We start from the raw sequence: 144,179 nt of genomic DNA on the forward strand, positions 1-144,179 counted from the left end.
AATACAGAAAAGAAAATTAGAATATATAACAATTGACACATATCGCCTGACCTCCTTCCCTGCTGATTTCGGGTTTCCAGTTTTACTAGATTCCTTTTTACCGCTGGTGTTGGTATTTATCTTATACACCGGAAGTTTTATACCATACCTGCTATAGTTGGTAAGTTTCTAAAATTACCTTCAATATATACCATAAATTTGTTCCAGTCGTCATTTAACTTTGCATTTTTTTGATTTCTGATTCTTTGCGTCATTTTTGCCAATTCGATGAAGTCATATAATTTGGATTGCCAATCCCTCACTGTTGGTGTGTTTATACCTTTCCAGTTTTGGGCGATTAGCATTCTGGCCGCTGCTGTTGAGTATTGGAATAAGGTTTTGTCTTCATTTTTTATCTCATCTCCGACAATCCCAAGTAAAAAGGCCTCTGGTTTTTTTGGGAATGTGTATCTGAATATTTTTTTTAACTCGTCATATATTTGATTCCAGAATTTTTTCATTGCCTCACATGCCCACCACATATGTATGAAATTGCCTTCTTTTATTTTACATCTCCAACAGGCCTTATTTCCAGTCTTGTGCATTCTACTTAGTTTTTCTGGTGTTAAATACCATCGGTATATCATCTTTTCTAAGTTTTCTCTAATTGCAGCGCTTGCCGTGAATTTTATACCCTCACTCCACAATTTTGACCACTTCTCGTATTCTGTTATGCCCCAGATCTATCGCCCACTTGACCATGACTTCCTTAATTTCTTCGTCTTTTGTATCCCACTCTAATAATATATTGTACATTTTAGACAATAATTTAGAATTACTTTCAATTATTTCAATATGAAATTTTGATTTCTTTTCACTCATTCCTGCTTTTTTATCTTCCGTCCATCTTGCGTTGATCTGATGATACTGTATCCAACCCGTCAGCTTCTCTTTTAACTCCTCATATGGTCTTAGTTTCCAGCCGTTTTGAGATTTGACTAGTAGGTCTTAGGTGTGTGTATCTTTTGCCAACTCTACTCTCAAGGAAACCATAGCTAGGAATAGAGAAAGCACCTCATGTGAGCTAAGGCTGCACCTTTTCACTGACCTACAACTCCTCATAGGGTGTCTTCAATGCTCACCTTTATGACAGGACCCATATGAAGGGCTGGTGGGGCTATGAGGGCCCCATCATTTATCCCTTGTGTGCCCATGTGGTTAGAGTGCTTCTTTCTAGAGGTGCTTTACTGGATTATTCCCCTTTTCTGTATCTCTCCACAGCAGGATTCAAAGCCCCATTTCCTATTTTACATGGCACTGCTAGTTAATCCATTTCTCCACACTGATTCTCTAATCCTGCTCAAGGTGATATTTATCCTGTCAAGGAATCCATGTAGCTAACAACCCTTTTAACTGAAGACAGAACTATTGAGTGATATCATCAAGGTTTCCCCCCATTTTCCCCATTAAGGCATTCCTTCACCTATATCATCAAGTATGGGGTTTTGAGTTCCTTCTAAGATCTAGACATTTTCAGTGGAAAGGATATGAAAGAAGTTGGTTGGTTGAGGGGGTCTGCTCTTTTCTTTGCACGCCAGCACCTTTGTTAAATCCATACACATTCCCTTCTGTTACCTAAATATCACAATACTAAATCATGAATGTGCTTTAATAGCTAATCAATTAATTAAACTATTTACACTAGGGAAAAGCAAAGCATCCACTGATACATAATCAACATCATTTCAGATCAACCCCCCTGTCAGTGACACATTTTGAAATGCATATATAATTATTTGGCTTCTGGGAGTGTGTTTGTCGTGCTTGATCCTGGATCTGAATGAATGCCTTTCACTTATGTTGCTGCCTGCAGCGAGCTTGCAAAGGTTGCTACAATGCTGTCCTTCAGTAACCTCTCAGCATCCTGTAGCCGGCTGGACATAAAGGAAGCCTTCATTCAGAGAATGGGTTGCATGCAGCCTCTCCCTATGCTCGACTCCTCCTTTGTTAGTTTCCTACCCCCACAATCCTTTGGTTTTGTAACTCCAGAGTGGGATGCAATGTACAAGGGAACAAGCGAGATGAGTTCTGGTGCAGCATTCTTGATGTGGAGCCATAGTTACAAGTGTGACAGCAGGGTCCCCAAAGAATACACACTACTGTTCAGAATCACTTTGCTGGTTTTTAGATGCCAGGATATAACGAGTGCTGAGGGATTACTTTTGGAAAGGATCGTTTTCCAACCTAGATTGTGCCCTATTATAATATATAGACCACATCTATTTAGATTTACATTTTACATGAGACAAGATTCCAGTAGTGGCCAACAACTGATCTTACATTATTTATTCTCATTTTAAATTACGGTAATTCTTAATCTTTTGGGCAGAAAGGTACCGTGTCCTCTCTGAATATAAGGCATGAAAGAAAAAATCTGGATAAATTTGAGTAGCAAGATTATAATGCTCCTTCAGTCACTTGGAAGCTAAGAACCAGGCATCAGGTTTTTTACAATTTATTGGAAGCCGCCCAGAATGGCTGGAGCAACCTAGTCAGACAGGCAGCATATAAATAATAAATTCATCATCCTCATCATCATCATTTGCTTCCTTCACCTGTCACCTAGTGGCAGACATTTCATCAGGCTGTAGCAAAGAAGGGATTCAGGATTCCAGACCATGCCAACAGCTCACCTGAGAGACCTTTGACTCCTCTCCTTGAACTTTTCAATGAATCTACTCCAGTTTAATTATTTTCTCCTTCCTCCCAACATTTTCTTTTTGCGCTGTGTCTTTTTAGATTGTAAACCCGAAGCAGGAATTGTAGTGATCTGTAACTTGCTCTAGAAGCCTTTTTTTAAACACAACAACAACAACAACCACCACCTGATAAGCAGGATAAAAATTGCTTAAATAAATAATGGGGGAAGGCATTTTCTCCGTTTTCTATAACTTGATCAATCAATAAAAAATAACTGAGTTCTAAAGGAAGATGAAGCATTGCTCAAGTCACTGTGCCATTTAAGTGTAGGGAAGTTCAAGATTATCCCATATCCAGGATCTGGGAAAACATGAAACTGATTATGATCATTAGCATAAGGTTACCAGACGTCCCCGTTTCCCGGGAACAGTCCCAGGGTTTACAAATCAGTCCCCATACAAAATCCATTGAAGTTGAAAAGTGTCCCTGGATTCATTGAAAAAGCTCTGGTAACCTTACATTAGCATTACTGGACACACCAGTCAGGAAGTTATATAAGAACTTTATTGCTTCTCTTAAACAGGAACATAACACCAACAAGAAACACATGAATCCACCCAGCTATAGCTAACTCCAGTGCCACCTAGTGACTAAACCCTATAAATACATTATCCACACAGTTGTAATCTAGAACCTGGGACAGCTCGAAATGCCAATGCAAAAACAGAGGGGTCTGGATATGGCCTGTGGGTCACAGGTTAGCCACCCAAGTGATAGAACTCTCTGCCTATTGACATAGGAAGGTGTTTTCACTGTACACTTTTCAACACCTGCTAATTTTATTGTTTTATTGTGTAAACTGCTTTGAGGTTTTATCATAATCAAGCAGTATGTAAATCTTGTGAAATAAATATATGGAGATTTAATTGTCCCACCATTGTCAGTGATCAATGTTTGGCAGTTTTTGAATCACAACAAAACCCTACAATCTGTTTAGCAGTGATGTTTTCGGAATGGGTGTTATGTAACAACAATGCCTGTCATGTCACCTTCAGTTAAATCGAGGAGTGGGGGGGGGGGGAATGGTCAGCTTCTAACCAAAGCTGTTCAAAATCATTTGACATCTGTGCTCGTTTTTTCAAGGGATGATTGATCATAAATCTGTTTCTGTTTCTCTTCACATTTGTTGTGTCCTTGTGATTGCAAATATAGCACAGTATTGCTTATATACTCCCCCGAATGAATGTGGGCAGTTTAAGTACATTTCCACAGAAATGTTAAAACACAGCATCCATGGCTTGGAGCTTGAACTGCTGTAGAAGATAACTTGGCCTTCTATAGAAAGAAAGCATAAAATGAACATGGATACACATAATTTTGTTTAACACCTGAATTAGATACCTGGACAAAGTTATTTGCTCTTGTTATTTAACTTCGTTAGCATATGAGCAGAATTTTGTAGTGTAATTCTGTGCATGTTTACTAGGAGGTAAGTCCCACAACACTGAGCTCAATGGGGCTTACTACCAGGTAAATGTTTTTAGGACTACGGCTTTAATGCAAAGTTTCTAATACAGTGGTACCTTGGTTTAAAAACAGCTTGGTTTATGAACAACTTGGATTAAGAACGCTGCAAACCCGGAAGTAAGTGTTTTGGTTTGTGAACTTTGCCTTGGAATAAGAACACGTTTTGCTTCCTGTTGAGTGTGTTCCATTTGTAAATTGAGTCCCCTGCTGCTATGGGAAAGCACGCCATGGTTTAAGAACGCTTTGGTTTAAGAACAGACTTCTGGAACAGATTAAGTTCGTAAACCAAGGTACCACTGTAATAATAATAATAATAATAATAATAATAATAATAATAATAATATATTATTTATACCCTGCCCATCCGGCTGGGTTCCCCCTGCCACTCTGAGCAGTTCCCAACAGAATATTAAAAACATGATAAAGGTACCGCTCTGGCGGGAAGGTAAACGGCGTTTCCGTGCGCTGCTCTGGTTCACCAGAAGCGGCTTAGTCATGCTGGCCACATGACCACATGCTGGAAGCTGTACACTGGCTCCCTCGGCCAGTAAAGCGAGATGAGCACTGCAACCCCAGAGTCGGTCATGACTGGACCTAATGGTCAGGTGTCCCTTTACCTTTAAGTGGTGCTCAACATAAAAGCTAATAAAATATAACATTGAAGCAAAACTAGTAAAACAGTAGTGCAAAAACAGATTCAAGGAAATAAAAAACAGGCTCCAATCTTATGGGTCTGGGAAAGTCTGGGCAAACAGGTATGTCATTATAAGATGCCTGAAGCAACTGATCATTGATGCTTTGCATATGGCAGAGAGAAGGTTATTCCATTGTAGAGGGGCAATAGCAAAAATTGTCTGTCTCTCTGGTCTCCACCCTATGATATTCTGTAGGGTGTGGAACCAGAAGCAAAATTTCACCAGATAATCTTACAGGTCTGTCTGTATAGATGCAGGAGGTCTTTCTTAAATAGACTTAAGTAGTATCTATTTTTGTTTAAGTTTAATGATACACTCTCAAGCAGAGTAGCCATAATGGCATCACAGAACATCTGGAACAGATACACCCAGCAGATGCCTCTCAGTTCCAAGCATTAACCATCTCTTGGTTGTATTGGCGATGTCAAGCAGACTTCTTGTATCAGTGGGAATTGATAAAAATAATCCATCATTAGGCAAGGCTATATTAATTTTTAAAAATGAGATGGGAATTCTAGAATTTTCAAAGTTGGGAGAGGGTTCTAGAATTTTCAAAGTGAAACCATAATTGTAGTGTGATGAGCACTCCTCATCCTGCCCTCTTTTTAAGTAACTGATTCACCTACATATGTGTACATCTCTTCCCAACTGGAGAAAAATAGTTCCTTTTAAAGAACTGAAAATGTATGGAGGTATGCAAGAACGCTCCTCTGCCCTCACTTCTGGCCAGCTGGTGAAAGTCTAGCAGTGCTCTGGATAAAGTAGTTCAGGTGCTCTGGTGCCTTTGAATAAGATGACAAAACATTGTACATGTGTATGGTTCTTGCCCAACGTGAGTGGAATGGGGTGGGGGGTCTCCAGGTCATTTCATGTGTTTGGGTTTTCCACTACAACACCAACATGAGAAACTGCTGTCTATGGTTGCTCCCAGAACCCTCTGCAGAAAATGTTAGTGCTTTCTTGAGTATCATTTTCTAGTTCAAACTGCTATTAGGGTTAAATCCTATGGTGTTGAGAGCTAAAACGCAGACATTAAGCATTGCTTCCTTTGAATTCGTGGTACTGTAGTAATTATTTCCCTTTGATCATTTATAGTAATTCTTTGAGGTTGCAAAGTGCCTTGGTGGGAAGCCCAAATGGACAGATGATGGATGGTCAAAGGCACCTGTAATAATAGCTATGGAGTTCTTCACACGGGGGAAAAAATATTTTGCTTTGATCGCGTTGTTGTTGGCATCTGTCTGTCTCGAGAGACAATGGAGTGTGCCTCTGGGGCAAAGTCAAATCACTGTGCTAGTGACACCAAAGTGACCTCCCCAAGGCAAAAGTCTGTGGAGTGTGTATGGAGGTCCTGGGATGCCCAGATGACAAGACACCCTTCTTGGCCTCACTGATGTGATCCAAAGGAAAGCGCAGCAATATGTTTGGAGTTGCCAGAAGGCACCATCCAACTGTCTTAGGAACTCCATTCCAGATTTGTGTAGGGTTTACTCCTCAGCCTTTTCTTCTCCCAAAGATATATTGCAAAGCAGTAGAGGTCTAGATCAGTTTTTCTTCTCCTGGATGGGCTACCTTCCCAGGTTGACAAGCCCCATCTGCCCTTCACTTTCTTCTACAGCATGTGCAGAAACCGCCTTCTTGACTGTTGCACTCACCGTTGATCTTCTCCACTCAATCCACCAGGGCCTGCTTTCACATGCAAGGGAAGCCCCTAACTCACAGAGGGTTTGAGACCCATTGGCAACCCTCACCTGGTTTAGCTAGCCAGTCGAAGCCATTTCCTGGGTGTGGCTGCTGTTGCATGCTGATAGCTTCTAGGAGCCACAGGTGGGGATGAAAGGTGAACAAACTACCCCAGAAGGAGCACGACATGTCCCCCATCAGAGGTACTAGCCCCTCCTATTACCCCAACATTTTATTAGGGTTTTCTCCAGACTGTGTCAGTATTTTGTGGAGGGATTCAAATGATCACCTGAAATTTAGTTCTGTGCAATTAAAGCTGATTGAAACATGCTGTCACCCTGGTGCATCAGAGAAATTAAAAGTGTTGCATTAAAAGGATTTACAGGAAGACATATAACCAACCGAAGCAAATCTGGATGAATGCTCATTGTAATACAACCTCCATGCAAACAAATCTGAATGAATGCTCAGCACCAAGGGGACAGAGTCCAAACTTCCTCTGAGTTTTGTGCATGCAAATCAGGATGAATATTCAATAAACAAGTCATCTGGAGAGGCTCTGTTGTTCCACAGCCGCAGCAAAACTATCAAGAACTAACATGTCTCAAAAACCAAACTAGATGTGATTTATAAATAGTAAATAGCTGCTGAAGGACCCCTAACAAGGACTCTGATCAGGACTGTGGCATGATGCAGGAAAAGAAGGGTTTTAACTCTTTGCTCCCACTGCAGAACCATTCTGGACCGCTCAGTCCCACAGCTAGTAACTGCATTGGGACCCAGGTTCTTGCCATCACCAGTGGAGTTTTCTTCCCAGTGCAAATAACTGCCATGTGTGGAAGGGCATGGATTGTGAATTACAGGCTGTACAAAATTATATTAAGAACCAGATAATCATGATACTACTTTAGAGGTTGCCCTAGATGTTGTGCACTCTTGCTTTGCAACACTGAAATATGTGGGTACCCCACAGAGATTTGGGAGGAAAAAACAGTAAACCAAGGAGGATGAAGTTTTATTTTAATTATTGTTAAAATGCATATCCTGTTTTTCACATGTCTCAGAGTTAGCCCACCCCTGAATAAGAATCCATTTTTAATGCTTTGTTTTTCAAGAAAACCATAATAAACTGAGATAAAATGGTAATGAAATTAGCACAGTTCACTAGGTTACCTGCCTATTACAGCAAACATTTAAAAAACAATTTCTTGTGGCATTTTTACACTCATACAATTTTGAAGCCTGAGTCAAGAGAATAACATGTTAGCCCAAGATGCTTGGGGCTCTCTGTTGAATTAATTTGTCTCCATACCTATCTGCATATAACTGAGAACAATTTGAAGTATATTGAAAGCTACAATTTATATTTTATTTATTGTTAAAAATTCAATTAAAAAAACCTTATTCTCCAAATGAACAAAAACCTGTGAATCTCAAAACCTCGTTGGCTCTTTCTCAGAGTAGATGGTCCAATATATGTTAGTTATTGTGCTTGGGTCTAATTAACAGCTGCCCAAACAAAGATGATGGAGTCAAAACACAGGCACAAATTAATCATCAATTAACTTTATAACCAGCTCGCTTGAGCAAGCTCTGGAGTGCTATGCTCCAGAGGCAGCCATTGCAATTTGGTACCATTAATGTCAGAAGCCAACAAATCAGTTCACCAGGAAGTTTTCCTGCATAAGGAATACTTAAATGAACAGTTCTTGTTCATTTCAATGGGGTTTGTACAGGAAACTCATTTTAACGTGTGTATGTGTGTGACCACAGGCAAGCAGACTTTTCTTGTACATAGTTTAGAATGAATTTGCTGCCTCCCAAGAAGATCACAGTTGCTTTGTTCTAACAAATTGAAATCCAACCATCCTTTGAAAATTCTCAGTAATCAGATTTTGCAATGTACTGTAGTTGTACAGCCAAATAATCTATACAAAAATGCATATATTGGGGTGAAGTGTGCATAAACTGCATATGTTTTTGAAAATGATCATTTGGGGAAATTGCTTTGCAAAAATGTGCATATTGGACAGAATTGCATATTATTACAGGGCCTAGTGAGGTGTCCAACACAACATCTTGCCTGATCTTGTGGGATCAGTTTCAATTGAACTCTGAGGATATGGACAAGGTTCTTGAACTGGTTCAGCCCACCATATGCTCTCTTGACCCCTGCCCATCATGGTTAATTCAAGCTATCTGAGGGTGGCTGGCCAGGTGGGTTGAAGGAGTGTTAGCCCATGATGGTGCCTGGTGCCTTGAAGGAGGCAGTAGTGCAACCACTCCTGAAAAAGTGCCTCTGGCCCCAGAGGTATTTGACAACTACCAGCTGGTCACAAATACCCATTTTTTTACGCGGGTGGAGCTGTGGGTTAAACCACAGAGCCTAGGATTTGCTGATCAGAAGGTTGGCAGTTCGAATTGCCGCGACGGGGTGAGCTCCCATTGCTCAGTCCCTGCTCCTACCAACCTAGCAGTTCGAAAGCACATCAAAGTGCAAGTAGATAAATAGGTACTGCTCTGGTGGGAAGGTAAACGGCGTTTCTGTGCACTGCTCTGGTTCGCCAAAAGCGGCTTAGTCATGCTGGCCCCGTGACCCGGAAGCCAGCTTCCTCGGCCAATAAAGCGAGATGAGCACCGCAACACCAGAGTTGGTCATGACTGGACCTAATGGTCAGGGGTCCCCTTTACCTTTACCTACTTGAGAGGTTAGTGGTGGATCAGCTGCAGTCACTCTTGGAGTAAATAGATTCATTGTGACCCATTTCTCAAAACAATTGCTGTGCTTTGACTTGTACAATGTAGCACTGGACTGGAACATAAGATACAGCATCATTCTAAAACCCTTTTGTGCTTAGAATCTTGTGGGCATCTTAAAGACCAACAAATTTATCATATGTTTTCATAGACTGGAGACCACTTCATCTGATGTATGAATTCTTGTTGGCAGATATAAAGGGTGCTCATAGGGTGACACGTAACATGTCTAATGGAAGTGGACTTTAGCCCACCAAAGCTTATGCTATAATTTTTTTGTTTTGTTTCTAAAGTGCTATAAGACCATGGAGGGATCCGCACCATACATTTAAAGCACTTGTATATCACTTTAACTGTCATGGCTTCCCACAAAGAATAATGGGAACTATAGTTTCTTAAGGGAACAGGGAGGGATCGCCTAACAACTTTCAGCAGCTTTAACAAACTACAGTTCCCAGGATTTTTTTCCTAGAGGCAATGACTGTTAAAGTGGCAGTGCTTTACTTTGGGGTAATGAATTGGAAGGTTTCCATACTCCTTCAAGTCTTATTCTTTGAAGATGGGAGTACAGAGATGTATTTTGCATTTTCTCTAATAACGGGAAGGCAAACTCTTCTTTCTTCCAAGAGATGTAAAAGAGCTTCTGCTTAGTAAACGACATTCACTAGATAGGATGTTTTTTCATGTTTGGTAAATAGAAAAATGACAGGTGGTGGGTGGGATTTTCCCCCTGATTATTCTTCACTCACAAATAAATCACTGAGGAGCAGCAGCAGCAGCTCAAATGAGAGACACAGCAGTAAGCTAAATAGATCCATAGCTCTGTGTGGTGACAGCTTCCTCCCTCTCTTTATCAGCATGTGACTGGCTCTTGGAGAAGGGGGGTGGCACCACTCACTGCTACTCTGCTGGATGGAGACAGCTAGGAAGAGTTGGCTGACAGGTTTAAGCTCCTACTTACATGCAAATCATAACCCAGCCCAGAAGCAGTCACAAAAGCAGGAGGGATTCACAGAGTTTCTTCAGGCTCTCCCAGCTAGCCTTGCTGTTATCTCTCACTAATACAACAGGAACAGCAGCAGCAGCGGTGGAAGGACCAGCTACAGCTGGGATGAAGGCAGCTTTGAAGGTACAGAGTGCTGATTTAAAGGGACAAGGGGAGCCTGGCTGCAAAATCTTCAGTCTTGAGAGGGGTCCAAAGAATTGTGGAAGGAAGGCAAAGTTGAGGGTTTTTAAAAAAAATGAAAATACTTATTTATGGCTGGGTGGTGGAAAGGAGCTGAGGCAGAAGTATATAAACAATGGACCTGAGTGCCTTGGGAATGAAAGGCACAGGGGTGCTGAAGAAGGGTTTTAGACTTTGGGATGCCACACTCTGAACATCATGAAGGGTCACAGAGAGAAAGCTATAAGGAACTGAGTCCGGGTGTGTGTGAGAGAGGTAGTAAAGAAATGGGTTCACCCAGGTCAGCGGGATGACTAAGCTTGCAATATTAAATACACTTTCTCTGGATTAAGCACCATTGGGACTTGCATCCGAATAAATATTGAATGGATTGACTGCTAGTGCAAGTGGAAGCAAGTTCCAATCAACATGCAAAGGACGGGAGCATAACTGTGGACACAGTAGCAGTCCTGCTGCATGAAAACATGTCCCACTGAACTCTGAGGAAAAGGACCCAGAATCCAAATGTTATCTCCAAATGTTTTCTAGGAACTATTGCATGGGAACATTGCAAGTGGAATCTCACAGTATGGAGGAAGTAGAAGAAGGCTTGGGTGTTAGGGAGAAACTTTATTTATTTTTTAATTATTAAATGGAATGAGAAAGCTATGTAGGAAGTTGGGTGAAGAGGAAAGGGAAGAAAATAGGGTGGTCAGCTTCTTCCACACTAGGGCTCTTGAACTTCTAACAGCAACCAGATACTCAGAGAGACCAAGTTTTCTCCTTCCTACCAGGATCAGCTTCATCTGCTCAATTTGACTTTCCACAGAGCCCTTAAAAGCCCCAAGAGCCGCGCTAGGGGACAACCTCCCCCCCCCAAACCCCCTCAGAAGTTGGCAACCGGCCGTGACATCCGGCTAGGCCCCGGGCAAGGCTGCTAAGCAGCGCTGGATGCCTGCCTAGGCAAGGGCGACTCTTAAAGTTCCGCGCCCGATCCTGTGCTACGCCAGTTTGCTTGGAAGGGAAGCGCAGGCAAGAGCAGCCCGCGGTGGGGCGCGGAAGGCGCGCGCGAGAGAGACACGGCGGTGCGGGCTCCTCAGGGAACGGCGGGCCGACTAAGCCTCGGGCCACCTGGCAGGCCGGGCCGCCCCCCTGGAGCTGGGCCGCTGCCCCGTCTCCTGCCCCGCCACCCGGGCGCCGCCGGAGCTGCTGCTGCTGCTGCTCCTGAAGCCGCCGGGTGGCGGCGGCGGCGGCGGCAGTTCTGGCGCCTGTTTTCCCGCTCATCTTCTCCCCCTCAGAGCGCGCTTGACCGCCCAGTGGCCGCTGCCGCCTCAGGGACTCCGCGTTTGGGAGTCGGAGGGTGGGGGAGAAGCTGCTGCTGCTGCCGCTGAGGCGGCGCCATCCCCACCACGCCTGGCCGCTCTCCTCCTCCTCTCCTCCTCCTCCTCGGCATCTTTCCCTCGCCTCACGCCGCCACCCCTCCCCACCCCCGCCATTTTCAGCCGGGAAGCGGAGAGGACTTTGCAGAAACCAACTTTTGCCGGCCTGCTCTCGCAAACTCCGCCTGACTTTCTCCCTCTTTCTCTCCCCCTCTTTGCTTCTTCCTCCCTCCGTGCTGCGGGAAGTTGTCGATGAGCGCCCCGCCGGTCATCCGGCCGCCCAGCCCCTCGCAGCCGGGCAGCGGCGGCGGCGGCATCTCCTTCCACCTCCAGATCGGCCTCAGCCGGGAGCCGGTGCTCTTGCTGCAAGACTCCTCGGGGGAGTTCAGTCTGGCCCATGTCCGGGAAATGGCTTGCTCCATCGTCGACCAAAAGGTGAGGCGCCGCCTGTTGGGTGGGTGTGCTTCTTTCCTTTCTCCTTCCGTCTCTCGCCTTCCCCGCCCCCCCCCCCCAAGCCTTTGGATTGTTGGGATCGAGTGCCTCTGAGCGTGTGCAGAATGCCTGCCAATCGTACCCCGGCAGCTGTCCACACGGGTTTGGGTTTTTTTCGGGGGGAGGCGGAGTAAAGCGACAAGAAAGCGCTCGTTTCAGAGAAGTCTACACCCCAGGGACCTAGCATTTATTTTGGAAAGGCGATGGTGGTCTCAAATGCACGTGTATCTATAGTTCCACCGCTTTGTCTGCTATTAATTGACCCGAAGGTCCCAGGGCGGGTTACTGCATTGCAACTCACCCATCAACTCATCCTTCACCCCCCCCCCGCCCTCCTTATACTTTTCGTTGCAACTTGTGCTCGTTACGTCTCTGCAAGGTTGCGATTGCTACACGCGGCGGCCGGTTTCTTTTAACCTCCCCCCCCCCGCTAATTTCTTTAAGCCTCTCCCCCATTAACAGAGGTACAGCTCCCCACTCGATCTCCTCCCCAGGGTTTTGAAAAAAAGGGGGGGGGGTTGGAAAGAAGACGGGGAGGGGCCGTTTTGAGGCAGGGGCTCCCCTGCAGCTGTCTAAATAATAACAACCCGGCCCCGCAGGACCCGCTGGGGAAGGAAAGTTTCCACTTTGCAAGCCAGAAAACAAAACAAAGTCGGCACGCTTGGTAGGCTGAGCTCAGGCCAGCAATTCGACGCCCGCAAGCCGGCGCTGGGGCACGTGGGATGCCAGCTCTGACCTTGCGGACGGGAGCTTACCCGGCCTTTTGGTTATGGAGAGAGGCAGGCTGCAAGGAATAGCCCCAGGCTGAAAGGTGAGGAGGGTAGGATGGCCGCAAGGAAGGGTGCTAGGCACCTAATCCTGAACAAGTTTACTCGTAACAAGTCCCATCCATTCCCCCCCCCCCCGCGCCAAAGAATAAATGTACTGTACATAGAATTGCAGCCTTATAACTCAATTTTATGCCCGCCTGCTCAGAAGTGAGCACTGTTCAGTTCAGCCTTAAGTTGCAATCCTGTTTACAGCTTACCTAAATGAAAGTCCCCTTGAACTCACATGGGATTTACTTCTCTGTAGGCAAATAGATAATATGGGCGTTGTGGAATTTTTATACTTCACACACTTTTCAGCAGTCTTGCTCATTAAGTGAACTGCAGACCTTAAAGTGCTGTCACACACTTTCAATGTCCTTTTCTTATTACCACCTCCCAACACTTCTTAATTGTGCTCTGCTCTGTTTTAACCCCATCCCCTCCAGTGTCAAAACTTTGATATCCCCTCGCCATGCATGAGTCAATTTGCTGTCTTTTAGTGAATACTGTAAAGCAGGGCAGGGAACTTGCAGTCCTTCCATGGCTGCTGAACTCCAACTCCCATCAGCCCCAGCAAGCTTGGCCAATGGTAAGTGATGATGGGGGTTGTAGTGCAGCAAATATCTGGCGGACCACAGGTTCCCCAGCCCTGCTGCAAAGTTTGAATGGGAGATGTGTATCTGTAGATGTGTGAGGCATACACTTGACTGAGGAAAAGACTAGTCAGAGCTCACAACCAGCAAACTTGTGGAGTGTTCATTGTTATTTATACCATTTCCCCCAAGTAGACCTGTGTGTGCCTTACATGTCGTTTCCAGCTGGTCTCTCATCTAGGGCCAACCCTCCCTTACTGTAAATTGCAAAACAGAATGGTTCTGCCATCAGGCTATTTTGTTGGTAGGCTTGACTCCTCCCCTTCGAAAATGATGGCGTATGCTTCAGGACATGCAGTCACGCAGGAAACCTTCAGAGACAGTCTTAAGGCATGAGCCAGTTTCAACACCATATATTCAGGTGTGTGAAAGGAACCGAGAAGGCAGCAACTGATGGAGTCTGTTGGTTATGAAAGTTTGGCTCACTAGAAATCAGGGAGTCCAGGGGAGCACCAAAACCAGCACACTCACATGTCACCGTTTGTTGAGTTTTTGCCATCTTGGTGCTAACTGTCATTTGTTTCCTATATAGTTCAGCTTCCTTCCTGCTAAACTTCTGTCTTTGTACCTTCTTTTGGTGGGGGGGGGTAGGTCATGATGCTGCCAAATAGTAATAAAAGTCCTGGATTTCTAATTTCTCATGTGTGCAGCTGTTCTTTTTAATATCCCTCTAATGATAGTGTGTCATGATGTCAAAAGGAACAAGAAAATCTGGTCTATAGACAAAATAAACTGTAGAGTTTAGTAAATTCTTATGTCTACGACATGCACCTTTTTAATATTTATTGAATAAACCAGAAAGTTGAATATGCAAAGGACAGTAGGTTCTTATATACTCTGATTTGACCAGTGCATCATACAATTTCGTATAGCTCACTGTGTGTGTGTGTGGGGGGGGGGATATGCCAGTCAGATACAATGCTCAGACAACGTCCCACCTTATTTTACTCTTACCTATGTTAGCCATGTCATAAATTGCTACACTCTCTTCCTGTTTCATAGATTTATTTGTTTGTTTTATTAGGAGTCAGAGCAGGATAAAAAGAGTTCAGTCCCTTTGTAGCAATTCGGTAAAACTGAGCGGTGGTGATTTGCTCAAGGCCATCAAGTGACCTTCATGGCCGAGTGAATGTTTGAACAGGGACTTCCCACATCAAAGCCCAACACTCTGTCCAATATTCTACACTGCCTGTAAGTAGATGGGGTGTCTGTGTGGGTAGCTAGCTATATATAGTTTGCAACTTTTGAAGCAGAGCTGAGTTAGTGTTTCCACATACTCTGCAATGAGAAAAGGGGGAAAGAAAGAAAATCGAGTAAAAGGTTTATTTGAAATTGCAGGATGGTGGGGTGAGGAAAGAGATGTCTGTGTACTGTGTACTGTTGCGTTTTTCTAGCAGCAAGCTGTTGTGGGTTTGAACACTGGGGAAATGTGAAATCGAGCAACAGAAACAGTACTGCAAGGAAAGATATGCCAATGCTGCATAACAAATCAGTGCCGACTGCATATCTATTATGTGAAAAAATAATAATGACAGCCTGAAAATCTCTAAGGTGCCAAAGCACTTCTAGTCATGGAAAGTTGTGGAATAGCTATTGGAAATCGTTACGATGCCCTAAAAACATAATATCCTGTTTGGTTAGATAGATGTATGATGAAAACAGATATTCTTGTTCCAGGCAATCACAGTTCCAAGGAGCAGTCATGCAAGTTTCACATGCTTTCTGGAGTTTTGATTTTAACATTTTGCTGGGAGGGGACACCTCCTAGCCACATGCAGATGATTCTGTTAACTGAAGGGTGGAGACTGAAACTTTTTAGATTGTGGAGGGGAAAATGGCAGCAGCACAAATATGGAACTTATGTGTACTTGCTGCCCGTTTTCTTTCCTACTGGAAAGATTTTGCCTGAAAAGGCTCAAGCAGGATCCAGGATATAAGTAAGGTGCGGGATATTTGGTATCACTGTGCCAAAACCTGTCATCCCAATTTATTGAAAGCTTCCTCCATGAAAGAGGTTCCTGTTCTCCTGCCATATTCACAAGGTGCTTTAGATTTTTTGGGGGGATGTGTGTGTATAGGGTTCAGCTCACTTTACCATGGCGAGGTAGCCAAAGTGGCTTGTGTGTGTTCCTTTCCATGAAACATTTATCCCGAGCTCTTCAACCTTCCCAGCTGCCTGTACGTACTGATCTAAAAAAAAAAAAAAAAAAGGGAAGAGTTGCCTCATGTTGCCTTCCCTTTAATTGAAGACTGGGAAGGTAAAGAGTCTTAATACCAAACTTCTGGGATTGGTGCACTCTCTGATTTCATAGTTAAGAGAAGTCTTTACTTTGACTTTGACAATCCCTCCTCCCGCCCCCCCCCACTAATTTCTTTAAAAGTTCACTTAAAAAAATTACAATGAAATGACAGGGACATGGTAGATGGCCTCCATGGCTTCCTACTCTTACAGAAAAGCCCAGCCAAGGCTGTTATGAAGTTTTCAGGACGTGTGAGCACCTGGGGAGGCTGCAGAGCACAAACTACTGAAGAAAGAGCACTTGTACCATCCCTCAGCCACAGACCAAAATAGGAAGCTGCCTTATACTGTCCACGTAGCTCAGCCAAACTGACTGGCATTAATTCTCCAGGATAACGGACAGGGAGTCATTCCCTGTTCTATCTGGAGATGCTGGGGATTTAACCTGCATGCAAAGCAGATGGTGAACCACTTAGCTATGACTCTTCCCTAGTTGGTCCTACACTGGTTTTCAATGTTTAGTCTGCTTCTCTAGGTCCTGCTCCCCTCTTTGGTCCTCATCTCTGGAATGCAGAGTTACTGGCATTATGAAAAGAAAGGGCTAAGTTTTCGCCTTCTAGGTGGTAAAGTGATAGGAGTTGTGAGAAGGCAAGGTAAACAGCACATTCTCTTGTTCTGACACCTGCGGTGTGCTTAGCATGCTTTTTGATGCTTATGAAAAGATTGTTCTTGGGGGACAAATTGAGCTTGGTGCAAATGGCTGTGATGATAAGTGTGTCAGGTCCCAGGCTGCCCTGGACAAAAGGGATGTGAAGGTAGGCAGGAGTCTTTCAAGTGGGCTGGTGCTGAATTTCAGCCAGGGGAATTGGCAGGGTGACCTCTATGCATAATGAGGGTAATTGAATAGCACTTAGTCAGCAGCCTGAACTATCTAGTTATAGAACCGCTGAAGACAAAGATGCCGTAACACTGTATAGAAATCGTTACCTACTTTGGAACCAAAGTATGCAGCCACTATATTTTGTATTTAATTTGTGATTTTGGAAAAATCCAAAATCTTGTGACTGACTGGTTCTACAAAGCAGAGGAGGACATGCTTAAGGCTTGTGGGATCTGTTTTGTGTTTTGCTAGAACCATGAGATTAATAAAATGGAGCCTTGTGCAAAAGGTATACATTTAGAATTAAATACAGTAATATGTTGTATCTGAGCGCTGTTGAGCACAGGGACTCTGAGCTGATATAATCCTGATGATTTCCCTGAATCTTTCATGGTTTTGATCCTTAAACTATGGTGTCCTTCTGGAATAGAGTAGGGGTACTGTACTTTGAAATTCAGTACCTTCTGGAATAGGGTAGGGGTACCGTACTTTGAAATTCAGTACCTACTTTGCTGAGAGTTTCTAGAAGGTTAATCTGAGATATTGTTGTTCCTCCTCTTAGAGTCCTTGATCTGTACCATGTGGCTTAATATCTACATGAAACCAGTGAATGAGGTCATTTTGAGGTTTGGTGTGGGTTTTCGTCATTATGTGGGTGACATCCATCTCTGTCTCCCTTTTCCATCTGGACAAGGTGATGCATTCTCTGTTTTCTTCATTAAATGAAAATACTCGGTTGCATTTTAATAGAAGCTTCTGGTTTGCATATGGTTTCTATTTTCTAGTCCCCCAAATGTTGGCAGATTAATTTGTGCATTGTGTATTGTTACAGGAGTTTACCCATAATTTTAAAACCATGTCGTGAGTTGGAAATGGGTTAATCATCCTACCCACCCCCTGCTTTCCCACTCTAAATTGCTCAATTCAAAGTTCTTGCATAGGAAGAAAATATGTTTGTTTTTGTCCTTGGATACTTAGGTATATTTAAAAAAATAAAAATGGAGAGAATTGTATGTTGTGTTAAATCTAGGGATACAATCCTGTGTAATAATTAAGAATAAGAATAGGATGAAATCCTATGCACTTGAATACAGTGTCCTTTACTCCTGCAGTACCTCAAAGGCCACCTCTCCCCACATGAACTGCAGACCCTCAAGAACCACTTCTCCCCATATGAACCAACCCAGATTCAACAATCATCAGCTGAGGCCCTTCTTTGTGTGCCACCTCCACAAGTGATCTGGAGGGTGGCAACATGGGAATGGGTCTTCTCTGCAGTGGCTCCCTGTTTGTGGTATGCTTTCCCCAGGGAGGCTTGCCTGGTGCCTTCCTTACATATATTTTGGCGCCATGCGAAAATGCTTCTCTCTAACCAGGCCTTTGGCTGATTAATGTCCAATGGACTTTTAAATGTGCTCGTGAGGAGATTATTGGTTTGTATTTGTATTTGTTTTATTATATATTCTGTGTTCTCATTTTGTATTTTTATGTTGTGAACAGCTCTGTGATCTTTGGATGAAGGGCAGTATACACATGTAATAATAATAAAATACAGTACTTCAGTGTAGCTTTTGTGAAATAATAATAAAACACAGTACTTCAGTGTAGCTTTTGTGAAATAATAATAAAATACAGTACTTCAGTGTAGCTTTTGTGAAATACAGTACAGACACTCTTAAGAAGACATCTAAGTAAATCGGCATAAGAGTTCAAGAAATAAATCCTAATGGGGAAAGGTGGGAATGATCTAGAAGTGGGATAGTGCATCTTTAATGATGTGCTAACTTTTGTATGAAAAAAGTAAGCACGCAATCTATAGTAGATCACATGATAAAACTGCCTCTCTAGAAGGGTTCCGAGTTTCTTAGTTCAGTGTAGGTTAAACTTTGTAGTTGGAATTGTATATTGATATGTTATAGGAAGCCAGTGCATATTCTGCATAGTTGATACAATGTGATTCCAGGTATTCTGTATTCTGAAAAATGATGTCACATAAACTTGTATCGCTTGTAAATCTGTAAACGTTTTGTGAATAAAACATGGTTGTGTGCTGTTTCCACAAGGAAGTGTCATACTTGCTCACACATATATTTTAAATCTGTACTACAAGTAATTATGAAGTTAATCTGATTAGATTTGCACTGCAAGGATCTTCTGACAATTGTTATTTAAAAAAATTCTGAACAGAAGATGAAAGCATCTAGGAATGAATTGCTAAACTTCAATTAGTTATGCTAAATTTCCCACCTATTTTCAATGTATCATTATTAATCCCAGAGTATGGTTTTACAGCTTAATTACAATATCAGTTACCTATAAGTAAGTTCCACTGATTTCAGTGGCTTTGGATGTAAGAAATCCAGCTTTATATCCTATTGTATTCTGAAGCTCACTGGGTAACTTTGTGCAAGTTTCAGCACAACCTACCTAACAGGGTTATATTGAGGATAAAATATACCCCCATGTAAACTGTTGGAGGAAGATCAGTAAGCTTGTGTCTTTTGAAGTTGGTTGGCTTTTAGTGTTTAAGCTTGCATCTTTCCCCCTGACTTGTTCAGGAATAAGTGTTTTTAATCATGTACAAAATTCCTTCCAATGAAAAACAGCTACTATCTCACTGTATGCAATGATGGAACAATAACTTCCATATGAAAGAAATATGGACTTCAGACTGAGTAAGCCTCAGCATGTCTCATTTAAAAATTAAGATGTATTAGCATAAGTTCTTGAACCCATAAGTTTTTGAAAAGGACAGCACACAATCCTATTGCTTTCCTATGCTATGATTTTGTTATTGTTTTGCTATGTTATAAAATTGTTGCAATGTTATTGTTTTGCTACGTTGTTGTGAAATTTTTGTAGCGTTTCTTTGAAATGCATCCCTGTTTCTTTGTTGTAAGCCACTTTGAGCCTGATGTTGCATGTGTGTGGAAAAGCAGTGATATTGGTCTTTATAGCCACAGCAGGCTCTGTAACTCAACAATTTGACTTGACCCCCAAAGATGCACTCTTCCATTTTGTTTCCTGAGACAGATGGATTCCAACCTTCTGACTGTGCAACTGTTGGGCAGTTTGTCTGAGCCCCAAAGACAACAGTTGCACCTTTGCAGAAAGACACAGCTGCTAAGCTTGGGCTGACAGGCCAGCAGCCCATCATCTCTGACATACGGATATGGCCATGTTGGGGGAAGGAGAGAATTATCTGACTGCATTCCAGCTGGAGTCATTACCTGACTTGTTCTGCATGGTTCCCTCCTGCTTCCTGAGTCTGAAGTACCAAAACAAACAAACTTGATGCAATTGCCTTTAATTGTATGCCTCCCTTCTTTATTCAACCTTTGATCAGGGGGCCTCCAACCTTCAGCCCATAATGCTAGAGATGCCACTGAAGAGCAACTACAAATATAAAAAAAACAACACTAAGGATGCTTGTGTACCATAAAGCCCTACTTAGATGTTAAAAAGTGACTTTTGAAAGCCACAGGAGACCTATGAGTTCATGATTAGATATCTACCTTTTGGTTATTCACATGGACAAACCATTGCTGGCCTGGGAAGTTTCTGGCGTGTGTGCCCAGTGTTCAAGTGTTGGTGGACAGACTGCTGCTTCTATTTTGGTCTCCTGGCACTTGGGAATTCAAATGCTGACAGCAGGGTACATTTGGCACACTTGTTTGAGCCATATGGAACAATTTGCTCTGTGTACCCGGATTGTGATGCCCATGCTTTTTGCTTGTGGCATAAATGCCTTGGTTGTGTGTGTGTGTGTGTGTGTGTGTGAGAGAGAGAGAGAGAGAGAGAATAGTTTAAGGCAAAAATCTTAACCCCAAGGCCTCCTTTCCTAATTTAAATGTATCCTTGTGACTTGAGAATTGATTGAAGCTTTAGAATGATACAATAGTTTGCATAAAGTTGACTTTGTTTTGAATATTTTTTAGGAAGAGGTATATCTAAAGTTTTTGGTATGTTACTGCTCTATGTTACATGTGTGTGGAATGACAAAGAGTGGAATGCAAGTTTTCTGAGACTCTGCTTGAGCATCCACAGTTAAAGTTTGCAACTGAAGAAGCATGAGAACCACAAACTTTGATGAGTTAGAATTGTAGTACAGTGTGCATTGACCTGATATGCTAAAATAAACAAGAACTTCTGTTTGATCTTTTTTTTAAACAAAGAACCTTTCACAGTATGAAATGCTTTTTACATATCTGTATATGTTTATAAAGACTCTGGTCAAAGATAATTGCTAATACATATTCTTTGAGTTGTTTATCATGAAAATATATTGTTACAAAGGTTGTGCGCCACCCTACAATCTCTGTCAGGAGGTAGGCAGCAATAATTCCAGGTCGTTCCAGGCACTTACTCAGGGTCATGTTTCCATTGGGAATTCGGGCATATCAGAGACTGTAGTGTTTTAAGATATATGGTTTATTTTACACCTATATACACCTGGGTCTAGGTGGAAGAAGTGAGTTCACAGCATTATATCTCGAGAGGGTCTTACTTCCCACAGCAGCACAGCATTGGAGTCCACCATTCCTGTGGCTCTGTCCCAGCCTGCCAAAATGGTTCTGTCCCACATGACCTGTGCCTGGAGTTCTGGCACCTCCTTCCCCCTTCCCAGAAAACCCCTTGCCAAGCAATTCCCACCTTCTGTGACAATTTCCCTCTGTGACACCACACCCACGTTGCCCTGGAAACCTTTCCCTCTGTTACGTGTAGGTTTTTTCCTTCTTGTGGATGGCTTAATGGCAGAACTATCATCTCTCTCTCTCTGCACCTCTGTCTGGCAGAAAAACCAGTTCAGTATACCAGCTTTGATTAAACCCCAGTACCCAAGAATCTAGAGGGGAAATATGGCACCCACTAACCCATAACAATACATTTGTTATGCATTGTATTTATGCAATCATGTTCTCAGCTTATATGGTATTATATGATTATAGGCCCTATTCTGAAATTCAGGATGTTAGAGAATTTTTATGCTACAACTATCCTCCCGTCAATCACATAATGTCACTATGATATCACATGATTAACACACAGGTTGCCCCACCCACCTTTCAAAATCCCTTGTGTAAACAGTTCTTGATTTAAGGCAGTCCCCACCACAGGGATGACAGATCTGAGCAAACTAGAGTAACACATGACCTTCGTTTCTGCTTCTTGCATTGCTGCATAAAGGACTGCATTCAGTTTAAACTGGGATGTGTAAAACTGCATCAGACTAGGACCCCTTTGTTATGAGTAGTATAAGTCCCCAGTGGTACTTGCCCAACTCCAGGCATGTCACCATCCTCGGATCTGGAACAAAGCATTTTCATTTTCCAACAACTGGAAATATTTGAAAAATGTGATTTTCCTAAAGTTGTGTTTTTCTTTCAGAGTGGTATGCAGATTATACATTGAAATAATAACAGGTGCATAATTTGTTGTAAACCGATAACCAAGTGAGGTTGTGGGTAGGCTTGGACAAGTTTCTCAAGTTTAACCGCCCTACAGGACTCTGAGTAAGAGTCGGAAAGTGCTTCTTATGCTTAAAAATGCTATAGAAATGATTAAGAACGATTCTTCTGTTTTTTTATAGAGGATTCTCTGAAAGAAGTTTTTAAAAGCCTTTGAGTATCTTCATATGGTTCTGCTCATTCATCACCTCAAGTGTAGAAAATCATCCAAGTGGCCTTGTAGTTGAAAAGGATTAAAAAGTCATCCAGTGACTTTATCAGCACTTGAAAAATATCTCTTCCAGAAAGAGAGCGATTTATACAGCAGGATACAAATGTTATACTTAGCAGACAATTGCTTGAAATGTTGCGTTTTAGTCTCCCATTGTAAATAACAAAACCACTTCTTCAAGTTAAAGATTAATGAGAAACATTGCATGCAACAAGACTGTGCTTGTTTGCCAAATTAGGGAAAATAGATTTTCACATTTTTTCAATCATAGTTCCAACTTCACATGGTTTTGGACAATCATTTCCCTGCCTCTTTTAATTCCATTGTCATAATACAATGAGAGAGAAAAAAATATTTGTTTTCAGACAAGCTTATGTGTTAGCTCCATCTGCTACCCTTACACTGGCAATTTACTGGGCAAAACTAGTTCCGGTCAAAATGTTGGTAATTAACTAGTTTATTTCATGGTCCTCCTCCTCCCCATTTCATCCTTACAACAACCCTGTGAGGAAGGTTAGGCTAAGAGATGTTGACTGGCCCAAGGTCACCCAGTGAACTTCATGACTGAGTGGGAGTTAGAGAGCGTAGTCATTGCTGCTTCCCTCCCCATCCCCAACATCATGCTTTCCATGGGAGGTTAGCTGTGTTCTGCTTGTCCTGATAGTGGAGATAACAGCTGTTAAAAGCACAGGAACCCTGTTTTTCCCATGCCAACCCTAAACTGAAGCATAGGCTGCCATACTGTAGCAAGCCCCATTAAACACAGAGAGGCTTGCATATGAGTAGATACGAGTGCCATTGTCCTGTAAGTTAACCATACAATGAATTTTAATGGGCTGCTGGCTTTAGGGTTTACATAGCAAGTGGCCAAGCTGCTTTGCAAAAGTTTCACATTTTGCAATTGCCATTTGGGAAGGGGATTCTTAACATCCACCCACACTTACTGTGTAGTAGTATTTGCAAAAAATAATGTCTAGGGCAGTGTTTCTCTGCCTTTTTAAACCAATGCCACCTTTCAGCTAATGTAAAATTTCCACATGCACTTAAATCTTGGCTCCCATAATCATTTTTTAAACATTCAAATAGCTTGAAATATCATGACGTTTAATTTTTAACTTATATTGTGCATATTTTTGGAAACATGCCCCTTGTCCCAAGATCTTCATATGCCCTGCTTGGGGGACATGAGTTCCAGTTGAGAAGCACTGATCTAGAGAGTAGCTGATCTCAGATGAACCCACCACAGAAAAGATGCATCCTGGGTGTTAGGAAAAAAGGAAGGGCAAACTATGTCGAAAACACACAGCTCTGTAGGAACTCAGGGATGCATATTGCCTGGTGTCCAAACAACTAACTCACTTATCAATCATAGTACTGAATTCACTCATTGGCTAAAACACTTGACAGGAAGGAGTAGCTAGGTTGGCTCATTTTTCAGAAATTGATTAGAAGGGTACCAGCACTGTTTGTTTCAAAACTTTCAGTCTAGGCAGTGTTCAAAGCTCCCATTCTAGGCGCATTTTGTGACAGGGAATTTCAATAGCGAGAGCAGTTTCTGAGCTCTGGGTGCAGTACTGTGCCTAAGATTTCAGATTCAAACTTCAGAGTGGAAGGAAAGGAGGACCTTTTTCTGCCTCCCGATTTCCAGCTACTCTCTGAAGACTGGAAGAGAGACCCTCTTAAGGATATTAGGGGGGTGGGCAGGGGAAGGACTAGACCATGTGAAAAATGAACGTAATATTTTAGCTGCGGTTCATTCATTTTCAGCTTTGTATTCTTATAAAAAAGCACAGCCTAGACATTCCGTTGTTGCACCCATAACTTAGGTTTAAGGTACCATTTAGCTCATAGATTTCATATCTATTTCTAATACTGATTCTAGGTAGGCTAGAGACTTGGGTTTGTTTGTTTTTTTAAATGAAAGCTTAGCTTCTGGGGTCTCATTCTGGGGGTGACACAGGTGGTATGCACTATCTAGTGCAGTGCTGTGACATTAGTTCCTCAACTTTTTAGAAGATTTCCCCAGCCCTGCACTTTGATCATTTTAACTAGAAGTAGCCAGGATCCAGTCTAGGGCATTCGGAAAGCTAAGTATTTGTACTGCTTTGTATTGAGTTCATTCTCTCTCTCTCTCCCTGGTCCATCAGAGAAGGTCCACATAAGGATGACTATGGAAAACAGCCTCTTCCCCTTTTTTGCAACCAATGCTGCATGATAAAAATGCATGCATGAAACTGCTGTTATTTCGGAGGGCTAGGCAGACACATCTGTCCACACAGAATGAGTGGTATTTTGACTGTTTATGTAGCTACACACACTTTGGGGAGAAACTACCATATTTTTTGTCCTATAGGGCGCACCGGCCCATAGGACGCACCTCGGGGGTTTTTTTTTGGGGGGGGGGGAGAATGAATAAAAAAAATTTATTCCCCTCCCCAGCCGCGGCTGCTGCCCCAAGCCTTGGGCACACCTGCCCGAAGCACGGGGCACCCTCCGGAGGGCTCTGCGTGCTTCGGGCTGCAGGCTGCCGCCCCAAGCCTCGTGCGTCCGGCGGGACCTCCCGCCGGGTGCGCAAGGTTTGCAGACACTGGCCCAAAGCACAGGGAGCCTTCCGGAGGGCTCCCCATGCTTCGGGCGACAAGCTGCTGCCCCAAGCCTCGCGCGCTCGACGGGACCTCCCGCCGGGCACGCAAGGCTTGCGGACACTCACCTGAAGCCTCGCGCGCTTGGTGGGATCTCCCGCCGGGCGCGCAAGGCTTGCAGACACTCGCCCGAAGGACGGGGAGCCCTCCGGAGCCCCAAGCCTTGCGGACACTCGCCGGGGCTGCAGGCTGCTGCCCGCAAGCCTTGTGAGCCCGCGGAAACTCCCACCGGGCTTGCAAGGCTTGCGGATAGCTTCCTGAAGCCTGGAGAGTGAGAGGGGTCGGTGCGCACCGATGCCTCTCGCTCTCCAGGCTTCAGCGAAAGCCTGCATTCGCCCCATAGGACGCACACACATTTCCCCTTCATTTTTGGAGGGGAAAAAGTGCGTCCTATGGGGCAAAAAATACGGTACTCATTTCCACATTACTAATTAACATTAGAAGGGGAAGAAATGGAGGCAGTGAGAGATTTTACTTTCTTGGGCTCCATGATCACTGCAGATGGTGACAGCAGTCACGAAATTAAAAGACACCTGTTTCTTGGGAAAAAAGCAATGGCAAACCTAGACAGCATCTTAAAAAGCAGAGACATCACCTTGCTAACAAAGGTCTGTATAGTTAAAGCTATACAGGCTGATCACCAAAGAATTGATGTTTTGAATTATGGTGTTGGAAGAGACTCATGAGAGTCCCATGGACTGCAAGAAGATCAAACCTATCAATTCTTCGGGAAATCAGCCCTGAGTGCTCACTGGAAGGACAGATCTTGAAGCTGAGGCTCCAATAATTTGGCCACCTCAAGAGTAGAGATGACTCCCTGGAAAAGTCCCTGATGTTGGGAAAGATGGAGGGCACGAGAAGGGGATGACAGAGGACATGATGGTTGGACAGTGTTCTCAAAGCTACCAGCATGAGTTTGACCAAGCTGCGGGAGGCAGTGGAAGACAGGTGTGCCTGGCATGCTCTGGTCCATGGGGTCACGAAGAGTCGGACACGACTAAACAACAACATGCAGTTTCATTACATATGAGTGCAGCTACCATATTGTAACTGGAGTACATTATCTCCTTTGGCACAGTCCTCATCCATAAATGTAGTGTGGTGATCTAATAAATGATTATTGGTTCAATTCCATTTTCTTGCTGTATGTGTCCAGATGTTTTTTTGGGTTACGCATTCCAGAAGGGAAGAGCTTTAGCTCAGTGGTAAAGCACATGCTTTTGCATGCCTAAGGTTCCAGATTTCCCCTGCTGTCTGCAGGTAGGACTGGTGAAAACTCAACCTTGCTACCCTGAAGAGTCAGCATCAGTCAGGGTCTGATGGACTGATGGTCTTACTTGATATAAGGCAATTTCTAATGTTCCTGTGTCAGAGGCAGGGAACCATTTTGGCCTGACAGGCCAGATGTTGTTGATCCTTACCCCTGCAGGTCAACTTTGACAGGTGGGTGGGGCAACTCTCCAGTTAGTCTTTAGTTTCTACAGGATTCAAGATGTTTGGTTTTTAAGCAGTTTCCTCACCTACAGAAGTTAGTAATCACTGTGTGTGTGTGAGAGAGAGAGAGCGAGAGAGAGAGAGCGCGCGAGAGCGAGCGCGAGCAAGCAAGAGTGAGGGGGGAGGCGGGCAGGCAGGCATCAGAGTTTTAGCTAACAGATTCTTCGGTGCATTGTTATGAAGGGAGCACGAGGAATCTCTAATTTTAACAGCATTTCATCTGTCAAACCTCATCCAAATGTAACAGCAGCAGTTGAAGCATAATTGCTTCAGCAATAAAGAGGATGACATAAAGTATGCAGTGGCTGGAAGGAAAATTATGCCAAAATCACTGCAAACCCCCCCCCCAACATCTCTAGGAGAAGTTATTGTATGATTAGAATCACATGTTGTGAATACTATTTTTAATTTCCCGTTTGACAGTGCATCTTCCACTGGAGGTGTTGATCTGGGTTGGAATCCCAGTGGGGAGCATGTTGGACATAGATGTGAAATGCCTCTTGGTTACTGGGAGAAGACTTGTTTCATAATTTCACAACATGAGTGCCTTCTTATTGCATTTGTGCAATTATCCTTAGATGGACTGTCCTGGAGATTATCCTCCCTATGAAGGTATCATTGATTTTCCTGATGATTTAGGTTGCAGTCCTTTAGCCACTTACCTGGGAGTAAAACCCACTGGATTCAATGAAACATATTTCTGAATAGACATGGCTGGGACTCTGCTGTTCTCATTTCTTGTAGTGGAAAATGATAAAAACTGACTAGTATTAAGGTTAGTAATGTAGGTCTTCCAGAAAATTTGGAACTGGAAAAATGTGCTGATGCCATAAATTGAGTGGGTTCTGATTTAGTATGTTCATTTTGACTTTATGAAAAGCACTCTGTTCTCTGTCATTGGCCAGGGAAGCGTAGGTCAATGGAAGGCTGTACCCTATGCCTCTCAGAAAGAAGGGCAAAGGGAAAACCATCCTGAGGCTTACTTCCTCCATCCCTCCCAGAACAGTCTGCTCTAACTACCAGTCTAACTGTCCTGGGACTTCATAGAAACATAGGAAGCTGCCTTACACAGAATTAGACCATTGGTCCACCTAGCTCAATGTTGTCTACATTAACAGGCAATGACTCTCCAGGATTCTCTCACTTTTCTCTCTGGAGGTGCCAGGGATTTAACTTCTGCAGATGCTCTACCACTGAACTACAGCCCTTCCCCTTCAGAGCAGAAGAGACACATGCTGCGTCCTCAACCACCATCCAGAGAAATCTCTCTGTGGTCGACTGCAGGGGAAATAGGTGTGAGGGGCTGAAACAGTGGCAGCTTGCCAGTAAAATTGTGTGTGGTTGGAAAAATGGCACTGTGGGTACATATTACACACCACTGCGGCAGGTAGACTAGAAATTAAACTTCTGTGTTTTTGCCTTTGTACCTATTAACTTTTAATCATTAACAATTGCAATTAACGTGGCAGTGCAAAAGCCCTTCTGTTACCTGCTGTGGTCTGTGAATAGGATTCATTATATTAGATTATAATTACAGCTGACTTTGAAAAGATCAAGGAGGGTTGCGTTAGTTCAAGGATACAGCTTGCCACTGGTTTGCAAGTTTTGTGGGCTGATCCCATACAGTTCTCCTTGAAAATTACTTTTTTAAAGTGTTGTTGAAAGAGTCGTAGAGCCTGTGAAAGTTTAAATTTAGATCAAATGATACCTTTGCATCCCTTTCTTGTTTTTTTGTAAGCTAAGTGGCCTATGAAGGCGGTGTAAACTTGGCAAACTACTTTCTCTCGAGTTTAAATAAAAAGCCTTTTTGATATTTGAATAAAATAAAGTGTCATTTGTTTGTCTATCCCAGAGACTTCAAAACTAGTCAACTCTTAAGCCTGTAGGCCAACCATGGGAAACCTGTAACACTCCAGATATTGTTGGACTCTATAATTTCCATCAGCATAGTCCCCAAGACTTGACTGACCTTGGTAGCCAGGCCAAAAATTATTGGGATCCTGCCCATCCCTGGCCGTGTGCTTCTGTGCAAGATTGGAGAAAAAACCCTGCTCTTGTCTAGTTCCAAACTTGAGGGTGGGTGTAAGGGAATGGCAGCAGCAGGCTTGTCTGTTTGGCTATGCAGCCCTGGGATACTCTCTTTCCACCTGTGGAGCTGAGGATGGCAGCATGGTTTTTTGAACAATTGGGGATGTTGCATCATCATTCTGCAGCTCCCAGGTTTAGGAAGAAGGCTGGGGTTCATCACACTCTCTAGATAGCAGTGGCACACTTGTGGCGAGTAGGAACACAGAGCCATGGCCAAGAGACTATTTTGATTCGTCTGCAGGGCTAAGAGCTTGATGATATGTAAAGTGTTGTGAAAATGTGTCAACAGTTTATGTAACAAAATACCTATAGATTTTTGGGAGCATACAGACACTCTCAAATTAATTATTCAACTTAAGTGGAGTTGTAACATTATTGTTTTATTAAACAGATCTACTAGTGAATATGATTACACACACACACACAGTCTATATATATATAAAATGCTAGAGTACTAATAGAGTAGTAACCCTAATAAATAATTAGCTTAAGCTGTGTGTGTTTGATGCAATCAGATGCAATTAATGTTTGATTTTTACTATGTTTTTATATATGCAGTAAGCCACCCAGAGTGTCTGGGGAAACCCAGCCAGATGGGCAGGGCATAATGTCCAGCCACTTTTGATTGATGGGGTCTGTGGGGAGAGGGTAACAACGTTCAGATTTTTGGGTATTGAATTACAAGAGGATCTGTCCTGGAGTGTCAACACAAGGGGGCTTGTGAAGAAGGCGCAGCAGAGACTGTACTTTTTGAGAATCCTAAGGAAAAACCATCTTCCGCAGAAACTGCTGCTTGCCTTCTATCACTGTGCCATTGAGAGCGTGCTCACTTATGGCTTATGTGTGTGGTACGGAAGCTGTACTACCCAGGACAGGATGGGGTTGTGCAGAGTTGTTAAGGCAGCAGAGAGCATTGTTGGCTGCCCACTCTCCACCTTAGAGCAGATTTATGCCACAAGGTGCCATAGGAAGGCACTGGACATAGTAAAAGATCCATCGCATCCTGGTCACTGTCTCTTCGAGCTCCTGCCGTCGGGACGGAGATACAGGACAATGAAGACAAGAACGAGCCATCTCAAGAACACCTTCTTCTCCAGAGCGATCTCGGCCCTGAATGGGAAACCTGGACTTTGAAAGTCATCTAATCTTCCTTGCTGTATTATACTGTATTGTTTTAATTAGTGTTTTTATAGTTGTTCTGATTTTGAGTGGAGTGCCCTACCTGGGTGGATGGAGCAGCCAAGTAATTTCGTTGTCCCCGAGAGGGGGCAATGACAATAAAGATATTAATAATAATAATAATAATAATAATAATAATAATAATAATAAAATTACTACTACTACTACTACTACTATGTCAGGTGTCATATTGTATATGAGAACTAGCAGAGTCCAAATGCTTCTGACATCAAGTGCCAGCCAGCAGCTGTCTGCTTTAATTTTGGCTTCTTTTTTACATGCCCACACTCCCCACCCCCATCCCACCAAGAGCTTGCATTGCGATTGTGTGGCATGGGAAATAACAAGCTGACTTAATTGCCTTCTTGTATCTCCTTACTGAAATCAGAACTTGGGAGGGTAGGGGAATTCATCTTCCACAAAGCCCAGGTCCTGGCTTGTCTGGATGAAAAGAAACATTTATCAAACTTCCTTTCCAAGGACTTTATTTCTGATGCTTCACTCACCCATGTTACATGAGCATCTGGCTATGGCTGAGCCTCAATTCCTGCTATCGGGATCAATGTGCAGTCTTGGAATGCTTCAGTGGTAGAGAAGATGAGTATGTGAGCATGAACAGAGTGAAACAGCACACCGAGTCTCTACATATTTAGGGCAGTTGACATGATCACCCCAGGTGTCTTCTGCCACTTGATGGAGCCAAAGTGGTTGTCCGGTTTTCTGAGGACCTGCAAGCAATGATATGACAGTGGTGTGACTACAGTGCTGTTGGCAGAAGAGTCTAACTGAGCATGGCCTAGAGTACCGAGTTAGGGCCTACTGTATACATGGCAGTGATAGTAGCAACAAAGCATTGCTTCCCTCCATCTTCTGCATCTGTGTAGACTAGAATTATCCCGTGGAGTTGTTCTGAGTGGTCAGAATGCTGAGGTGTCTTGCTCCACAAGGTGGTTAGGAGGACCAGTAGATGAACAGTTTACAAGACACTTTGTAGAAAAAAACTCTCATCCATTGCATTCTAGGTGCTATAGTTGGTGTAGAGGCAGTAGGTGCATTTTGGGTCATTCCTAGTACAGAGGTGCTCCTAAGTAGAAGTTCCAGAAAACTGCTTGGACCATGCTTTCTAGGCACAGGGCAAGCAGAAGTGGGGTGATCCCTTAGGTGAGGGAGGTTGTCTAGGGAATTAGAGTGTGATATGACCACCTCTTTCCTGGGTGACAGAGAACACTGAAGCTGATCCAGACAAAACAGAGCTCCTCCTAATGAGTAAAACAGATGGGCTGAACATCTTTTCCCCAATTTAGCAGATAAATCGAATAATGTACAGGCACTTATAGACCACATTGAACTATAGCACCCACAGTATATCACAGATACAGTAAGGCTAATAGAGTGCTTTGTCAGGTGGAGATGGTTTGGGTTACGTTTGGCTACGTATACATAATTTTCTAGTTCTCATGTTTCACTAAAAGGAGAACTTATTTTGTGATGCTGGTAGCATTCTACTGTGTTTATTTCAAGCTGACCTGATTAGCTTGTCCTATAAAAGTGTTCAGAAAACAATCCACATTGAGGCTTGCTGTGCATCTTCCTGCCCCTCCCCCTTCTTTTTTTCTTTTTTGACATCTGCAGTTCATGTGACTAAATATTTGATTTGCTGAAATGTACATTTTGGATTTGACTGTCATGGTGTTTGCTCTGATATGACTGACATCTTACAAATGCCTCGCAGCAGTAATTGCCTCCAACTCCTAGCATCACATCTGAAGATATTAGTATGCATGGATGTGTGTGAAAAAGAACTGCAGCTGAAGGGGTGTGCTGTTGCTCATCATACTCTGCAACCTAATCTTGGTTTTTATTTGTTTCATGGATTGAATGAAAATGTGGAGGGAATTTGAACTAGGGTTATTATCAGTTTTGATTGCACCCATTTTTTCTTCTGCTTCTGTTAAAAAAAACAACCACCATGTATTTTGAGGAGTAATAGGAAGGCAGTGGGGAGGAGGCTGGTTCAACAATATGTCAGTATCATAATTAATGAGTGGTGCTGCAAGAAAAGGTGTCATTAAACTGGAAAGGGAAATATTTCAGTGGGTAGAGTAACACATGTGATGTAGCTAGGATACATTGCAATTAGATGGATATTTACAATTAAGAACTGGGTGGAAAAATTAAGAAGGTGAGCTACTAGTAGTTGGATTATTCTTAATATGTCCATACTGTTGCCATACAACTGCAGAATTGAATGGGGGTACTTTATAGTGGTTATTTTGTCTTCCTGCAGTTGGTCAGTCAGTTTGAGTGCTGATAGAAAATGAGAAAAATGATGGCAAGCCTAGCATGGCAGGAAATTGTCTTTTTTGAAAATACTGTGTTTTGGATGGTAAAATTGGCACTAGACACTCCCTTGCAAAAAAAAAAAAAAAAAGAAAGAAAGAAAAGAAAAGAAAAGAAAAGAAAAGAAAAGAAAAGAAAAGAAAAGAAAAGAAAAGAAAAGAAAAGAAAAGAAAATATCATTGTGGTCTGAGCTAAATGCATGTGTGTAGAGGTCAGTGTGCAGCTCTTGGCTTCTAGACCCAGAAGGTAGGCTGCACCTACTTTGGCCTGTTTTGCCCCTAAAACCATTGTGGCAGATCTGATAATCACTTCCCCAAATGTGTCTCTGGTTTGTGGGCTTCTAGGTGCTTTTCATGCACATCCTTATGCCCCTGAAGTTGAGGTAAGGAGAAAAAAGAGCTGGAAAGGAACTTCATAAGGAGCATTGCAAAGGTTTTTTGTGGAGTTGATGAAGTTTCAGAAATGAATGAGTTTACTTCGGGTTTGGTCACTGAAGGGTGAATCAGCCTTTTATTTTGTATCTTACACATTTGTCACTGTTGAAAGCGATTTGCTCTTTAATATTTTAAAGTGACCTTTAAATTGTTTGTCTACAGGACTAGTAAAAATATTTTATGTATTGTGTGTATGAAGAAAGCAGACCAGTTGGCACAAAGGAGTAGTAGTATCACATTACTCCATTCCCGAGTATTCTTGCTGCATATTAATTCAGTTTAATCAGTTCTTCTGATCTACTGTTTGTTCTTCATTTGTTTTTCACCTATTGATTCCCTCCTCTCCTCCTGTGACAAAGGCTTTTGCCATAGAGGATTATTTGATAGATTTGCGCTATGCAGCTGGTGTGGTGTTTGTATTTTTGTGCAATACTTCAGAGTGCCTGTTGGGTCAGGTTCCAGTTTACAAATTTTGGAGCTTGCTGATACGAAATTGATTGTTACCAGTTCTCACAATCAAGCCATTAGACTGTGTTCCTGGAGTTTCTGTTGTCTTCAGTTGTCACCTTGGCTTTTGCCATGTTTATGTATGTGCATAGACATACGAGGCTACAGAATTTTCAGGTCTGATTTGGCATTTGGAAGATTAGCTATTGCAAGCAAGTGTATTACTAGGGGCTGTGCCCCTTCTTGATTCACTCACCAACCCCAACTACTCCCCCAACCCTTTGCCAACCCCACTTCTCTTAGACCTCAATGAACCCACCTATTCCCCTACAGTGCTTCCCGTCCTCCCTGCAGTGCACAGTTGACCCATGTAAAAAAAATTCCCCCTTTGCAAGCGTGTTCAAAGTCACATGGGAAGTACTTGTAAACATGGGTTCCCAGAGACACGTGTAAAAAGAAATATTTCTGATTTGTTCAGTCATGTACAGTGGTACCTCGGGTTACATACGCTTCAGGTTACAGACTCTGCTAACCCAGAAATAGTACCTCGGGTTAAGAACTTTGCTTCAGGATGAGAACAGAAATCGTGCTCTGGCGGCGTGGCGGCAGCAGGCGGCCCCATTAGCTAAAGTGGTGCTTCAGGTTAAGAACAGTTTCAGGTTAAGAACGGACCTCCGGAACGAATTAAGTACTTAACCTGAGGTACCACTGTAACTGCATTGTATATTTATTTACTTTGGGCTCACAATAATGAGTATTGGGAATTTTAAATCAGGACATAACCCTGATGTGGGGGACCTTTTAGGCTCTGCAGCCCAGATCTTTATCAAAATTGGCCTAGCAGGCCAAATCTGACAGGTGGGAGGGGCTTCTCAGCCCCGATCCCTCTTCTCTCCCTGCTGCTGGTATAGGCAAGGCTTCACTTGAAGGCTTGCTTTCCTCAGGAGCAGCAGCAGGGTGGAGGTGGGGCAAAGGGGAGAAAGAATCTTTCCCCCCACTGCCACCCTGCCACTGGGCTAAGTGATAGCCCACATTTTAAAATGCAGGTTTATTCTGTTGCTTACTCTGGAGGAGTATCAGGGGGTTGGGGGAGAGATATGAACCACCCATTCCTCTCCTGCCCTGCTGCTGCTGGCATAAGTAACAGAATAAAGTCTGTTCCCTTCACACACACACCTGCCCCACCACCACTGCTGCTGGGATAGAAAAGTCCGACAAACCATTTCTGCCTCCTTGAGCAAAGCACACTCAGCTGGTGGTGGTTGGGAGCATGTCTTGTTCTATTGCAAAAGAGCAATCGGGAGCCCAGCTCTGAATTGTTTCTTCAAGCCCTGCCTTTACTCACCCTACGCCTGATGTCATTAACCTTTCTCTCGTTCTCTCTTAACAAACAGAATGGTCTTTGCTGATGCTCTGTTGCAATGGCAGAACAAGGGTAACAACATTAAAACAGTAAACCAGCTGACTTTTCAGAAGTCTCCTACCCTTGTCATGCCAACAGTTTACAGCATTTGTTTTAATACCAGCAACAGTAGTATCCTTTGCCAGTTCATGTACATCAATCCAGTATTTAAGGATTTCTTGCAAAGGCAACAGGTTTCCCTGTACATATTGTTAAGTGTTGCTATCCTAATTTCCACAAATTTTGACTTCTTTAAAGACAAAGTAGAAACAAAACTCTTATTTTCTCTCTCTTTTGACCATTCCTTCCATTTGAAACTGGTTGAATGTTAAAATTAGAGGGTATCCTTGTTTTGTGATTGTATGTACCTTTATATCAGGAAATAGTGTCATAAGGGTGCTGTTTCCCCATTGTAAATAAATAACACCCTTCAAATTATTCTGTTACAAGTCAATAATTTTAGAGATCTTACTAAACTACTAGGTAAGGATATAAAATCCTGACATAAATTAAACTTTGCTGTCGGGAAGGTTTGCAGCTGTAAAAATGAAGACATCATCCAGTCTTTGTTTTATTTTTTTCTAACCCTTTTAATATCTATACCTCAGATGCTGAAGAAATAGCAGATTGTTTTGAATTCCTTTATTCACAATGGATGTAAACCTTTGGTTATCTCAGGCAATTCTATATAGAAGCATTACGGGGGATTAGATGCATCTAACTGAAGAAATTATTACAGAGCATTTCAGCTAATGCAACTCTTAACCTCTCAAAATTTATGGCTCATAATGGTTGCCTTTTGGATATCAGTCCACATAAATGTTCTTCATGGAAATCAGTGCCTATTATTCTTGCAAGTTTGCAAAAACTTTATGAGATTGGTAATCCATTTTCCCAAAACTGTATTATTAGTCTGGGGAAAAATTTGGCAAGTCAACAGCCACCATTCTGGTTGTCTCTAATCCCTGTTTTATACTGTAGGCTGTGCTGTTTTGGAAGTTATGAGATACGCAGAATACACAATCTGGTAAATGATCCATTCTTTTCTCTTTTGAAGGGCTTCATACAAAACTTAGGAAAACCAGGCCCAAATATTTTCAGATTTTCTTTGTGCAGCATTTCTCTTCTTAAGAAAACAGCAATAGGCCACATTCCCATCTCCTTAACTGAAGTCGAGAAAGCAGTATTTCAGAGCTCTCATGCAACTAAAAGGGTGATCTATGAAATCTGTAATATTACTTCAGTGGCAATTTAGAAGGGCTAAGAAGTGGTATGAAGCAGATATGGGTGAAGTAATTGTGCTACAGTACAAAGTTGGCAAGGGTTGTAGGGAGAATAGATGCCCCCACAATGGAATAATAGTATAAACAATTATGGGCATTGTATCTATGGGCAAATTAACAAAACATATTCATGCAAGAAAGAAACCCAAAAGTGCTAGATGATTAAGACTCTTTTATGGGAAATTGGTGTCTGTACATCTTGCTTGTAAATAACAAGCAATTGATTAAATGTTTTCCTGAGAGACATATGCCATTATTTTCATTCAGCTTACATTGTAAATCACTTAGGCCCCGTTATAATGATGTATTGGCAGAACAGTCCTTTACTTCATCTTTGCTAGCTGAGTTGGCAGTAGGGTGGGTTTGCGCATCCCAAGATCATTAGACCAAGCAAGCCCCTCAAGCCAACCAGTAATGTGAGGTGGTTAGTCAGGCAGCCTTCTCTAAAGGTGCATCTGGGTGCTAACGTAAAGTCAAATTCCTTCCCAGTCCTCCCCAAATGTAAAGTTGTCACAAAATTAACCACAAAATCCAGATCAGAACAGTACCGAACAAGTAAAAAAAGTAGCATTCCAAGGAGCATCCAAGTGAAATCCCATGAACCTTTTTAATATAACAACAACAACAACAACAACAACAACAACAACAACAACAACAACAACAACAACAACAACAAATTTATTTATACCCCGTCCATCCGGCTGTGTTTCCCCAGCCACTCTGGGCTGCTCCCAACAGATTAAAAACAATATAAAACACCAAACATTAAAAATTTCCCAAACAGGTTGCCTTCAGATGTCTTCTAAAAGTCAGATACTTGTTTATTTCCTTGACATCTGATAGGAGGGTGTTCCACAGGGTGGGCACCACCACCAAGAAGGCCCTCTGCCTGGGGGGTGGGGCTAACTCCCTCTGCCCACTATAAGCAGTGGAGGGACCTTTTCACAATAATGACTGTGATAAGGCAGCTGATAGGCATTGTGGCTTCTTGATCAGAATAGCCAGTGAACTTAAAACAGCAGAGATCATAACTTAATACATGTTAACATATTACTGATAACAGTTAACATCTATTTTTAAATAAAGAGAATGGCATTTGGATTTAAAGCAATGGCAATTCACATTTTACAGCTTGAAAAGTTTTGCTAGCTAACACAAACAAGTATCCCAGACTGATTATATGCAGCTCACTACTATGACTTTAAACAAATTTAAGATTACCCTTATTGTCTAATGATATGTTTGGAAGGATGAGGTCTTGGAGATTTTTAGTCTTCCAGATGCTCAGACAATGTGCTTTAACTACAGCATTCATCGGCCAGCCCCATAACACAGAAGAATTGCTATTTTAAGATTTGTATAGTGAATGATGTGTGCAGGATGAGAAACCCACTAGCACTTGCAATTCTGGATAGCTTGAATTAGCTAATTAAGGCCACAATCCTGTCCTCTAAATAAGCCCTATTGAAAACTGGGACTTCATACATGTGTAGAGGATTGTAGCTTTAAAATGTATTTCAAAATTATATAAGCAGAGGAGCAACTTGTCTGTTTGAAATATTATTTCATTAATATTCTTTTAACAAAAAGGCCCACGATCAATCAATTTGTGGTTGCTATTTGGTTTTTACTATAATGCAAACAGAAGTAGTTTATGCAAGTGGTGACAGAAAATCTAAAACAGTTCAAGAAAACAGAATTGCTCATTTCTAACAACCCTCTTGGATTGTGTGGATTTTCAAGTTAACCAAATACAAAAAACTGCATTTTGCTTTCTTCTGTGTATTGTATAAGTTGTATTCAGCCTCTGTTTTATTTGCACATTGAAGTGGTGAGTCAGAATGTGGAATGAATGTGGAAGAGTCAACAGCTCTTCGTAGGAGCAAGGCTGTTGATTCACCCTTTTTTAACTAGGGAAGCAACAGCAGGGTTGTTATTTTGTGGGAAGAGTTCCATAAACCAACACAGTGATCTGTGACTTAGTGAAAACAGCAGTGGGATAAGGTGGAAATATCCTGAATTTTCTTGTTTCCTTTTGCATCTGAAGATAATAACCATAGGAGTTCCTTGAATCAATAAGTGTCAGGTTCCCCATGCCTGCTTTAGAGAACTTCAGCTACCCCTCTTAGATTCCCACCAACTGATATTCAGAAGCAGAACATAGGCATCATGGCTATTAGCCATGGATAGCCTTATCTTCCATGAATTTGTCCAATCCTCTCTTTAAATCCCTCCAAGTTGGTGGCCATCAGTACCTCTTATGGGAGCAAATTCCTTCGTTTGCACTGTGTGAACAAGTACTTCTATTTGTCCGCCCTGAATCTTCCAACATTCAGCTTCATTGCATGGATGAGAGATGCAGGAAAACTATTCTTTAGCCACTTTCCCCACACCATGTATAACTTTATACACCTCTGTAATGTCCCTGCTTACATGCCATTTTTCTAAGCTGAAAGCCTCAAATGTTATTGTGATCTTTCTTCATAGGGGAATTGTTCCAGATCCATTATCGTTTTGGCTACCCTTTTCTGAACACTTTCCATTGCTACAATATCCTCTTTGTAGTTCAGCAACTAGAACAGTATTTGTTTATTTGTTAATTACCTGCCCTTCACTTGCAGGCCCCCTGTGGTCAAACCATAGATTTGCGTAATGGTGTGAGAATATTTGCAGATTTATATTCAAACCATTTTCTCATGATTCCTAATGTGGAATTCACCTTTTTCACAGCTGATGCACACGGGGTTGACATTTCCATCATGCTATCTACCGCGATCTATTGTCGTTGCCATTTCAGATCCCACAAATATGTGTACCCCAGTGTGCATCACTTGCTGACCTTGAACCGTCTGAAGGCAATCCTGTATTGAGAGTGTGTGAGAGACTGTTGTTAAAATATCTGCATATGAGAGTGTGTGCGAGAGGGACAGGCTGCAATCAGATGCTACTTTATTCTATCTTTATGGTGTTCCCTTGTTCATTTTTTACATTTTATTTTGATCTTCCACATGACTTAAAATCCACTTCTGGAAAACTAGTGGAATGTAGTTTAGCACTCTTTTCTGTCTTGTTTCCAGAAAACATCAATTTGCAACTTCATTAACTTGGATAATTGTGGGAGTTTCACACTGATGAAATTTGGGGTGATATACTGGCCTACAGTTCTTTCCCACCATTTAAAATTTAGCATGGCACGGCAGTCAAAAAGCCATAGTTCCATAATGCAGCAAGGTCCTGCAGTGTGAAATGAACTTTAGAAACTGGAACAGAAGGGCCAGCAATTGTCATCAGTAAAACTTAGGCAATAAACCCCCACATCTGAATGCAGAGAGACATAGAAAGAAGTGTGGATTAGACAGAAAGATCAGTCCTATGGAGGTCTATTCAGAAGTCCGTTAAATTCAGTGGGACCTACTCCAACATTTCTCTGATGAAAATAGGGACGTCCCATTCCATAATGATTCTTCTACTATTTATACCCCACACAGCTTCCAACATATATAAAAACATAATAAAACATTAAACAGGATTGCCTTCGGACGGCTTGGGGGTCGAATTACTCCATACCCTCCAACATTTCTCCAATGAAAATAGGGACATCCTAAGGAAAAGCAGGAGATTCTGGGATCAAGTCAGAAACCTGGATGGCTTCTCTAAATCAGGGACGTCCTTGGAAAATAGGGACACTTGGAGGGTCTGATATGTGCAGTAGCACCCATGACACTTTTTCAAAATTCCAAATGCACCCACAGGCCTCAAAACCTCTTCTCTATATGCTTGACATTTTTCTTCATTAATTCTTCCAGTTTACCTGGAACAGATGTTAAGCTATATGGCCTTCCATAGTTCCAGTTACAGATAGGTAGCCGTGTTGGTCTGCCATAGTCAAAACAAAATAAAAAAATTCCTTCCAGTAGCACCTTAAAGACCAACTAAGTTAGTTCTTGGTATGAGCTTTCGTGTGCATGTACACTTCTTCATGGCCTGTAATTTCCTGCAGTTCCTATATTTCTTTATATGGCCTATATTTCCTATATGGCCTGTAATTTCCTGCAGTTCCTATATTTCTTTCTTTCTTTCTTTCTTTCTTTCTTTCTTTCTTTCTTTCTTTCTTTTTTTTCTTTTTCTTTTTTTAAAACAAATTAACACAGTGTTTCATTGATCACTTGCCAACCCTTATATGCAGAGACCAGTCTTAGGGATCAATTACATATTTTTCTTAGAAGATTGGCAGTTTGGCATTTGAGTTCTTTATGAACTATTGTATGGTTACCATCTGGAATCAGTGATTTGTTCATTTTTAATTTGTTGATGCATTCTAGATCTAATCACACATTAGGTTCCGGTATGGGCTCGGTATTTCTCCTAGCAAATCAGAAAGTGGAAGTAAAGTTTTACAGAAATAGACCAACCAAACATAAATATTAATTGCTTTTCTTAATGAAGAGTATTATTTTCTTTCTAGACATTCCTTTTTTTGATTTAGCAGTTGTCCAGTCCTTAAAAGAAACTAGTATGTACGCTACAGTAGTCATAGCCGGTTCTTAATTCTTCATCTGTAACTCTTCAACCAAAGGCTGCTTCCATATACAGAACAATTTCCGTATCTTAAATGCTTTGTCCACTTACAAAAAAACCCACATTTGCCTGCAGCCAGAACACTTGGTTACACAGATCCTTTAATATGAAACCAAGGAATGGTTTTGACAGATACAGTAAACAGTTTAAACCTGACCTGAGGCATTTTTTATGGCTGTCATCCTGATAGTTGAAATTAAAGGTGACATAGACCTTGCTTTTTATAAGAATGACATTTACTTGGAAGGATTATGTTGTAGAAATATGCTAGGCAGAAGCCAGCAAGTGGAGCCTTGGAACCAATAAGCTTGGATTTCAACAGGAAATGAAATGTACTGGTTCCAGTGTTCCTCTTTCTTCAACCCATGGAGAACCCACCGAGAAATGAACACTGTGAATAAATTGTAACAATGAATCATCATATATTAATGGTGCTGTAACTCTCCAACAGTTTACTTTCCCCCAGATGGGGCACTCTTCCATTGTCTCTCAAGAAAGATTGATGCATATTCAATTCTGATAGCTTACCTTAAATTTATTTTATATTATTTAAGATTTATTAACAGTTATTGTTCTAGAAATGCCATACAAAATGTTGGAGTTTGCTATTCCAAAAGGTGGGGAAAGGGACAGATACCCCACTTGTTTAAGAAAGATAAGTATCTTGACTATATGAAATATTGCTACCTGAATACTTTGGTGTGAAACTACATGGTTAAAAATAAGTAAAAGGAAGAGTGCACACTATTTGGCTGCTTCCTAATTAGTTTAATGTTAGAAAGAACAAAACCCTTCTCCTTCTTTCACATATGAGATTTTGGAGGAAAGTGAATCACTCTAACTAGCCTCACAAAAAGTCCCTGGATATATTTTTCTGCAATTTGGCAGGCTTCATCTTGCAGGGCCTCTTGTACCTGAATTTTAATCCATGGCCCAAAGGGGAAAATTTATAGCCCCTTTTAGATTCTCAATGAGGAACAGAGAGATAGTTTTTATACAGAGCAGCTCAGAACCCAAATTATAGATTGAAGCAAAGATTATGGAAACAGATTAGAATTTTTAAAATGTGCACAGATACAAGGTCAGTCTTGGGGCCCATGTGCTCAGTTTGTAAGGTCAGTATTCCCAAGATAAAATGTATTCCTTGTCTGATTTGGTCCATAGATTTCAGTGGATCTACTTTGAGAATGACATAGTTGGATGTCGCCCAAACTTTCGTTGAATCTATTCTTAGGATTTGCATTTGCATTCAGAGTTATTCTTTCTCTAATTCATGTGTGCATGCATGCATATGTAAAAGAGTCTAACTTTCTTAATTCAAAATCCTTACAACTATAGTTTTAACTTAATATTATGCAAATATAAAATGAAATTCTTGGCTTATTGAGTTGTCATCTTTTTAAAGTTTAAAATCTGCTTATTGGCTTATTTCCTGGTTTTTTTATGTATAAAAAAATTAGCTATTTTAGAAGTGTGACAGCACCATCAATGTGATTGCTCAAATTGTTATTAACATAATTGCTAGTTAAAGATAAAGTCTTCTGTGTTCTCAATTATTTTTATTATTTGCATGAGATTTTTAAACTAAACTAGATTTTCTTCCCCAAAATTGAGCTACCTCCTCTCTCCAAGCTCTAAAGTTAGAATGTAGAGTTGTTTAAATGTATCAGAGTAAAAATGTTACCTTTTGAGAAATAATTTCAAAAGAAAGAAAAAAGCACATCTAAATTTTGGCAAGATTTGATATTTCTTTGTTCCTCATTGTGATATTTTGCATGAGAATAAATGTTCAAAGTATGAGAATAATGAGAAATGAACTTTTAGATTACAGGTAAGTATTGAGTCCTAAGGCTGAAGTTCATGGGTTCTCTCTCTTGTGCCAAGAATGTGAATCAATTTCAGGGGTGGAAATAATTTACACTTTTCCTTCTTTCTTCAATGTACAAACTATACCATTTAGATAGTTTTACACTATCTAAATCTATACACTACCTTGCATTCGTAATGCTTTGCATATACATATTTGTAAAAGGTTTTAGAGACCGTGTAATTTCAAATAGGTCCCAGTTCCTTCATAATATAGCCTTGTAGGTTTGACACGATTAGCAAAAATTGTTGCATCATAACTATGAAGGCTTTGAGCTCCCAACAACTTTAAAGTTTCAGTATGGACATCCCATCTTTTCAATCACCCTTGTTATTTACTTCCATAATGAAAATGGCTCCCAGTTGACTCCATTTACTGTCTACCATTCTAAATTTATCATGGAAATTTACTAAATTGTAAGCTGAACATAGTTTTGTATATTGAAACTGACAGTGTGGTTTATTACATTTTACAGCCAGAATCCCCTTTACTCCCCCCCCAAAAGGTGTTTAAGTTCAGAATAGAAATAATTATATATTTTGTATTTACAGAATGATATGGCTTGGCTTTTGCATTTGGGCATGACACAACTCTTTTTCACCTTGCACATGCAAAAGCAGTAGTAGCCAGTTTTTCATGTGTGTCTTGACTGTATTGTAGTACACTGAAAATTGTTCAAATAAGCGGGAAACGCAGCAAGTGGCTAACCAGTGTTGATGACTGTTGATGTGAAAACTTTTGCTTAACACAGAACTTTTATTCAGAGCTGTGCAAAGCCCATTAGCACTAAGATCAGTGGACACTTTGCCAATTAGACCTTCAACTGTTACACTAAATTACTCAACTTACTGTGAGTTGTCTTATTTATCTGTTATACTGAATTGTTCAGTTTACTGTGAGTGTTAAGAAAACATGGCTTTCAGAAACAATTAAGAAACACAAATCACACAAACAAAATGCAGGACTACCTGTACATGAGGCCACCTCACATATTACATTTTAGGCACACAGCTAGAAGTTTATACATATATCTAAACACATAACATAATGAATGACAAATCTAAGGTATGTTTGTCAAGGAGCCAAGCTAGACTGCAGTTATCAGTTGGATGTATGCTTTGTAGAAAATACAAGTCTACTTTTCTGTGATAATTGAAACAGGTCTTTGCGTATTACTGTACAAACATTCTGATAGGTAGCTGTACATTACAGACTCTGTATTCCCTTGGATTCAAGTTATTGATCTATTTGCATTTGTGTCTTATGTTATTTAAAGTACCTTTGGGCTCAGGTATAGAAAGCAAATCTAACACCATTTTAATATCAAAGCACTAATCCTGAAAGGTCAGTTTCCTATTACAATGACTTTGTTTTGTCTTTGATGAGTATTACTCGTAGCCGAGTAAGATTATCTTCCATGAACACGTTCTTAACAGTGAGTCCGTAAGTGACTGTGGAGGCCAGTTCTGGATCCACACGGCCTTCCACAGTGGGGACATAGGTTTCTGGGTCGGAGTTGATCATGGTGAGGGTTTGCCAAACGTGCCTTCCCCTTAGCTCATTCCTCTTTCTTGCCCTGAGTTTGTGCTTTTTCAAAGTCCATGACCACCTTTGGTAAAGGCTGTTCTCCAATTGGAGTGCTCACAGGTCAGTGCTTCTCAGTTATCAGTGCTTATACTATATTTTTAAAGATTTGACTTGAGAGCGTCTTTAAACCTCTTTTGTTGCCCACTGGTATTTCACTTTTCATTCTTAAGTTGGGAATAGAGTACAGTTGTACCTCAGGTTACATACGCTTCAGGTTACATACGCTTCAGGTTACAGACTCTGCTAACCCAGAAATAGTACCTCGGGTTAAGAACTTTGCTTCAGGATGAGAACAGAAATCGTGCTCTGGCGGCATGGCGGCAGCAGGTGGCCCCATTAGCTAAAGTGGTGCTTCAGGTTAAGAACAGTTTCAGGTTAAGAACGGACCTCCGGAACGAATTAAGTACTTAACCCGAGGTACCACTGTAGTTGCTTTGGAAGACGATAATCAGTCATCTGAACAACATCATCAGTCCAACGAAGTTTATGTTGAAGAATCATCATTCGACACTGGTGATCTTTGCTTTCTCCAGTACACTGGCATTAGTTCGCCTGTCTTCCCAAGTGATGTATAATTTTTTTCGGAGGCACCATTGATGGAATCTTTCAAGGAGTTGGGGATGGTGTTTATAAGTGGTCCTGGTCAGTGTGCATTGATCTCCACACATAAAACAAATTCACACATGCATCTTCCAAAAAACTATTCCAAACCCATCCTACCCCCCCCCCAAAAGTCCCATGGTGATCGGTCAATGGTAACAGGGGCAGGACCATGAAATCTGAAAGCCCCTAGTCATGAACCAGCACATGGGCGTTGGATACAGATTCAGTCGTTCTGACTTAAGGAATGAGTCAGTTGAGTAGCTTGGCAGCTGTATCCATGACTGAGCATTCTTATTTGGGATCTACTCTGCTCACCCCAAAAAGGGGGAAGGGGCTAGAAAAGGTGCCCTAAACATAATCTGCCTCTTTCCCCCCGACTGGATTACTGTGCCTAGTGGGGTCACCACCTAGTGGTTGTAAAAGACAATTTAACTTTGGAACATGGACTATACAGACTTCGTTGGATAACACAGATGAGTGTCCCGAACACAGGACTGCCATCATTGCAAGAGAGCTGTGACGTTTAATATTGATATTGCAGTACTTAAAGAAACTCAAAGAGCAGGAGAGGGGCAACTGAAGGAAGAAAAAGGAGGATATACATTCTTCTGGAAAGGTCTACCTGAACAAGGACGACAAATACAGTGGTACCTCGGGTTACAGATGCTTCAGGTTAGAGACGCTTCAGGTTACAAACTCCGCTAACCCAGAAATAGTACCTCAGGTTAAGAACTTTACTTCAGGATGAGAACAGAAATTGTGCCACAGCGGCGCGGCGGCAGCGGGAGGCCCCATTAGCTAAAGTGGTATCTCAGGTTAAGAACTGTTTCAGGTTAAGAACGGACCTCCAGAACGAATTAAGTTCTTAACCAGAGGTACCACTGTACATGGAGTAGGTTTTGCTACCCAAAATGATCTGTCATACCAATAGCCTTGTGTTGGTTATTTATTGTACTTAGTATCATCTTTATTGCTCATTGTAAATAACTAAAATAACAAAAAATCAACTCTTGAAACAGATGAAATAGACAAACCAGAGGCGTCCCATAAAAGTATTGCAGCTAAGTTCAAATTACTTTTAGCTCATGACCGAGAAGAGGAGCCCAATGCCGTAATCAACATAGAACACCACGACTTGATCTCCTTTGAGCAAGGCTTCTCCAATAAACAAATGCCTATAATACAGGAATTAGGCCAATTTCTAGAACTCACCCAGCCTTGGAAAAGTCAAAAGTTCATCTGCTGGATTTCAACCTGGAAAAAATCCAATATTAACCTCAAGGAACAAGGTGATTGCCGGTGGTGTTGAAATCCCTTTCATGGTTGACATCCAGCCCCCATGCCAAGAGAGGGCGAGAAATATGGCAGACCCGCATCAAAATGATTTATACCCATCTATCACCATTGTGAAAAGAGAGCTCGATGGTCATCCCATACTAAAGTTAAAGCATTTACAAAACCCAGGGTGAACAAGGTGGTCAATCAAATGGAATGCTTACAGTTATGAGATTGTCAATTGATTAAATTATGAATTTGCTGTCTTCAACCACGAGAGAATGTAATGGAAGCCAACTTTAAAAGATGACTGATTGCATCATTATTGATACTGACCTGGCTGAGAAAACTTTCCAGCGCTACAGAAGCCTACTTATTCTACTTTTGTATAGACTAGTGATTATCGCCTATTTCCCCCCTCTACAGTTTCATATTGTGCTGTTCAGATTTTAATTAGGAACCCATGTTGGGTGCAGTGTATGTGAGACAAGTGGTTTAGGGAGACAGGTAGGGTTGGCATGAAGCTGCAGGACCTTGGATAGCTCCAAACAGGAAAGGGAAAAAAGCTCAAGCTCAGTTGAGGTCTTTCATTCCCTTTGCACCAGACTCTCCCGTCCAAGCTCTCTTGTTTTCTTCAAGAATGTAGCCCTAAAAGGATAGTCTTCTGGCCTAAAGACTAGCACTCCATTGCCTCTGTCAGCTCATTGCTTATGCAGGCAAGCAGGCAGTAGGGAGCATGAGGCTCCCAGTGGGCAGATTCTTCAAAATAAATTGGCTCAGTTTCTGGAATTCCTGCCTCAAGGACTCCAGTTCATGCTTAATTCTTGTTTGTGCTTAGTGCTGGGGCTAGGGCTGGGATCAGCATTACCATAAGTTGCACCATGGTTATATTGATCTGTCTGCTTCCTACTCAACGCTCTAACCCTGGCTGCTGCTCAGGGTTGAGGTCATGATGGTGGGGCTCCAGAGTCATCAGAATCTTTTCGTCTTGTTGAAATTTGAAGGCTACAAACTTCCAATTTCCACCAAAGAGTATATGGAATAACCTGGGTGATTAATGTGTTAATACTTATTTGTAAAGTACTATTTATTCATTGAACTACAATCACGTTTCGACTGACAGCTGTGTAATGTTGGTTCCATTTCCTCTTCTGTAGTTGGGACTGGTCTTAATTCCATACAAGATTCCTGACTCCATCTTTCCTTCTCTCCAGTGGCTCTTCCTGTTTCCATTTGCCTGCATTGAGTCTGAATGCAATTCCCCCCATAGTAAAAGTCTTCTTCTATCATCCTTCTTTGCCAGGGTAGTTCATATCTGAGCTATGGAGAGGCTCTAAGAGGTCCACTTCATCCCAGTTCTTTGTGGCATTCTTGCAGTTCAGTTTTCTGTGAATAGCCGGGGATAGAATGAAAAGAGGGCATTTGCCTTGCCAAGCGTAATAAGTGGCATGGGACACTCTAAATAAAGCAAGATATTTTAGTCTTGCCTCTGAAATTGCTAGTTCAAGCCTCTTATTTTCTAAGTTCCTGCACCATTTGATAAACAATGACTTGGCACCATGCTTTCAACAAAGAAGACGCTTCCTATAGAATGATTGGGGTATGTTCGTGTGCATATATGAATGCAAGGCAAGAGGCATTTTGAAACAAAGATTTTAACTATTTTCTTAGAACTTTTAGGCATAAAAATACAAAGGAAAGAAATTTGGACATTGACCTATTATGGGAGCCCTGACTTTGAAAATTCAGTGGCTTTTAAAATGTGATTCTTCTTTCTCTTCCTTGCATGTATTCATGTGCATTATTTTTGACGGGGAAACTTTAAAGACAGTTCGATATTTCTTAAAGGCAACTTTTTAAAGCTGTTATATTTATAGTATGGAATTGCATTAGTTTATCAACTGCTATTCTGTTCAGAAGTAACACCTACTAGTTGGCTAAAATTATAGTGCTCTCACAAGGTGAAAACCCCCCCTCTTTTGTTAGGTTTACATATTTCTGCATGTTTGATATTATTCAGAAGGAACTTTTCTCATTCTTGGCAGAACATTTTATTTTAACACTCTAAGAGTGAAATTTTATTGCCTTTTTGAAGAATATTTAAGTAATTAAATTCTTTAAAAGTGTAGTTACACAGGTTTTATCAATAGTTAGAAAACCCTGCAAATTTCAAGTCCCGTAGATAATTTTACCAACCCTGAACTTCCTGCCACATGACAGGCCACATTGCAAAGTAAAATGTTGCTATATGTGGTGCCATAGCAGGACAGTCATGGCAAAATACAGTCAGAGTTAAGACAAATCAACACTTTTCATCTTACTGAATGCATAGCTCTGCTTGTGGAACCTTGATATAATACCATAGAAAAGTGGAAGGGGTTTGGGTACCATATGAGTTGTCATATTTACAGTGCTTTCTATTAATATTTATTCAGGGTGGGGTTCAACTAACAAGTCTACTAAAATCTGTTCTGCAGGGCTGAAGAAAACTCCAGAAAAGGTTTAGGGGAGCACAGGGGGAGGAGATGGGGAAGTTCCATTGTGCATGCAGACTTTGTTCCTTGTGCACATATCCCACTTAGTACTACATCAAATTCTATCTTTCATTCTTAATAAACATGTATAGGTTTGGGCAGGTATCACTGTATTCATTTGAAATCGCTTGACCCTCAAGTCTTGAAAACAACATCACTACTGTATCTCATTTCCTATCCAGTCACCAATTTTTACAGATTTTTATCTTTGTTGCATTGAGTTGCTCACACACTGCTATAAACAATAGTAATTAAGCAGTATATAAATTGTCAAAATAAATGTAAAATACTTTTCACAATGTCCTTATTATATATCACTCTCGTCACAATTGTGAAGAAGTTAGTTTGCTGTGCTCTGTGTTATGAAAGTATAAATTATTGACGGATTTTTTAAAAAACTTAAAAGTAGCGTATTTTTCCGTGTATAAGACTAGGTTTTTTAAAACCAAAAAATTAGGTTTAAAATTGGGGCTTGGCTTATACAAGGGTAGTGCTGAGGTGTGTTTACTTAATTTGGAGTCCCCCAAAATAGGGAGCGTATTATACACGGAAAAATATGGTATATAGTTGTGTGTAATAGTACATAGATCTCCCTGAAGTCAGTCAGTTTGCAGAGGCTTATTCTAAAGTGTTAGTAAAAGCTTGGATCCTAACTTTTTCCTCTGTTCACAGAAGTGGAGTTGAACTCAATCTTTACTTTCACTAATACAACTCTCTTCTCTGAGCAGAAGCTCTTTTAGATCATGGAGCAAAAAGTTAGGATCCATGCCAAAGTGTCTAATTTGTAAATACTGAATTTTTTAAAATTTCCTTCCAGCGATATCTTGTTATACTTGTTCATAAGGCGAAATCTGTTTATCAGTTAGGTGCACCCAAGGATTTAGCATGTCCAATGGGATTGTTGACTCTTTCCTCCTTTGGACAGCAGATTTTCATCCCGTATTACGATGTGGTTTAATAAATGATGTCCCATGCAGTGTCCTGGGGTTGCTGTTTAAAAAAAGGGAAAAACTTCAAAGCCTTTTTGAGTAAACCTCATTGGGACCAATTCTGGCAAAATGCATAGAATTTTTAAACTGGATTATAAATAATGTCTCTAGCCCATGGAACTAGTTGCAGTTTTATTGGACCCTGGCCTTGATTCTAACATTTGTGAATTGCTGGGTATCAGAAATTCTCCATGAACTTCTGGGATCATTTATTTTGTTCCTGTGGAGAAAATTTCTTCATTGAGGCCATTCTGTATCATTTATTTCTTTATCCACATCCAAAGTAAAATAATAAATTCAGTTGTTTTTAAGAACGTAAGAGCCTGCTGGATCAGGCCTATGGCCCATTTGGTCCAGCATTCTGTTCTCACAGTGGCTGGTGAGATGCCTATGGGAAATCCGCATGCAGGATTCAAGTACAGGAGCAGTTTCCTGTCTTGTGGTTTCCAGCAACTCAGATTCAGAAGCACTGCTGCTTCCACCTATAGAGGCAGAGCATAGCCATCATGCCTAGTAGCCATTGATAGCGTCCTTTTGCATGAATTTGTCTAATCTTCTTTTAAATCCATCTAGGTTGGTGGCCCTCACTGCCTCCTGTGGGACCAAGTTCTGTGTATAGCTCCGTACACTGTGTGAATGAATGAATGACTGAATGAATGACTGAATGAATCACAAAGCAGATTGCAGACAAAGGTTTCATGTTAGGACATGTTTCTGTTCCAACATAAAAGTGTAAGATAGTTAACATAAAAGTTATTTAGACAGAACCATTGCACAAGCTAAAGAAGTTGTACAGCTTCATAACATTAAGAGAGATTTAAATATGATAGGCAAAACAACTTTGTCTCATATTCCTCCTTGGGTTTTTGCTTCTGAAGAGGCAAAAACCCACTCTTGGCTTTCTTGTCCACCCATATTAAATTGTTAACAATTTCTGGGTCATGTTTAATGACTGCCTTGTTTAATGAGGCATTTTAATAAAGAGAAAAGGTGGGAGGTTAATTTTAGTTGTGGACCCAGTTTCTGTTTCTTCTACCTAACCAACTCAGTTTCCATAGTTTTTGTAGCAGGTAAAACATTCTTTAAAGAGATGAATTACCTGATACATTCATTCCAAAATATTCTACCGGTGTGTTTGTAGAGAGAACGCCATGGGTCACTGTGGAATGTTGATGTGGATTGTGAATAAATTAACCCTAGACAGAGCACTGAAGTGTTTGTGAAGTTCACTGAACAGGCATAATCATTAACAAACAACACATGCTTCTGAAAATATATTGGTTTAAAAAAGAATTCAAGGTAACGTAAGAGGGTTACATATTTCTTTGTTCTTGAGGATAAGAAAGGTATCTATTATGATAGGGCTAAACAGTGATATTTTCTGTTCTAAAAGATATATATTTTGGCAAAAAGACCTTGCTAGCCACACTAGCTACACACAAGAAAGGAAAGTACCGTATTTCTCGCTCTATAACACGACCTGACCATAACACGCACATGGTTTTTAGAGGAGGAAAACAAGAAAAAAATATTCTAAATGAAACAGTGGATGTATGATTTTTGTGGTTCATGCTGTGGCCATGGACGTGATCTGACGGTGAGTTTAGGGTAGCCCAATGCAAAAATCCTGAGGATCCACGTGGATCCATGCTTTTTAACCATGTTTTTGTGCCATTGCAGCCCCATGAAACAGTGGCTGCGTGTATGTTTTTTGGTGCAGGCTGTAGCCATGGATATGCTATGTGATCTGATGGTGAACTTGGGGGTGACCCAGTGCAAAAATCCTGAGGATCCATGTGGATCCGTGCTTTGTGACCACATTTTAAGTGGGGAGGGAAGGAAAAGCATTCAAGGGACAAGGAACACGCGTGGGGTGTGTGGAGAAGGATGCTGCTAATGATGCAGGAGAGGGGTTTAAGGGGAGAAGGAACATGCATGGGGTGTGTAGAGAAGGATGCTGCTAATGATGCAGGAGAGGGGTTTAAGGGGAGAAGGAACATGCATGGGGTGTGTAGAGAAGGATGCTGCTAATGATGCAGGAGAGGGGTTTAAGGGGAGAAGGAACATGCATGGGGTGTGTAGAGAAGGATGCTGCTAATGATGCAGGAGAGGGGTTTAAGGGGAGAAGGAACATGCATGGGGTGTGTAGAGAAGGATGCTGCTAATGATGCAGAAGAGGGGTTTAAGGGGAGAAGGAACATGCATGGGGTGTGTAGAGAAGGATGCTGCTAATGATGCAGGAGAGGGGTTTAAGGGGAGAAGGAACATGCATGGGGTGTGTAGAGAAGGATGCTGCTAATGATGCAGGAGAGGGGTTTAAGGGGAGAAGGAACATGCATGGGGTGTGTAGAGAAGGATGCTGCTAATGATGCAGGAGAGGGGTTTAAGGGGAGAAGGAACATGCATGGGGTGTGTGGAGAAGGATGCTGCTAATGATGCAGGAGAGGGGTTTAAGGGGAGAAGGAACATGCATGGGGGGTGTGGAGAAGGATGCTGCTAATGATGCAGAAGAGGGGTTTAAGGGGAGAAGGAACATGCATGGGGGGTGTGGAGAAGGATGCTGCTAATGATGCAGAAGAGGGGTTTAAGGGGAGAAGGAACATGCATGGGGGGTGTGGAGAAGGATGCTGCTAATGATGCAGAAGAGGGGTTTAAGGGGAGAAGGAGCTTGCGTGGGGTGTGTGGAAAAGGAGCTTTTCGGTGAGCTGAGCGGGGAGGAGGGAGGGAAAGAGCACTGTTGCTTTAAAGGAGCCAACTGGCAGGTGTGGAGGATTCCCTGGTCCTGAATGCGGTAACTGTGCCCCTGAAGGACCAGGTGCGCAGCCTGGGAGTCATTTTGGACTCACAGCTGTCCATGGAGGCACAGGTCAAATCTGTATCCAGGGCAGCTGTTTACCAGCTCCATCTGGTACGTAGGCTGAGACCCTATCTGCCTGCGGACTGTCTCGCCAGAGTGGTACATGCTCTGGTTATCTCCCGCTTGGACTACTGCAATGCGCTCTACGTGGGGCTACCTTTGAAGGTGACCCGGAAACTACAACTAATACAGAATGCGGCAGCTAGACTGGTGACTGGGAGCGGCCGCCGAGACCATATAACACCGGTCTTGAAAGACCTACATTGGCTCCCAGTACGTTTCCGAGCACAATTCAAAGTGTTGGTGCTGACCTTTAAAGCCCTAAATGGCCTCGGTCCAGTATATCTGAAGGAGCGTCTCCTCCCCCATCGTTCTGCCCGGACACTGAGGTCCAGCTCCGAGGGCCTTCTGGCGGTTCCCTCACTGCGAGAGGCCAAGTTGCAGGGAACCAGGCAGAGGGCCTTCTCGGTGGTGGCGCCCGCCCTGTGGAATGCCCTCCCATCGGATGTCAAGGCGATGGACAACTACCTGACATTCAGAAGACATCTGAAGGCAGCCCTGTTCAGGGAAGTTTTTAATATGTGACATTTTAGTGTATTTTTTATCTCTGTTGGAAGCCGCCCAGAGTGGCTGGGGAAACCCAGCCAGATGGGCGGGGTACAAATAATAAATTATTATTATTATTATTATTAACTGGACAGCAGCCACTTACAGCAGTGTAAGCAGCTCCTTTCCTCTCCCGCTTTGCTCCTTCTCTTCCTCTTTGCTGCTTTACGCAGCTAATGGCGAATCCCCTGCAACCCAAGTCCTGCTCAGCGGATCAGCTGAGACGCTGGGAGAATCGTAATTTCTCCCTCTCCCTCATTCCGTGCCCTCCTGTCCCCAGCAGCCTTTTTAAAAACTCTCCCCCTCTCCCTCCTTGTGTGTAAGCGGCTGCTGCCCGCTTTGCTGCCATGGCTCTCCTTCCCTCCCTCTTCCTCGGCTCCTCCTGGCTGTAAAGCAATCAAAGCTAGAGCCCTGCAAAGCCCTGCAAGCGGCTCCCGCTTTGCTTGACTGACGGCAGCCATGGCTCCGGTCGAGTGCATTCGCTCCGTAACACGCACAGGCATTTTCCCTTACTTTCTAGGAGCAAAAAAGTGCGTGTTTTGGAGCGAAAATTACGGTAGTTTTTATCCCAGGTGAGTAACTAGTTGTAATACAATAGAAAAAGTTCAGTTCACCTGCTTTAGGTGTCTTAAATCCATCAACGAAAGCTAGTTTTAAAATGTAAGAAGTTGAATGCAGAAACAAACATACAATATAGATTACGATCTAAACAGTCCAAAATATGTTAAGAAGTAATTATTAATCCCTTTTATGCAGATACTTAAAGCTGCAGCCTTGCTATCTCCATGTACAGAGAGTGAGGTGTAGATGTCTTCTCCTGCTATGGTGCTAAAGCACTTCCACACTTCGTCTGTTAGCATATACAGTGGTGCCCCACAAGACGAACGCCTCGCAAGACGGAAAACCCGCTAGACGAAAGGGTTTTCCGTTTTGGAGACGCTTCGCAAAACGAATGTCCCTATGGGCTTGCTTCGCAAGACAAAATGTCTTGCGAGTTCCTGCGGGTTTTTTCTCCTCCCCCCCCTTTCCTAAGCCGCTAAACCGCTTATCAGCTGATCCGCTAAAAGCCGCTAAACCACTAATAGCGCTAATCCGCTAAGCTGTCAATGGGCTTGCTTTGCAAGACGAAAAAACCGCTATACGAAGAGCCTCACGGAACGGATTAATTTCGTCTTGCGAGGCACCACTGTAGTGGCTTTCTCCTTCCTAGATGCTAGTGCACTGGCTTTGCCTTGTGGGAACAGCAGACTTCCAACATTTTGTGGACAAAAATAGGGATGCATGCACAGGCAAAAGGAATGCCATCAAGAGCTACTACCAAGGCTATACCATGTAGCACACTGTAAGACAAGTTAATTAAAGGCTCACATGAGCCCAAAGCACCCACTTGCACAGAGGCTGTCTGCTGCATCTCTGCATGATTATCGGGTCCATCCAGCCATATCTCCTTCCAATCAGACTCTATGGGGATGAATGGTTCTTGAATGCTCTGACTTGGGTGTGAATGGATTACTCCAGAACACCAAATTCCAGAGGTTAAACAAAAGTACCTTGCTCTCAGACGAGGTTCCCAGTTCTATCTCTGTGTCAGTTGCTAGCTGGACTTCCTCCATCCAACGAAAAGGTGCCTCCAGATCTGTGAGTCATGGAGGAACCCAGAGGGTGGGTACTTCCATCAGTGAAGAATTCTTACTCTTCAACTGCAGTCTTAGAGACATTTGCAGGAGATTAAACATGACTGACCATGGTAGAATTTACTTCTGAGTAAAACAAGCATAGGAGGGCATTGCAAAAGACTTGTGCAAAAGAATGTGAGGGTGAAGTGAGGCTCCGGGATGGTAGAGAGCATTAAAATAAAGTCAGTTCAGTTCAAGGAAACTTTAATACTGATTATTTCAAAATTTTCAAAGCAGTTTTGGTCACAAAGGACTAATGGAATTTGACTGTCAAAAAACTTTTGTCAGTGATGACTGACTGGGGGCGGCTATTTTCTCGCCCACCATAGAGCTGAATGTAATATGTCAACAATTTTATTCCAGTAGTTCCTTGTAGGAAATGAGGAAGAGATGTAAGCATTTGGAAGTGCCAAGGAAATATTGGAGGGCAGCGAAAAATGTGGCATGAATGTGCCTTTCTAAAGGCAATATTGAACTGAAGAAAAGTGCCTTATACTGACACTGTACTATTCTTTTAGATCTTTAACTGGGGATGATTGTTTCAACTGAATGCGAATGTGTAGGCTTGTAATCATTCCAAATATTTACCACAGGGCTGCTGTCTGAAGGGCTTTGGAATATAGTCTGATTTTGTGTGTGTGTGTTTTTTAAATACCAAGTCCTAATGTATGGACAGTCTGCAGAACTGAAGTACATAGAAAATTTCATTAGGCAAGAAATAAAGTTTTCTCTAGTTGAAGGATGCATTTCAGAAGAGAAGCTCATCCATGTTGGAGCATTCCCAAGACTAGTAAAAGAAGCCAAAATAATTGGAGGTGGGGGCCAGTCCTGTTTACTCCACACATTGTAAAAAGTTGGTTGTGTGAATCATTTCCGAGTCCCTCCTGCTCACCTGATCAGGAAGAACTCCCACTCCCAAGTGTAGGTAGGATGCCAATGGGAACTTTTTTTAAAGCCTCCTCTCTCCCTCTCCCTCTCTCTCCTCCTCCCCTCATTGTACCTCTAGCCCATCTTTATAGCTTTACAGTGGTACCTCAGGTTAAGAACTTAATTCATTCTGGAGGTCCGTTCTTAACCTGAAACTGTTCTTAACCTGAGGTTTAACCTGTTCTTAACCTGATGACTGATTATCGTCTTCCAAAGCAACTACAGTGGTACCTCGGGTTAAGTACTTAATTTGTTCCGGAGGTCCGTTCTTAACCTGAAACTGTTCTTAACCTGAGGTACCACTTTAGCTAATGGGGCCTCCCGTTCCCTCCGTGCTGCCACCATGTGATTTCTGTTCTCATCCTGAAGCACAGTTCTTAACCTGAGGTACTACTTCTGGGTTAGTGGTGTCTGTAACCTGAAGCGTCTGTAACTCGAGGTACCACTGTATCTCTTTCCTGTAGAGATATCTTCTAAAACAGTCAGCTTTTCATAGACTCTGAACATGTTTAATGCACACTGAGATACCTTGGTTTTATTTCCCTGTCTTTCCCTTACTAAAGTTTTTTTAATGGAAAAACTCAACAAAACCTTGAGGTCTTAAATCTTATTTGATATACTTGCCACACTTTGGGGGTGGTGGTGTGTGTGTTTGCGTATCTTGTAAGTTTTAAGCCAATATGCATTTGTTTGTTCTGTCCAATAAATAAAGTGTTTAATCTGCTAAAAAGCCTGGTTGGGCTGCCATGGCAACCAAACAATGATTGAAACTCAGCTGTCACAGTGACTTGTCTGGCTTGCATTTTACCGCTCTGAAGCTTTTATAGAAATGAGGCCTACGAAATGCTATAGGAATCTTCATGAATGAGAAGAGAAGACCTTTGTGTGTAAAAGAATGCACAGAAACAGTCTGAGAACGAAAACATGTCCTTGCCTTGCACCTTCAGACCATAGTGGCAAAAATAGATGTGCTTATTTCTAAACAGTTCCTGATGGGCCTGATGTGCACAAAGGAACCTTCATCACACTCAAAGGTGTTCAGAACCTTAAGACAACAAATTCTGCATTGTTAATTAGAATTGGGAGTGCCGATTTTATTTTGCAGCCAGCTATTCTGGGTCTGCTCTTCTAAATGAACTTCACTGGCAGTAGATTTGAGACAAAGAAAAGCAAGTATTTAACATAATGCATTTTTAAAAAATTCAGTGCCACAGTATGTGATAATGTCTATGGGTTTAGATGGCCTAAAGAGGAATTGGACAAATGCATGGGTGATAAGTCTACCCATCAGCCATGCCACTAAATATCACTTCAGGAGGGATTCCTGGGAAATATGTAGCTGACCACTGCTGGAAACAGGATTCTGTAGTAGCTAGTCTTTTTCATCTGATCCTCTTGGACTGCATTTATTTATTTTTTTAAAACCATGAGTGGGCAATTTTGTTTCTGTTGAAGGTCTCATACATTTGAGGATAATCTGTTGAGGGCTGTAGGTTGGTGGTGAGTGGAGACAAAAGTGTTCTGGATTAATTAAGAGGGAATGAAGACCACCCTGCTGCATTTTTCACCATGGCTACTTCAAATTACAATTCACTATCTACTCAGAAGTAAGCCCCACTGAGTTCCTTTCTGACTTTTGTATGCTATACATGCACACACAGAGCACAGAAGCCTGCTGTTTTGTTCTTGGCCAGAAGCCTCCTAATTTGTTCTCAGACAGCTGGGGGAAAGCTGCTTTTACCTGAGCAGTTCAACGAGGAAAATATGTGTTTAAAAAATCAGTTTATTTTTATTAAATAAAACATTTCCCCTTCCAGTTGTTCTGTAACTACATAGAAAGAGGTTGGGGAAGGAGAGAATAGTTTTAAAAGCCGGCAAATAACAAGGAGGAAACTAATGAAATGAATTTATGGGTTGGAAGAATGGGGCAGCTTCAGAAAGCATTGAGCATTGAAGGTTACCCACCTGTATCTTAAGGGAACAATGTCATCTCTAATTTGTTTACCTGGACAGGTAACAATCCATCAAAACATGGGTGCAGAAGAAGACTGTATGTGTGTATTTGTAAAGGCACAGGGCAGTGTTAACCTAATGAACCGCATCAGCGGAAGCCCTTGTAGAAGGGGAAGCAGGTCAGAAATTAAGGCTTCTGATATTTATGTGGTTTGCACAGTGTTCTCCAGAATTTCATAGAAGCCATAGAATTACTGTCAAAATATAGTTTTTAATCTTAAAAGTATGGAAGGATACTCTAGTATGCAAAGGGAAGTATGTGTGGTCTGGAGTCAAAGTTAATATTTGGAACTACTAACACTACTGAGAAAGAGGCAGGGGAATTGTGATTGAAGTTCAATCTTGCAAGATCAGCAGAGTTATTAGCTTGCATAGTTTTCAGAAGCTTTCTTGCCAACACCTTCAGTTTGACATTGTCTTCTTCCCTTAAATATGCAGAGACCCCTTCCTCCTGTCTGGCAATGGAGATTAAAAAACATGAGAATATGGAGAGAGAGAGAGGGAGAAACTAATGGCAAACGAAATGAGTGGCAAAAAAGCCCCAAACAAGAGAATCAAAATAGATCAGCAGCAGCAAGAGCAAAGAGAGGAGTCCTTAATCATTTTGTAAAGGAGGACAAAGAGAAGCCCTTCTAAATAGCAACAGGGGAGTGAAAGCATCAGGATGAGAAATAGCAGAAGGTAGCAGAAGTTTGGTAAGACGACTAGCATGTGAAGAATAGCAAGAGGAAGAAATAAAAATAGATAGGGGACAGGAACAAGAAGGAACTTAAAATGTGTAGTTTAATCTTAATATTGATAATAGAAGAAGCCAGGGAAAGCTGAGGCTATGTACACACTACAGTGGTACCTCGGGTTACAGGCGCTTCAGGTTACAAACTCCGCTAATCAGGAAGTGGTTGCTCCAGGTTAAGAACATTGCCCCAGGATAAGAACGGAAATTGTGCACCAGCGGCACAGTGGCAGCAGGAGGCCCCATTAGCAAAAGCACGCCTCAGGTTAAGAACCGTTTCAGGTTAAGAACAGACCTCTGAAACGAATTAAGTTCTTAACCTGAGGTACCACTGTATACCTTAAGACACATTCTTTCTCTCAGAGGATTATGGGCACTGTAGTTTGTTAAGACTTGTGAGTAATCTGGGAGTAAGCTGTATTGAATTTAATGGGACTTATGAGTAGGTATGGTTGGGATTGCTACTTTAGTTTAATAAAGTTTAAAAGGAGCTTACTTCCAGTTAAGTGTGTACAGGATTATATCCTTAAACTGAAAAGCAGGAAAATTGCTAAGTAAAATATATCATGGTAATCATCGTGGGATGGAATGAGCCTCTGAATAAGGGTGTTTATACAATCAGTAGATAAGAAAGGATTTGTTTTTAAAATATGTAGATATAATTGATAAGAGCAGTTTTGTGAAGTGAAAAGTGAGACGGAATCCAAGTTCTTAACTTGCAGCGAACAAAGAAGAATGGTGATTTGTAAGGAAGGGAAAAACAAATGTGAAATTGAAAGCTTAGGGGGCAAGACAATAAGCACCCTTCTGGTTGAGACAATGATGTGATGTGCGAGGCTATGAAGGCAGTTGGAAATATCAGTAAGACAAGAGGGAGGGAAAGATAGAGCTGGAACAGCATCAGCTTAACAATAGTACTGCAAGTCGAAAGAAGATATCAGACTTCCAGTGCAGGAGTTTAAAGTGTGTGAAAGGAAGTGGGTAAAGAATTGACATACACACCCTGCCCGAAAGCCTGCAAAAGAAGGAGAAAGCAAGGAAAACAGAAACCTTATTCCTTTTTTTTTTCTTTAAGCAACAACTCAGCACTACAACATCTTAAGGAATGAAGTGAATTATGAAGCAGGTTCCTGTGAGAAAACAATAGCAGCAGAAGTCTGAGGTAAAAGAGAGGTGACAAATCTTGTTTAAAAAGGAACATAAATTTAAGTAAGAAAACAAAAAAGAAGCGCAGAAATACTGAGAGCAACATCACTGGTTAGCTGAAGTAATAGATAGGAAAGTAGTAAAATCCAAGAGTGGTTTTCAGTTCCCTGTTTCAGTTTTGAAGAGCAAGGACACCTGAGAATCATAGTGCACCTCTGTGTCTCCTTCAACATGGATACTCATACTTATTCCCCTCCTCCTTTTTTTTTTTTTTTTTGGTAAGAAAAGCTTGTTGGTGGCTAGATTCCTCAGTGTTTTCTTTGGGTATTTTCCAAATAGTGAGTAAACTTGTTTACCTGAAGTGTTTGGAAAAGCTGACGTTATATTAGCAGCAATGTTTATTTTAGGGAAACGGCTTTTCCTAAGTGCTTGTTGGAGCAATTTACAATCTTGGCAGGTATTATGGTGAGAAAGACTGAGAAGCAAACTGGAGCTGAGCAGACTTGCTTGCTTTTTGTTGTTATTTTGAAACAAGATTTTAGAAGGCACATAAAAGTTCTTCTGGCTCTTATTTTAAAACTTTTAGGCTATTTTTTTTCTGTCTGCAGGTGATTGACTACCCTGTACCTTTTTTGTGATGTGTATGAACTACAAATGTAGCTATTGAATTTTATTTATATATCTGTTCTTTGCTTGCATGCGTATATAAGTCACAATCCTGGATTCATGTTCAAAATTGCAAGTCTATCAATTTGAAATCTTTGATTTGTATGTGAAAAATCTCATTGCAGTTGTACCTTGGAAGTCAAACAGAATCCGTTGACTTCCAAAACGTTTGACTTCCAAAGTGCAGCTTCTGATTGGCTGCTGGATCTTTCTGCAACCAATCAGAAGCCGCAGAAGCCCCGCCGGACGTTCTGCTTCCAAAAGAACGTTCGAAAACCGGAACACTCCCAGTTTTTGATCATCCGGGAGCCAGAATGTTCGACTCCCAAGGCGTTTGGGAGCCGAGGTACGACTGTATATTACTGAGCGTCATATCATAATGCAGGAAATTGCAATTTATATGTACTTTGAATGCCTTTGCTTTGCAAACATCAAAAGGAAGAACAGTTGTTAGTCTGCTACAGCAAACACCAAGAGCTCAAAAGCTGTGAGCGGAATTCCACTCATGAAACAGAATGCCCTTCACTCTCTTGTACAGAAGAGGGAGGGATGATGACCCCATTGCCTCCACCTCCCCTCCCCTCCCCCCTCCCCTGTTCCAGAGGGTTGGGTATTCACAGCAGTGCGGGAGGATGCAGGGTAGAGTGGGGATGTAGGGGGAATGGAAAAATCAGCACACAACTGAAGCCTCTTGTCTGCTTATGTACTTTCTTGTGTTGTGAAACAGTATCACACACATACAGCATAACAGTGCACAAAACACTATGTTAGTGTACCCTTTCACATATTCAGTAAAGTATCATCCACATTAGGGTTAGAGCACAAATGGGGCAAAAAATTGTGTTGTCCCCAAGGCAGTTTCTGGGAGGGGTTGAGGCAAATGCCCATCAGTCTGAAATTTTGGGCTCAGAGAGGTGTTTTGATGCTTGCAAATTTCATCCACTTCTGTAAAAAATGTAAACGTTTGTTAGTTTCCCTATTCTAATCATTGAGGAAACTTATTCAAGCCTTTGATAAGTGAACTAAAGGAAAGTGCTACTTGGGATTTAAACTAAAGCAACCTACTATCATTTAAGCTGGTTACAAACCTTCCCCTTCTTACACACCTTATATGGATCTATAGGGTGATATCCAATAAACACAAGGATTTCCGTTTGTGCAATGGGAATTCACCCTTCTACTCTCTTTGTGTGTATCCCACGCCCACCCCAAAACTGCTCCAGAGGTTGAGGTAACCCCCAAAACAGATTTAGGGAGAAGAATGGGGAAAGTTCTGTTGTACAAGAAAAACACATTCACTGATGACATGAGTAAATTGGATACTGCCTATAATAAATAAAAAACAAATAAACCAATATGTATTCTTGTATTTCTATAGAAAGTTTAAATGTTAATTTTGAAAAGACTGTGTTTTCAGAATCACCATATAAGAATCGCACTTTGCAAATCTAAAATGGAATGTATAAGCAATATCGCCTCTACTCTTGCAGAAAAGGGCTGCTGGTATTATGATTTGTGGTTTCTTTCTCAGGAATTTCAGTTAGCACCTCAGCCAACATTGTTTTCCCCTTATTGTACTGATTCAAACTAACCAAAGAATGCTTACATACTACTTGTCACTGAAACAAATTCTCAATTTTATTCATTTTCAGTTTCCTGAATGTGGCTTTTATGGAATGTATGATAAAATTCTACTTTTTCGCCATGACCCTACCACTGAAAATATTCTCCAGTTGGTGAAGTCAGCTACTGATATCCAAGAAGGTGACCTTGTTGAAGTTGTCTTATCAGGTAAAAATAATATTTTTATGCTTTATACTTTATGTATTTTATAGAAGAAGAAGAAGAAGAAGAGGAGTTTGGATTTGATATCCCGCCTTTCACTCCCTTTAAGGAGTCTCAAAGTGGCTAACATTCTCCTTTCCCTTCCTCCCCCACAACAAACACTCTGTGAGGTGAGTGGGGCTGAGAGACTTCAGAGAAGTGTGACTGGCCCAAGGTCACCCAGCAGCTGCATGTGGAGGAGCGGAGATGCGAACCCGGTTCCCCAGATTAGGAGTCTACCGCTCTTAACCACTACACCACACTGGCTTATAATTGCTTCAGTGTGGGAATCGGTAACAGTCCCACTTAATTTGGTAATAGTTCTGACCACCAAGCCTGTCTCCTGACTCCACCAGCAGTTTGTCAGATTTTTTTTAGAATTTAAGAACAAAGAATAACTCTGGATCAAGCCAGTCCAGTATCCTGTTTCCAACTTCCAGGAACCCAACAAGGTTACCTTGTTTTAAACAGCAGGCAAAAGCCTTCCTTTTTACCTGGGCTTTTGGCCCTTAGTTTGAAGGGTTTTTAAGTAGTCACAGCTTCTTTTGGCATGACATGTCTTTATTTGTGCGGATGATGTGGTGTTAAGGTTTTTATTGATTGTGTTTATTGTAATTGGTTTTAGTATCTCTACTGTGATTGTAAGTCACATGGAGTTATTTTTAATTAGTAAAGCAATTGATAAATGTTATTAATAATCATAATCATTAAAAGAATCTTCACTTCTTTTAGAAAACAATAGCCAGTCAAGTTAGAGTGATAAAAAGCTTAGGCAGACATGCCTCTTTATTTACCCTGTAAATTGCCTTCACAATGTATCAGGGGTCAGCAAACCTTTTCAGCAGGGGGCCGGTCCACTGTCCCTCAGACCTTGTGGGGGGCCAGACTATTTTTTTTGGGGGGGGGCGGAATGAACGAATTCCTATGCTCCACAAATAACCCAGAGATGCATTTTAAATAAAAGCACACATTCTACTCATGTAAAAACACATTGATTCCTGGACTTTCCGCAGGCTGGATTTAGAAGGTGATTGGGCTGCATCCGGCCCCCAGGCCTTAGTTTGCCAACCCATACAACGTATCATTGATTTGTATGCACCATAAGCATGTAAAACAAAGTACTGTACTGTATTTTTCCATGTATTGGACGAGGTTTTTTAACTCAAAAACAACGTCAAAAAACTGAGGTCGTCCAATACATGGATAGTGGCATGGGGGGGGGGGAGCGGCGCTCTGCCAGCCAGTTCGTTGGCGAGAATGCGGCTTCCCCCAATGCTGCAGCGAGTGGGGAGTGATCTGGGGGGGGGGGTGTTTCCTGCTTGCAGCTGTGTGTGTGTGCGTGTGGGGAGAAGCTGCACACCTCTAGCCAGCTCGTTGGCAGGAGTGCAACCTCCCCCGATGCCGATGCATGTGGCAGGTGCTCCCTGGGTCATTTCCCACATGCAGCGGTGGCGGCGGCATCGGGGGAGGTTGCATTCCCATGGGACTGCAAATTCCCCCGATGCCGCTGCACGCAGTGGGCACTCCCTGGATTATTTCCCCTGCACGGCGGCATGAGAGGAAGTTGCGTCGGATGGCTGGCGGGAGCTCAACTTCCCTCAATGCCACTGCATGTGGGAAATGATTTAGGGACTGTTTCCTGCTCCCAGCTGCATGGGGGGGGGGGAGAGAGGAACAAGAACTTTGGGCCATCTCCCATCATTTCCTAAAATTGAGTCCTAAAATTGGGGGGGGGGGTTATAGACAGAAAAGTATGGTATATATTTAGGGCCCATCCATGCTATACATTTAAAGCAGTTTGTGGCGGACCCTCAGATCTTAAATTTGAGTGGCACTCTGTGCGACAGCAAGATTTGGCGCCCCCTGCTTCTCAACACTCCATTCTAATAATAGTTGCAACATCCCCTGTGGCACTCCCAAGGTTCCCTGCCCCTCAGTCTACCTCTGAGGTGGTATTATATCACTTTAAACAGACTTGGCTTCCCCCAATCATCCTCGGAACTGTAGTTTGTTAAGTGTACTGAGATTTGTTAGGAAACACCTTTTCCCCTCAGAGCTACAATTCCTGAGAAGGGATTGGTGGCTAAACCACTCTAGGAACTGTGGCTCTGTGAGTGGAATAGGGATCTCGTAAAAACTCTCAGCACTATTAACAAACTACAGTGTATAGGATTATTTGGGGAAAGCCGTCACTGTTTAAAGTGGTATGATACTGCTCTAGATGTATACTGTAGATGGGGCTTTTCCCTCTTTTTTATGTAAAGAGTTGAAGATAAAGAAAGAAAATAGAGATTTCAGATGTTAACATTTGTAAGTTCTCTAAATCTTACTGAATCTAAGCTTTATTGAAATAGGAAATTCCATTGAGTTGACCTGCAGAAATAAAATCATACTTGTTAACCTTCCAAACCAAGTTGCAATATATAAGGTAACATTCTCTTAGAGTTACAAGAAGGCCAACTGCCAGGCATTTGCTAAAGGATCACAAACTTTAAGCACGTGGCTTCGAAACATGAAATCCAAACTTTCCTTTTGTTCAGTTATAGCAAATTTATCCTTTTTGTTCTAAGAAATGGCTTGTTCCTTTGGCAATATGCTGCCTGTCCTGTTTCTTTTACCATATTGCCACAATACATAAAGATTTCTATTTGGCACATGGGTATTTCTCCTTTGACATGCAGACATTTTTTCATTCTACTGAAATTACAAAAGCAGCTGTATGATGATGATGATTTAAATGTACCTGCACAGTCCTGTAAAAATATAAAGGCGGACTGCTTACCAGCAGCAGAGGGAAGTATAAGGACTTTATTGTATGTTCATTATACAGTAGACTAGATTTTATGTTCATCATTCTTTAGGAATGCCAAATTTTGTCAGAATGACAAAAATATTGACTTTTTTGTACTCTAATTATTAGTGGATCCTGATGTAATAAGAGGGTTTTTACTGACCTGGTTCACACATAGCACTAAACCATGGCTGGCTATACATTACATATTGGCTTAACTATGGTTTGTTTACTTCCAACTAACCACAAGCTAAAACCATTGTTTGTTGTTGGCTTATAAACCTTGGTTGGTTTTAGATATGACTTTCACCAAACTATGAAGGCATGAGTCAAGAGCAATGGTGGGAGAGAGAAACAACCCTAAATGCTGGAGAAACAAAACATGGTTTGTTTGTCTGTGGGATAGTTTGTAGTGTGTTCAACAAACTATAGCTTCAACCAACTTATTTGGCTATGCAAAATTATTTACTAGCACAAATGCAACAAAGCGTCTTCTTTAATCATGCATACTCCTTCCCTGGTTCTTCTCCAGTCCAGAATAAATTTCCCCTCTCTGTCACAGCTATCATTAAGTATTACTTGGACAGCAATGTCAACAAATGTTGGCCTTAACCTCCCACTTGAGATGAGTGTTCAGACACCCCCCCATACACTGCTGGCACCCCTCCAGGCCTATGGATGGGTATGCTGGCTGTAAATTTGGCAGCCATGTGAAGTGGCCCTATGTATGTGCATGTTTAGGGCTCCTTCGTGATGGGAGAGGAATCCTGGGAGAACCAGGGTTTTACCTCACATGGAAAAGCCTTTTTCAACTTTTTTGTGTATAGCCTTTTCAAGGGGTGGGAAGTGTGACTAGCTGGCACTATCTCTTCACACATCAAAATAACATACCAGGGAGTTCAAGTGATCCCACATGTTACCTACTGTTGTCTTACCACAATGGTTGTGAGTTGTGTAGGGACTTAGTGAAATGCCAAGAAGTGCCTCCTTATCCCCTACATAACTCAAACTCTTTGTAGTAGCACAATGAGAAGGGCCCTGCTAGCTGACTTCAAGGTCTAGGCTTGCTCATAAGCATACAAACATTCCAATAGATACCTAAGTATCATGTTTTTCAAGGCTTTATATCTTAGCAACAACCCATTTGGGCCAGGTAACATACAGTCAGTCAGCCTCCAATGACAGAGATGGATCATTGTAAATTTACCAAATACTACAGGTGGAGTCGTTGGGATGCGGGTGGCACTGTGGGTTAAACCGCAGAACTTAGGGCTTGCCGATCAGAAGGTCGGCGGTTCGAATCCCCACGACGGGGTGAGCTCCCGTTGCTCGGTCCCTGCTCCTGCCAACCTAGCAGTTCGAAAGCACATCAAAGTGCAAGTAGATAAATAGGTACCGCTCCGGCGGGAAGATAAATGGTGTTTCCGTGTGCTGCTCTGGTTCGCCAGAAGTGGCTTAGTCATACTGGCCACATGATCCTGGAAGCTGTACGCCGGCTCCCTTGGCCAATAAAGCGAGATGAGTGCCACATCCCCAGAGTCGGTCACAACTGGACCTAATGTTCAGGGGTCCCTTTACCTTTTTTACAGGTGGAGTCACTTACAATTAGAGTTCTGAGAGTCCTGGGCTACGTGTTTAGTTATTGCTGTTAGTCTAGTTTCCCTTCTCTCTCTTTCTCTTCTCTCTCTGTTATTCCCTTTGCTGAAATTTAAATTGTAAGTTTCTTGGGGCAGGGATCATCCCTTTTTCTTTTGCTAACTCCGAAACATGCCATATGTGATGATAACAGTACATAAGTAAACAAATCTCAAATATTTTATGATGCAGCAGAGAGAGAAAATCAAAATCTAAATGCGAAAGAAAAGTTGTTTTTCTTTTAAATGTTCACTTTCTTAATGTAAAGATTTTTACCTTTTGCATTTGCTTCCAAATATCTATTATGTATAAGTTGTACATCTTAAATTTGTCAGGTTCCACAGTCATTTTTTTTAGGAGGAAACAAAAAGCACAATAAATAAATTTTATTGAAGCTGCATTGGAAGTCATCTGTTTCCTCACACATTTCAGGTCTTTTTGGTTCAGAAAAAGAACAGTGCATCTAAAATAATGTTCTATAGATTTGAATAGGCATTCATTTTGAGGTGATCTGTCTTATCTGGCATGTAAAATTACAGGGTTCTTATGTAATGAAAAAGTAATATGCTTGGAAGAGTTTTCACAAGTTTCTTATGTGAAACACTAATAGATTAAAACTTACATTAAAAAACCAGGTTGACACTGTGCCTGCCAGTCAAATTCATAGCATAATTTCATCAAAAGAAATGAAAACTATTATAGTATGATTTTACCTAAAATATTAAATTTTATACCACGACCGATACAACAATAAGATTGTCCAAATTTTGTTCTTGAAGGCACATGGAAATCATTGCATATTGCTTTAGTATAATCAGAGAGAAAATGGGATTTTTAATACAGTTTTTTTTTTCCTTTAGAAGGGAAGCTAGTGAGATGTTATTGAGCTTTCACACAGAATTTCATGAGGTGTTTTTTTCACCCATTGATAGCAAATGTAATTGAGTTTTATTTAAGTTCTTTTCTATATCTGAATGCCACATTGGACCATATGAAAGAACACTGCCCTAATACATGCCTTGATAGTAAGTAGAAATACGAAATTGTTCAAGGTGTAGTCACCTAATGAGCAAACTTGATTTATGATATGAGAACATGAAGTGAAAAATAATATTCGATGGCCTTTTGGAGTTAGCAAGAAATTTCCTTATCAACTGCTTCTGTGAATCAAGCTGGTAGGTATTATTGTAGTTTCATATTTGAAGACTCCTCTCCCATTTCAGCAGCTCTGCTACCAACGTGGGGCTCCTTATGCTGTTTCATAGTATCTAAAAGTAAAACTATTATTTTAAAAGAAAAATGCTTCTTCTGTACATTCCTAGGAATGTAGCAGTAATTACTACGATTGATGGAGGAAATGTGAAATTAAGCATAAAATTCACATTCTGACTCAAAGGGGAGAAGTTTTGCCTTTCTTTGCAAGATGCATGTTATTTTTTTTAAGAGAACAAAAACCAGCCATTTTGAATGAAAATAATTCCATACATATAGTTCTGTGAGTCATATTTGTGCCAAGCTTCTATGAATCAGTGTAAAGTCAGACTGGTAGATAATTGTGCCCTAGAAATTTGTGCCCTAGAAAAATGTCATTTTTTCTGGTTTAAAATGATTTGAAAAGAGATTGTTTTATGGAAAAATATAAAATTTGCATCATAAGTTAAAAGAAAAAATATTGTGTCTTTTTGGAGTATCATGAGATGAGTTGATTTTTTTTCTTGTTAACCACTTAGAAGTTTTACTACAATATAGTTTTGTGTGCATGCACACACAAATAAATTTAGAAGAGTAACTTTTGTCTTCATCTTTGAGTTTCATTCAACTGAAACTTCTTAACATATATCTGTTGCAACTCCCAAGCTTTTTGGAGAGAGGTGATCCTTTTGACTTTGCCTGCCAACTTCCTTTTTACCAACCCCCAGATTTTTGAAAAGTTTCCTCTTTTGAAGTAAATGTGATTGTATTGGGCATAAAGTGGAACAGAGCTATTATCCACCTAGTCAAAACACTCAGCGAGATCTTGGGACGAAGACTGAAATCAAGGAAGCATTCCAAAGAGGAAATGTTGTAATAATAAGGGGTGACACAGATTGGCCACAAAAAGGGAAAATTTCTAGATATTCTGAATGATTGTGCCCTAGAAAAATTGGTCCTGAACCCAACCAGTAGGACAGCAATTCTGGACTTAAATAATGGATGGCACCCAGGACCTGGCTTGAGATGAACCAATTGAGAACAGTGACCATAGTGCTATTAAATTAAATATACATGGAAACAGCAAATTGCTCAGAAAGTCCATTATAGAAGTGGTGTCATTTAAGACTAAAGCACTTCAGTCTGCCCAGCTTGGTTCAGAGGCTTCTAGAATTAGCATAGATCGGGGAACCTTTCACTCACCTCATTACCAGCTGTTAAGCAGGCTTATTGGAGCTGTTGGGAGTTGTAGTTCAGCAACATCTGGAGGGCCACGGTTCCACACGCCACCATTAGTGCATAAAAACTTATATACATTGTCTCTCTTCATGACACTTACTTTTTTGGACTTCGTTTTGGCATCTCTAAATTACTGTCCTGTGCTCCTGCACTCACAGCCCCAACTCTACTCCCCCCATTTATTTATTTTTTCAAAATTTTGTTTCAGCTTCACCCCAGCTCCTGTCAGCTTTCACCTCACAATCTTATTAAAACTTATTAAACTTATTTCTAAGAGCTGCTAGAGTACTTGAATTCACGTGATGCCCTTCCGATGTTGTTGGGCTCCAGTTCCCATCATCCCCAATCAGCAAGGCCAATAGTTAGGGATGATAGGAGCTGTGGGTCAGCATCTGGGGATGGGGGGCAGCATGCTGGCAATTCATGACATCATTGTATAGCCCAGGAACATATGAGTCAGTATGTCTTGCTGTTTGCCTTTTTCATGCCTTTTGGAACAGAACAATGGTCTAGGAATTGACCAAACCACAGAGAAACAAGAATAAACATGGTGGGTGTATTTTATCTGGCAAGTTTGCATTTGAAAATATTTTAATCCAAGGGTGAGAGGCGAGATATATAGGAAGAAGGTCTGAGAGAAATTAAACTATACCAAGCACAATATTCTAAATTGATAAACCAGGAAATAGAGTGGAAGATTAAATTAATGAAACAAAAAACTTTTGAATCGGCGAATAAATGTGGGAAACTGCTTGCATGGCAGTTGAAGAAGAGACAAAAATTAAATACAGTTACAAATCTAGAAATTGAAGGAATAAATACAGTTACAAATCTAGAAATGCTTCCGGAAGTGGCAGAAAGATATATCTAAATTTGTCTGGCAGGGCAAAAAGCCCAGAATTAAGTTTAAGATATTAACAGATGCGAAAGAAAGAGGGGGCTTTGCCCTGCCAGACTTAAAGTTGTACTATGAAGCCGCAGCTTTCTGCTGGCTAAAAGACTGGCTACTTCTCGAAGACACTGACGTATTGGACCTGGAAGGGTTTTAATAATGCTTTTGGTTGGCATGCATACTTATGGTATGACAAAGTTAAGATCAATAAGGCCTTTAAGAACCATATTGTCAGGAAAGCAGTGTTTAACGTCTGGACAAAATATAAAGACTTATTGGAAAATAAAACTCCAAGGTGGCTTTCACCTCTGGAAGCTAAGGCCCGAAAAAGACCCAATATGGAGGCCAAATGGCCAAAATATTGGGAAATATTAGAAAAAGATGGAGACAATTGGAAATTGCAGAGTTTGGAGAAAATGAAGGATAAGGTGCGAGACTGGTTACATTACGCTCAGATTAAAGAAGTTTTTAAAAATGACAAAAAGTTAGGGTTCCAGGTGGAGAAATCGAAGTTAGAAACGGAATTGTTAGAACCAAAGACTAAGGTACTATCTAGAATGTATAACTTGCTGTTAAAATGGAATACACAAGACGAAATGGTTAAATCGGCTATGATAAAGTGGGCACAGGACATTGGGCATAACATTATGTTTGAGGACTGGGAAAGGTTGTGGACCACTGGGCTGAACTTCACCGCATGTAATGCTCTGAAGGAAAATGTAATGAAAATGATATATAGATGGTACATGACCCCAGTTAAACTCGCCAAAATATACCATTCGTCTGATAATAAATGTTGGAAATGTAAAGAAAATGAAGGAACATTCTTTCACCTCTGGTGGACATGCCCTAGGGTGAAGGTCTTCTGGGAAATGATATATAATGAGCTGAAAAAGGTATTTAAATATACCTTCACTAAGAAACCAGAGGCCTTCCTTCTGGGTATTGTCGACCAGAAGGTGTTAAAGAAGGACCGAACATTCTTTATGTATGCAACAACGGCAGCAAGGATACTCATCGCAAAAAACTGGAAAACTCAAGATCTACCCACACTGGAAGAGTGGCAGATGCAGCTGATGGACTATATGCAACTGGCCGAGATGACTGGCAGAATCCGTGATCTGGGAGAAGAGAAGATGGAGGAAGACTGGAAGAAATTCAAGATGTATTTACAAAAACATTGTAATTTGGTTGAATGTTAAGAAGGATGCTAGATTATAAAAAATTGGCCACCATTAAATTAGATTTAAATTTGATGATAAGTGAGACTAAAGAAAATATAAATTTTTTTGGAAGAAGTGCTGGATTATATCTGAATGAGTGGACATGAGATTGCAAACAAGTTGATAATTTGTCTGGAAAAAACTTTTAACGATGTAAATGGGAGCGGGAGACGTGAGGGAGTCCAAAGAATTGATGAAATTATGTTTGTGACAGAAGTAAGACTGTTTATTATTTGTGCATTGATATTTAAAAACTTTAATAAATATTTATAAAAAAAAAGATATAGGAAGAAGGGATAATATATTTAATGTTTCACAGTTACTTTGTGAAACTAGTATAGTGGTACCTCGGGTTAAGAACTTAATTCGTTCTGGAGGTCCGTTCTTAACCTGAAACTGTTCTTAACCTGAGGTACCACTTTAGCTAATTGGGCCTCCCACTGCTGCCGCGCCACCGCCACGTGATTTCTGTTCTCATCCTGAAGCAAAGTTTTTAACCCGAGGTACTATTTCTGGGTTAGCAGAGTCTGTAACCTGAAGCATCTGTAACCTGACGTACCACTGTACTGGGATAAATTGAGGTAACTTGAATGTAATGACATAGTAGGGCACATAGTAAAACAGAGTGAAGGATTCAGTCATAGGCAAATCAGTTTTAAGTTCAACTAGTGTCAATGAAAGATATTTTCTATTGTTATGAATGGGGAATAAATGTGCTTTATTTATAGTACAATTCTACAATGCCTACTCAGAAGGTAATTCCATTGCATTCAATGAAGTTTACTTCCAAGTATGTAGGTACAGTATAGGACTTCAGCCACTGGACTATTCCTCTAATTCAAAATAATCTACAGAGCTTGTTACATTTCTATTTTAAAAGTTCATTTTAAATTATCAAAGAACAATTTGCATTGGCAAATTAAATAAGCCTAGTCCCCCTTATGTAAATGGCTTCTGTGTGATTCCTCTGGGCTATTCTTGGGTTCAGAGATCAGGTGGTGGCATGCATTACATGAACTAATACTTGACTGATAAATGTCCACTGCAGTTTCTTTCATTGCCACCTCTCCTTTTGAAGCCATTGTGAGATGGAAATCACAGTGTAAGTATATTTGCAGAGTACAGATTCCTCTACTCTTCAAAGAGACTGTGTTGGTATCATTTATTTCCCTGAAGAAAAACTCCACAAACTCAGGTTTATGAACATCAGTGGTGCTGAATTTCTAGAAAGAAAGCTGTCAGAGATCTTACCTTCCTAACAAATACAATTAAAGGACAGGAAGCCTCTTCCTGCCTCCATCCCACTTTTGTACTAGCTTTTTGCTTTTTGCTAATTGCTTTGGGGGAAGTGTTTGTATGACCTAAAAGGCACTCATATTGTTTTTTCATATGCTTCGGGGCTCATAATATGTTCTGTATTGAAGCCTTCTTGAACCCTGGTTCATAATAACCCCTGGCCAGTGAATTAAATTATGGAACAGGAGATTTGTAAAAGCTTTAATCTTCTCACAAGTCTATTTGATTTGATTTTTTTTAAAAAAATGTTTTGAGTTTAGTTTCTGTGTGTATGCTGTGTTTTCACATATTCCATAAATGTTCACAAGCGCTGTTTTTATGTCAAGGGTTGTGAGCTGTGCTGACCTCATAATTAATCTGCAGAGAAACTAGCTGTATAAGTTTACAGTTTTAATAGGAGAGGTGCCAATTACTTCATTGCTAGCTGACTTGTAGCAGAAGACTGCAGACTAGGAAGTGATTGTTGTAGAAGTCAGTACTGAAAAAAACAGATTCAAGAATCCATAAGTTCCAAATGGAAAGGGTTTAAGACAACTCAATAATTAAGTTGAATAAGAGCAGTTTCCGTGAATTCCAAGCATTTTATCCAGTGGTGTTCTTTACTGATGAAAGGCTGCTTGATCCATTAGGACTTCCATTAGCAGAAAGAGTGGTGCTACTTTTTGCTGAACCCCCTTTGCAGCTACATCATCCATCTTTTTAATCTGCTCCAGTGGTTTGAGGAACTCACTGAAACAGCATTGTAGGTAGCACAGCAGACTTCAAGAAAAGGAGGAGATACGTAAGGGTCAGCTTCACACCCTCCTTCTGACTAACAGAAGCCTCCACTGGATCAGATAGCCTTCACGCAGCAGAGCAACATTATTTGATATGACCCAGTATAAAAGGAAAAAGAAACACAGTTGCTTGAGTAGCTTGAAAGAGTTACACTAACTAAAGCATTCTTCTTTTTGTTTAGTTTGCATAAGAATCTGAACACAAGCTGCTCTGAAAGGGACCCTGTCTATCAAAACAAATGGGAGCTGTGTATCAGAGAGAGAGAATGTTAATATAATTTATTCTTTCAAAATATAACAAAATGCATTGCTGCCTCTTCTGACTTCAGAACATGATTCAAGATGCTGATTTTGACCCATCAAGCCCTCAGTAGTGTGGCACCTGTGTGGCACAGAGAGAGCATTTTATCCTTTGTTCCATCATGACCTAATAATCAAAACAGAATGGTGTCTTCACTGTCTGAACACAAAAGAAGAAGGTGATGTACACAATACTATTTACTCTATACCCACTAAGCTCCCACCGCTGGTTTTTGAAGCAATATGCGCATGACATTAGCCACTGTATTCTGTAGTTTCTTGAGAAATATTTAAATTGCATTTTTCCCTCAGTTTCATCTGTATTGAAAACTTAGGGCATCTTCACTTTGTAGTTAAACTGAGGTGTGTACACTTGAGACAGCTGCGGTGTGCATGCGGACGACTGTGTATACACAGATGAAAACTTCACAAATAGTTAAGAGGGTGCTTGCATCCCAAACCCTTTCCTCATGCTGGTGTGGACAAACTGGCTGACTTAGAAACACATCAAATCTAACTGATGTGTACAGCAGTGTGCAAATGAAATTTGAAGTGCAGCAGAGTGGGGAAATGACCTTGCTCCATTTTATTTTATTTTTTTTTATAAATATTTATTAACAATTTTTAAATACAATACAAAAGAAGAAACAATATAACATGTATCTTAACATAATTTCTTAACTTCTTTGGACTTCCTCACATCTCCCGCTCCTGCGTTCCTCACCCAAAAACAAAATTTTTCCAGCAATTTATCGCCTTGTTTCCAATCTTATTATCTAATTTTCCCATGTTTTTTCTCTAATTTTAGATATCCTTTGTTCAAATCCTAAAAATTTAAATGTAATCTAATAATTATCCAAAAATTTATCCTTTCTTAAATCTCACTTATCTTCATAACACCATCTAACTTAGTGGTGCCAGATTATTTATGATCTAGCATCCTTCTTAACATTCATACAATTTACAATATTTTTGTAAGTAAATCTTAAATTTCTTCCAATCTTCTTCAACCGTCTCTTCTCCCAGGTCTCGGATTCTGCCGGTCATCTCGGCCAGTTCCATATAGTCTATCAGTTGCATCTGCCATTCTTCCAGTGTGGGTAAATCTTGGGTTTTCCAGTGCTTAGCGACGAGTATCCTTGCTGCCGTTGTTGCATACAAAAAAAATGTTCGGTCCTTCTTTAACACCCTCTGGCCGACAATACCCAGGAGGAAGGCCTCTGGTTTCTTAGGGAAGGTATACTTAAATACCTTTTTCAGCTCATTATATATCATTTCCCAGAAAGCCTTCACTCTAGGGCAGGTCCACCAGAGGTGAAAGAAAGTTCCTTCGCTTACTTTACATTTCCAACATTTATTATCGGACAAATGGTAAATTTTTGCAAGTTTGACTGGGGTCATGTACCATCTGTATATCATTTTCATAACATTTTCTTTCAAAGCATTACATGCAGTGAAGTTCAGCCCAGTGGTCCACAACCTTTCCCAGTCCTCAAACATGATATTGTACCCAATGTCCTGTGCCCACTTTATCATAACCGATTTTACCGTTTCATCTTGTGTGTTCCAATTTAACAGCAAGTTATACATTCTTGAAAGTACCTTAGTCTTAGGTTCTAACAATTCCGTTTCCAGCTTCGATTTTTCCACCTGAAACCCTAACTTTTTGTCAAGTTTAAAAACTTCCTTAATCTGAGCATAGTGTAAACAATCTCGCACTTTATCTTTCATTTTCTCCATACTCTGCAATTTCCAATTATCTCCGTCTTTTTCTAGTATTTCCCAATACTTTGGCCAATTGGCCTCCATATTAAGTCTTTTTCGGGCCTTAGCTTCCAATGGTGAAAGCCACCTTGGAGTTTTATTTTCCAGTAAGTCTTTATATTTTGTCCAGACGTTAAACACTGCTTTTCTGACAATATGGTTCTTGAAAACCTTGTTAATCTTAACCTTGTCATACCATAGATATGCATGCCAACCAAAAGTATTGTTAAAACCTTCTAAATCCAATACATCAGTGTCTTCAAGAAGTAGCCAGTCTTTTAGCCAGCAGAAAGCTGCTGATTCATAATACAACCTTAAGTCTGGCAGGGCAAAGCCCCCTCTTTCTTTCGCATCAGTTAATATCTTAAACTTAATTCTGGGCTTTTTGCCCTGCCAGACAAATTTGGAAATATCTCTCTGCCACTTCCGAAAGCACTCTGTTTTGTCCACAATCTGTAATGTTTGAAACAAAAACAGCATTTTTGGCAGTACATTCATCTTAATAGCAGCAATTCGGCCTAACAAGGAAAGTTTCAATCTTGTCCAACTATCTAAATCTCTCTTAATTTCTGACCAAAATTTCTCATAGTTGTCCTTAAATAGACTCAAGTTTTTTGCTGTTATGTTTACCCCTAGGTATTTTACTTTTTTAACCACATTTAACTCTGTCTCTCTCTGAAACCGTTCTGACTCTGTGACTGAATAGATTGCATCTATCCCATTTTCAAACCCCCGTCCCACTCCCATCCCTTCCAAATTTTTCTTCATGAATTTCCAAGAAATATTATCAAAGGCCTTCTCTGCATCTAGAAAAATTAACACAGCTTTTGTATTGATATTTGTTTGCAGGAGTTCCAAAATATCAATAATGTTCCTTGTGTTAGCAAACAGGTGTCTACCTGGGAGAAAGCCTGCTACCTTGCTCCATTTTAAACTGGTAATAGCTAAAGAGAAAAGCATTCTAGAAGACTGTGGTGCAGTTTTGAAAATCCCTTCCTCTGGGGTACATTGCCAGAATCTGAATAATCTTTTAGAATTGTTGTTAATTATGAGCAAGCAGGAAATAACATATATTTGACTACGTTTTCTGTTTGTAGTTCTCTTAAGCTGTTATTACTACCAGCATTTAAGAAGGTACAGAAGAGAAGTTGAAGTAAATAAACCAATACATAAGTGATTAATGAATGAAAATGAATTTTCTGTTGTCAGAAATGTGTGATGATCATGATCTTAACAATTTAAATGGGATGGGGGGGGAGTTCATGTAAGGGAGGAGAGGAAGGAAGTGTACATGTGCCAGATTGCTGGTGGTGTGCTAGCCTGCAAAGCGTTCCTTACCATTAGAGACCAGGCACTATTACATATATACCAAGTTCACGACTTGTGCTTAGCCCAGCCTTCGCCAACCTGATGTACACTTACTCTCAGACCCAGCCAGCACAGCCAAACTTGCTGGATCTTATGGGAGCTGTAGTCTGTAGTTCAAATCCTTTGGAGGGCACCAGGTTAATCTATCAGCCATAGCCTAGAAATCCCTCCTCCATTTAGCTAGTTGAGAAGATCCAACAGCATTCTTCTTTCTTCATTTATATATATATATATATATATATATATATGCTTTCGTAGATTTTCACGGGTACAGGAATGCAGGTTTTGGTGTCCTCGGGTGTCTTCCCGTGTAAAAGTTGGGGTGTCTAGGCGACGTTTCGATCAGGAGATCCTGCTCTGTTCCAGTAACAAGAAGCCGAAAGCACCAGCCTGAAGATGACGAGTGAGACCTCGTCGAAACGTCGCCTAGACACCCCAACTTTTACACGGGAAGACACCCGAGGACACCAAAACCTGCATATATATATATATATATATATATATATATATATATATATATATATATATATATTTGTTTGCAGTGAAAATTGTTTTGGAGACGGTGGAATAGATGTTTCTTATTGCCAGGCTGAATTTATTTTTATTTTTATTTTAAACTGCACTTTTAACCCTGCAACAGAGTGGTTGATCTGCTTTTCTGTACTTTATAGCACTGTATACTTTTGGAAATGTAACTTTAGCTGGAATGATACAGTTTACGTTCCACATATGCTGCAGAATTTCACTTTTACTGTCCTCTTGAAATAGCAAACCTTTGTTTTATACTTAAGTCAAACAAAGGTCTTAGAACTTAAAGCTCTTGTGCCAAAATGCCTCAGGCATTCTATTGTTTGACAAGTAAGACGCAGTGATAAAGTAAGTTGTAAGTGTAGCACTTATGACTATATGACAGTATTTCCTGATGAATAACCTTTCACATTTATACAATTTATACATTTACACACATACACAACTCAGAAAGTTTTTGCAGAAAGTAAATAAAGGATCACCAGCATCATGCTTGTGAGTGCAATGATCTCCTTCAAGTCTTTCCCAGGTACCTACAAAGCCTCCTGAGTCCCCACCCCCTACTGTCCCCTTAGTCATAAGGTGACATTTTCTCTTCTGTCAAGTTTGTGGAACTGAAGGAGAATGTTGCATATGACTTTGACCTAAATCTCTTAGAAAAATGAATTGCTTCTCTGTGTGCGGTTTCTCTCTTTCTGCCTCTTGAGAGGGGGGTCTAATTGAGAGGGGGAGATAAGTAACCAGAACAGGTGGTGCCCATGACTCTTACTCAATGATATAATTTAATAATGGACCCAAAAAGGTTGGCAAACCCTGCAATTATGAGTTAAAAAAATACAAATTGGCATCTAATTTGCATGAGCAACACAGTACATGATGAAATTTAAGGCACAGAAGGACTGCTTGTCACTATCTTTCCCTGAATATGAATTCTTCTTATGAATGATATAGCCTTCGGTGATTGAGCCTGAAGTATCAATAGATCCTTTCTGCCAAAGTATCCTAGTAGTTGGATAAGGCTTTTAGTAATGTCATAGGGTTGGGATTAGAAATGGATGAAGTTCAATCTAGGATGTAACTGGGGCTTCCATTGGTAACAATAGTTTGGTTTTATATAGAACTCATGATTGAAACCAAAGAAAATCCAGAAATCTTTTCCCAATATGTTTTTTTTTACTCCCTGCTATTATCAGTTTATCTGAGCTAAACCACCTGCTGAAAAAGAGTAGCTTTTTAACGTAGCAATATTAGGCACAGTTAGGCCTCCATAATCATCGTTGTTGTCATCACATTTCATTTTAAACTTTTGGGAAATCTTTTCTTTCACCAGCTTCTGCAACATTTGAAGACTTTCAGATTCGACCCCATGCTCTGTTTGTTCATTCGTACAGAGCACCAGCCTTTTGCGACCACTGCGGAGAAATGCTGTGGGGTCTTGTACGGCAGGGACTCAAATGCGAGGGTGAGTTAAAGATTGGCCTCTGTGCATTTGCAAATAAGTCTCCAGATACATTGCAAGTGATATAAATACTCAAAAATTCTGGGCAGCAACAAAGAAATCAATCAAGTTTAGACCATACAATCATAACCCCCTTCCTTGGAAAATTCTTTATGCTCTCTCTTATTTTATTATGATTAATTCAGTAATAAACCACTTTGAGGTTTTACTACAATCAACTGGTATATAAATTTTGTGAAAATAAATAAATAAGTAGTACTAATTACTACTGAGGTTCATGCTCAGATGTACAATCTCATTCACTTCTGTTGGAGACGTCTGCTTTTATGGGATAAAGAGGCTACAACAGGGGGTGCTGCTGAGGTGGGAGGAAAATCATTAAGCTTGACTTAGGCATGCACATTCAAATGCGCATGCGCATTTGTGCCCACCTAAACCTATCTTTCGCCTGTCCCCATACATGCTGCATGTTTTGGTAGACACAATTGTTCTTTTCCTCTTTCATGTACCATAACCAGGTCATCTCCAACTAAACCATGCTTTCAGTAGACCTACTGAAATGTAGGGAAATGCAAGAAAATGGTCTGCTGGTTGCCATTGTTCACAATGACACCTCCTTTTATCCCTGATCCAAATGTAAGCCAGAGCCATCCTAAGGAAGCACTCTGAGCTGGCTCAGGAAATCAAGGGTTAGTTCCCAACTTACTGAGATACCACCTAAACTCCGCACTGTTGAATAAACTTGCTTATTCAAAAGCAGGCATTTAAGAAATCCTTTCCAAATTACTAGTTTTCATCTGTTGCTTTAGATTGACACAATCTGAAATCAGTATTATTATTTTTTTAATTTTCAGGATGTGGCCTAAACTATCACAAGAGATGTGCATTTAAGATCCCTAACAACTGCAGTTGTGTCCGGAAGAGACGGCTTTCAAATGTTTCCTTGACAGGACTTAGTAATATCAGGACAGTGTCTGCAGAACTTTCACCTACTACTACAGATGAAACTCTCCTGGTACAAAATTTATAAATATTAAACATAGCAGGTTCTATAATAATAAATGAATGACTTTTGAACACTTGATCATTACTTTTCTACAAAAAATATGCATATATATATTTCCAGAAATCTGCACACAGTAATATACCATGAAAAAACCACACCCGTTTTTGTGTGCTAGACTACTGCAACAGGGCTGGCTCAAGACTTTGTCTTGATGATATGAAGAGCAAGATGGAGGTCCCTCCTCTTCTCAAATATAGAAGCTGACTGGACAGATACTGAATTCCACACAGATGGATGCCCTTATCAAACATTCCTTGTGCATAAGGAAGTTCCAGTGTGTACATGAAGCTCTTGTGTATGCATATGCTTCCTTATTCACTGATTTATATAATGGCACCATACATGTCGGCCTGACAGACACCCACACATGGTAAAATTTTAATATAAATGTTAATGTGCAAAATATTGCATGCCATAATCAGCTAGCCTGCCACAGAAAACGAAAGCTAGATTCACTCTTAATCATCTTTTAAAACATCTATTACTTGTGCTTATCATGCTAGACCTAGATAGATTATAGTTTGAACTATTACATTAATAAAAATAACAAGAGATCCCCTCCCTTATCCAAAATACAAACATTGCTCTAAATAAACTCTCATGGGGTTTAAAAAGTAATTACTTATACATTCCACATGTTTTCTTACATGTGCATCTTTCCCATGCATATTTTTTCTCAGTGCACTCCCCACCCCCCAAATACATATTTTACCAACTGAAACTGTTTGAGCTTTCTTTTTCTTATGGAGTCACATTCCATATTTGAGCTGTAATATCCATTAGAACAGAGTCTGTTTATAATATGCCAGCACTAAAAAGCTCCAATAAGAATTACGAGCACCCACTGTCTTAGCAAAGTCTGAAGAATAATAAGGTTTAAAAAACCCTCTGGTGTAATTCCTGTTCTCTTAATGTGATATGTTGCTACTTAGTTGCATGCATGATTAAGTAACGTAGCAACGCAGCCTCTGGATACACAGTGCCCAGTCCAATAAATAAGGTCACTACAGAAGTGTTGTCAGCATTCTTTTCATATCTTTTGGGGGTGCATAATAATTTTCAGTGAATTTCAGTGGTCTTAGCGATGGAGGTTCAGTGGTCTTAGCACTGGAGCTGCTGTTGTTGTTTAGTCATTTGGTCGTGTCCGACTCTTCGTGACCCCATGGACCAGAGCACACCAGGCACTCCTGTCTTCCACTGCCTCCCGCGGTTTGGTCAAACTCATGCTGGTAGCTTCGAGAACACTGTCCAGCCATCTCGTCCTCTGTCGTCCCCTTCTCCTAGTGTCATCAATCTTTCCCAGCACCACTGGAGCTGCACCCGGGTTCAAATCCCCATTCAGGCACACACATTCATTGGGTTGGCCTTGCTATACTATTGACTCTTCCCAATCAGTTAACAGCAGGACCTGCGAGAGGAACTTGCTGACAGGAATTGCTGTGGAAAGGAGAGCGCTACATCTCAGTAGAGCAAAGGCTTTACCTACAGAAGGCATCAGATGACCAGATACAAGAGAGAACGGGCTTTCCTAAGCTTTAATAGTTGCATGATAATCTTCACAGGCTGCAATTTTAATTTTTTTCTCTTCTACACAACTATTAAAGCTGTAGGAGCTCTGTCCACCCTTTGCATCTGGTCACACCATGAAGGCTCTAGGTTCATTCCCTGGCAACTCGGGATAGCAGGATTGTAAAATACCCCCTTTTCTCTGATGCCTTAGAGAGTCATTGGTCATCAAAAGTAGGCTATAGGCTACTAGGGTAGATGAGAAAATTAGTGGACTTGCTTTATCTCTGTACGGAGATAAAGATAAAATCTTATAAAGCACACTGCACTTCGAAAGTGAGATGTAAGAATAATAAAAAACAATTATAATAATTAATACACAGAGAACTAAAGAGCTGTGGGGCAAGCCCAGGGGCTTAAGGACACTTACTAGGATTTTGTCGTCTTCTTAAGCAGCAGGGTCACAATCTGCCTTTAAATATTTCCTCCATGTCCAAAATGATTTACTACTGTGACAAATCAGAAGCTCACAGTCCTCAACACATGGAAGTACCTGCAATGTTCCTTGGACATTTCCAACAATAGTTGGGATTTATCACTGGGATGTAGTGTTTGAAGAAGAAGAAATTTCACTAGACAATCTCAAGCTCTTTGGCTTGGTCAAAGGGGCTGACACATTTACACAACACAAATTGCTGTCTTTCACTACAGGACTTATAACAGATTTATTGGCAATTCAAGTGGCAGTAAGGCCATAACCTAAATAAGAATGTGTAAACATTTGCATTGGCACCTTTGAAGAGTTCAGAAAGTCCCACTGTAAGACATATTTTGTGAGATTGTGCCAGCATAGCTCTTGGGGCACTTCATACAAAGTGCTTTTGTTCTGATGCAGGAAATCTTAAGTGTGGGTGAGACATTACTTTCTTACATCTTTCTCATGTGATACGTGACAAGAAAACAACGGGGGGGAAATGATTCTTGCTTTAAAATTGTGCATTTAAATGTATATTCAAAACATTTTATCTGTGTTGTGAATACCAGTCAAGTATTATTAATTGAAGTTCTATTATTTGAAAATTTTCAGTTGATTCCACAAAGGCAAGGACACCCAAAAATGGCAAACTGCCTTTATCAGTGTATCATGGTAGCACCTGATAACCATGATAGCAAAGACAGGAGTGACTCTGGGATAATATTTGACAAGTCCATTTGCAAATATTTTTTAAAGCTTCAGGACAGATTTCATTTTAGGACAAGCTCAGTCTTCTAAGATAAGTTTAGAGGCAAACTTCATCTAGACAAAAACAATAAAACTAGATATTATTTACTTACAGTTCAATAAATGTGTAATCCTATGCATGTCTGCTCAGAAGTAATTTCTGTTGAGTTCAATGGGACTTATTTCCATGTAATTTTGTACAGATTTGTAGCTTTTGATCATATAAAAAATGCCTATCTATATCTCCTAGATATGCCACCATCCAAACACAAGAAGGGAAGTATCAGTAGGTTTGAAGAAGTACACAAATCAGTAGTGGGGTTGGGAAGACTATAGCTCCTAGTTGGAATAGGGGCATTCCATACTTCTACGTTTTGCAGGTCCCATTTGTTGGAAGTACATACAAATAACAGTGGGATTAATCATCTTTTTTTGTAATCCAAAGGTTGTATACATTTTGTTTTTGACAATTTTTGAAAGTTGTTTTCATTACTAAATAGTCTAACCCTCTGAATCTTATTTGAAGCCCCAAAGGCAACATAGAAATATTTAAAATAAGCAAACAAATATAATAGAAGTTTGAACAAATAATGGTGTTGGTAGATAAATGCAGGCTGGTTAAACGTTTTTGTTTTTATTTGAAGAATTGAACTTTATATTTGTTTCCCAAATAACATGGCTTTATGTTTTGTTTTTCTCTGTTTGTTTTGACTGTGGTCTTCCTTATCTAGATTCCTACAAGCCCTAGCTTTGAGGTATGTACTTCTTTTATACTCCTAATATGGCTAAATGGTAAATGCTTAGCAATTCAAATTTTGCAGTGAATTAATTTCATAATGAAAGTAGCGCTGTGCCACATTTCTTTCATTTGGAAATGTGGTCATACTTTTCATGTATTTTGATCTTAAAATGTATTTTCAACCCCAAAATGAGAAGTTCAGACGCTCTTTTGTAGTTCAGTCTTGGGTGATCTCCAACTAACCCGTTCTCAGAGTTGACTCACTGAAATCATAGGAACACAAGAAGTCTGACCATTGGACTATTCTAGTTCATTAACATCCACACTCACTGGCAATGGCTCAAGCTTGGCTGTAAAGGATAAAATATTCCTTTGCAGGCACATTTTGAATTCAAACCACACCAGTAAAAGAACTCTGTGGGTTTTGAAGTCACTTTAATACCCGCTTTCGGCAGAAATCAGCTATCTCTCAGGAGTTTAACTGTTCACAAAAGGGCTTGAAGTTACCACTGCTAAGTTGCCTGGGTCCATGAAAACTCTCAAGCTACCGTATTTTTCGCTCTATAACATGCACCTGACCATAACACGCACGTAGTTTTTAGAGGAGGAAAACAAGAAAAAAATATTCTAAACGAAACAGTGGATGTATGATTTTTGTGGTTCATGCTGTGGCCACAGACATGTGATCTGACGGTGAGTTTGGGGTAGCCCAATGCAAAAATCCTGAGGATCCATGTGGATCCATGCTTTGTAACCATGTTTTTGCGCCATTGCGGCCCCATGAAACAGTGGGTGCGTGTGTTTTTTGGTGCAGGCTGTAGCCATGGATATGCTATGTGATCTGATGGTGAATTTGGGGTGACCTAGTGCAAAAATCCTGAGGATCCATGTGGATCCGTGCTTTGTAACCATGTTTTAAGTGGGGAGGGAAGGAAAAGAACTCAAGGGACAAGGAGCACGCGTGGGGGGTGTGGAGAAGGATGCTGCTAATAATGCAGGAGAGGCTCCTCTCTGGCTTTGCTCCTTTAGAACAAGCAGGCACTGTGTCTCTCCCTCCTCGGCAAGGAAACCATGATAGTAACCACTCTGAGACAAATCAAGAAAAATTGCGACCAACTCTCTCCCCCAACAAGCGCAGTGAGGTCAAAACACACACACACGCAGAGAGAGAACTGGCCCTAAAGTCGCAGGGCGCTGGAAGTCGCAGAGGCGCTGGGGGAGTGAACGGGAAGCAAGAGAAGGAGAAGGAGCCCTCACACACAGAGAGACACACAGAGTGTCGATTCTAAAGTCGCAGGGGCGCAGGGAGAGTGAACGGGAAGCAAGAGAAGGAGAAGGAGCCCTCACACACACAGACACACAGAGTGTCAATTCTAAAGTCGCAGGGGCGCAGGGAGAGTGAACGGGAAGCAAGAGAAGGAGAAGGAGCCCTCTCTCACACACAGACACACAGAGTGTCAATTCTAAAGTCGCAGGGGCGCAGGGAGAGTGAACGGGAAGCAAGAGAAGGAGAAGGAGCCCTCTCACACACACAGACACACAGAGTGTCAATTCTAAAGTCGCAGGGGCGCAGGGAGAGTGAACGGAAGCAAGAGAAGGAGAAGGAGCCCTCTCTCACACACACAGACACACAGAGTGTCAATTCTAAAGTCGGAGGGAGAGCGCAGGGGCGCAGGGAGAGTGAACGGGAAGCAGGAGGAGGAGAACGATAGCTCAAGCACACACACACACAGCCCCTACAGTGGCTAATCCAAAATCGGACAGCAAAAAACTGCAGGCAGGGACAGAGAGCACGGGGTTGTTTTAAAGCAGCCAACCCTGCTCTGCTTCTCTCCCTCCTCCCGGCTAGGCTGGCTGAAAAGCTTTGCTGCTACTTAGCAGCTCAGTGGGGAGGAGAGAGGAACATAGAGGACGGGGTTGCTTTAAAGCAGCCAACCCCGCTCTGCTTCTCTCCCTCCTCCCCGGCTCCGCTAGCTGACAGGAGCCGCTTACACCCGCTTTGCTGTTTCAAAGCGAGCCACAGACTCCTCACAACTGCAGCAGATTCCCCCGCCATCTGTAGGCATTCGCTCCATAACACGCACAGACATTTCCCCTTACTTTCTAGGAGGAAAAATCTGCGTGTTATGGAGCGAAATTTACGGTATATAGATATGTACATGTGGTTGGTGCTCTTTTTCAAACAGCAGCTCTGAAGCTGGGGCAGGGGCAAGCAACCCTATGTAAAGCTGGGGCAGGGGCAAGCAATTACCTCCTTTGCCTGTATAAGTCATATGTTCAGTCTATGACATCTCCAGTTAGAAAAGACATTGGAGAGCTCCTGCTATATGTTTGTATGACGTGTGTGTGTGTATCTGTGTGTTGGCTGTTTTTTTATAAGTAAAACCCACAAACGGCTGCTTAAAATAAAAAAAATATAATTTCCAACAATAATAAAGTAGTATACAATTAAAGGCTCCTGCAAAGCTCACAACTTTAATGAAACCACTGATAATAAATAACCAAAAACAAAAACAGCATTTTCAACCAACCCAAGAAGTTCAATAGCAGCACAGAACATCGCTCCCAAATTTTCGTTGTTGTTTAGTCGTTTAGTCGTGTCCGACTCTTCGTGACCCCATGGACCAGAGCACTCCACGCACTCCTATCTTTCACTGCCTCCTGCAGTTTGGTCAGACTCCCAAATAAGCCAGTAAAAATAAATAGGTGGTAGCTTCACAGAGGTCAGGTGGCAGTGAATTCCTATGATGTGGGGCCACTACTGATAACTTCCTCTTGTGCCTACCAATTTTACTGGTCTTAGTAGTGGACAAGTGGCTCCGTCTTGATCTTATGGTATGTGTGTAGGCAGTCCTTCAAACAGCTCTGACTCAAGTTTTTAAAGGTAGTATTTTAAAAATATTAATATTTTAATAGACATCATAAAATAGTCTCTCCAGGCATATTCCAGGCTTGTAAGTCCTAAATGAACCAAGTAAAAGAGAGAACAGACAAGCCATTGTTGCTATTTAGCAGCTGTCACTCTCTTATTTCAATCAATATTTCAATTCATCCACAAAGACCTTGCTGTTGTCATGTAGAAGCAGATGCCATTGCTTTAGGTGCATTGTAGCTTCTGTTAGCCTACCCAGATCTCTTTAGCTACCTTTTTAATTTTGTTGTTAAAAAAGGACACAAAGCTGAAACCTCTTTTAAAATTTGATTTTCTCCTAAATTGTACCGAAGGCAACGTAGCTTGCTTATTTTTAATCACGTAAGTACAATACAGCCTGCCTAATAATATTTTTATTGCTTGGGTTGAATCAGCTTTACTGAAACAGCTGGGCAGCTGCCCAATTAAATATCTGCACATGCGAAACCTTCTTAGGATTTGCAGAAGGTGCTTAAAATACAGTGCTGTCCAGTCTAAAAGCAATATACTTGTTGAGAAATAATTGTACTGATTTGCTTAGTGCCTGGAGGGGTTGCTGGCTTCTGTAGTTTCCATAATGTAATCTAGTTAAGCAATTGTTTCCTGGTAAGTGTCCAGGCTTCCTGAGTCAGGAATCTGGCTGGCTACCCGGAAAAAAAAAATTATTCACATCTCTCTTTAACTAACCACCAACACATTGGATAAAGAAGTATGAGTCCAGAGCAGTGGACCTTACTTTTAGCAGGCATTTTTACAATAAATTTGTATTTTCTGAGAAAAGCCTTAGTTCTTGCCCTACATTGTTAGAATCATAGAACAGTAGAGTTGGAAGGAACCCCAAGGGTCATCTAGTCTAACCCCCTGCCAAGCAGGAATGTCAGCTAAAGCATCCATGACAGATGACCATCCAACCTCTGCTTGAAAACCTCCAAGGAAAGAGAATCTACAAAACTCCATCCAATGACAAAGGTGGTATTTTGCAGCTGTCACCCAGCTTAAAAAAAAAAAAAAAAACTTAGCTAATTGTGTTTATAATTGATTTATTACTTACTCAATTAATGCATAAATTTGCATGTGTTAAGGAAGAGTAAAAAGCATATCTCATTTTAAAGTATACTGAGTCAATCCGTTCTGGGGAAGAAATGTAATGCAAAAATAGCAACTGTGCACCTAGTCCTTCAGCAACGCCCAAGACTTTCCCGTGCCCCGACATTTATTGGTACCACACTTCCCTGAAGTTTGATTTTCACAACAAAAGCTGCCATGGAAGGTGAGGGCAGTGACAAGCCCATGCAATGGCTAGATAGATAAAGATATAGATAAAACACACATGTGCACATATGATATACGATATATGATACGATACGATATATGATACGATACGATATACGATATCTTTATTGTCATTGTCCCATGCAGAACAATGAAATTGAAAACTACATAAAAATACTACAAAACTACATAAAACTACTACAAAACTACATAAAACATTCAAAACCCCCTAAAAACTCTGAAACCCCATTTTAAAATACACTATACTATAGAGACTCCTTATGCTGCGTTTAGAACCAGAATTGCATTTGCGTAGAAACTGTTTCTCATGCGGCTAGTCCTGGCCTTTATAAGCCTGTACCTTCTTCCAGAAGGCAGAAGCTGGAAGAGATCATTTCCGTGTGTACTATGCACACACGCACAGCCAAATTTGAATGTACAAGGTATATGTTTGTTAAAAACAGCGTCTGCTAAAATGACTTTTTAAACATCTGCCTCCATATATGCACATTCTAGCAAAAATCACCTCCGGAGTCTTTTGGGAGAGAGAAGAGATCCAATTCACAGTCATACATTGGGCGACCTATTCAACTTGACAAGATTTTGCTTTCCAAGGTTAAAGTGCCTCATACGTTTGTGATCCATTCATATACACGGCCAACGGTCTGTCAGTATTGTAAGAAGCTACTCAAGGGACTTTTTAGACAGGGATTGCAATGCAAAGGTAAGTGTATTTAAGAACTCAGAGGAGCTCTGTCATATGCTTCCAAGAATTCCAGTTATGTATTTTTAAAAGTTCATATGTATGTTTTTGTTTTGCTGCTGCTACTTATGGGGTTGGATCCAGAGATAAGTGCACGCAGAAGTTGCCTCTGCCTAATCTTGGGGGATCCCCTTCCCCCATGCCAAGCCATCACATGCAACAAGAACCCTGACCTATGGCAAGGATGGGAGGCTGCTGAGGGTGGAAGGAGGGATGAGAAAGTCCATTTCTGCCAGTTCCTTTCTGCGCTCTTCAGAAGAACTGTGTGGGACATGGAAGCATTAGACCACAACTTCTGGAAACCCTACTGTATCAATTATGACTTTAGAAATTTCACCATATATTGACCACAGACTCATCTGACATTGACTATAGCCACAGGACGCAGAAAACAAGAATTTTTTTTAAAAAATGAAAACATGAAGTTTTGAGCATTCATGCAGAATGGTGGATTGCACACAGCTTTGATAATACTGCTCTCATCATTAGTGGGCGTGACCTTTGGCAATCAAATCAGCTGCCAAAGTAAGGCTTCAGTTCATTGACCCATGAAGATAATACAAAAATATACAGAAATATGCAAGGCTTCCATATACCTTCCTGGACCAAAACCTCCTAAGGAAAAGATGCTCTTCTTGAGAACCTTATTTACACAACATTCTGCTTTTTCTGTTTATATATAATCTGTGAGTAATGTGATTCTGCAGGGGTGCAGAAAAAGCACAGTATGTGGAATTTGGCATAGAATACAGCTCAGAATTTCAGCTTTAAGCTGTAAACAAACCCTCCATATTTTTTGGCCTTTATATCTGTAAAAATATGCTTGAAACTGAATGTGCAATGCCTATTGAGATCTCAGTAGTGGGCAGGCAGCTGCAGGCTCAGTAATAAAACCAGTGACTACTTGTCCCAGGTAACCAGGACAAAGTACAGAAAGCATCTTCTAAAGACATATTTTTTTCCAAGGCTTTCCTAGACCCCCTAAGATTGGATGCTTTTATAATATCTGCTATTATGTGGCTTTTGTAATACTGTTTTACTGGTATTTAAGTTGTATCTCTGTTTTTATGATACTCTTTTATTGCTTTTCTTTTGCATTTTTGGATACTGCTCAGAGGTATTTAAATGTTGAATCATGTAGAAATACTTTCAATTAAATGAATAAAAAGATGCAGATTACAGAGTTCAGATTTTTTGTGCAGATTTTCCCCCCTCTGGAGGTATAGATGTGGCTAAATGGCATTTTTGTTAAAATATGGCATCGTTTTTTAAAAAAAGTATTCAAATAAATATCCTGATGACTGACACCCTCCAACTACGTATATAGATTTATGGGAAAGTATGCTGTATTCTGGGGGAGGGGTGGGAGGGGGAAAAACCAATTGTTTTGATAATGTCATGCTTATTTCCTGTTTCTTGAAAATTATTAATAATAATAATTTTTTTTTATATAGAAAGGAAGAAAAATGTCATTCTGTATACTGACTCATGTAAGATACAATGTCAAACCACATTTGGTGTTGTGTGAATAAGTCCTATCATTCAGCCGGAAAAGTAGGGTTTGCATTTGCCCTTCAACCTAGGATCAAACCATGTTTTGCAGTCCTGGTTCATGGGGAAAATGCAAACCAAACTTTGCAGAATTGGACACAACGGAAGGGAAGTGGGGAATTGCAAGTGCAGGTTTTGTAAGCCTGAGGTCCACCCCACGCTTGTTTATGTTAGCACCAAAGCAGAGTTTGGAATTACGATCAAACCAAAAGAGACCATCTTACAATGATCTTTTGTTATATGCTGCAATGTACAAATCTTGACACCTGTTGATGTCACAGTATCATTAGCTGAAATTATGCATCTTATCTTTAATTAGATTGCAGGTTCAACTGTCACAAACGCTGTGCACCCAAAGTGCCAAATAATTGCCTTGGGGAAGTGGCCATTAATGGAGGTAAGTTGCATTGAAGGCTATAGCAATGCATGTTCTAAAAGCCTATTGCATAGAGAGAAGACACTTAGAAGTAGATGAGGGGTTATTTTTAAAGAAAAGTCATAGGTTGCATTATACACTTGTACCCTAAAATATTAATTGAGAATGAGCTGTCAATATGATGCTTTAAAATGTGACAAAGTGAGCATATTTATTAGACTTCCTGAGTTATAAAGAATAGAAAACCAAGGCAGGTTAAGTTTGGAACATGTGAGTCTTCTACTTTATCTATGTACGTAAGTAGTTGCTTCTTTTATAAAGGCAGAGAAGGAGGGGCATATACAGTGGTGCCCCACAAGACGAATGCTTCGCAAGACGAAAAACCCGCTAGACGAAAGGGTTTTCCGTTTTTCGAGGCGCTTTGCAAGACAAATTTCTCTATGGGCCTGCTTCACAAGACAAAAACGTCTTGCGAGTCTTGCGATTTTTTTCGGCCCCCCCCCCTTTTTCTAAGCCGCCAAGCCGCTAAGCCGCTAAGCCGCTAAGCCGCTAATAGGGTTGCTTCGCAAGACGAAAAAACCGCAAGACGAAGAGACTCGTGGAACGGATTCTTTTCGTCTTGCGAGGCACTACTGTACCTGAATCTCATGTCAGACAATCTAGGAAGAGGAATACAATATTTCTTATATATAAATGTGTGACTGTGTTCTGGACAACTACAAAGAGGGGAGAAGGGGTGCCTCTTCCTACCCCCCCCCCCTTCTCCAGTGTCTGGTAACATTCCATCATGACAAAAAAGGTCCCACTGGCCCTTTGAAAATGTAGTTTTATACCTAGAGAAAACTTTAGGAATCCTAAAACTTGCCTCTTCTTTGAGATAAGTATTGAACGTCCCATAAAAGCTCATATCTGAGCCTCGGATAAGCAAGTTTCACCAGCATCTCTAGATGGGCATTTTGCTTGCATACATTTAGATTCATTTAGTGTTCTATCCCCAGTTGAAGTTCCCTAGAACCGATTGTGTACTCTTGCTCTGTGTGTAGGCAGTCCTTTCTGTGAAAGCAAGCTCTCATATGCCACTGTTAGAAAGAGAACCATTTCTCCTTGCCTTGGTGGAGGTTGTTATGCCTGCCAAATCCTTGTCTTAGGGAAGTGCCTCGCAGGAAACGACAGAAGAGTGTTTGTCACCGAGGATTGTCATCCATCCAAGGATTACACAAATGTTTATTAAAAGTTCATTCCATAGGTGGGAAGCAAGATTGGTAGAATTATAAATAAGCAAGGATCATTGGGGAAAGACTCAACAATTTCCTCCTGGCACAAAACGTGTATCAGCAGATAGAAATGAAACTAGAGAACTGGCCCTATTCCACCAGTGTGATGTTATTTCTGGATAAAGCATAAAAGAAAATGCACTGGCACACTCAGCTGCAATGTTCTAGATTCACTTTTGATGCTTAGAAAAATGCTATTTTTAAGAAAGTTGAGAAGTGTTTGAAGCCCATATTCCAGTATTACATGCTGTAATTAATACAGTTTTGCATTTTCAACATTTTCCTCTGTGCTATTTGCTTTGCTTTGTGGGAATTTTTCTAAAGCTTTTGTTTAGTTGTTGTTTAGTCGTGTCTGACTCTTCGTGACCCCATGGACCAGAGCACGCCAGGCACTCCTATCTTCCACTGCCTCCCGCAGTTTGGTCAGACTCATGTTTGTAGCTTCGAGGACACCGTCCAACCATCTCGTCCTCTGTCGTCCTCTTCTCCTTGTGCCCCCAATCTTTCTCAACATCAGGGTCTTTTCCAGGGAGTCTTCTCTTCTCATGAGGTGGCCAAAGTACTGGAGTCTCAGCTTCAGGATCTGTCCTTCCAGTGAGTACTCAGGGCTGATTTCCTTCAGAATGGATAGGTTTGATCTTCTTGCAGTCAATGGGACTCTCAAGAGTCTCCTCCAGCACCATAATTCAAAAGCATCAATTCTTCGGCGATCAGCCTTCTTTATGGTCCAGCTCTCACTTCCATACATCACTACTGGGAAAACCATGGCTTTAACTATACGGACCTTTGTTGGCAAGGTGATGTCTCTGCTTTTTAAGAAACTATCTAGGTTTGCCATCGCCTTTCTCCCAAGGAGCAGGCTTCTTTTAATTTCGTGACTGCTGTCACCATCTGCAGTGATCATGGAGCCCAAGAAAGTAAAATCTCTCACTGCCTCCATTTCTTCCCCTTCTATTTGCCAGGGGGTGATGGGACCAGTGGCCATGGTTTTTTGATGTTGAGCTTCAGACCATATTTTGCGCTCTCCTCTTTCACCCTCATTAAAAGGTTCTTTAATTCCTCCTCACTTTCTGCCATCAAGGTTGTGTCATCTGCATATCTGAGGTTGTTGATATTTCTTCCGGCAATCTTAAGTCCAGCTTGGGATTCATCCAGCCCAGCCTTTCACATGATGAATTCTGCATATAAGTTAAATAAGCAGGGAGACAATATACAGCCTTGCTGTACTCCTTTCCCAATTTTGAACCAATCAGTTGTTCCATATCCAGTTCTAACTGTAGCTTCTTGTCCCGCATAGAGATTTCTCAGGAGACAGATGAGGTGATCAGGCACTCCCATTTCTTTAAGAACTTGCCATAGTTTGCTGTGGTCGACACAGTCAAAGGCTTTTGCATAGTCAGTGAAGCAGAAGTAGATGTCTTTCTGGAACTCTCTAGCTTTTTCCATTTTTCTAAAGCTTTAGCTGTTAGTTAAAAGAAACTTCTCCATCGCATTCTGAATACACTAGACATTTTTTTTAAAATTTTCAGTAGATTTCTCAAAGCTATTTTAGAATTAAAGTCTTGCTTGTTTGCTGGAAAAGCTCTTTTAGAAGCAGCATTCATATCTACGAGCTTAGTTTCATGCCAGAGTTAACACTGGATCTGTTTTTAAGGCTTTCACAATAACGTGGTCAAAATAATTCCAGATTTGCTTAGCCCGGGTGCTGAGTCTGATGTTGTCATGGAAGAGGGAAGTGATGACAACGACAGTGAAAGAAACAGTGGACTCTTGGATGAAATGGAGGAATCTGTGGGTCATGATGCTGAGATGGCAATCATGAACCAAAATGACAATGGAGAAATGCAGGATGCTGATCCTGACCAGGATGAGAGTAATAGGATGATCAGGTGAGTTTTTGCACAGCACATGGTTGAACTTGTTTCCACTGTTACCTCTGCTAGCTATAACTGTCAATATATCACCCTAGGAGTAAGGTGATAGGTTTCACCTCTTTTGAAACTTAACATGGCACTAAAAATTTAGTGTCTCCTGCAAATATTAGTGTATAAGAATAGATGTGGAAAAATGCAGATCTAAAAGTCCAACCCACACATTTGCACCCCTGTGTAATGCCCTTGTTGTGCCAGAATAATGCTACAGTTTGTAACCAGAGCCGTGTATAAATTTTTATTGTTTATTTAGTATATTTATGTCAGCTGCTCTTCCTCCAAAATCCCTTGGAATGGCATACATGGAGTGTGGGAGGAGCTACCTATTGCTTCATTTGCGTGTCATTTTGGTTGGCCCAGTAAAAGTATTGCTCTGATAGGACTTTTTTCTTGTGGAATTTTTCTTATGGGCCAACAGTACTAGCCTTACTCTTTGTTTCTCTTGTTCTGTTTGTTCTCCTGGAGACATAGCCACAGAGAACAACAAATTAACATATCTCACTTTAGAAAGATTTGTTTTGCATGTTTATTAAAATCTATTGACTGGTGTGTGGTTTCTTTTAAGCCCTTCGACAAGCAACAATATTCCATTAATGAGAGTAGTGCAATCTATTAAACATACAAAAAGGAGAAGCAGCACAGTGATGAAAGAGGGGTGGATGGTTCACTACACAAGCAAAGACACTCTGGTAAGAAAGATGTTAAGCAAAAGAAGTCTCTGAACATCACTGATAAATTGTGACTCCCAAATGATTTTGGTGGTGCTTCTCTCATTCTCCTTGACAGTCAAGGATTACAGCACGTGTACAAAATGCCTTGGGGCCCTCCAAAGACAGACCAAGGCCACAGAACAAAATCTTGAGCAGAGGTATGCCTGAGCAACTTTATTTAAGAGCAAAAGAGTCTTTTAAAGAGAGAAAGTCAGTCATGTATGCTTGCTGTTTCAGACTGCAGAGTGGAAACTTTGAATGTGAGCAGCTTGAAGTATGTTTTAAGGAAGATTTGCTACCTTTGTCAGGGCTAGATTAGACTTCAAAACAAACAGAAGGGTCAGATTTATCCCTGGCATGCTGTAGAATGTGAAGCACTTTGAAGGAAACCAAATCAAGATGTGGAAAACAGCTTTCATCTGACTATCTTTTTTTTTGTTGTTGTTAGATAAAAAGGAAATCCATAGCTTTCATAGGGCAAATTTAGAATTATAGCCCTGCGCAATGCAATGCAGTGGTGCAATGCTGTAACATGAGGCACTTTGAGATAAGACTTTGGAGGAATGATATTGGCCAGTTTCCTTCATAGCTGTTGGACCTGGAGGGTCAGTCCAGTTTTGTGTTATACCTTGGACAAAGCAACTATTTTTGTACCTTAAAATACCTTGGATTATGTTGCTCATGGAAACAGTCTTAAAAGTATCTTTTTTAGAACTATGGTCTATTCCCCAATTACATGGGAAACTGCCTTATAATACAGATTTACACAATTGGTCCATCTGGCTCAGTAGTGTCGGGACCATCGACTATGCTCCTTGGCTTATTGCCATGACATTATTGCCTCAGTTTATGCTGGCACAGGAAGAAGACACATCATAGCAGCAAAGATTGGCCATATCTTCCAAGGCCCTGGGGCTGCATGAGAAGGACACAGACAAGAGTGGTGCCTTTACAACGCAAGTAAAGTCAGATGGAGCCCTAAGGTGCTGTCACAGTGCAGGCCAGCTATTATGCATGAAGGAGGAAGGAGCATTTAGACTCCAACAAAGTCCTTTTTCCCCTCTTGATCATTCTATCTAACCTGTGATGCACAGGTTGATCACCTTTTTAGTAGAATGGGTATAAATGAAAGGAAGGCCAATACTGAGCTTGCAGGCTCTCACTATTCTATTCTCAGTCAGCTTTGTAAGTATGCTACTGTACAACAGAAGGAGAGAGATTCACACAAATTATCCAGCTTCCAATTATACGCAAACTTCCAATTACGTTTTCTTACCCACAACTTAACCTTAACTCTTGTTGAAACGTAATTGCCCATTTTTTACAACTACAACATAGCATGGGACGCGGATGGCACTGTGGTCTAAACCACTGAGCCTAGGGCTTGCCAATTGGAAAGTCAGCGGTTCGAATCCCCACGATGGGGTGAGCTCCCGTTGCTCGGTCCCTGCTCCTGCCAACCTAGCAGTTTGAAAGCATGTCAAAGTGCAAGTAGATAAACAGGTACTGCTCCGGCAGGAAGGTAAACGGCATTTCTGTGCGCTGCTTTGGTTTTGCTGGAAGCAACTTAGTTATGCTGGCCACATGACCTGGAAAAACTGCGGACAAACATCAACTCCCTCGGCCAGTAAAGCGAGATGAGCACCGCAACCCCAGAGTCGTCAGTGACTGGACTTAACTGTCAGGGGTCCTTTACCTTTTACAACATAGCATCACTTCCATTACTGCCTGGTAAAGACATATCTAGGTAATCTTAATGATCACTCAGGGTAATACCTGTTAGATTCAGTCTGTATACGTTCAATTGATGTAGAATGCTAACTGTTGCTACTAGTAACATTCTGAAACCTATGTGAGGGCATGCTGTATGTAGATATTTCTGGGGGAAGCCAAGTATACATCTCTAATGAAACTTATGTAGAAGAAAATGCAGTCTTCAGGAAACATCAAGGGGGGGGGAGGTGTTTTTTTAAATACCTATTACTTTTGGATAAGTTTAAAACAATACCATTGAGTATTTCTCTGTATTGAAAATGAAATTGGTGTCTCTTTGTCATCCCTCACAATCTTCAAGTTGCATTATCTCATTTAATTTTATTTCATTGTTTCTTCAAGTTCTCTTAAATTATTTTTGATTGTTTTTATTTCAACACAGAGGAAACGTCACTACTGGAGATTAGACAGCAAATGTATTACACTGTTTCAAAATGACACTGAAAGCAAATACTACAAGGTAAAATTGGGTTCTGGTTTTATATAGTGTATTCCAGAATGCAGCTATGATTAAAGTTTATGTTGTGTTTGTTAATATTTCAAAGAGATGGATGAGCACCATACACCCACCCACACATGCACATCTGATTGAATTGGAAATCAGCTGAATAGTTTCCCAAAGATACAGACATACCGGGACATAGCTTGACTTGTGCCTAAACCAATCCAAATTCACCAGTGCCACCATGAACCAGCAGCTGATGGTGGTGGTGGTGGAGGAGGAGTGTGCACAGAGACACCAGAGAAAGATCTGTGGCTGGTGTCCTTTTTCCATCCTTGGGACCCCCTGGGAAACTTACCAAACCTCCTGTTCCTGGAAAAATGCAGCTGATTTCTGAATAAGACACAGCCCTGGGCAGCCTGAGGAAGCTGCATCCATCTTGAGCCTGCTCCTAAAAAAGAAGCCTAGAGTGAGAGACTAGATTGATGTCAGCAGTTTCCAGCAGCCCTCCTCTTTGTCAGATTTTTGGTGGGTGACCTGTGAGTTTATTTGGGCCCAAGGAGGATGGGTGGAGTCCTGGGGGAGAGCCAGGAGGCTAAGAGGGGAGGCATGTTGATATCAGTTTGTATTTATTATAGTTTTCTATTTATGTAACATTTTTATATGTAGCAGTGTATTTTTGTAATATTTTAGTTGCCTGTTGCTTTATTTTCTTGAACACTGCTTAGGGTATATGTGTGTGTGTGCTTGTTTGTGTGTGCTTGTGTATGTGTGTAGATAAAGCCATATAGAAATGATCTAAATAAACCTCTCCCAGCCAGCCAGCCACTTTTCATCCTACCAGCACATCACATGCACACACACAGACACACACACACAAACTCACTTTATTTAAAGCTCATTTCCCTGGCTGGTGAAAAAAGCTATAATAATAATAATAATAATAATAATAATAATAATAATAATAATAATTTATTATTTATACCCCGCCCATCTGGCTGAGTTTCCCCAGCCACCCTGGGCGGCTCCCAATCAAATGTTAAAAACAGCTATACAGTGGTACCTCTGGTTAAGTACTTAATTCGTTCTGGAGGTCCGTTCTTCACCTGAAACTGTTCTTAACCTGCGGTACCACTTTAGCTAATGGGGCCTCCCACTGCCACCGTGCGATTTCTGTTCTCATCCTGAAGCAAAGTTCTTAACCCGAGGTACTATTTCTGGGATAGCGGACTCTGTAACCTGAAGCTTCTGTAACCTGAGGTACCATTGTAGAAAGAGAGAAGAGAGGCTACAGGACTGAAAACCATGGATGGGGGCTCACAGCCCACTCAACTTCTCCTAAGGGTTCTCAGTTAGAGTAGACTTTTGTCCTCACTCCATTCCCCTTAGCAGGTTGGGGAGTTACAGCCTTTTAGAGGGGAATTATTTTCCAGAATGGATTTTAAAGCTTTTTCTGTTCTTTCAACAAGCATTATGTGATCCCCAAAGTTGATATCCAGGCCCAACTCAGAGGAATTTCTTAGGCATCTCTAATACTTAGCTACATTGTTAAGCAAATAGTTCTTATTTAACTGTGCATCATAGTACAGTCATACCTCGGGTTGAAGTAGCTTCAGGTTGAGCGTTTTCAAGTTACGCTCCACAGTGACCCAGAAGTAACGGAACGCGTTACTTCCAGGTTTCGACGCTTGTGCATGTGCAGACGCTCAAAATGACATCATGCACATGTGCGGAAGCGGTGAATTGCGACCTGCAGATGCGGCTTGCGTTCGCTTCAGGATGCGAATGGGGCTCCGGAACGGATCCCGTTTGCATCCAGAGGTACCACTGTAATGTCAAAATGGACTTCCCTGAGTGCAGCTGTTCCAGGCTCTAAACCTAAACCACCTCTGATTTATTTCATTGGTGTTTATTAAGGGAAATGACAAAAGAGACTCCTTAGCTTCTCTATTCAGCTGTTATCCCAGCAGCCAGGAAATCCATTCTAACATTTGTGCCAGGAATCTGATCAATGCCTAAGTACTAACAGGATCCACAGGATTTATGGGGTTTGTGAAAGTGGTAGGAAGAAAAGTGGAGATGGGACAGGACTGCTGTTACTTACAAACTAAAAATACTGACAAAGTTCACCCACACCAGGCTTAAATACAAAAATTATGGGTTTTAAAACTTGCAGATTCTTGTTTGTCTTGGATCAGATTCCAATCCTGCCTTGGACCATGTTCTGAAAATAAATGTTGCAGTTTTGTCCACTCCAGCTCTCTTCGTCCACAAAATCATTCCTTGCCACCTCTACCTCCTGAAACACCTTTCCCTTCCCTTCCCTGTCAAGCAGCCCTGGGGTCAGCAGATTTCCTCCTTTCACTTTCTCCTTCTCTGTCAACATATTGTAATTGTCAGTCCAGGGAACCATCAGAAAAGCATGAATCCCAAAAGCTGGTGATGAGTCTCAGAAACTGTAATCAAGTAGGTGTTTGAAGTACTCTTTGTTCATGAGAAAGTGTTTTCAAAATTAATCGCCATTATCATTTGTCACAGGAAATTCCATTGTCTGAGATTTTATCTCTGGAACCTGCAAAAAACTTCAGTTTAATGCCACAGGAAGCTAACCCCCATTGCTTTGAAATAACCACAGCAAATGTTGTATACTACGTCGGGGAAAATGTGGAAAACCTGCCAAGCCCTCCAGCTAATAACAATGTTCTCACAAGTGGTTGTGGCCTCGATGTTGCAAGGATGTGGGAGATTGCAATCCAGCATGCCCTCATGCCTGTTATTCCCAAAGGGGCATCCACTGGTTCAGGACCAAGTCTACACCGTAAGCTAATTAATTTTCTACTTTAAAATAAGCCACTGGATGAAACCATGTGGACTAGACCCTCTTTGTTGGCAGTATAATTATGTTGTGCAATTTTACTCCGACACTTTGGTGTATACATTATTCTAAGGTAAGCAGCTAGGGACATCAACCTTTCAATTATGCTGTTATTATCCAGCATGTGGTTTCCAAGGTGGTTTAACACATACTCTGATGTCTGGATATCATGATGGTTATACAGATTAATTTCGCACAAGATCAGTGTAGGGGTGAATCCCATCCCTCAGTCCCCAGACCTTTGCAGGAGCTGTGAAAGGCTGTTGACATATTGCTGTGGAATCACAGATCAGGCAGTATTACTTCAGAACCAAAAATATTTCCTAATGGATGGTGTGGTTAGGTTCGGGAATGTTATACCTCTGCTATATAACAGCATCAATTTAATAATAACAACTGTATATCACATACATCATTATCCAGAAGGGGAGGCTCATTCTAGAAGAAGAGGTACCTTCCTCCAACACACCTCATCCCTGAGCCCACCACTGCCATAATACTGTGAGGGTCACGGTATTATGGCAGTGGGGCTTTCCTCTACCACACTCAAGTGGTGGATTCATATCATTCTGTGCATTCACAGCAGAAGTAATTTCCATACATTTTCTTTCTAGGAAATATATCCATCAGTATCTCGGTGTCAAATTGCCAGGTCCAAGAAAATGTGGTAAGTTTTCTCAGTGTTTATGAGAGATGTGATAGAACTCAGCTTGCAAAGTCATTGATCTGTTTGGAAAACTTTGAGACGATGTCTAATTGGGCATTTTCTTTAGAGAAGGACAAAAAAGTAGCCATTGAAGAAATGATTTTTACAGCAGCTTTGATTTTTGGTTTCCAGTTTTTTGAAAAAGGCCAAAATATTGGGGGTCAATTTATATTCCTCTTTTGTAGCACCAGAGTAAGATTGCACCAATGTAAGTCGTCTGAGATTAGAACCATGTGAAACGGTTGTACTGTATTATATTTTCCACTGAATTCCAGTTCCACAATCACAAGTGGGGAGAGTGCTGTTATGTTTCAGTCCTGCTTTCAGGCTTCTGGTTGGCCTCTGTGAGAACAAGATGCTCAACTAGATTGGCCTGATCCAGTGGGCTCTTATGTTAACCACAGAAGTCCATTTACTTGGACTTAAGTTGAAATCCCACCTTCCTTTTTGGAATTCATTTGATTCAGGGAACCTTCCAAATAACCTAGGGCCTACACTACACTCCATCATTGGAATGTGATGGAGTTTAGAGCCCTTTGGAAGAGTTGCCTCTCCTCACCTCACAGACTCATAAACCCAAAGTTTCTTCAGAGTGGGGAAGAAGGTATGCAGAGTTCTTAAATGCTAATGAACATATGATGGGTATTTGGTAGCCACTTCACTTCTGTCAATGCCTAGTAACTTTGAATGTACTGTGCATCTGCACAAACATTCAGGGTCCATTTATACACTCCAGGAAGGACCAAAAGTCATTGCACATAATTCCAAAATGAAGCCAGACTCCAGATAGGTTCTGATGTGTTGCCTTACCAGAACACGACTTCTGCCACCGAACTGCATTTTGAATGGAATTCAGCAGCATTTCTGTCCAATCATTTTCTGAATTGACTTTATTTCCATACTTGTCATGTTTAACATGCAACATCTTTGTACTAACAGGATATCAGTACAGTATACCAAATCTTTCCAGATGAGGTGCTGGGATCAGGACAGTTTGGAATTGTTTATGGAGGTAAGACTGACATCCCACTAAGCCATACTGGGAGAAGATTGTCTGAAATCATTGGACAAAGTAGACTCCAATCCTAATCCCACTTACCTGGGAGTAAGACCCATGGAACATGGTTAGGATGATTACTCAGGTGTGTCTGAAATTCTATACAAGCTCTACAACTTCATTAAAGTTTTCCAGATTATTGCAGTTAAGATCACCTTTGCAAGAGGTTGACCAAGGTGGTGGCGAGAGGACTGCAGAGCCAGTCTGGCACTCCTGCCAATGCGTTGCCCATGTAAACAGCAGGGCCATGGCTGTTGACAGGGCTACCCCATGAGGGCATGCCATCTAAGGGGGTTAAACTTAATTTTGTTAATTTCTTCAGTGAGGAACTGGCAACAAGTCTCTGCCAGTTTCAATTCGGTTGCTCATATGCGTGAACGTCCCCAGTCCTATTCTCTTGTTTAGAAGCCATTATAGGTCAACTCCCACTGGTTAGGATAGTAGTAGCAGCACTGATGGAAAAGTAATTTTTAACACACTGATAAAATTCCTCAACCTCTGAAAGAAGCAAATACAGCTACAACACAACATTAGTGAATTATATATATGTGTGTGTGTAATTGTAACATACAATTTAATACAAAATATGTATAATATATATATATATATATAATATTAATAATATTAATGCACCATATAATTACAAGTACTTGGCAATCATTTTTAATGATTTTATGCAATTTTACACACATTTTTCACATTTTTTCAAAAAGAAGACAAGTTTAAAATTATTGAAAATTCCACAACAATAAAAAAGTCAATATTTTATGTCATTATATGCCATGTAAAACTAAATTATATTAATTTAACCAGAATATATTTTGAGTTCCCAAGTCACCCCTCATTTTGGGAATTTGAAAGTTGAAAAATTAAACACACTATGTACACAGATGGATTTCTGGGAAAGGTGTTCTGTCTTCTTCCAGACCAGGGGTCAGCAGACTTTTTCAGCAGGGGGCCGGACCAATATCCCTCAGATCTTGTGGGGGGCCAGACTATATTTTTTTTGGGGGGGGGAATGAACGAATTCCTATGCCCCACAAATAACCAAGCGATGCATTTTAAATAAAAGGACACATTCTATTCATGTAAAAACACCAGGCAGGCCCCACAAATAACCCAGAGATGCATTTTAAATAAAAGGACACATTCTACTCATGTAAAAACACGCTGATTCCTGGACCGTCCGCAGGCCAGATTGAGACGGTGATTGGGTCAGATCTGGCCCCCGGGCCTTAGGTTGCCTACCCAAGTTCCAGACCTTTCCCTCCTATGACATGATGAGAGTCCTGTGGACACGGGGTTCTTTGTACTATAAACAATGCCTATTTATTTAGTGATGCTGGATTACATAGCAAATTTATGGGCTAAACTACATGTGAATGTTACACAAGCTTTTCATATTCCTTTTTATTAAAGGCAGGACTGAGGATGCATACTAATGCAGAAGACTAGGGTGGGGTAGGGGAGGAATAATGGGCTTTTCACCCTTCCCCCTTGCACATTTTTCTTCTAAAATTCACCTCCCTGATTTTTACCTATAAGAGGAAATATACGGGTCCCTCTTTGCCTCGAAATCTGTCTTAACAATTTCATGAAATTAAAGAAAGAAGTCTGAATGGTTTAGAGCATTCTTGTCTCAGAGGATACCTTGACAGTTAGGTTTTGTATAAAACACACAAAAAATACTTGAGTTCTGGAAAGGTGACGCTTCTCAGAGCTGCTCATGTTAATTGGCATATTTTTCATCAAACAGGAAAACATCGCAAAACAGGAAGAGATGTAGCAATTAAAATCATTGACAAACTGAGATTTCCAACTAAGCAAGAAAGCCAACTTCGTAATGAGGTTGCAATTTTACAGGTATCTTTTATTTAATTACCAATTATATCCTGTATGTATTTAATTTAGAGCAGGGCAATAAAACTCTTTGAGAACAGGTTTCGGCAGTAGGAATCTATGTACCTCATTAAGCATTGGAACTACAGATAAAGTTTTCAAGTGATGTCTCTTTCTGAAATAATGTCTAATCTGCATTAAATATAGGAACTTTGCACCAAAAATTTCAGCAGTTTGCTAATCTGCAGAGTCAGAAATAAATTTGCTTTTGAGATAAAGGTAAAGGTACCCCTGCCCGTACGGGCCAGTCTTGCCAGACTCTGGGGTTGGTGCGCCCATCTCACTCAAGAGGCCGGGGGCCAGCGCTGTCCGGAGACACTTCCGGGTCACGTGGCCAGCGCGACATCGCTGCTCTGGCGAGCCAGAGCCGCACACGGAAACGCCGTTTACCTTCCCGCTAGTAAGCGGTCCCTATTTATCTACTTGCACCCGGGGGTGCTTTCGAACTGCTAGGTTGGCAGGCGCTGGGACCGAACGACGGGAGCGCACCCCGCCGCAGAGATTCGAACCGCCGACCTTTCGATCGGCAAGCCCTAGGCACTGAGGCTTTTACCCACAGCGCCACCTGCGTCCGCTTTTGAGATAATCTAGCACAATTACCCAGCAGCTGTTACGAGATCCTGTTGTCTGTCCCTGCACATGTGGTAACAAAAATAAAGCATTGTCAGCCCAATTTCTTGTGCGATGAGTGGAATTAGGGCTGCATTCCTAAGTTTTGCTTCATATACTGTAAGCCTACAACTTATGCACATTTAACTTGTGTGCATTCAGGTTCACACACGTGGCAAAAATATTTTAAGAAATTCAAAAGTGGGTGGAAAGCGGGTGAGATTCTGGGGGACTTTGGTGTCCCACCCACCACTGAACCCATTGTATTTTGACTATACACTATTTTGCATTTAGGCTCTATCCCTGGAACATAACCCCCACGTAAGTTGAGGACTTACTGTATAAAGGCAAAGGGACTCCAGACCATTAGGTCCAGTCGTGACCGACTCTGGGGTTGCAGCGCTCATCTCACTTTATTGGCCGAGGGAGCCGGCGTACAGCTTCCGGGTCATGTGGCCAGCATGACTAAGCCGCTTCTGGCGAACCAGAGCAGCACACGGAAACGCCGTTTACCTTCCCGCCGGAGCGGTACCTATTTATCTACTTGCACTTTGACGTGCTTTCGAACTGCTAGGTTGGCAGGAGCAGGGACCGAGCAACAGGAGCTCACCCCGTCGCGGGGATTCGAACTGCCGAACTTCTGATCGACAAGTCCTAGGCTCTGTGGTTTAACCCACAGCGCCACCCACGTCCCTTTTTACTGTATACCAATAGGGAACTCATTCTTTGAGCACCAATCCATATATAACACGAGGGGGAGATATCAGCAGGTTGGGATGTCTTCCAAACAAAAACCTAATAGAGAAACCTCCCAAAATCACTTAACAAGTACTGATCACACTTGGTGGGCATGGACTGTTGATGATGCAAAGTTGATATGCAAGGTTGATATGCAAGGTATGGAATTGCTTTTAAGATCCAAGAGCAGAAAACTGGAAGCAACCTGAGGATAGCATGGCTCCATTCTGATACTCTGAAAGAAATCAATTTGGACAAGGTCTCATTTCCATATAGAAGTTTAAAATGTTATCAGTGACAAAGCATATTTTTGATAGTTTCTAAGCACATTTGGGCTGTCCTGTTAAACTTTGCATAGCAAATCATTGGTGGTATAATTCTGGCTGTTTATACTTTTATACTGGTGCCAAAAGGCTTGAAAAATGAATGGCTATGTCATTGCCCAATCTGTCATTGGACCTAAACAAATCGGGCTCATTCAAATAGTGTTTTTCTTTGATGCTAGAATCTGCATCACCTGGGGGTTGTCAATTTGGAATGCATGTTCGAGACACCAGAAAGAGTGTTTGTTGTTATGGAGAAGCTCCATGGAGACATGCTGGAGATGATCTTGTCAAGTGAAAAAGGGAGGTTGCCAGAGCGAATCACCAAGTTTTTAATTACGCAGGTAAGGGCCCATTAAGTGGTGTCAAGTGTTTTCTTTTTCTATGATATTCACATCATAGCTCAGACAGCACAGCATGAGACTCTTAATCTCAGGGCTGTGAGTTTGAGCTCCATGTTGGGCAAAAGATTCCTGCACTCCAGGGGGTTGGACTAGATGACCCTTCTGGGGGGCCTTCCAACACTACAGATCTATGATTTTATATCCTTAAAATGGATAGCAGGTCACAATGTGGGTGAAGGTTTAAAGAGTGAGAGCTGTCCAGAGTGGGTAAAGTCTAATTAGGGTAACTTCCTTTTGCATTGCTAGTATGGCTTTATCAAGTTGACTGGGTGCTGTGCCTTTCTCTGTATCTTCTCTCTGATAAAGACTAGTTGTCACGTGCTTGACTGTATTGTTCTGAGCTTAATGTACGAAGGTAACCACAAATCGTGACCTACAGTGCATCTCTCAGGTGTGGTTCTTGGAAGTCTGCACCAAATCCTTCTTGCATGTTGGGGCTAGCATGTAGCCTGCATGTCTCTGATGGACCCATCTCCTCTCCATCTCTGACACAGGCAGGGGTTCTTAACCAAGTTAGCCAGCAAAACATTTGGGAGACCATTCCTATGGGTTCAAAGAAGCTGTGCTAGTGCTCAGAACTTGGGTGCCCAATAAGTGCCAGATATGACTGATGGCTACATTGCCTCAGTTTGTTCTTTATAATCCATAAATATTCTCGCTTGGTTTGCAGCTATATGCAAGCTAGTATGGTTTGGTGTGATATATATATATATATATATATATATATATATATATATAGATGGCATTCAGCCCATAGTTCTGATTTAGATAGTGGCAAAGACCTCTTAGAATTAAGCTTATAGCTCACATTATAGGCATTCTCTCCTCCCCCAACCACAGGATGACTCTGAGGGGTTGTGAATGCTTCCCAATTTCCCCCCACTCCCAGATTAATTTTCCAGATTAAAACTTTGCTCCCATTATAATAGATAGTACCAGCCTTTAAATGTCTGGAGTTGTCTGTACCCCAACTGCTGATCACTAAAGTTGGAGTACTTCCCCTAACAAATAAGAGCACGACTGTACGTGCTGCTAAAAGAATGCTTTGTAATAATAGTAGGAAGTATTGCTACTTGAGGATGCCTTTAAAATTAAGTCCCTTGTGCTTTATATTCCTGTTTGTTTACACAGCTTGGAATAAGAGCATAAAATCGTATGAATTAAGCTGTTGTGCTTGAGCTTGCTTGCGCTTGCTACTTTTCATCTCGTCTCTGGGAAAAACATTGAAACAGAAGTAAATATTGAGCAAACTATGTTACAACAGGGCTGGTTTGTTTCTTTATAGATCCTGGTTGCTTTGAGACATCTTCATTTTAAAAACATTGTTCATTGTGATCTCAAACCTGAAAATGTATTGCTGGCATCTGCTGATCCTTTCCCACAGGCAAGTAGAAATAAATTCACATTGTACAGGTAACATACAGTTCCTTTCGATAAAGCTAAATGATTGTTGAATGCCACACCAATCTCTACGTGGTAAGAGACTCCAGGGGTCCAGCTGTTTACCTGGGCTTTGGTTCCCTTGGAATGAGGGACAGCAGAGACAGTCATGTCTTTAGGAAATATGGTTTATTTACACATGTGTACAAGCTGAGCCTACAATGGAGGAACTCACAGCATTAACACCCCAAAAGAATCTTGCTTCTCCAATAGCCATAGCCTTGGATTCCAGCCAAAAGCAGGCATGGCTGTGAATCTACCCTGCAGTCTGAGCTGTATATACACAGACCAGACCACATGAAGATACCACTTGTTTCCACTTGGTACACTGGTACACAAATCTGCTGCAGTCAAGAGGAAAGTAGGAAACAGGTGTGTCCTTATTTTCAGCAGCCTCCCCAAGTCTCTAAAGGTAAAGGTAAAGGGACCCCTGACTATTAGGTCCAGTCATGACTGACTCTGGGGTTGTGGCGCTCATCTCGCTTTATTGGCTGAGGGAGCCAGCATACAGCTTCCGGGTCATGTGGCCAGCATGACTAAGCCACTTCTGGTGAACCAGAGCAGCACACAGAAACACCATTTACCTTCCCGCCCAAGCGGTACCTATTTATCTACTTGCACTTTGATGTGCTTTTGAACTGCTAGGTTGGCAGGAGCAGGGACTGAGCAATGGGAGCTCACCCCGTCACGGGGATTCGAACCACCGACCTTCTGATTGGCAAGTGCTAGGCTCTGTGGTTTAACCCACAGCGCCACCCGTGTCCCCCCCCCCCAAGTCTCTAATCTCTCCCAATTGGTTGTTTTTTAAAATGTGAAGAAGAGTAGCAGAGATATCTCCCCCCCCCCACACACCATATCTGCAAGTGCCAAGAAGTTTTTGGGTGCACCCAGATGTGCATAATTTCAACAATGAACCTGCTGTGGAAGTGCATTTGCCCAAAAAAGATAAAATATGTTCTTACTGTGTATAGCCAAAGCCTGCTATCACAGTTGCGAATGGCTGGCTTCCTTTGACATAATGATGTGGTCGCTTGCTCTGGAGCAGTTTTTCAAATTGGGGAAAAAAAATATTGAAGGCTGTTTTTGTTTTTAAAGTCAAGCAACAAACATACAAGTAATCGGAGGTATTATCCTGTGCTTTAAAACATTGTATAAACAGGCAGTTTGCATGAAGCACAGAGGAAGGGGGAAGACAATCAACTGCACATTGTTGCATCTGTCATTGATATTTCAAATGCAGCAGGAAGCTGGGCTCATCTTGCTGGGGAAACATGATATAACTCTTGGGTTTGTGGACATTTAGTACACCTACGTGAATCTCCATTTACTAGGGGTGTGCAGTGGGTTTGTGTCAGAGCCAGATAACAAAGCTAATGAGGGTGATTTTGAGGTCTCTCCCCCTCTACCAGTTTGAAAGATGGTGTCAGTAACACTGCCACTGTGTGAAGTAAGGGCTCTCACAAAGCCCTGTGTTCCTCTGTCACTCTGTTTCTGTACTTCACTATATCTTGTTCCTTTATGTTTTCCTGTAAGTTTCTCTTGGCCTATGTCCTTTGCAAGTATTGAGGCTGTCCAAAGTATTGCCTGTGGATCACTGAAGAGCTCAAAGTTGTTTTTTCTTAAAGTACAGCAGTGGGGGGATTTATTTATTTTTAAGTTAAAAGCTTCATCCTCTAATTGTTCCTCTAAGTAAGAAAGTGAAAGCCTCTCAAAAATGTGAAACTACTATGGATTATGGGGGAAAGTCAATCCCTTTCATTTCCCCCCATAAAAAGCCCCTGAACCTATTTGTCTACATTTTGGGGGGTGTTCCCGTGCTTGTAAATGTAATCCAGTTGGCTCAAAGTGGTGAAAAGTTATAGCTGCTTTTAGTTTTGGAATGAAGAACACAGCTTCAGTTTACACAAAGCGACACAGAACCCAAAACATAAACCAAAACTGAAGGAGCACAGGGCGGCTTAGAAAGGAATTGGATTTTTATTTTTTTAAATGCAGTTACAAGGTGAATGTTGAGGCCCATACATTGGCTAACACGCTTCCCTTACCCCCTTCTCTGTTGTATCCCCAAACTGTAGGGACTGGTTCTGTCCTTTCTGAATACACTGCAAGGCACTGTGGACTACGTATGGTTTTACTTTATAATAACGATAGGCCTTTTGGAAAGACTGTTGTCTGCTTGAAACATTCTTTGCTCAGTTATGTGGGGGAGAAACAGCTTTAGCACATGCTAAATTGTCTTATAGATAGCACAAGCACCGTGTTGACTTGCACATTGTTTCTTTGAAAACATCGGAATAAAACAAAAAAATACAAATTTATTATAATGGCTTTATACCAAACAGGTGAAACTTTGCGACTTTGGTTTCGCACGGATCATTGGAGAGAAATCATTCAGACGTTCAGTTGTGGGTACGCCAGCCTATCTCGCTCCTGAAGTCCTGAGAAACAAAGGGTACAATAGATCATTAGATATGTGGTCTGTGGGGGTTATTATCTATGTCAGCCTTAGTGGGACGTTTCCATTCAATGAAGATGAGGACATTCATGATCAAATCCAGAATGCTGCTTTTATGTACCCACCGAACCCCTGGAAGGAAATCTCACATGAAGGTATTTTTTTTTAAATTCTAGTACATACATATTTGAGAAGAATCAAAATATTTACTTATTTTTTATAGAAAATATAGATTTCATCTTTTCACACTAGCTTCCCAAAGCAGCTAACCACCATTTTAAAAACGATCAGAAATACAATAAAAATATTCAATTAATTTCTCCTCAAGGTAGACCAGTTGAAAGAAAAGAACCTTAGTGAATCATGTCCATTAACTTCAAGGGGTCGGGTCTAAGTAAGACATTCTGAGTATGACTAAAACTGAATACCACCCAATAAAATCACTTTCTAAAACTCATTTGCTCATTTCTTTACTGTGTTTATATAGATGCTCAATAACAGGAGTTCTCTGGGTAGCTCTTAAAGCAATCAATCAATCAATCAATCAATCAATCAATACCAATAAAATACATTGTGAAACAAGAAAAACCATGAAAATTAGAAAAGTGAAACCAAAAATTAATTTGAGAGGCCCAAACCGTTAAACATAGATTGTTTAAAAGGTCTGAGTGAAAAGGTGAAGGAACTTGCTCGACTGTTTCATAATCAGGGTCCAGTTACTTAAATGGCCCTGTCCCTTACCCACCTTACTTTATATATGATCAAGCACTTAGAGAAGGGCCTCTGAGAAATATTGTAAGGGTCAAGTAGGTACACTTGCAAAAGTGTGTGTGTGTGTATGCGTGTGCGCGTGTATTTAAACCTAGCTGGGTGTAAGCTAAAAGCTAGAGAATATTGCAGCAGAGGAACAAAACAGAAGGGAAGGTCTCTGCAGTTTGACTCAGCCTCTCTGAGAAGAGAGTTCTTGAGCATGAATGCAGCCGCTAAAAAGAACTCTCCCATGTCCCTGCCAGTCATATTATATTGGCAAGGAGAACCTCTCCTAGAGATCTTAATACACAGACAGGTTCATAATGGATAAGACAGTCTTTCAGGTAACCAGGTCCAAAGTTATCTAGGGCTTTTGAAGTAATAATGCATTATTCTTGGAGAGAAAGCTTTCGAAAATTGGAATGGAGATCTATTCACTTTATTGCTGCCTTGCATTTCCTCGCAATATCTTCAGTTTCATCTCTCCAAATGCATGGTAATATTATTTGTTATAAGGCAGAGAACAAAATGTACGATTGCTAGGCTACACTAATGTTTTAACTCAGTACAAATCTGTTTACTATTTTCAGTGATGGACGCTTGATTAGCAAGTTTGGGTGTTGTGAACATTATAGTTGTGTGAGGTAGTAACTTGGGAAAAAGTTGTTTTCATTTATTTATTTAAAAAATCAAGCTAAATCAACCTGCATGGCTGTCATAAACAGATTTATTAGTTCTGTCTCGCAATTTATTAGTTCTGTCACTGCCTCTGAACCGTATGCGATTTCAAGAGGTATTTGAGAGTGATGTCTTCTGAAATTATGTTTTTTCTCCAGCTATTGATCTCATAAATAATTTGCTGCAAGTGAAAATGAGAAAGCGCTATAGTGTGGACAAGACGTTAAGCCACCCATGGCTACAGGTAATGCTGTAAATTTCATGCCTTTCACCTTGTTTGTAGTGAAGATAGACCAAACACAGACAAAAAGTTTACCACAGCCACTCCAAAACTTCAGCATCGATGAACCTCGATGAAGGCTAAATATTACAGTCCCATCTGGAGACTGTGGGAAAGTGTGCCCACTTTGCTAGGCGAGGCCCTGGGAGCCAGGCTGTAACATTAGAATGTTTTCCCTCCACAGGCATTTTGCATACAGTAGGGATCTGGAGCCTATAGCCCTCTAGATGCTGACTGACTACAACTCCCATCATCCCTGGCCACGTTTCCTATCATTAGTATACAGCATCTTTATGCTGGCCAGGGTCATAGCTCAATGGTTGACCACATGCTCAATCATCAGAGTTTTCCTCTGCTAATCTTGAAGCATAAGGAGTGTGTGTGGAGGAAACAGTTGGCTAAGTTTGCCCTGGTCACCCAAATAAATACTATTTTAAACATTCCTGTTGTTGCTTGGTGCTGCTCTTGCTTTTTGTTTCCACGCTGTTGAGTTATTTTTGTCTATATTAATTTATTGTCATTTCATTGTCTTGAAGGCAGAAAGGTGTGGTGAACATACTTTTGATAAATTATACATGCAAAATTTTGAGGAAAAGACCCCATGAACCTTTGGGCCTGGTTGTGGAACCTAGCTTTTCAGAAATACTTTGCAGTGAACCTAGACACGTTGATGTGTTCTCATATCCAACGGTTTCACAAAAGATGCTATGAAAGTAACATGTGCTGCGTCGCTTAAATGTTAACAGAATTATGGGGAAACAGGCATCCATAGTATTATCTGTAAGACTGCTTTTCAGATATTAATTTAAGCATATTGTTTTTTCTCCCTACAGGATTACCAAACCTGGCTAGACTTGCGTGAACTCGAATCTAAAATAGGCGAGCGTTATATCACCCATGAGAGTGATGATTCGCGGTGGGAACAGTATGCCGGAGAAAATGGCTTGAAGTATCCAACACACCTTATCAGCCCAAGTGCCAACCACAATGAAAACCCTGAGCCAGAAGAAGCAGAGATGAAAGCCCTCAGTGAGCGTGTCAGCATCCTTTAAATTGCAGCCCTTGTAATCTGTCAAAACACTGTGGAACTAATAAATACATACGGTCATGTTTAACATTTGCTTTGCAGAACTGCCATTATTTTCTGTCAGATGGGAACAAAGCTGTTACTCTGTTACCACCATTGATGTATGGGAGTTGCCAAGACAAATCAACAGAAGCATTCGCGCCCCCCCCCCATTTTGTGTGAGCAACTGTGTTATATTAACAAAAAGTTCCCAGAAACACTCAACCTGTTGTTGTGGATGATTCCTGTTGTACTCGGAGCATTCAAACCTGTTTCCACTGTGCCTTCTCAGACAAGTGTTTCCTCTTACTCATAACTTTGTTGGGTACCATGAAGCATTTCCAGGTGGATCTCTGGTTTTGTGTGCATCATGAAATTAGTATTGTACTTGTTTGCAAACTCTTGAAGAGTAGATTACTACTGCTGTTCTGTGAACAACTTTTAACGTTTTCGATGGGGTTGGGGATTTCTGTTTCTGTTTTGTTTTTGTTTTTGTTTTTGTTTTTTGTTTTGCTTTTTGCTGTGGAACAATATGTTGAGATACTGATGCAAGGAAGCATTTTTTAAAAAATAAATAAATGTAAAAGCAGCACACAGCATTGTAAATTTGCAGATGAGATGCCCTAGCATTTTGGACATTTATATGGATTTCCCCAACCAGTCATGGTGCAACCTCTCTTTAAGCCTAAATGCCTTAGTAATGTAAATTGCAGCCCCTGCTTGTTCTTATAACATGCTGCTGTAACATATACATTTAGAAGCTGGACAATATGTTGCCTTTGTGTATGTTTTGAATAAAATTCTGCTGAAAAATACTTTTTTAAAAAAAAAATATTAAATTACTTTACCAGTCCAAAGACTTGTCAAGCTTGAGGTTCTGTCAAATAAGAATAAGTAATCCTTTTCCAAGCATTATGTTACTGTGATTGTAAAGGTGTTTCACTCCCCAAAAATAGTTATTCGTTTATTTCCTTAATTTTATATTCTACCTTTCTTCCAAGGAGCTCAAGGCAGCATATTTATTTATTTTATTTCACAAAATTTATATAACACATGATTGTAATGAAACCTCTAAGTGGTTTCCAAAACCAACACATTATGCATAAAAAACAATAGGTTGGAATTAAAATTGTTTGAAAGATAATTAAAATCGACAGTAAGCAAAAGAGATTATAATACATTTCCGAGTAGGCTTGCTGAAACAAAAATGTTTTAAGCAGGTGCCAAAAGGGCAATGCAGGAATCTCAACCTGTGGTCCCTATTGCAAGTGTGCTAGCAGTTTTATTGCTGCACTACATGCCATTGTTGAATCCATTGAAATGTTCACTATATAGCTCTGAAACTTCAGTGGAATGAAGAAGAAAAATACAATAAGAAGAGGCCTGCTGGATCAGACCAAAAGTCCAGCATTCTGTTCCAACAAGATGCTTGAGGAGGCCCACAATCAGAACGTGAAGACAGCCACCCTCTATTTATAGCCATTTAAAGACATAGCTACCCTCATCCTAGGGTAGAGCACATACAGAAATTGAGGTCTGGGTTTACCTGGCACTTCATGCTTATCCTATAATGTTGTGCACAGGTGTGGTGAGGGCTGTCTCTTTCCTTACCCCTATCAACAGGTGATAGTGATGGTGACTGAAATATGAAAAGCAGCCAGAGAATCCTTGCAGAGACTTAATATGGAAGCAGAGAAAGGTAATATGAACAGAGTTGCTGTGAACATACAGGTGATTAGGAGAAGGATCAGATGGAAAACTAGCAAGGAGGAAGTTGCTGGAGTCTAAATGACAGGTGTGCCTTATACAGCAAAGGTTTTAAAAGGGTAGACACAGTTATGGGTGGCTTGTCATGACAACCAGCTGTATGTCAGGGACACAAGAGTAGAGTATTGAATGTGATGTGCAAAATTACATGTGATGCTCTGGAAGAGAGGGAGTTAATGTTTGGCTTAGACGTGCTGGAAGGAGCAGGGTTGGGATGAAAAACCTATGTCTCTAATTTGCTGATGGATGAGATATCCAGGAAATGCTGGCAAAACAGAGAGATGGGCCTGGATAAGGGTAAGTGGTCAGGAATGGAAAAGAAATATGAGTCCTCAGCATAGCGGTACCTAAAACTATGAACATAAGTGAGTACATTAAGTTATAGAATGTCAAACCAATATGCTGAAGGCAATTTCACCCACAATAGTTTTAGGTGTCTTATCTAAAAGGTGGTATTCAAATAAGTTTTACTCAAGAGTAGATCCACTGAAATTAATTGCTGTGACTTAAGTCAGAGCCATTGATTTCAGTGCGGCTACCCTCAGTAAAACTTAGTTGATTCCCACTTGGTAAGTTTTAAGCTTACACCTAAAATGTGTTGACTGCAACAAATAGGTTTTTTTGCTTGCAAATGCCTGCATCAAACTTACATGGCAAGGAGCCAGGATTGGCTTCAGCTGACTGTATACTCAGTTGTATACCTGGGTTTGCCTCAGCTTAATGTGTGAACTTACAGAGACCAATAACAGTCATTTTTAGCAACTACTTTTTTGAGAAGAAATTCATCTCTTTTTAAATTAATTTGCTTTCAGGTTTGAAAATCTGCATGTAAAGGGAAGAAGAGTCAGTGGCAGATGGCCATTGACAAATGGAATATTTACAAAGAAGTGTTAGGTGTAACCAAAAGGAGATGCAACCTTACAGTACATAGGAATAAAATTGAATTTTCATGAAGTCACCCAGTAATGCTCAAGTACTTTGCACATCAGTGAAACAATTTATTTTACATTAGTAATCCTTAGGAGCAATCATGTTGTGATTCATATGTATGCCTTTTGAGAGAGTCCTTGATGGATTGTGTACAATTGATGGTGTGCCTATGAATGCATATTGTGACAGTGGTCAATATAAGTGATTCTTCCAGACAGGACTCACCTAACTGGCCCTGTCAGTGAAAAGCCCAAACGATGGCTTCCACTTGCACAGTGGAGCTTCCACCCCCACCCTACATGCCCCCTAAAATTGACTTGGGGGGTTGGGAGAAACCTCATGACGGCACATGGTAGAAAGAGATGGGAGATCATTCCATCTAGCAAGCTACAATGTTTGTGCAGATGGAATGACTGGAAGATGTTGAATTCCACCTCCGTACAATGCCAATGTAGATTGATGAGCACCTAGTGGAAAGCGGCAACCTTGTTTAGTTTGACTCATTCAAAAATAGGTTAAAATGCATAGGCCTGGATCCTAAATTAACTGAAGAAAGTTTATGAAATGAAAGTTACACGTTCCTCACCCCTGCTGCCACTTGTACCACCCTAGAAAGCCATCCTTAAAAATGGGGGCAGCTGCTGGATGACCCCCTACGATTCTATGAATTTCAGTTCGGGCTTAGGTCCTAAGATAAGGAAGATAATGGATCCCCCCCCCCCGCAGACACATCACAAAGTGGGTGGTCCAGTGGTTGGAGTGTTGGATTAGGACCTGGGAGAGCAGGATTCAAAACCTCGCTTGGCCAGTCAGCTCATGGGGTGATCATTGGGCCAATCATTGCCTCTCGGCCTAGCATACCTCATAGGGTTGTTGTTGGGATTAAATGAAGAGGAGAACTTTGTGTGCCATCTTGAGTTCCTTGGAGCAAAAGCTAGGATATCAATGTGGCAAACAAATGAATAAGTTGGTTTTTTTATGCTTTATCCTACATTGTTCAGGAGCCACCCAATATCCTCCACAAAATGAATTGTCTGCAGACCAACCCTGGCAATTGTCCATGTTGGGCTGGCACACCCATGACATGATTCCTCCAACTCAAGAGTTTTGCTTCACAAAAATGACCAAAGGGAAGGCTATAAGAAGAGCCACTGCTCGAAATCACTGCTCTTTCACTTCTGTGTGGTTATCTCCAAAGCACCTGCAAGGTAGCTTGATTTTACATCGCACAAAGGAGTTGGGCAAAGTCGGGTCAAGTAAATGCTTCATAGACAATATCTTTGCAAATATTTTCAAAACAAAGAGGCTATTCTTTACAGTTTCTAAATGATGTGGCAGATAAAGAAAGCATACACAGCCACGTGAGAACCAACTTCTTTCTCCGCTGCAGCACAAATTGTCTCATTAACTGTTATTGTATTTGTTTTCATTTAAAAAACGCTTTAACCATTGAACACCAACTGAATCATTCTTCCCCTTATAATGGTCTGCAGGGGGATTTGTTTTTGAAAACTTGTCAAGATTGGAGGCTCATGCAAGGAAACAACACAACTGTGGCTTTTGTATGGCTAATTTTGCACAATTATTATAATTAAGTTAAATTTGCTCTGACGTGAATGGGATACATAAAATCTGCAAAGTATGTTAACTTTTATTGTGTTCTGAAACTTACAAAACCTGTTTATTGTTGGGAGTTATACCTAGAGATTAAAACCAATACAAAGGAGGCTGCAAATTAGTATAATCTTTCAAAAGGAGGCAATTTGAATGGGTTGTTTGCTTTCCAACTCAAACTGGATCACATTTCTGAGGCCTGCTTTGAATTACTCTCATGGAAGTACAAGGGGAATGAGCTCTGGCGAGGGGAAAGGAAGAAAGGAGAGGTCTGTGCCAAAATGTAATGTGTTTGTTTTTATATATTTGAATTTATATACCCTGCCTCTTCTTGGGGACATAAGGAGACAAGGTAAAACCAAATAACCTACAAATAAAGCTAGAAACTCAAGATTTGGGTGGCTAGTTCAAATGTAAACTACAGTAAATCTCTTCCTATACTTCTGGCTTTAAGAATTTAGGAAGCTGCCTTAAACTGGACAAGACCGTTGGTCTGTCTATCTCAGCACTGTCTACACCAACTGGCAGTAGTTCTTCAGGGTATCAGATGGGGTTTTATATTTCCAGCTCTAGCTGAAAATGCCATAAATTGAACCTGCAACAACAGATGCTCTGTTTCTGAGCTCTGGCCCTTCCCACTATTAGTCTTCCCCCTGAAACTTTAAGGGGGTTAAAGACCAACCAATATTTGATGTCCTAAGCTTGCTCTTTGCTCCTTGTTTGATCATTTCCCAGGCACCAAGTCTTCCTATATTCTCAAGGCTTCCCCTGCCATATCCCATCACCTTTCCTCCAGCTCCATTTCCTGACAGTTGGCCTCCTGCCCTCCCTGTCTAGCACCACATCTTCTGTCTCGTCCTGACTGACTGCACTCTGTAGCTCTTCTTTTTCATGGGCTCGGACAAAATGACCTTTCATTTTCCTCATGGAGCCGGCATTGAAAGAGTGTGCGCGCAAGCCCCTGATGCTGTAATAATCCTATACTCACTGGACACACGAATCTCACTGTATCAGTGGGAGGAATCCAACATAGTGATCCATCAGCAGAAGGATTTCTGGTTGCCTGGTTGAACTATCTGCCCTTCTCTCTCCCTGCACCCTGTTCCAGGGTTTCCCCCATGCCCCCACAAGCCAATTTGGTCTGCAGGAGGAAGAGAGGGGTGAAGCCTGCAGAAGTCCTCATTAACTGAATCCTGCCCAGTAAGACTTGCTTCTTAGTTGACGTGCTCTTACAAAGTGTGCAGACTGCATTATCGAAGATATAAACAATGTTACAATCTCACTCTTCAGCCAAATTCATTGCTGCAGAAATGCAGCATAGAAGCTCATGTCACAAGGAAGGACTATAAGATCGTCTGTCTGAAATCCTGAAGAGCTCCAGCTCATCGTTGTAGACAATATTGAGTTAGATGTGTCGGTGGTTTGACTCTACTCACAACAGCTTTCTACAGTCCTTTGCTTTTACTACACTGTTCCCAATGTTTTGTAGGAGTAACCATGTTTTAGCATGATAGAAGGCTGAACATCTGGGAGCAGATGATGGACATCCTATAGAAAATTGTTGCTACTTGGTCCTCACTGTTGTTAGCACACTTCGAGAACAGAGACCAAGGTGGGCCCTATGATTAGGCAGAGTGAAGCAGCTGCCTTAGGCGGTAGCTACTAAGGAAGGGAGTGTCATGTGGCCTGCTAACCTCAAATGCAGTGGAAGACATTGTCCTTTCATCAGTATTGGAGTAAGATTCAACTACCAGTCCAATTGGCTTCTGTATGTGCTATATTGTCCTTTGCCTCAGGCAGCAAAATGTCTTGAGCTGACAGGGTCTATTCGTACCTTTAGTTATCCTTAAATCTTCAAAGAGCAGCAGTCTAAGAGCCTTGGCAGCAGTAAGAAAGGCACTGTTGGTAAGTGGTTCCCAGATCTCAGAATTGGGAGTCTGCCAGACAGGATTGCACTCCCTCTGGATGAATGGGCAGGTGGTTTATGGGTGCTCTAGAAGCCACCTTTGCCCATGAAGGCCCAGGCAACCTCTGTGGTGAAGAGTAGCTATCATCAGCTTTGGCCGGTGTGTCAACTACACCATTTCCTGGACAGGGAAAACTTGGCCAATCTATCACATGCGTTGGTATCCTTGTGGCTGGACTATTGCAATGCACTCTGTGTGGGTCTTTCCTTGCTGCTGGTCTGGAGGCTGCAGCTGGTGTAGAACCCCACAACCTGGGTGGTGGGTGCTGTTCCTTACTGGGCACATATCACCCCAGTGCTGAGGGATCTGGCTGCGTATTAGCCACCAAGCTAATTACATACAAAGCCTTAACTAACTCTGGGCCATTGTTGGCATCCTTCTGTCTTGAGAGACAATGGAGGAGTGTGCCTTGGGGAGTGAAGTCAAACTGAGGAAAGGTGCATTGCTTGCTGTGGCTGTAGAGAGACTGAGAGACATGTTTTATTGCAGCTGGGGCAGATGAAGAAGCCAGTTATGCTGCTGCAGACGCACCATGGCATTCTAACAGTTTTCATTGTTGTGTTTGTTCTTCATTTCTTTTATCCAATATTTTAATTAATGATGTTTTAACATTATGTATCTCAATTATGTATTGGTTTGTGTGGGGGTTTTTTTGCAACTTGCTTAGAAGCCATGTTGGCCCATAAGTGGTATATATATTCATAAATAATAATATGAAGATAGAGAATTGTGGCCCTTCAGACGTTCTCGGACTGCAGCTCCCATCAGCCCCAGCTAACATGATCAAAGGTCAGGAATTATGGGAGTTGTAGTTCAACAACATCTGGTGGACCACAGGTTTTCCAGGACTGGTCAAAGGCCTAGGGACCTTTTCAATATTTTTATCTTCTCTCTATCCCACAAGCCTTCAAAAGTAATTACTGCCTTTAAAAAGGAATGATTGTGATATATTTACTTGGAGGTCTGTTGTCAGGCAGAAAGGCAAGCTATAAATACTTTAAAGTAAAATAAAAAAATAAAAACTTACATACCCTCTGAACTCAAAATATCCACTCTAGCTTTAAATAATTTCTAGTTTGGCCAAATTCTTCTCAAAATGTGGCAAACACTGCTTAATAATTACAAATACTACCAGCCCAGCTACTGTTAAGGGGTTCTAGTAATTAATTTGCTGAAGTGCCATAGATAGATTTAAAGCATATAATTTCTCACATATAAATGAGAAAGAGAGCTGAATAATGGCTTTACACTTTTTTTAGCCGATATTTTATTTGAGGCTCATTGAACTATGATCGCAATCAGCTTTTGTTCCAGTGTGCAAGCAGTGAATTCTTGCCACCACCACTACCCCGCCCCCGTCCTCAAGCCTCCTCACTCAAGCTACCGAGCATGCCAAACATATTAGAGAACTTCTTGTACAAATATTTGTTGGTTTTTATACTAGAATGTGTCATTGTTAATCAACAGAATAAATTGCATTTCCCCCCACTGCTGTCCAAAAAAGCTTATGCTGTGAAATCAGAACTGTTTGCAAATCAATCAGGCAGACACTCTCATGAATTCTTAAGATAACCGAATGCTTGCCAAAATCACTAGAAAAAGAACATTGCAACTTGTTTACTGAAATGAAGAGGCAATGGGATGGTCTCATCCTAACATGACCCCTTACCTGCAGATTTACCTTATGCTGTTTGTTTGTTTGTTTGTTTGTTTGTTTGTTTGCTTGCTTGCTTACCGTTTTCTAGATAACCAGATGTGTGACATGCTTTATTATAAAGACCATTGCTTTATTAAGAAATGAAATGGAGGTAAGGGCAACACGGGTACCACCAGTGCAGATTATACCGAACATTCGTAGTGGAAAGCTTTGAAGAGCATCAGATAGTTATCTTCACACTCAGCAACTGGGTCACAAAATGACTGATGAGATCATTTGGGAAACCTGCCCGATAATTCCAGAATTCAGAATTTTATGCAAGTTTAAATACACAACAGAATATCATCCATGGACTGCTTTGTGATTTGCTGAGTTCATAAAATCATAGAATCATAGAATCATAGAGTTGGAAGAGACCACAAGGGCCATTGAGTCCAACCCCCTGCCAAGCAGGAAACACCATCAGAGCACTCCTGACATATGGTCGTCAAGCCTCTGCTTAAAGACCTCCAAAGAAGGAGACTCCACCACACTCCTTGGCAGCAAATTCCACTGTCGAACAGCTCTTACTGTCAGGAAGTTCTTCCTAATGTTTAGGTGGAATCTTTTTTTCTTGTAGTTTGGAACCATTGCTCCGTGTCCGCTTCTCTGGAGCAGCAGAAAACAACCTTTCTCCCTCCTCTATGTGACATCCTTTTATATATTTGAACATGGCTATCATATCACCCCTTAACCTCCTCTTCTCCAGGCTAAACATGCCCAGCTCCCTTAGCCGTTCCTCATAAGGCATCGTTTCCAGGCCTTTGACCATTTTGTTCCTCTGGACACGTTCCAGTTTGTCAGTGTCCTTCTTGAACTGTGGTGCCCAGAACTGGACACAGTACTCCAGGTGAGGTCTGACCAGAGCAGAATACAGTGGCACTATTACTTCCCTTGATCTAGATGCTATACTCCTATTGATGCAGCCCAGAATTGCATTGGCTTTTTTAGCTGCCGCGTCACACTGTTGGCTCATGTCAAGTTTGTGGTCAACCAAGACTCCTAGATCCTTTTCACATGTACTGCTCTCAAGCCAGGTGTCACCCATCTTGTATTTGTGCCTCTCATTTTTTTTGCCCAAGTGCAATACTTTACATTTCTCCCTGTTAAAAATCATCTTGTTTGTTTTGGCCCAGTTCTCTAATCTGTCAAGGTCGTTTTGAAGTGTGATCCTGTCCTCTGAAGTGTTAGCCACCCCTCCCAGTTTGGTGTCATCTGCAAATTTGATCAGGATGCCCTTGAGTCCATCATCCAAGTCATTGATAAAGATGTTGAATAAGACCGGGCCCAAGACAGAACCCTGTGGCACCCCACTAGTCACTCTTCTCCAGGATGAAGAGGAACCATTGAGGAGCACCCTTTGGGTTCGGTCAGTCAGCCAGTTACAAATCCACTGAGTGGTAGCATAGTCAAGTCCGCATTTTACCAGCTTCTTTACAAGAATATCATGGGGCACCTTGTCAAATGCCTTGCTGAAATCAAGGTAGTTACTTGAATGAAGTGGCTTAACAGTGGCTGCAGTAAGTCATTGTACATTTGTTGGACAATATCTGAGGGATTCTAAGCGGTTTCTTCTCCAAGCAGGACAAAAAGCCTTTGAGTGGCATTTGAGAAGTATCTGGTGTTAGCCCTATTCAAAGAAGACCCACATGACTAATTTAGGTCTATCAATTTCAATAGGTCTACTACTCTGAGTACAACCTAGTTGGCTATAACCCAAACTTTTTTGTGGACCCCACAAGGAACAAACACACTATCTGGTCAACCAAAAATTATGTCTCCTGCTGATCATAGCTATGATAGGCACTGCAGTAATAAGACCCTATTTTTTTAATTCTATTAAACTTATACACCACTTGATTGTAAAAATAGCAAAAAAAACCCCCAACAACCTTAGTTTACTAAAGGATAAAACATAAAAACTGAGAAGAATTCACAACCATGCTTTAAAACAGACAAAGGTTAAAATACTAAAGCAGTTTAAAATTACCTCAACTGTCTAAGCATCTGGGTAGGCTTGTCTAAACAAGAATGTTTTTAGCAGGCACTGAAAAAAGTACAGTAAGCCCACAACTTATATGCATTTAACTTTTGCACAATAAGCCTTATGCACTTGGCAATGAAAAGAAATCAAAAAGGAAGTGGAAAGAGAGCAAGTGTCTGGGAAAAAAGACTTTGGCAATCCCACCCGCCATTGCACCCAGTGTGTTTTGAATATATGTTATTTTCACTTCAGGTACAGTCCTGGGTAAGTTGTGGACTTACTGTACAGTGAGGGCATCTGTTTGATCTCAATAGGCAGGGAGTTTCTTTTTTTATAACAATTTTTATTAATTTTAACATATAAATTATAGTACATACCACAAAACTTATACAATCTTTTTTTTGGGGGGGGGGACTTCCTTCAGCACCTCTGCTGATCCACCGTTTTGACCACTTCTTATGCATTTCTTAAATTCATATTGCCTTTAATTATCTTAACTAGCCATCCTCCCCTTTATTCATTTTTGCAGTAGTTCCAGTAATTCACCTTACAAAACTTCTTGCAAACCTACAAACGTAGTCTGATCATCACAATTACTTTTCAAATAGTCTGTAAATTTACGCCAGTCTTCTGTGAATTTCTGGTCCCGCAGATTTCGAATCCTTCCTGTTAGTTTATCTAGTTCTGCATAGTCCACTAATTTCATTCTCCATTCTTCTTTCGTCGGTAATTCTTCTTGCTTCCATTTTTGTGCCAATAATATTCTTGCTGCCGTCATTGCATAAATAGGCAGGGAGTTTCAAAGTGTAGGTGCTGCAAGACTGAATGACTGAGTTCTTACAAATCTGGAATGGGTATTTTGTGGCAAAAGTTCCGACGATCGAAGAGGTTGCCTGGGCACATGTGGGGTCAGATGATCTCATAGGAAAACTGGTCCCAAGTTGTTAAGGGCTTTATATGCTAATATGACATTGCCCCAGTAGCAAACTTCATATATTTATGTCATACTCTGAACATGACATGTGATATGCTAGTGACTTGATAAAACCTAATTGTTCAATCTGACAACAGAATACCAAAGGCCTGCATCAGGGGTGAAGAACCTCAGGCCCAAGAGCCAGATGTGGTTCAGCTCATCACCAGCATGCAGCACATAATGAAATACAGTCTTGAGTCTGAAAAAAGTTCATCACGGGAAGAAAGTGCACTGTGATCCATAAGTCTGACTGTTAAATCTGTGGCTGTTTCTTGAGCAGAGAAACAAAACCTGCTCTTGGACAAGTGCATTCAGAACATGGACGAAGGATTTGGGCATGGCAGCATATTTCCATCAAAAGAAAACAAAAGAAGCCCATAAAAATTAACTAAATATTCTCTGGGGTGGTAGTGGAAATGGGACAATCTGTCAGTTTCAGCATCTCTCAATTGTTCATTTTCTCAGTATCAAGTCCAGGCCTCCACATTTCCACATCAGTTTGCTGTTTAAAAAAAGGGGGGGGGGGAATTCCTCTTAAAAATTCAGCAGCAATTCAATTTTTTCCTAATATTCATATGTGTGTGCAATTTTGCCTAATACACATACTTTTGCAAAGCAATCTCCCCTAATTCAATTCACTTTTGCATGTTACTTTCACCAAAATATGGATTTTTATGCACATCTTACCACAAAATATTTGTTTTTGTACACACAACCTGGCTGGAGAACTCCATTGCAAAATTCAGAAAAGTGTGAATTTTGACCAACAACTGTGCTTCAGTTCTTGTATTGTTTTGGAAAGTGAATATTAGGGAGTTTATCCTTTAAATGCAAATGGAGTCTAATTTTTTCTCCTCCTTTACTTATCAATCAATCAAATCTAATTGTAAGGAGAAATTCATCTTCAAAAGATTGTAGTTTATTGCTCTGAAAATCATTCAGTGCTGTTCCCTCCCTTCCCCTCATTCCTGGATCCAAATAATCACACAATTAATCCCAAATGCTCAAAGGGGCTTTGCACCTATGTTTCCCAAACAGCAGCCTACCATGCTTCATAGTGGGCTATGCTGGGAAAGTCATGGGACTTTCAGATCATCTGATATTGCACATTGGTCTGGCACTCAAAGGGAGAAAAGTAAAGTATGGTGGGCATGTCTGGCCCTTGGGCATCACCTACAATGATGTTCTTAATAGACCTATGCGTCTATTTTATTCTGATTTTTTTAATATATATATTTTCTTGCCTTGTAGTTTTAGACACACTGTTTCCTTCCTTTCTACTATGGATTGCTTTACATTCACATATATACAGTCATACCTCATGTTACATTTGCTTCATGTTGCGTCTTTTCAGGTTGCGTCCCGTGCGACCCGGAAGTACCGGAAAGGGTTACTTCTGGGTTTCGTCCCTTGCGCATGCACAGAAGCACTAAATTGCACTTTGCACAAGTGCCAAATCACGCCGCGCACCTGCGCAGATATGGCGCTTCAGGTTGCAGGCTTTTCAGGTTGCGAACGGGCCTCCAGAATGGATCCCATTCGCAACCAGAGGTACCACTGTATTGCTTCTGCTGTACATGCTGATAGCTGAGATGATCATTTGGAAAGAAACTATAAAGGATGGATGGTGAATTTCTGAATTAATCTGATAATTCATCCATGTACTTTATGGAGTATCATGATTGTGATGTACCTACCTGCTGAAAAAAGGACAATGTTTGAATATTTTGCCTCAGTAGCTCTATACACTGTTAGTAGGTAAAAGCAACAATAATAGCAGTAGCGGCCATATAGCCCAAGAAAAATTTAAATATCAACTGATAAATTCAACAAATGATATTCATAGAGTAACTGAACTCTGTGTTAGAAAGATGTCTGCAAACATGACATGAAGGATAACACATTAATCCCACTGTATGGGAATCTCTGACAGACGACTGAAGTGCCTGGAGACAGTCAGGCCATGTATCCATAGCAATGAAAAGGGATACGGGTGGCACTGTGGTCTAAACCACTGAGCTTCTTACGCTTGCCGATCAGAAGGTTGGCAGTTCAAATCCACGCAATGGGGTGTGCTCCCGTTGCTCGGTCCCAGCTCCTGCCAACCTAGCCATTTGAAAGCACGCCAGTGCAAGTACATAAATAGGTACCGCTGCAATGGGAAGGTAAATAGCATTTGTGTACGCTCTGGCTTCTGTCACAGTGTCCCGTTGCACCAGAAGCAGTTTACTTATGCTGTCCACATGACCCAGAAAGCTGCCTGTGGACAAATGCCTGCTCCCTCAGCCTGAAAGCGAGATGAGCGCCACAACCTCATAGTTGTCTTTGACTGGACTTAACCATCTAGGGGTTGTTTACCTTTACCTTTACCACAGCAATGACCAGAGGAGGAATGACCACTGAGGGAGCACAGAGAGAAGAAAAGCCACAGTGCATCTGCCACAGCACAAGCAGACACCTTCAATATTGCCCCACCTGCAATAATACATGTCTCTCCCGTATTTGTCTCTACAACCATAGCAGGTGACATAACTCTCCAATGGTTGACTTTACCCCCAAAGGCACACTCTTACATTGTCTCCCAAGAAAAGATGGATGTCAACAAAAACTAAAAAAGACGAATCTGTTCAAGAAAGAGACCTTGGAGTACAGTCATTGTTAGACAACTTAAGCTGCCTCATACATATATATGTGGAATTTACCTGTTCTCAGAAGAGTCTCTCTCTCTCTCTCTCTCTCTCTCTCTCTCTCTGCTTTGGTGTATTTGTGTACCTTGCCACCTTGTGGCAGTTTGCGATATTTACATGAATCTGCTAACAGCTACTTAACAGTATGCACAAATGGACTCCACAGAGCATGTTTCAGCTGTACTTCATGGAAATGCGTAATCTGCCAGCCTTGTTTTGCAAGCCTTGTAAATGCTGATTTTGCTTTATAGCTATTTATGCTGCATTCATATTTGTGGCATAAAGAGAAGCGCAAATAGACATTTGGCTTTTCATTAATAGGTGCTTGATTCCTAGGTATTGTCTAATTTGGAGGAGTTTGATGCAATCACAGCCTCTTGAGTTAGAAGCAACAGCCAGAGAGCTTTCGGGGAGGGTGGGGGGTAGATGCTTCTGCATGGGACTAAGTCTAGGATGCACTGCATCAGCTGTGCTGGTTCCTAGCCTGGTGTGGGGAACCTTGGGCCTGGGGGCCAAATGTCTCCCTTCAAGCTGTGCTCCCAAGCCTTTGGGGCTCTTCCCAGCCCCCTCCTTCTCTCCCATAATACAACTCACACCAACACTCTCCTATGTTGCTTTTACCTAGCTCAAAAAACTGGGGTGCGTCTTCATCTTGGAAGATGAAGAGGTATGTGTTTGTGTGTGGATACAGAACCTTCTGACTTTTGCTTGGCTGAAATGCAGCCTACTACAAATAAGTAAGTCCTGTCCATTGCCCCACCCACTTTTCCTTCTGGCCCCACCCACTGCTGGAATGTGGCCTAGGGAAGAATGTGGGCCTCGTGGAGTTGAAAAGGGTTCTACATACCTTTCCTAGAATGCTCTCCATTAGTCTACATGGCAAACTGTAAAAATTCCTGGGTCTGCATGGATGGCATTGTCATTAGAAAATAATTTTGTCAAAAAATTTATTCAGCATATTACCTGCTTCCTGGGGGATCCTATATTCAGCTGCATGAAAAGAAACTCCTACCAAACAGAAGGTAACCTCGGATAGTGAAATCTGTTTAAAGCAGGCATAGGCAAACTCGACCCTCTACCTGTTTTGGGACTACAACTCCCATCATGCCTAGTTAACAAGACCAGTGGTCAGGGATGATGGGAATTGTAGTCTCAAAACATCTGGAGGGCCGCGTTTGCCTATGCCTGGTTTAAAGTATCTCTGTGATTAGGAATGGGGCAGGTTCTCCCCCTCACATAGTGTGAACCTGCCTAATTCACACTTTGCAAATGAATAAAGGTGCTGAAATGCAGCTACTGCTAGGGGTTTGTGAGGCAGTTCAACCAAAAGAGTTGTGCAAAAAAGAATACGCCAGGAGGACGTGTGCACAAAGATCTTCATGGTGACAAAAATGCATTATATTGAAGTGTTTGCAAAACTGCCTGTATTAGGAGAAAAGTCCAGAAAAATGTATACAAATTTTCATGCAGCCATTTTTTTTTAAAAAAGGTTCAAAATCATACAGAAATGGATCAAACTGAACTTTAGAGTGGTTTCTCTCATTTCCCCATTTTATAGATTATGCCCATATCTACCTATGAGTTATATTGGCAAGCTGTGGAAATGAAAGATGTATGAACTGAACTCCTCCGGTTTAGAAATCCCCAGGCCAGGGTTCTTGTGATCCAAACTCCTCCACCCTGTCTGGATGCTAGAGCTCAGCTTGTTATAGTTTGGTGCCAGTTGCCATTTTCTCTTCTCTCCTCATCTACTAAACTATACTGCAAATGGAGAGGAGGAGCAAGGATAGCTGAGGGCACTGCCAACATTTCCTGGTGCCTGACACAGAAGGCTTCTGAAGATGTTTACATTATTGAGGAGAATTCTGGGCCCCACAATTTAATTATTTCTACTAACCAGTGTTAAATATCTGTGTAACCTTTTCTTGGGCTTAATAAATTGATTTCTTCTGATTGCAGTTCCAAATGCAGGAATGCTGCTGCATTTCTGATAATGTGATAAGGAATTGTGCAATCCTTTCGCTTACCTGACCTGGTGGCAGATGTTGTAATTGTGGTAGCAGCAGAAAAGGTGACCTTGTTCCTGGAATCTGAGATACCATAGATGCCAACTCTAAGGGGCCGAGGTCCCTTCAGCCCCCCCTCTCCTGTCCCTTCAGCTGCCCCTCCTGTATTAAAAACAACCAGGGGCAGAGGAGGCCTAGTGTGGAGCCAACAGAAGCACGGTGTGGCTTCTGTGTCCGGAGGCTCCTTCTCCTGCTGCCACATAGGGGAAGGAGGGTGGGAGAAGCAGCTCTGGGCTGGTGGCAGGGGCAGGAGGAGGAGGTTGAGTGCCAGAGAGGAGGAGCCATCAACCACTGTAGCTGCACTGCTGCTGCATTTGGCTCCGCTCATAATTTAGTGAGAGGAACATCACCTGGGAACAGTCTCTAGGAAAGAAGAACTAAGATGCCTTTTCTATGAATCCTGGCTCTACAACTGGAGGAATATGATTCCCTACAGGCTGGATTTGTTTAAACAGGCCATAGTTAGCCCTCCCTCTGCTCAAAGAGAATTTCAATGTCATGTTTTCCAGAAGGTTCTGAAGGGGACAAGTGAACTCTGCAAGTCTAGGCAGGTGCCTTATAATATTTTGGGTGCCTATGGCATGCAACTGTCCATCAAGTCACAGCCTTTCCTCAGGCCCCTTTTAAAAGACCAATTGCACTGAAATAACTGGTTTGGGTTGGTATGAGGGTGTTTTTGATGACCTTGTAATGGTAAAGAGTGAAATAGAGAAGGTTAGGCTTGACGTGGGGTTTCTTCAGACATATGTGAAGGAAAGACTAGAGAGAGGGAGGAGGCAGAGTGGAAGAACTTAACACAGTTATAGAATTTAACCTCTATTATGATACTGAGTTTCAATTAATCACATCTGAGTCACTGTAAGTAAAGATATGATATAACAATGATTGGAGAAATTGCTATTAAATTGGTCAATCATACGATGCTCCAAAGCTAGATAGGTTCTGGGGCTGTTTCTCTTTTCCCCTTGCTCTACAATTTACCTAAAATATTTATTATGAATATAAAAGCATGGATTTTTTCAGTTAAAAGCTATTAAAATGTAATAAAATATAAGCACATTTGCTGAGACATACTTTCCCTGAAAACCAGCTAATTATCCAAAGATCTTCTGAACTGTGCTTCTGAATGATCTTTAAGTAATTACCAAAGGGGGGGGGGACCACAGGGCCTTTTGAAACTGTGTGGAAGAAAATAAGGATGTCAACCCAGCCAGATTAAAGTACTTTTATCCCTTCATGTTAATGCTTTTTGTAATTTTAGCATAAACTGAGTAAACATCTAGCAAGGTTTCAGGGGCAAAAGCTTCTTTTTTCCTTTTTTTTGTGGGGGAGCTATTCTTAGCAATTATCTACCAGGAGATGGCACCATTGACAAAATAATTTTGAGAGCCACAAACAAACTCTTCACAGCCATCTGTTTATCTGAATATATTGACAGCCCCAGGTGTTCACCATGGGCCCAATCCTGTCAATTAGTATTCAGGCAAGCAGGCCTTCCATTATGAGTGTCTCACTAAAATTGACTGCACTCTTGTGGAAGCTATGGCTTGCTGATTGTATGAGCAGGTAAAAGCAGACTTGGCTCATTTTGGTAGCAACTTTTGAAGTGAAAAAGCTTCTGGGGGAGGGGAAAAGAGCTTCCTTTCTTGGGAAACTGAATCTGTTGTCTATCTGTTTCTCAGTTTGCAATCTTTTTAACACTTTCCGGGCAATAAACCCAAATGAACGCAGTCGAAATGTCTTACAAAGATATATGAATCCATATGAAGTTATGTGTGAAATGAACTGAATTCCGGACATCCTGACGGGTCACAAAATCCTAGTCATTAATGAATCTTTGTCCTCTTTATGCAAGAAGTGATACTTCTGCATAGGTCTGAATGGAGTTCAATTTTTTTCAGCTGAAAGAAATCCCAGCTTATGCCTTATAGTGGTGTCAACCTTCTGTGACACCCAGAAAGTTGTTAAGTGAAGAAGAGTATTAGTTAAGTGAAGAAGAGTTTCAAGATAAACTCTATCAAAGGCGGATCTAGCGGAGAGTGACCACAGCAGGTGCCGCAATTACGACATCCAACAGAAAGTGAGCGGCGAGGGGACACTGGATTTTAGCATCACACAGGGTACCACTGAAATTTGAGGCACCAAGGTCCACCACGGACTCTGTCACACCACTACCACCACATATATTAAACACACTTGCGGTACATTCACACTTGTACATTTAAAGCACTTAGTGTAATACTTTAAACAGTCATGGCTTCTCCCAAAGAATGAGCTGCATTGTGTTAAATGTGCTGAGAGCTGTTAGGAGAACCCTGTTCTCCTCCCCAGAGGTACAATTCCCAGAGTGGTTTAGCAATCAATTCCTCTTCAGAGGCACCTATGAGAACTGTAGCTCTGTGAGGGTGCAGGTGGAGGGGAAATGGCAACAATGGTTTTCCATCCACTTCCATTAATAGAGGTGCCAGCTGGATCACAAGTCTCTAGACTGGATTCAACACATACCTCTTGACACCTGAGACCTTTGTTTTGAGGACCCACCCTATTCCTGTGACTGTAATTTGTTGTAACTGTTTTCATTGCTGAATATTAAATTGTTGTAACCCATCCTGGGGCCTGTGGATGAAGGGCAGGTACTGCTACTGCTGCTGCTGCTACTACTACTACTAGAGTCAAGATGCCACTGTGATGAATATCCTCTTCCACTTTACCACAAAATGTATAGTTCTTAAAGGTGGGATGCTAAGAAGGGCTTCCCCAGAAGATCTTAAGGCCTGAGCAGGATTGTATTGCTAGAGTATTAAGTATCTATATTTCATTTTGGGATAAGAACCCCATTAACAGCAAATTCAGCAAACCATATGATTAAGTTATACAGTGATTTCCCCCACAATGGAGGTGCTGCTTCTTGGAACAGGGTCCTGAGCTAGTTCAGTGATGGAAGATCCTAAAACTATGAGCATAATTTGTGTGCAATCTAGGTATTCTTTAGATGTACCAAAGCTTCAGCAAGCCATACAACGGGTTCCCACGCTTCTTAGGTTTTAAAGCCTTCTGAGTTTGAGGAGCTGACTCATGACTTCTCGACAATGAGATTTAGCTATATTGGGGCTCTAAAACACCCCTGTTGGTGGAGGACTCATCTAATGAGAGGAGAACTCATCAGCCTTCCCAGGATCCAAGTATTCTTAATGAAATGCCACACAAAGGACAGAACAAAAGGCAGGTGACTAACATGATACAACAAATGTTACACAAACAAAAATCAATATGTCAAGGGGAAATTAGACACTTCTCTCTAGACCAATTCATGCAACCCATTTTCTTTAAATATACAAAACCAGTGTATAGAACCTTTTTTCAGCGATTGTGTTGCGTTTAACTCATTGTCTGAATCATGTGACCTGAATCCAAATGATGACTCAGTGGTTCTTGGGGAAAGTTCCATAAATAGACTGACCCAGCTGGAAGAACTGGGTCACAATATAGCCACATTGGACTAGTTTAACATGTGAAATACACTGGAATTTGTCAATATGAGTTGAAAAAGTGCTCGTATTAACGGACTGCCCTCAATAAGGGGTCAATTTCAGGGGGAAATGCAACAAACCATCAACAATAGCTTCGTATTGATCCACAAAATGTTCATTATGCATAGCTGGGATCACTGATCAACGCTGGGCTAGACATCTAATAAATTAATAAGTAAATCATACACACACACACACACACACACACTATGGATGGCTGGCAGTAAGTGCTTAATGTCAAATAAGTTGCAGATTCCTAATTTAGATCTGCTTTGTTCCAGTTCCTTTCATGAAAGTAATGTATCTGTATTGCTGCCCTACCTCCTCCTTAGTGTTATTTGGAAAGCCATCATATGAAGGGAACACAAAACCTTACAAAGACAGGCTGCAAAGCAGAAGTGAAAGTGTCTTCAGGAATCTTTCCTGTATTTTATCAAGTGGGACTGTGAGCTTCAGATTACTTCAGGCGTTCACAAACCTCAATCCATGTAAGATCTATGACAGCACAACCCAATGTGCGTCTAAAGGTAAAGGTAAAGGTACCCCTGACCATTAGGTCCAGTCGCGGATGACTCTGGGGTTGCAGTGCTCATCTCGCTCTATAGGCCGAGGGACCCGGCGTTTGTCCGCAGACAGCTTCCAGGTCATGTGGCCAGCATGACTAAACAGCTTCGCCATATTGGTATTTTTGGCCGATTGCTATCTTGAGGAAAGGAAGTTATTTAAAGAGAGAGCATGGCAGCCAGCATTTTCACTTGGAGATGACAAGCTGATTGTTGCAAGGATCATTTGCAAGGAGATGGGGGACATGACATAGGCATATAAAGTCATGCATTGGGTGGAGAAAGCAGTTCCTCCCCCTCTTTCATAATGCTAGAACCAGGGATCATTGAATGCTGAGAGATTCCTGACAGAGAACAGGAAGTACTTCTCCCAGCACATAGTTAAGCAATGGATCTGCTATCACAAGATGTGCTGATGGCCACCAACTTGTACAGCTTCAGAAGTGAATTAGACAAATTCATATAAGACTGTCAATGACTACTAGTCAGTTCTTACAGTACTGGAGGCAGTAGGTCTCTTATTTCAGTTACTGGGCATCTTGTGCTCATGTCCTTCTTGTGGGGTTCCCATGGGTAACTAGCTGGCCTCTGTGAGAACAGAATGCTGGACTAGATAGGCTTTCAGACTGATCCAGCAGATCTCTTTTATATTTTTATTACTGCTGCTAACAATTCTATGCATATCACTGTTCAGCATACAAAATCTTTTACCATTTCTATCTGATTTAGGATACTAGAGTTGATACATCACATATTTAAAGCTGAAGACCTAGACAGTAACACAAGTGGTCCATCTTGTCCAGCTCTTAAGAACCCTTTACTTGTCTCCCTCCTCATATGCAGTGGTCCATGTATACCCAGTATGAAACATATGAAAACCTGGGCCTGAATATTTCAAATTATCCACAGGAGGCTGTTTCCTTAATTTGAATGTCTTGCTAACAGTCGACTGAGGTTTCTGAAAAATCCAGTTTCTTTAGCTTTGTATCTGGTTACACTGGCACTGGCTGAAAGATTCAGTTGCGTGGGTGAATGAACAATGGCAATCAACCAGAAGTTAGTTTGTTTTCTGACTCTGTGTGTGCTTGAGGAAGAGGAGATACACCTGATTCACAAAATCACTTGATTTAATTGTTTTATCTTTTAAAACTATGCATTCTGGGCTCAGGATAGGTTATCTAGTTAAATTGACATGTGCTAAATGCAGAGAAATTTTAAACTGGGTCAACAAATGAAAATACCTTGTTACATCTAAAAAAAATGTTCAAGTTTGGTATTGACTAGCATAACATAAGAAGAACCTGCTGGATTATGACAATGGCCCATATGATTCTGCATCCTATTCTAAAAGTGGCCAGGCAGATGCCTCTGGGGAGCCTGAGTGAAACAGCTCTCCTCCCACTTGTGATTTCTAGCAACTGGCATTCAGAGAAATACTGATTCTGACAGTGGGAGTAGAACATAGATATCATGGCTAGTTGCCACTGATGACCTTATCCCCCATGAATTTGCCTTATCCTTCCAAGATGTTGGTCCTCACTACCTCTTGTGGGTGCTCAGGAAGATGGTGGCAGGACAGCTTCAGGTATACTTGAATGGAACTGGCTATCTAGACCCATTTCAGTCTAGCTTAAGACATGGTTTGGGGATTGAAACAGCCTGAGTGATGACCTCTGTCCTTGACCTTTCATCAGCTTTTGATACTATTGACCCTGGTACCCCCTTCTGGGACTGCCTAAGGGATCTGGGAGTTGGGGGCGCTGCTTAGCACTCATTCCACCTGTATTTCCAAGGCCATTTACAGATAATAGCATTGGGTGTTTTCTGCTCACTACCCTGGAAATTAGTTGCTGTAGATGGGTCGTTCCTGGGTCAGAGAGTTGGCAGAACATCCTGTTCCTGATGGTGTTACATTTTCCTGGAAGGAGCAGTTACGTAGTTTGGGGGGAAGGATGCTCCTTGTCAGGCTCACATGGTCTTGGTGGCTAGGAATACCTATGCCAGGCTTCCCCCGATGCTCCAGAAATGGGCACTCCTGGATAGGGATAGCATGGTTATAGTAACCAATGCTCTGATAACCTCCAAGCTGGACTACTGTAATGTGTGCTCTTTTGGGGGCTGCCCTTGAAAACAGTCCAGAAATTGCAACTAGTGCAAAATACAGAAGTGACAGTGCTGAGGAGAATGGCAGGTCAAGCAAATATAACTCCCATTCCAAAACAAAAGCATTGGTTGCCAATTGGTTTGGGGGTTTAGTTCAAGATGCTTGCACTTATGTTTAAAACCCTGAATGCCATGGTACCCATATATATATATATATATATATATATATATATATATATAAAATCTCCCCACATTCTCACATACCAACCTGCCCATGCCTTAAGGTTAGGGATGATGCTCAGCTGGTGGTCTTTGTGCAGGATGATGTGTGTATTCCTGTGGGTTATGAAAGGGCCTTCTTGGTGGAGGCTCAATATCTGCTGAATGCTTTTCCCATGGAGGGGTGCCTAGAGGCATCCCTGTATTCTTTATTCTTTCAAGAAAGAGATGGTGATGCACTTCTTCCAACAACCTTCCAGATGAGGGGGATTGCCATGGAATGAATTAATGAACTGTTCCTTTTATTATGAACTGTACTGAGATAATTGCTATTAAGTTTTAAAGGCTTTTGAGTTTTACAGCTGTGTTACACTGTTTTTTGTGTTGTATACCACCCTGTGGCCTGCTAGCAAAGGATGGCATCTGCATTTCTACATAAACAGCTAATAAATAAATAACCCTACTGATTGCTTCATACTGTTTGTGTGAACTTGTGACCATTGTGTGTATCCTGTTGTGTTTGTGTTCCAATTTTATAAACTGCTGTTGGGGATATGATTGAAAGGAGCTATAGGAAATGCCTATCACAAAACAAACATGTAAAAAGAGAAAAATTATAAACACTGGATGTTCAAAACCTTCTGAGCTTCAGTTGGCACTTTTAAAGCCAATTCGGAGAACGGAGGGAAAGAGCGGAAGTCACTTGTGGAAGCTGCTTCTTTCACTGCTTCTGAAATGAAACTGAGGACTTGCAATCCAAGGTCCTCCAGAAAGATGGCTGAGGGATCACAGGAAGCAGCATTAGTACCATTTTGCCAGGATATAGGATGGATGTACACAGGTGTCATGATGCACTGCAGGAAGTCCCTACTTACATGTTAGCTTCACTAGCTTAGATATTCCACCAGTCAGTAAAGGGAGGGTGAAGAGTATCAAGATAGAGTACAGCAGTGGCAGGTGTCAGAAGCCACTTAGGTCAAGGTAAAGGACCCCTAGACAGCTAAGTCCAGTCAAAGGTGACTATGGGGTTGTGATCTTCATCTCACTTTCAGGCCGAGGGAGCCGGTGTTTGTCCACAAACAGCTTTCCGGGTCATGTGGCCAGCATGACTAAACAGCTTCTGGTGCAACGGAAAACCGTGACGGAAGCCAGAGCACATAGAAATGCTGTTTACCTTCCCGCTGGAGTGGTACCTATATATCTACTTTCACTGGCATGCTTTCAAACTGCTAGGTTGGCAGGAGCTGGGACAGAGCAAAGGGAGCTCACCCCACTGTGTGGAATTAAACCGCCAACCTTCCAATAGGCAAGCCCAAGAGGCTAAGTGGTTTAGACAACAGTGCCACCTGGTCCATCTAGCTCAGTTTGACCTGCACCATACCTGGCAATGCTGCAGGTTGACCCTGACACCTTCTGCATGCAAAGCCTGCGGTCTAACATTGAGCCGCAACCCACCATGTCCCTGACACACGCACAGATATGGTACAGCTCTATGTCAGCTTTGGTGTTGAGTCAATTAATTCCTTCCCAATGGGAAGGAGGAGGAGGAAGGAGCCGCTCCTACCTCCTACCATGTCCAAAGCAAAATGGCAAGGCATTTTATGTGGCAGCTACAGATCTGCCCACACAGAGAAACTTGGTGAGCTTTCCATAGTTCCAGTTACAGATAGGTAGCCGTGTTGGTTGCTACTGGAAGGAATTTGTTTTGTTTTGGTGAGCTTGTTTCATTAGGCTGCAATCCTACACTTAATGTAATTGAGAGTGAGTCCCAGTGAACCTAATCGAAATTGCATTCAAGTAGACACAGGTGGCGCTGTGGTCTAAACCTCAGAGCCTAGGGCTTGCCGATCAGAAGGTTGGTGGTTTGAATCCCCGCAATGGGGCGAGCTCCCATTGTTTGGTTCCAGCTCCTGCCCACCTAGCAGTTTGAAAGCACGTCAAGTGCAAGTAGATATTAGGTACTGCTCCGGTGGGAAGGTAAATGGCTTTTCCATGCGCTGCTCTGGCTGCCCAAAACTGCTTTCACACAGGACATGATATTTCAGTTTGGCTCATATAAGTTCTAGAATACTCTAGATATTCTTGCCAGGCCACAGTTCACAGGAAGCTGCCTTATATTGAGTCATGCCATTGATTCTCCAGCGTTTCAGGAGTCTCCTCAAGCCCTATCTGGAGATGCCAGGCATTGAATTGGGCCTTTCTACATGCAAACCAAGTGTTCTATCACAGAGCTATGACCCTTCCCATCAGTCTCTGTCAAGGATGCAGGAAGTAAAGGGAAACTGGAAGTAACTAATAAGAGGATTAAGAAAGAGCTAGCTTCAGAAACATTGCTGCCTCTGACTGCGGAGGCAGAGCATAGTCATCATGGCCAGTAACCATTGATAGCATTATTTCCACGAATCTGTCCAATTTTCTTTTAAAGCCCTCCAAGTTGGGGGCCATCACAGCCTTCTGTGGGACTGAGTCCCGTAGTCTAACTATAAGCTATCCTTTACTGATTAGGCATTTTAATGTATGACGATTTTGTCTATGTGCTGATAGGCATGGCTCAGTTTATTCTTTGCAAAACCACTTTATAAAAGAAAGAATACAACTTACTGAACAAGGTAAAATTTGCATCCATTCCTCTATCCATTTTTGCTTCTGGCCCAGCACATCCCTGGAATGTGGCCTCCCCAAAGTTCCCAATGAAGAAATATGGCCCATGGGTGGGGGGAAATCCCCCACCCCTGGCATTCAGTGGCCACCTATCAAGGCTACATGGTTTTAGATGCCAGCTTACTATGTTGATTGTTTTGAATAATTGTTTCAAACTGTTTTTATTGTTTTATTACTGGTGGGGTTTTTTACACAATCAAGTGGTATACAAATTGTATGAAATAAACTGTATAAAATAAACTTCAAACACTGGACTTCTGCTTCACATGCTATATTTTATACCTGGGGAAACTGGAAAGAGTTTTGTGATATAGTGGTTGTCCAGGTACCTGTGCAACCACACCAATTTCCTTAACCTTTTCTTTAAAAGCTAGTTACGCTCCAGTCACAGTCAAGCACATTTATCTCCCTTTGTAAGAGATTCAAGAATATGTGCTACCTTCTCATTGAAATTAACTGGGCACTAATTGTAATGATTGGTTAACTAGACCATGACCATCTTTTTCACTACAAAAGTTTTCTTTAAAAATTCCTTAATGCACTGCATCATATTTAACTTTCAAAAAATAAATCACATTTACTTGTCCAGAATTTGCTACATAAAGTATCTGCAAGGGCGTACATTTATTGTTTCTGTTTTTATTTAGATAATAAACAACAACATGACTTCCTTGCCTCCCATGTGGATGAGATATCACACAATAGTTTTTAAAATATCATTGGTGTAAGTGTTGCAGAATAGAGAGGATATTTTAAAGGAGTGCTTTGTATAATCATGTGGAAAGTTTCTAAGACCACTTCAGTGAGCCATGGGAATAACTTTGTCCATAGCACTAGGATTGCCTCTAGTGACCACTGAGTGCAGAATTGTCTACTCTGACTAACAGGGGGTTTTCCAGTCTCTCAGACAAAGATCTTTCCTAGCCCTGGTTCAAATAGTGTTTTAAGTGGAGATGTAGCAATTAAATCTGGAATCTTTTATGGTCCAAGGACCAGATCCCTTTTGAAATCTCCATTATCTCCATTGATGTACAGGAAACTGTAGTGGTGTTACAGAAAGCTGCTAACAGACAGGGAAAAAATCCATAAGAAAGCAGGTGGAGGGAATTACTCATAGATTCATTTGTCTCTATACTAATGCATGGACCATGGGAAATAAACAAAATGAACTAGAGCTCTTAATACAGGATGTACTGCTATAATAGGCATTATTGTACTGATTTAAAAAGCCCTGAACAACTTGGGTCCAGAATACCTCGGGGATTAACTGAACCCTTATATTCCACCTTTTTCAATGAGATCATCTGCAGGAGTGTCTTTGGTCATTCCCCAAGACGGCGAAGTACCTTATGTTTGACAACCATGGGAAATTGAGCCTTTAGTGTCATCAGCCCAGTCCTGTGGAACACCCTGCCAACAGAGATTCAGCAGATGCCTTCAGTGCCAACTTTTAAATGCCTAAAAACTCTTCTATTCCACCAGCCCCAAGCAGGCAATTAACAGTACAACACCCACAATGGATGATTGATATTTATTTTTAATTTCTTTTTATTTATTTACCACCCTTCATCTAAATTTATATACCACCATTCATTCAAAGATCTTTTGCTTGTTTTTAACTGTTTTTAACTTGTTTTTAACTGTTTATGATGCTATTGTTTGGTTTTATATTTAGGTATTGTTGGAAGCTGCTGTGATAAATTTTTATGATACAGTGGTATATAACTTTAACTATAACATGATTGGTATAATTCTCGGGTATAACCTATTCAAAAGGAATAGACCAAACAGGAAGGAAGAGTAGCATTATATGTGTGAACACCTGTGAGGAGAGCTGTGATTTGCACACCAGAAGGCATATTGTTGAGCCCCCTCCACTCCAAAACTGGACCCAGAGCTGTATGCCTGCCCCCTACAGCGGGGGAGAACGCATGGCAACAGAAGCCAACAAAACCGTGAGCCATACAATGAGCTTCTGTTGATCCATATCACATCATGTAAACTTTCATCTAATGGGGGCAGAAGTGGTGCTATTAATGAGATGAGGAATATTGCAGGATACATTTTAGTATATCAGAAATAAACAGAACTGAGACTTCCACAATTTACTTGGCAGTAAGTCCCACCGGACTATGCAGGGTTACTCCTGAACAGATTTGTTCTGAATCAGGCTAAGCTGTGATCCTCAAAGAGCTTAAGTGCCAATGATTTACATGGCATCTCTCAGAGGAATTTATTGTCTCTGTATTGAAATACATGCTTTCTTGGTCTTTTATACCTGAAGGAGTGTCTCCACCCCCATAGTTCTGCCCGGACACTGAGGTCCAGCGCCAAGGGCCTTCTGGCGGTTCCCTCACTGTGAGAAGTGAGGTTACTGGGAACCAGGCAGAGGGCCTTCTCAGTGGTGGTGCCTGCCCTATGGAACACCCTCCCATCATATGTCAAGGAAATAAGCAACTATCCTACTTTTAAAATACATCTGAAGGCAGCCCTGTTTAGGGAAATTTTTAATGTTTAATGCTGTATTGTGTTTTTAATATTTGATTGGGTGCCACCCAGAGTGGCTGGGGAAGCCCAGCCAGATGGGAGGGATATAATTAATAAATTATTATTATTATTATTATTATTATTATTATTATTATTATTATTATTATTTGCATATCTAGAGATCCCTAAGAAGAGATGGGCTGAAAGGATGCCCAAGCAAATAAGGTGGAAATAAGATAGCCAAATGAAGGGAGTAATGGATTGTACAAGTGGATGAACGGTAGAGGAAAATAAATGGCTGAAAGCACAACTGGGGGAAACTTGCAGTCCAATGCTAGCCATGTTTCCTTGGAAGCAAGTTCTACTTTCTTAAAATAGTGTGAGTTACTTACTTACTTCCACATAAGTGTATATAAATTCCTTTCTGTGTGTGGGGAGTTCTTGAGTCACTGGTTTGTCATTTCTGACTCACTGAGTTTTTGATTTATTGGTGTTTTAAAATGCAGGGTTCAAAGAGAAGTTTATTATGCCCACATGCCAATCCAAATTATGTCTTAAATCTCTAAAAGCTTCAGTATATTGAGCAGTAGACTGGGCCAGAAATCTATTGCCACTATAGTCCGCTTGCCTCCCTCCCTTCACCAGATTGCTCTATTCATTTCTGTTTCCACTGATATTACAGAGTGATGCCAGTACCAAATGATCCATTAAAAATAAATTGGTACGTGGATAAGCTAAGCCAATTCAGCCTGTGGTAACATGTCACAGATTTCCTTCAGGAAGTACTGCCATTGCCAAGCTGTACTATGCAAGGGGTTCAGATCTGTGAGTTGCTTCAATCTCCCCACCACCATTATTTCCCATTAAGATAATCTGGTTGTACGTGTGTGTGTGTGTGTGTGTGTGTGTGTAGAAAATAGAAGATGTTCATGCATCTCCTAACAAGGAGCCCAAGTTTCACACTCTTCCTATCAGCACAAATTGTTTCCCCACTTCACCCTAAGAACTAAAAGTGAAGCGAGCTAATAAAAACTCATTAAAGTCAGAGGTTTGCTAACTGTGGTCATTAGCATATCCAAAGTTGTGTTTCTCCCCCGCCCCCCTTCTCTCCCTGTGTATTAGCACCACCAATGCAAGCTGGATGTTTAGCAAAGAGCACCTGTCAAAACAAAAGAAGAGCTTCACACCTCGCAATTTTAAGCCCCAGGTAAGAAAGGCATTCTAGTGGATCAGCGAAAGAGGAAGATGTTGCAACCTGAACCGAGAAGACTTGGAGCACAGTAAATGAGATCCCTCTGGGTACCAAGAGGCTTTTGTTTGACAAGATTAAAATCCTCTTTGTTTCATTACAGACGTGAGGGCAAAAACAAACAGCCAGATAGAGATAAAGGCCTCGCAGCATTTCTTTCTCCACCCCCCCTTCCTCCATCACAATTGACACCTCTTTAGTGGGCAAGCTTAGAGGAACTTACTACCTCCACTCAGATAAAATTGATGAGGCCTTCAGAGCAGGTGTACGTGAAAAGCCTTGGACATTTTTTCCATTTTATTTTTTTTGAAAAGCGTGAACCACTTGTGTCAACGACCTGATCAAACGATAAGCATGCTGGCTTCCTTTCCTTTCTAATTAATTTTCTCAGTGTTGAAAGAAGCAGCTTAGATTTACATGATGCTAGAGAAGGGTTTATGCTTCACACCAGGGGGAAAAAACACATTGTACGGATTGGGCTGGGGGGGGGGGGAGGAGAAGAAAACCCACACACAAATAACAGCCAGCACTCCTGCAGGGCCCTGCACTATATGAAATTGAGTGTAATTGCACCACCACTGCAGCTTCTTCACATTTAAAAGCCAAACTTCTCCCTCAAAATGCTTATTTTATTGTTACGGAACACTAACTCCTTGTGCCTAAACAAACAGGGAATTCTGTCAGCTTACCAGCTCTAGGAAACTGACAGAAGCTGGGGGTCATATAGATACACATTTTAATTATCTCGTTTGAATCAGGAACATCATTAGGCAAATTTATTGCCGTGCATATATCACGAAATAATTAGTCTCTTTTACAAATCCTGCACTGTGCTTGCGGAACCCCTGTGCAGCCCAGCAAAGCTTTAGGAGCATTAAATATAATTTGCATTAGATTCTTAAGATACTTGATGTTTTTAGGTTTGCAGTTTCTGGTGTTCGAGCCATGCAAAGATTTTTGATGTGGGCTCTTTGATACAGTGTGGCCTACATTAGGCTGATTGATCTTTGATGAGATCGCCCTGCTGCCTATCAGGAACCTGGCCTAGCCCTAGATGACCTTTTAGGCTGTGCTAGAATGCACTTTTGTCTTTTAGAGTCTGAAACTTATCAAATATATTTAATGCTAGTTTCTATTTCATAATTTGGAAATCTAACGGAAACATATTTTCCAATGTCAAGGAACAGAGGTAGACTTAAAGACTGGCCACCAGTTACACACACACACACACACAGAGAGAGAGAGAGAGAGAGAGAGAGAGAGAATGAGAGAGAGAGAGAGAGAGAGAGAGAGAGAGAGAGAGAGAGAGCCCTTTAAAGGCTTAACCAACACCTGAGTGATAAAGGAGAATCACAAAAAGAAATTTCAAATTAGCATTTGAAGATTTACAGTGCTTTCCTGTGAATCTTAGGGCTCATCTGCACTTCCGTTTGTTCCATGATTTTTTTTCTTATGTCCTGTGATTTCCAGGAATGACAATCTGCATTGTCATTTTGATTTAGCAGTAAACAGCAGGTTTTCCTTGGGAAAGTGACAAGACAAACAAAAAACTTCTCAAACCCATGCCTAGGAAAAACGGAAGTGTGGATGAGCCCCCAGTGAACACAAAATTCATGCCATATAAGCAGGATTTGTTTGGGCCATCTTATATAAAGTAAGCTTCTGGATTGGAGGGCCAAAGCAATAGGACTAGAACAAATGTAAAAAAGTATTGGCATGGTTAGAACCCTCACATGGCCTAGTCCCACCACGAACCACTTGTGATGGTTCTAGGGGTTGCTTGTGTGTAAGCCGGTGCAAACACCTGGCTGTATTGCCTGAGTGAACCTTTTCTGTCCGGACAGCCACTCACCTGTGGCTGTCTCAATCACTGGCAGAATCCGTCAGTGGGCGTTTCTTAAACTTCTTCCAGCAAAGAAGTTCTTTGACGCCTAGTCTCCTCCTACTCTCTCTGCGTGAAAGCCTTCTGCGCAAGGAGGGTGTAGGCAGCGGAGGACCTCTACCTGGTCCCCAGCAAGGAGTCATGGGACCGCCTCGCCTCTTCCCCCATCTGCCCCCCTTCTCCACTGGTGCTATGCTGATTCTCTTCCCCAGAAGATGGGCTGCCTCTCCCAATCCCAGGATGCTCTCTGGAATCCCTCTGGATTTTGCTCTCTCCCTCTGGCACTGATGGCAGTTCCCTGACACCACTGATTCACCTGACAGTGAAGAATGGCGATGCAAAATTTTCATTTTAAAAAATGTTTTAAAAATGAAGCTAACCTCATTGCAAGGCACATATTTGTTCCCAGTAGGTATTTAGGAAGTTAGATTTTTCTCCACATACATCTATCCATTTGAAGCCCAGTTAGTAATACTGCAAGAGCTGGTAGACCTGATAACAAAAAAAAAAAAAAAAAGAGCTGTGTGTCCAGTTTCACTACAGTGGTACCTCGGATTAAGTACCTTATTCGTTCCGGAGGTCCATTCTTAACCTGAAACTGTTCTTAACCTGAAGCACCACTTTAGCTAATGGGGCCTCCTGCTGATTTCTGTTCTCATCCTGAAGCAAAGTTCTTAACCCGAGGTACTATTTTTGGGTTAGCGGAGTCTGTAACTGAAGCGTATGTAACCTGAAGCGTATGTAACCCGAGGTACCATTGTAATGGAAATTAAAATACCAGTGCTGATTTGTTCTGCATATAGCGTCACTTCCTTACCACTCTCCTACACTCCTCGGGAGCTGTATCTATCCCTGATAGTCATCCTCTTTCTTAGTTGCCAACACAAAGCCAAACACCCACAGGAATTATCAAGTAGCATGGCAAATAAAAAATTACAGTTCAAAATGGCTGCCATAGGAGCCAACTCCTAAGGACCAAGGTCTCTTCAGCCCGCCCCCCCCCATTATAGGGCATTGCCATTCAAATGGAGTGCGAGCACCACATCATGTGATCGATTTTGCGGGGTGGAGCTTACCTGCCCCCTCCAATATTTTATTCAAGTTGGCACCCCCATGGCTGCATATTCTTTACTCCTATAGTAGCCAGCATAGTGCTCACCACATGTTGTTGGACTCCAACTCCCTTCATCCCCAACATTGATCATGCTGGCTGGGCTGATACGAGTTGTGGTCCAACAACATATGGAGGACACCACATTGACTATCCTTGTTATACATCATACTGCGGTTCAAAATGAGTGCATATGTGAGGCCTCAGAACACAAATGTAGTTCAACTAATATAAGGTGTATTTTTCGTACTACCACTGCTATTTTTCTAGAAAAAGAGGTACCAAAACTCACAATGAACTTCTCCCTCATGTTCTTAGAATGGCAGTGGTGCCCACCTGAGAGGTGCTGGAACGGAGTTCCGGCAAGTTCCGGCTGCAAAAAAAGCCCTTTGTACTGCAGCTATGCTAATGTTGTTAACAGACAAATGGCTGCGCCAGCCTTTGCCTCTGAACTTTACTCTTTTGGGTGGCAATTTCCTTCCACAAAAAGAACAGATGTCTTCCCATGGCTATCTGTTACCGTGTTTATGTGGCTATAACTGTAAATGTGAACACATGCACACTTGGGTGTAAATAGCTCTTATCTTTTGACTTAGGGGAGCTCCATTTTAGGCACATTTAGCACTTGGCGACTTGCTGAGTTCTGGCTTCCAAACTGCCATTAGGATATTGTCACTGCATGCTAACTGGATTCAGGGACAGGTTGAGTCAATACACTTAATGCTCTTGCTTTAAACTCCTGGTTGTAGAAATCTCTTAAGAGTTTGAGGAAAATGTGGTGGAGGCTATGTGACAAGTAGAAAAAGAGATTGAAGATGAAGAAATCTATCTTATAATGCCTCCTCCTTTAAGCTAAATTCAAAATTTCCAAGTTAAATTTAAGAAAAGCTGAACTTAAAGCTAACCATTTCTCAACCTACCAAGCTTTTAAATGTTGTATTATTAGCAACATCTCCACAAAATGGTAAGAATGTATATAAAAGCATTGCCTAGAGATAGGTGAGTCCATAAACAGTGAACAGAGCTTGACTTTGTTTTTGTTTTTTAAGCATTTCTGTCTAGCCACTGTCCATGGAAAAAGTTGGTCAAGATGGCAACTCACTTCCTATTCAGAATAGTCATTTACCTCTCCTGTATCTTCTGCCCTCTTTGTCCAGTCCAGTCCAGGCCTGTTATAGAGTCCCACAGCTGTTCTTCACAACCCTCCTACGCTTATCTAATATTTACCCCTTCACTAGGTTTATTCTCATATTTGCCTCATATCCACCCTTTCCCTTAATATTCCGGCCCATACACAAACATTGCCTCGTATGAAGTTTCACAATCCGTAGGAGTCAATATCATAGCTGTTGTGGGTTAATTGCACTTATTTGGTGCTTACTACATTTTGTTTTTTTGTTTGAAAGTGACATACATTTAAAATCCCAGGCATACAATATCAAATTGAAAGGCATCAAAATATTAAAAGCATTATTGACCAGAAGTGCTCATCCTGCAGTTACATAAAGAGGACACACCCTACCCCACCCAACTAAAAGATGAAAACCAAATAAGAGAGGGATATCTGAGTAAACAGCATATT

General features: G+C 41.3%; 1 protein-coding gene across 1 annotated transcript; it reads left to right on the forward strand.

The window, feature by feature from the left end:
• The first annotated feature begins 10,308 nt into the window (after window positions 1–10,308).
• On the forward strand, window positions 10,309–111,962 carry PRKD1 (protein kinase D1). The gene is made up of 20 exons (XM_081859425.1): window positions 10,309–10,470; window positions 12,132–12,320; window positions 61,656–61,794; window positions 78,161–78,292; window positions 79,144–79,304; window positions 82,815–82,838; window positions 87,522–87,729; window positions 89,639–89,716; window positions 92,657–92,858; window positions 93,466–93,589; window positions 95,766–95,843; window positions 98,364–98,643; window positions 99,315–99,367; window positions 100,346–100,418; window positions 102,220–102,326; window positions 104,215–104,376; window positions 105,722–105,820; window positions 108,219–108,486; window positions 109,918–110,003; window positions 110,873–111,962. Exons 1-20 carry the CDS (start codon window positions 10,453–10,455, stop codon window positions 111,089–111,091), a joined length of 2,700 nt encoding a protein of 899 aa, XP_081715551.1. The 5' UTR covers window positions 10,309–10,452; the 3' UTR covers window positions 111,092–111,962.
• Window positions 111,963–144,179: the final 32,217 nt, after the last annotated feature.

The sequence above is a fragment of the Podarcis erhardii genome (assembly GCF_964252035.2).
Source record: "Podarcis erhardii genome assembly, chromosome: 1".
Lineage (NCBI taxonomy): Eukaryota > Metazoa > Chordata > Lepidosauria > Squamata > Lacertidae > Podarcis > Podarcis erhardii.

Excerpts from the sequence above, each read along its gene's own strand:
- PRKD1 (XM_081859425.1), top strand. Across the intron at positions 82,839-87,521 it reads CTACAAGCCCTAGCTTTGAG|CAAAAATCACCTCCGGAGTC; the intron begins GTATGTACTTCT and ends TGCACATTCTAG. Across the intron at positions 104,377-105,721 it reads CCAAGTTTTTAATTACGCAG|ATCCTGGTTGCTTTGAGACA; the intron begins GTAAGGGCCCAT and ends GTTTCTTTATAG.